The sequence below is a fragment of the Xiphophorus maculatus genome, chromosome 19 (genome assembly GCF_002775205.1).
Source record: "Xiphophorus maculatus strain JP 163 A chromosome 19, X_maculatus-5.0-male, whole genome shotgun sequence".
Taxonomy (NCBI): Eukaryota; Metazoa; Chordata; class Actinopteri; order Cyprinodontiformes; family Poeciliidae; genus Xiphophorus; species Xiphophorus maculatus.
The window spans coordinates 12,376,582-12,506,256 of NC_036461.1; the positions used below are offsets into that span (position 1 = coordinate 12,376,582).

At 38.4% G+C, this 129,675-nt stretch overlaps 2 protein-coding genes across 8 annotated transcripts; one reads left to right on the forward strand and one right to left on the reverse strand.

Annotated features, from left to right (window-relative positions):
• Nucleotides 1-8,546: 8,546 nt before the first annotated feature.
• Nucleotides 8,547-118,277, forward strand: ralgapa2 (Ral GTPase activating protein catalytic alpha subunit 2). Of its 7 annotated transcripts, none has more exons than XM_023352134.1 (42): nt 8,547-8,793; nt 24,933-25,043; nt 25,168-25,217; nt 34,116-34,173; nt 35,791-35,834; nt 35,968-36,148; nt 36,261-36,376; nt 37,469-37,607; nt 38,736-38,944; nt 39,385-39,630; nt 39,747-39,929; nt 40,127-40,261; nt 40,881-41,029; nt 41,115-41,226; nt 41,378-41,615; nt 43,222-43,401; nt 47,784-47,930; nt 48,583-48,705; nt 49,381-49,451; nt 49,546-49,636; nt 49,830-50,003; nt 50,359-50,529; nt 51,817-52,010; nt 52,173-52,271; nt 53,046-53,201; nt 58,503-58,631; nt 61,871-61,999; nt 63,128-63,186; nt 63,591-63,699; nt 66,410-66,520; nt 66,742-66,810; nt 68,251-68,388; nt 70,604-70,781; nt 73,646-74,474; nt 75,199-75,270; nt 75,892-76,015; nt 77,140-77,295; nt 80,695-80,853; nt 85,033-85,160; nt 107,519-107,640; nt 111,910-111,954; nt 114,319-114,574. In XM_023352134.1, exons 1-41 carry the CDS (start codon nt 8,688-8,690, stop codon nt 111,912-111,914), a joined length of 6,000 nt encoding a protein of 1,999 aa, XP_023207902.1. In that variant the 5' UTR covers nt 8,547-8,687; the 3' UTR covers nt 111,915-111,954; nt 114,319-114,574. The 7 variants fall into 7 exon arrangements, with proteins under 7 accessions (XP_023207902.1, XP_023207903.1, XP_014324290.1 ...); XM_023352135.1 differs by having other exon boundaries at nt 114,481-114,565; XM_014468804.2 differs by lacking the exon at nt 111,910-111,954 and having other exon boundaries at nt 114,481-118,277.
• A 2,601-nt stretch (nt 118,278-120,878) lies between these two features.
• Nucleotides 120,879-124,627, reverse strand: LOC102237857 (insulinoma-associated protein 1b). Its single transcript, XM_005799187.2, has one exon. The coding sequence runs from the start codon at nt 123,540-123,542 to the stop codon at nt 122,037-122,039; it is 1,506 nt and encodes a 501-aa protein (XP_005799244.1). The 5' UTR covers nt 123,543-124,627; the 3' UTR covers nt 120,879-122,036.
• Between the last annotated feature and the right edge of the window lie 5,048 nt (nt 124,628-129,675).

Here is a 129,675-nt window from a genome sequence, read left to right on the forward strand (position 1 = left end):
GAGATTAAATTCGTTTTGGTTTTTCTTTTTAGATTAAAAAAATCACAGATAAAGAGTAAATTTTTAATAACCCTAGAAAGGCAACTCTAAATAATAATTTTTAATATATTAAATAAGAAAACATGAAATAACCAGTAAAGAGAAATCTTCAATTACTACTCATATATTGCACAAGAGCATATTATTGACATAAGACTTATCTGCAGTCTGTTTAAAATACCTGACCATATAAAAACTCAGGCTATTCGTGTTTTTTTAAATGTATGTTTCTGTCTTTTCTTTTTCTCATCCATTTGTTTTGTTGTTTAGGTAGCTCTGTTTTTTCTTTTCATCTCAAAGGTCCCACATGTTAAAAGCTGGTGAATTTGCAATGTCCTTTGGTAATTTTTGTCCTGTGGTAAATCTTGAGATCTTAACCTTAGCACAAATAAATATGACATACTTTATCAGATGTCTAATTCTGAATCTACCACCCTTTGTTATAGTGGTGAAAATAAATAAAGAAGAAATGCAATGGAGTATGACATCAGAAAATCATTTCCTATTGGATGTCATCACCAGAATACAGAAATCTTAAAATACTTTATTATTCTTGGAGGTTATTTGAGTTTTATTTTAGATTTCTTTATTTTAAATCAAAAGGCTGTTGAGGTCAGAATGGATAATTGAGAATTTCTGTTTTCATGTTAAAAATAAGAAAAATAAAATAACTGAGAAATAGAAAGAAAAAAATTGGCCTCCTTTTTTCCACAGTCTTAGTCAGAAACCTTTATTCTGTGACCATATACTGTACCATAGGACAGGTTGTTTGTCTACACCTCAAAAGTGTTGTCACATGTATTTTTTTTTATTGAACTGTGAGTCCCATGTCAAGAATTTTTTAACATTTATAGGTCATGGGATAATGCTTAAACCTTGTTAAAGCAAGCTGGAGTGTGAAGGGTGTCTGAGTATAACAAACAGGTTCATTTTATCTCTCTTTACTGGTAAATTTATTCAGTACTTGTTTTAGATTTTAAAGCTAAAGTTTATTTTCTCCTTATCTGTTTCTGATCACAAAAAAGAAAATAAAGACAGAAAGACTTTTAAAACATAGATCACAAAAAAAACATTTTTCTTATGTTTGTTCATTAATTGTTTTTAATGAGAACACCCAGTGACCAAAATGCACACAGACCAGGCAGTGACCTCTCAGGGTGAAGGTCAAATGTGGAAGGTATTCACATAAGAAGAAAAAAAAGTATATTTTAATACTGTATCCTACATTTTAAGGCAAACTAAAAGGTTTTTTTTTCTTACGAGAAATTTTGTCCAACCATGCTGTATTGTGATCAAAACTATCATGACTTAAGGTTTTGCCTCAGGTTCAGTTTTTAATTGTCTCTCAAGCACTCCCCCTATTAGAAATGAGAATTCATTTTGATAGATAAACTCCATGTCTTTGAAATCAAAGGCCTCATCAAATTGAACATTTTGTCTTTAAATTCAAGAAAGTGTGTTTGTCTCAGCCAAGAGAAGCATTATTACAGCTCCTTAACTGATCACCGCTGGAAACCAGTCAGTATCGGCATTTAAAGGTACAAGACTGCAATTCAGGAGGTAATTTCACATCTTAACAGAATCCAATTAAAAGCACTGGCATTTCAATTAAACCTCCCCCTCGCTCGTCGCTACGGTGTCACATCACAAGTTAAATTGGAATCAGATTACGGAGGGAATCTGAAGAAGTATTTTTACATCGCAATAAGGATCATGCATTCCTGATAGAGGACCCCTGTCATGAATACTGCAGGCAGAGGGAAAAAAAATATCTTTGCCAACATTATTCATTTAATTCTCCCTCCTTATTAATTTCACAGCAGATTACCTGAGAAGATACCAAATGCTGTCAGCAATGAGCTTTAATTAAGTGTGGGGTATGTTGCTACGAGTACCTTATGTGAAACTGCTGCCTTATAATGCTCTTGTTTTAATTACTTCAGAGTGCCCCCTCATTAACCTTTTATGGAGATGTGCTACAAAAACTCCAGCATGCATTCAAACACTACACCTACCAGGATGCTTATATTTCCATCCATTTTTTATGATCAATCCCTGAAGCTCGTCAATTTTCATGAAGAAAAACTCAAAATACATGTTACTATGACTTATCAAATCAAGCTTTAAATTTGTTTATTGTGATGGTTAAGACTTACAGCTAATGAGAACCCACAATTCAGTTTCTTAGAAAATGTGAATATTACATAAGACCAATGATAAAGGTACCTTAAGTAAAGCTATCCTATAGCCACATTGTGGCATAAAGAAACTAGGGCAAGAGTATTGGGAGTTATTGAACAGACAATGCGTGCTGTATCCAAAAATGTGAATAGAAAATTGAGTGGAAGAAAAACTAATTTGGTTAAAAAAGAAAGTGCACAAGCAACAGGGAACCAAAACCCATTCAGCATTTTGGGAAGATCCAAACTTATATCCACATTTTGTTAAAACTGGAAGAAGAAAAAAAGTGTGGTAGAAGAAGAAGAATAAGAGTGTGAAACAAAATTCACAGAATTTTTTGGGGGGGGTTTCTCAAGGCATAAACTGTGGCTGGAGTCAGTGCTTCCAGAACCACCACACATATGTAGAATATGCCTTATGTTTGTTTGAATTACTTCTTGTGCCAGTCTTGTAACACTTATGTAGATGGGCTCCAAAAATCGACAGTGTGCTTTATAAAATACTACACCTCTGAGGATTATTAATATTATGTCGGTTTCTGTACAGTTAAAAAGGTGAAACTGATAATTACTCCAGAAAATGATTTCAAAATAAAAGAAATAGTCATTATAATTAGCCAGATTGTGCTTTGAACATGTTAATTGTGAGATAAACCTGGTTGCTCTGTGATGACCCCTGGTGGGAGGAATAACTTAAATTAATAGGACATTGTAACTTAATTCTAAAAAAATACTTCTAATGTGAAATATATTTGGAAAATACATTATTACTTTTTTTATTTAGTCAATTCATTGGGTCCTATAATTAAAAAATCCTTAAAAGGAGCCTCATATTCAGTTAGCTTCAATTTTATACACTGGTTTTCTGATTGCATCATTGTTCCATGGCTAAAGCAGTTGTAGGTGGCCAAACAGGAAATTTCCCATTTATATTAGTTTAGGTTTTAATTTTCTTCCTAATTTTCTCCTTTTAAGTGTCAAAACTTGTGCCAAAAAAAGAAAACCCCACTTCTGGTAGCTTGTTTAATGTACATCCTCATCAAGTTAGTGTAGTTTAACAGGAGACATTAGCTTTTAATGGCACTTAATTGTCCAAAAAGGAAATCCATAACCACATAAGGAGAAAAGTCAAGTATTTCCAAGCTCTTTATAAGAACAATTTAGAGCAGACAAGTGCTTTTCAAACCTTGGCTTGAAATCAGTCCAGTCTGGTCAGGGTGAGAGGTGGCCTTCATTTGTGAGCCTGCAGTGCCACCATTTGGCCATAATCAAAACCTTTGTTCACTGCTTCGTCCTGGTACTTGGCAAAGAAACTAAAGACACTACTATTTTTTAAAGAAATGGTTTCACCTTATAAAAGGCCTGTAATTACCCCTCACTGAACACACAACTAGACAGCATACAGCCATAAAATTACAATAAATTATTTTAAAATTCGGCCACAACGAACTATTTCCAGGTGCAGAATTAGAGAGGGAAGTAAACAACCAGACCCACTGTTATTAGTGATGGATTATTCTCGGTCAATGCCATCTTGGATAATGAGCAGTAACTTGCATTTCAAGAACAGGGTAGGTTTGCCAAGAAGGAACGGTGATTACAATCAATTAAGAGTGATGACAAAGCATCAACAATAACCCAGCCTAAGTGTGTGTGTGTGTGAGGGGGGGGGGCGATAGAGAGCTTGTGTTTTATTCACACATCCTTCCAAACAACCCTGTTTTGTGTAATCAACATCTGTTGTGACAGGCAACCTCCTTCCTCCTCAGAATGGCCCACTTCAGATAATGAGTGTCATACCAAACTGCAGGGCAAAGGCTGATTTCGCTTCTCTCTCCTCCTCCTCGACGGCCTCAGTTCTCACTTCCCTTGGTTCTCTCTCCTATCATCCAACACATCCATTGTGGAGATCTTGAAAAAGGGAGATAAATGCTCTTACAATATTGTCTGTGCTCAAAATGTGGGGGCAGTGGATGGAATGCAGTATACTTTCTTCCCTGCTTATTGAGGATAGAGACTTTAATGCAGCTGCCTATAAAACACAGGAATCTTGGTTTTCTTTTGAGATTTTGTGCGGCTTCCCTGCCAGTTTGCCCTCCTAATTAATTCTGAACCACTTTCACTGGCTAATATAACACTTGATGTGCAAGCCACAGACTCGGAAAAAAATGCTTCAAAATAAATAAAAAAAAAAGATTTGTTTCTTTGCATACATACTAATGGTTTAGGCGCCATCTTCTGGTAAATTTGATCAATTTCAAACAAACAGACGCTCAAACTTTATGTATTTTTAGTTAGCTAAGAATATGTTGTGGTACTAAATCAAAAACAATCAAAAAAATGCCTACCGTTGAGTAATTCAGCCCAAAAGGTGAAACCCCTATATTACATAAATTCATTACACACAGAGTGAAATATGTTAATGTTTCAGTGAAGCTGATCTTAATTTATGTTCAGATAAAATGTGAGTCTTAAATAACATCAATAAAAAAGCTTGGTGTTTTAACACAAAAATGCTATGTTATGATCATGCTGTGGCCTAAAGTGATGGGAAAACTACTGACCTGATCTACTGCTGACAAGTGTAACACATGCAAGATTATTGCAAATTGTTGTATCCAAGCAATGTTACTGGAAAGCTGAGTGGATGGAAAAGGTGTAGACAAGCCAAACAGATAATCTCAATCCAAAGCAAGGACTGTGCCTGAAGTCAGAGCTTCAAGATATTTAGCAACTTCAACACAGAGATTTATCAAGGACAAGGCTGCAACTGTTGCATTGCTTGTGATTAGACACTACTAAACCAGATACATTGAACTTTTACAGTCAGTGATTATTTGAGGGGCTATTTCATCTGCATGAGCTGATCGACTTATGTCAATTTTTTATATTAAAAATCCTTTCTTTAAAAGTTTTATGAAATATTCACATTATCTTACAAGCTTTTGTGAAACAGCAATGCATGCACACACTCATTCCCAAGGTTTAGAGAGACCAATTAACCTGACATGCATGCTTTTGAACTGTGGGAGGAAGGCGGGGAAACCTGGACAGAATGCGTAGTAAGAACAATCAGTGGAACTTTATGTATAAAGGCCTTGATTAGACTCAAACCCAAAGCCTTTGGTTGCAGGGCAGTGCTGCCAACACCTGTGTCAGCATAGTCCTAAATATATTTCAAATGAAGCTTCGTTGCATTAGGTTATATTCAGAAGCATAGCAACCCAGAAAGAAATGTTCTGTATGAATAGTTAGAAACAACCCTGAGAGATTATTCTTGTCATGAAATAGTTCAAGTCATTTGTACCAAGAACAAAAAAAAAATACATTTTTCACCTTAGCTCCAACAGTAATATTCCAAAAATTGATACTGACAAGTGAAATGATTGCAACTCCATTTCAATTCAGAATTGCTGATGAATATTTTCCAATAATATTACCAAACTTTAGACTTATCTCAGATTAAACACATTTTTGTCCAGAGTTTCCTGTCTATAGTTTTGAGCTAATTATGCTTTAGGTTATTTAAATAGGTGACTCATAGAATATGTTTCTCATCAAAACCTTAAGTATTACATGACTAAAACAGTTGTAGCTTTGGTGCCATGAAGAGTGATTTCATAGTGAATGGGAATAAAATAAAATATAATCACATCTCATTTAATGAGTAAACTCCATTTATTTATTACATGTTGTAATAATGGGTTCACTCAGTGATGCAAATTACTTGCAATGCATGCAAAAGTTTGCCATTCATTGCATTAAAGGTATAATGCTAGAATTAAAGTATTTTACTATAGGTGAGATGATTCCAGTCTAATTTAGTTGTATTTTTTAGCTATTCCACCTGGACAACATTTAGGACAATTTGTTTTGTGTCTAAAAACTACCAAACATATGGTAGTATGTTTTCCCTGTTATTCACAAGCCAAAATATATTAGCTGGGGCTCTACTGACAGCAGAAATTATAACAGTGAAATGTTTCTCCAAGACCCCAGAGGAAGACTTGAAACAACCTACTAAGACCCCGTTTTGGTAACATTTTGAGACACATTATGAAGACAAAGAAACCTACAACACTTATAAACTTCTTATTAAAAGTTATTTGGTTTGTACAATTATGTCAGCAACCTAAATAACTTAGGCCAATGTCAAATCCAATTAACTTGGTGTTATATTGTCTCCTTTTCGTTGCAAAATAAGCTTTTCTTATACCTTTTGTTTTTATTCCGACTTTACGTGCATTTTTTTTGCGCTGGTTAAATCCAGCCTTGAATTCTTTTCTTATTCTTTTGATTTTTTTTTCTAATTGTTTTAAGCCATTATTCAACATTCGTTTCTCTGAAGAACGTTATGTTATGTTTTACGCATGATTTTTTTCTCTCCTTTGTATTCTTTGATCTGTCAATTTTCGAACTTTCAGAACTTTCCAAGTTCAACACTGATAATCATAAAAGCAATTCACCATCATTTCTGTTGGTGAAATGTTGGTAAATTGAATAATTAAATTCATTCAGAACTGAAGTACTGAGCAGAAATTATGATTTTCCGATGGTAAATTATGGGATGTTTTCCATTTCTTTTTGCTGTTTCACATCTGGTTTGGTCCAGTCCTGTACACATAACAGGAGTCTATTGAAGGTGGGGTAAAATATATATGAAGAATTGACCAAAAGTGCCTTCACATTTACACGTGTTTTAAAAATCACAACCATAAAAAAAATACATTTTTTAATATTGATTTCATCCATTAAGGGAGAAAACAATTCAATTCAACCTGCCGCTATGTGAAACGATTTAAGAGAATGAGAATGATTTAAGAGTTCATTCTTAAATCATGAATGAACTCTGATTAAACAAATTTTTTTATAAAGCTGAGCTCACAGTCACTAGTCCAACCAAGGCCTATTTTTTATCTGACCTGCAGATATAATAGTAAGATTTTAGGCCATCAGTCCGGAAAAGGTTACAAAATGATTAGGCTGCGTTCATACTGCAGCCAGAAGTGACCCAATTCAGATTTTTTTTTTACCTAATGCAACCTGTATCTGATCTTTTCATGACAGTCTGAACAACACAGGACTACATGCAACCAAAGTGAGAACTGGAGAAAACATACAGCAACGGCAAATCTAAAATTCTTTTGATAATCCCCAACATTTTTGAGAAATTAGTCCGTGAAGTGATAAGAAAAAAGTGGAAAGTGTGTCATGTTACGGCTGACCTAAAAATTAACACAGGATTTAAGGAACAGACAATCATATTAGCAATAAAACATGGTGATAGCAGTGGGAGGGTTTAGGGCTGCTTTGGTTTCTCGAGGTCTGGGAGACTTGCCGTGACTGGTGGAATCATGAAACTTGCTCTCTAGCAAAAAAAATCTTAGAGCACAATGTCCAGTTTCAGAAAAGGATCTTAAGTTCAGTCACACTTTCGTTCTGTAGGAGGACAATGATTCAAAGCACAGTAGCAAAGTCACTTCTAAATAACTCAAAATTAACGTAAAATTAAGTTTTGAACTTATCTATATCATTCTAAATCTTATTCAGGTACGTCCGCCGGACCATTATCATAATGTTCACACTCAAAAGGTCTGAATTTGGCTGAAATAAAAAAAATTAAAAAAAACTTCTGCAAATGAGAGTGGGCCAAAATGCCACTCTCATTGGGAGAGAGTGGAATTGTGGCCCACTCTCTCCCACTTTAATCATTGGTTTTAAACACTCACTGCAAATTTTGCATTGCATGTCAATAGGGCAGCACAAACAGATATTAGTTTTTAATTAGCAATTTAGCTAGCTTTTTCGTTGAATAATACAGTATATATGTCACTTTAATGATAATTGTAAAAAATCTACTTACCTTGGTCTCGTGTTCTTTGTATTTCAAAACCCTGAAAATTTAAAACAGGACGTTGTTGATCTCTGTGAGGATAAAATGCGAAAGCATACGCCAGAGGGCGCTTGTGAGCTATGACAAACGCGAGACCTTTATTAAACAAGCTATCCGATGAACTTATTGTCTTTGCATACTTTTAAATATTTACAGATTTTCATTTATTCTTAATTCATTTTGGAACACGCATTTATCTTTCGGGTTCTGAAGGCTTTTGAACCGAGCGATATCATAATCCAGTAGCTTATTCCTAAACCAGAAAGCAAAATTTCGGATTATTTTGAAAACACTGGAAGTGCAAGGTGGAACTGCATAATAAACTAAAAAGGATATGTTCAGACGATCTAACCCGTCCCTTCTGTCGGCTGTGCTTCCGTATTTACACACCCACCAAATAAAACACACAAACACACACACACACACACGCAGGATAAGGCTCACTAGCGGCCGTCGGGTGAATGTTTACCGAACAACCATAGAGTGGTGGTGCGGAAAGTGACAGTCGCACTGGAGCCTTGGTGTATGGTGAAACACAGGTGATTTCTGCTTCCACGGTTGCATTTTACAGCGGAATGTTCACTCGAAGGGGGCATGGGGACGTCAAGAAATCTACACAGAAAGTTCTGGACCCAAAGAAGGATGTTTTGACCCGACAGAAGCACCTGCGGGCGCTGATAGGTGAGTGAAAAGTCACCGGCGGTGGTTCCTGGATGCTGCATCGTCGAGGCTTAGCTGCAGGAGCTAACGTCAAACACGGTATCAGGTTAGCTGTCTGCCTGTTTGAGCGGCTACTAATTACAGCTACCTGGCGACTAAGACGCGCATTGTCGGCGTGGAAATAATAAAAAAAAACACACAGAGCTGTTGAAACGCACTCTTACTAATGTTTGCCTTTTTATATTTTATAAGGGTTTCTTAAAAACAACAACAGCAACAACAAGTCTCAATGTGATGCGGATGGAAGCTAGCTAATATGAGTTAGCTCCCTGGCTGCTAACTAGCCTGCCAATATTGCTAGCTGATGTTGCCGAGCATCAAAATGCGTTCTCACCGCCAGTCTTTATTATGTATTCCTGAGTCATTGTTACTCTTAAAAATAATAATAATAATGAATGAATATGTAATCAGACACTTAAAAATAAACCTAGAATGTAAGACAGCAGGTCTTCTAGACTATGGGGTTTGAATTCCCTACACTCTATATCATTATTTGAAAATAACGCGTATCATATTGGTTCGATCTGTTTATTAACAAGGAAATGCAGGTTTTATGACATAATATTAGCTATTGTGCTCTCCTGGTCCTACAATATAATCATTTAAAAAGACAAGGTTTTATCTCTTGTTGTCACACTTGTTCAAAGTTTTGTTAGAAACAACAACAACAAAACAATTTACACCCTGCTGCATTGTTGAATACAGTAAACCTTAATATATAAAATTCTATTCAAATTCAAAACTATTTATTTTTTCCCTAAAGGAGATTAAATGTTGTCATAACATGAAGTATCGTCAAAGTCGATGTGGCTCATGATGCTGTAGGTAGGAAAGATCTCCAGTAGCAGTCAATCTTGCAACAAATCTGAAGTGGTCTCTGACTGAAGACTGATGCTGCATGACTCATGACTGCCATGACATGCTAACGGCACAACATCCAGGCAGCAGAGATGATATAACATGTCCTGGATGGTGCCATCAGTTGTTGGCAATCACTGCTAATCCACCTCATTTGCTTTTGTTGATCCACTTTAAATCTCTGTCTGGCTGTATGGCTAGAATGTTAAAAATTTGCAGCCAGGAATATGATCCTTGCCCATTGTGATCAACGTGAGAGATGGTTTGATCTTCTTCACCACTAATACCAGCTAGAACCATTAATGCTTTTATATTGTTTACATCAAATTCTGCCGCTACCATCTAGACGCTGTTGAAATCGAGACCAATTACAGCAAGCAATGTTTTTCCTATCTTTTATTGTCTAATTTGGGGAAGCATGCATGAATTAGTCCTAGTTTCCTGCGCTTAGCTTATAGGAGAGGCACTCGGTGTGGTCTTATGTTGCTTCTTCACCTTTTAAAGGTACATCATGTTGTGTGTTGAGAGATGTTATAATGCATAGATCTTGTTTAGGTATTTGAGTTACTGTTTCCTTTTGATCATCTCAAACCGGTCTACTTGTTTTCATCTGAACTCAGACACCAAAAAATAATTATGCCCAGTAAGAATACTCTCTTACTGGGCATATTCTTGTTTTTGGATCACTCTGTAAATTATTATAATGTTTTTCCCTAACATTGCTTTTGCATTTTTATATATAGAGTAAGCAAATGAAAGTTTCAGAATAAAACATCCACTAAATTTTGTAGTAGCAACTTAAGAAGGGAGGCCCAGACTTCCCTCTCCCCAGCCACTTGTTCCAGCTCTTACGGGGGTATCCCAAGGCGTTCCCAGGCCAGCCGAGAAACATAGTCCCTCCAGCATGTCCTGGGTCTTCCCCGAGGCCTCCTCCCAGTGGGACGTGCCTGGAACATCTCACCAGGGAGGCGTCCAGGAGGCATCCTGACCAGATGCCCGAGTTCTTGTGGCTCATATACTGTATATAACACATTATCCCTGTTAATGCAACGAAAGATAGAATAGTGGCACTCTAAACTGCTAAACTGTAGGAACTGTGTAGTGAGAGTATTTTAGCAGTTTCAAATCATAACTTTTTAAAACCTTTTGCAAATCTCTCTGGCCAAAATGATGGGGACTTGTTGATAACATGTAGTCTTACAGCCAACCTTGCTGCTGATTTTTGGGGAACAAAATCTTGGTCGTCTTCTTCTGCCAACAAACATACTTCTTAACAAAACAGGTAAAATTCACTGTCCTACAGCATAAGTCAATATGTGAACATTGTACAAAAAAAATCAATGTTATTGTTGCAGACCATACAAATAAAAACAAACAAAATACACTATCTTGCCTAACATTCATAAATAATCTTATTATTGTATCACAGCAGAATGTACTGCTGCATAACTATTTTATTTATCATGTGGCTGTAAATGGGAATTTTAAATATTAAACAGACTTGTTGGAGGAGTGTATATGGTAATATGGTATTAATTACTGAATTACTGCAAAGTGTTTCATTGAAGAACGCATAGAACTTTCATCATGTAATAATGAATGTTTTCTATGTTATCTGACCTACTAATATTAAAAGTTCTAACTTAAAGTTTTTATTCTTACTTCTACATTTAATGTTGTGGATATACAAATTTGTTTTTAAAATACAATTAATACACTCACGGTAAAAAAATTTTACACATCCTGGTGAAAAAGAGTAATTTGCTGGAGGATAATGTGCATTTGAGATGTTTGGGGTTGGAACATTTGTTGACGTATACATGGTTAATTGTGACCTTTACATAGGAACACATCCTCTGTTTCATTGATTTCTTGTACAGTGGAACAACAGTGACAGCCATTTTCTGCTTTATGGTGCTTTAGAAACTTGGATTAAACTTTGAAAAGTTAACTTAATGGGACTTGTCAGCTACAGGAGCATAAACACAGTCAATGTCAAGACTAGTGCGAACAACGTGAAGGTCTGCACAGATCACTGCTTGTCCCTAAGTGTTTTTCTTTCCTTCCATGTGTGGCTATAGATAAAGTTGGTGTGTTTTTCCAGCTGATGGTACACACTGATGTGTCCCAAACTTGCTGATGTTACTATGCTTTCAGCTAAGGAAGGATTTCCTCCTGTTCATGTTGGATCCTGTGTGGCCAGGAAGTGGTGATTAGAGATGGGGTGTTACGGAGAAGAGGACAGGGACTTGGAAAGGAAGGGTGAAGGACAGAAAAAAACAGCTGTCCTTTCAGTTCTTGGAGTTTTATCTTTTTAAGATAATTCTGTTCATTATACTGATTTTTTTTTTTTTTAAAAAGAGCATTTATACTTAAGCAAGCCCAATTTACTGCTCATTTTTGATTGTTAGATGCAAGCTTTGCCATTCCTAAAACAATTTCAAAGCAGTGTCGATAAAAAGTATTAGTTACATGTTTATTTATATTTTATTTAAAAATAGCAGGTCAATTTTTTATGGCCTTATCAAAAATCAATGGAAACATCTTTGTGTTACAGTAGTCTAGCAATTCCTATAATTGCAGACCAACATTTTTTATGTTTCCACTGGTATTTTGATGAGTTCTGTGTCTGTGAACAAACCTAATTTTCTCCACCGAATATTATTCGTATTTAAGTCTGGGTTCTGACTGGACAGCTTCAAAAAATGTTTGTGATTTAATTTTGTCTTGGGTTTTAAATTTTTCCACACTGTTTTTTATTGACTAGACATGTTTTTAAAATTTGTCCCTCTCTTAAGGAAGTGGAAATTGTTGTAACTTTACTTCAGCCAGCAAACCACCAATGTGCAGCAACCCATTTAAAAAGGCAATGCGCCTTTACTTGCATATTTCATACAGTAATAGACAGTTCTGGTTACTCCATCACTTTCTCTGACATCTCAATGCGAGGACTTTAAACTTTAAAATATTAGAGGTTGTATGTTATACTGAACTTTAAAACTTCAGTATATGTCGACATCAGTTACCGACCTGTGAGTAGAGATGATTCATCCTACTGTGTGACTGACTTGGAAAATTGTATAAGCATGTCTTTTATAGACAATATGAATGAAGCAGAAGCTGCCACTGTTGTAAAATACCATTAATTACTGCTAAAGTTACTGTTAAAGCTTCTGTTAAACTGTAAATGTTTATGTTTGAAAGCTTTGTAACAGTTCCCAGTTATTTCTTAATCAAGCTTGTTGAATCAGACTGTAGTATCCACGGGTCAGGCTATTTTAAGACTGTTTTTGCTCTCTGAACGGATCTGTGGGATAGTGTGTGAAAGCTGCTGCATGTTAATTCGTCGGTCATGCCTGGCTGCTTTTGGCTGAGGTTGTTAATTACAGCAGGCCAACCAACCTCCTGGTCGCTCATTGCTAAACTCACTGGTGGCACACGGGTGGCTTTTCCTGCAGATTCTTTCCAGTTCCTTTTCTGTGGTGGTTGTTCTCCTCCTTGATTCAAACCTGCGCTTTATTCCATGATGCCTGGCACGTCCAGTTTATTGCAAAAAGAGAACTTTAAAGGAGGATTTAAGAAGTGGTGGAAAATCATTTCAGTAAATACTTGAGAGGGAGGACATTTCTTTTTTTTTCACCGCTGGTTTGACTAAAACCAGAAGTGGCTTCTTTTGCTGGTGTAAACAAGCTCAGGTAGCATCTGATGTGCACTACAATGCATGTGTACCAAGTGTTACTAGTACTAACCGTGTGTTGTAGTTTAAGTTTGCACTCTCATTTTAACTTACTGTATGTTATAGATGACTCTGATTTACATTTTAATTACAGAAAGTAAATGACGTGTCTGATACCTTACCTTCCTTTATTGTGGGCTTTGAGTGTTGTTGCGGTCAATTGAAAGTGCTGTTGTTATAGGAGGAAATCAAAAGCTGAAGCACCAAGAGAAGCCATGACTACAAAACTAGAAGGGCCCTCGAGAAGGTCCTCTCTCTATGAGGCTGAGGTAAATGCTTCATCACTCAGCTTGTAATTGTGCCCTTTTGTTAAACACTTAATTTAGACTTACATACAACGATAGCTCTTATCGTCTTTTATCTGGCACAATATGGGTGTAACATCACCACCTAAATGGTGTGTCACTATAACACTTAGGAAATATTAGAGGGTTCTTTAAAACATTTTGTGATCATTTCAGTTTTGTTCCCTATATGTATGTTATTAAGCTGTACAAGTGGTAAAGTGTTTTTTTTTCCTGGCAGGAGAATATACTCAGTCTCTCATATTGTAACAAGAAGATTAAAAGCAGGAAAGCTGGACTTTATAGATGTACTGATCATGAACTGGCAAGTTTCAAGTCTGATACAGATTTTAGTTGATTCTTTCAGTCAGTCAATTTTTTCAGGTTATGAGATAGCAGTATTTATAATTAAAACTCAACACACACAAAAAATACAGCATAGCATAGTAATACACCTTAATAACTTTATTTTTTGCGCACAAAAAATATCAATTTTATTGCAAAAACAGCTATCTAACTTAGTATTTGAGAGGAAAAAGATCTAATTTGTTGTTTGTTAGACGATGAAATAATTTTTTTATTGTTGCTATGAGCTTTTCATGATAGGTTATTAATTTTATATTTGAACCTGAGAGAGAGCAGTCACTGTTAAACAGCTCCCAGTTAAACAGTTTCTCTAATATTTCAAAGACAAAATAATTACAATGTTGACATTATAAACTGATTCTAAAATCAAACAGCAGTGATTTGTATGTTTAGTGTGGTAAGCATCACTTACACACTTTCTCCTTGTAGACCATTAATTTTAACAGAGATTATGAAAAGACTTCAAACATTTCCAAAGTCAGCTTGTTCCATTACAAGTTTAATTTAGCTGTTGAGGAGGATAAAGTGGAGTGACTTGGCAGTGTTGCGTTCACCTTACTAATAACTCCTGTCAACTAACTCTCTATTAGATTACTGAATGAATAGCTTCTTTTACACAACCTTCATACAACTTTTATTTTTAACTTCCTCACATATACTGAAATTGACTAATTGAATATTTTCAGATGTAACTTCAGCATCTAAGGGTGCATTCACACTAACTCTGTTTTGTCTGGTTCGTTTCTGGTCAATCAGGCTGATGTGGACCAAAAGGTGAACCTGGACCGCCTACAAACATAAATCTCAGTTTGGTTGAAGTGAACTCTGGTGGGGTTCAACTGCATATGGATACAATATGCATTGTATGGGGAGTGCTCCATAAGCAGGAAGCGGGTTGTACTGCAGGGCATTCTGGGTAAATACAACCAAATTGACTGCGCAAGTCTAGTTTTAGTGGGAGAAATATCTGGTGGTTTTGGGAAGTTCTTCTCAGTATCTTCTACAAAGGTTTTTGTGTTGTTTCCTTTGGTGGTTCTTGGTGCAGCACCATCACAGGCAAGGGGGTAAACAGGTTTTTTAAATGGTTTGGTCTGTTTGACAGTGCTGTGTGAAAGAGAACCGCACCTGCTGAAGCGACAAATGTTGCAATTTTGCCCCCCCGGCCCCTGCTCGAACCAAGTCAACTGGACTGTCAGGTTTGAAAACCTTAGAATGTCGTTTTCAGTTTGACCTGGTAGTGGATATGAATGATGCATGAACTTGTTAAAAAAATACCAGTTTCTAATCGGTCAGTAAATGATTGACTTAGTTGCAAGATGCTTAGAGACTGGATTAAAATTAATCTATCAGTTTGTATTCTATGAAATCTAAAAATGTTTTCATAGAAGAATATTTACTTTAGCCTCCTAGAAGCTTGAATACAAAACAGTTAATAAAATGTAGGCTGCTTTAGATATGTTGTCGAATTGATCCTAGATTCAAACAAAACAATAGTGTTATTTCAGATTTGTCCTAATCATCACTATGATACTCCTATGAGAAAGATGAAGTTAAAGACTGATAATTCTCCCTTTCAAACATTTTGATTCAATATGTTCCTAATGATATGACAATTCATGCTGGTGCAAAAAAAATAATACTTCTTGTCATTGACTATGTTTTATTTAATAGATCTGTTAAGAAAATATTCAGCAAGTGAAGTGAAAAAGCAGAAGTGGGAAAACATAAATAGCTTCACTGTGGAAGCAATGGTGGTATTGTTAAGATAAGCCTTTAGCAACACAATGAAGTCCTGTCCTGCAATCCCTTAGTCATTAGAATAGCAAATTTAGACATGGAAATGCATGGAGGCTGGGTAAGTCACATCAAGAGTCGCCAGTTCCCTACAATGTGACTGGACTGCTCCTACTGGTATTTTTTAGTGACTGGAGAGCATTTATACCAAAGCAATAATAGTCAGAGCTTCTGGTTAGTAAGTTGAACTCTAGTAACCTCAGATTTGCAGAAAGCTCATTGTTTGTCAGTGACTGCTTGACAAGTTATCTTTGAAAAGTCAGTCAGTTTATGTGGATTAAAGAAAATTCACAATAAGTACAGATTGTCACACTAAGCATTTTTCCTAGCAAGAATTAAGTTATGTCTTATAAAACCATTAAAATAATGGCATTTTAATGATAAGAGTATGTAAACGAGCTGTATCTAAACCTGTCTCTTTTTGGCCTTGTTTTTACTTTTTTTCACTCTGAGGTATTGTTGCCACATCATGTGTTTTCCAGCTTTGGCAAAACACCAGAACTCAAATATGAGACAAATCATGTGGTTCTGAATGAATGGCTTATTTATTCTCTCGACTAGCCAGCTACAGATATTAAAACACCTTTTTCCTGTCGCTTCCAAGTGTATGATGTTGGTAGTGTCCAGTGGAAAACCCGTTTGCTTAGTTGCACTGTTTACCTATATTGTTTCTGAATAATCAAACATAAAAAGACCTGTGGTTTGCTGTGGCAGCAGATGCTATCAGGGCTCGATCATGGAATGGGTTTATATTTATGTTACAGGTCTAAGTGGCCAAATTCCTTTTAATCTTTAGAGAATTTAAAGCCATACAAAAATAAACACTGTTAAGTACATGTTTTTTGTACTTAACATGTTATGGAGCCAGTTCTAGGTTGGTAAATAAAGTCTGAAACATAGCTGGTTCTATGATAATTGTGACACTGTATTTCTCTGAATATTGTTGCATGAAATGACAGAGTGAAAGTTGCCAGGTCTTCTATGATCAACTGCTGAGATATGCCCGTTTGTAAAGAGCGCTGCTGTGACAATTTCACACTGGACTCTTTGCAGCCCTTTAGCTCCCAATCTGTTACACAGCTAGACATTGACCACAATTCAAGACACACCCAGGCAGAGCTTGGCACAGTTGCATCATAATGAAATTACATGCACCATGAGCAAAGTGAAACATTCTTGACTAGCAGTATTTGCAGGAAATGCTTTTGATAATTGTTATTACAGATTCATTGATCGGAGATTTTGAGGCTTATTTCTGATGATCGTTGTTGTAAAGTTCTGAAATACTGAAAATGGTTTTTAGCAGCTTTCATTTTCTCTTGAGGAGCTATAAATAAGTACTTTTATATTGAATTTGTCAGTAGCTTAATCATCTTTACAAAATAGGAGTGTATAAGTAAAAAACATTTTCAGAACAACCCAGAGTTAGAGCTCTTTCTCAGTGCCTTGTAGAAAAGCTATAACTATAAAGACTTCCAGATTGACACATGTATCTATAGAAATAAAATCCATCTGAAAAATTACAACATATTTTATTTAGTTCTGTCTCTGTCTATTACAAGACATATTATAGCTAAGCTAAGTGTTCTCTTGTCTACTTTTTCCAAACAGGGAAGTCATATTTTTATGTAGTACTTTTTAAATGGAGATAAAATTGTTTAATACTTATTGGTTTTGTGCTATTTAAGGAAGTTGCAATTTTAGTCATAATTAAATTAATCACGTTTGTTTGCTTTTAGCTAGAAGGAAGCCTCTTTTCCAAAAGCATCAAAAATGCCATTGAATAATTTTCATAATATTGATATCAAGTTTAACATAGCTCAACATAATATAAAATATCATCCCTAAAGGTTTAGAATATTTCATCATGATCATACAAGCGTTTATGACACTAGATCCATTTCAGTAATTATTTCACATCTTTATAGGCCACTGAGTTGGGTAAATTAGATAATCTTGTATGGCTATGAGCTACATAAAAGATTGGACTATCTTTTTTATACACCTGCAAAATACATCTACAATATGCAATGAGAAAAACCCATCACTGTTTCAACGTGTCTTTGACTAGAGGTTATTTTGTTTCTTTCAGGAAAGTGTTTGCTTCTCTTCACTATTTCACTCTGTCAGTTGTACCCTTCAGGTGTTCTTCACTGGGGTCCTTAAAGAGTACTGTTTTTCTTTTTTTTTCTTCCTGAAGATGCTGCCAAAAAACATCACTCTTTTCTCCCTTATATTCTTTCTGGCACGAATATAGGGCACCTGCAGTGTTAGTTACCCAGAGCTGATGCAAATGAGCTTGTCTAATCAAAGACTTGATTGGGCTGGTTTTGTGTATGACCTGGCATATTAATGACTTTGCCTCAAGTGGTGTAATGGATGGCATATATTGGACTTTTCCCAGAGGATCAAATCTGATTCCAACTCTACTTCCTTGGTAAAGATGTATTTGATGTGTTGTGTGTTGATTAAGTTTGAATAAAGGTTGGTAAGCAGAGTAGGATGATGTTTAAATGTTTAAACTTGCCATAGGCTTCAGTTGGCTAAATGACCTTCACCTACTTGTTTACTCAGCAAGCAATTAGAGTGCACACAGTAGTGTCACACACATCGTGTTAGCTGAGCTTAAAATAACAAAAAAGGCACACTAACTATTCATGTGGAACTGCAATAATAGTTTAAACTAAGTCTTTCTCTGGTTTACTCATGTGAAGCTCTTATGAATTGAACGTATGCTTCAAAAATCAGAGTTTATTTGTGATGAAGATGAGACCAACAAGCTGAAACATCTTTAACTCATAGTGAACAGATAACATCTGCTTCCTTAGAACATTACAAAAGGATACGGTGGTTTTGTGCCCTGCAAAATAAATGTAAACTTTGGCTGCACATTATCATTTTCCAGCTGGTCATCTGATGTGGGTGTAGAAGAACTGATATTCTCTGCTGGTTAACAGGAAATGTATCACAATGGAAAACCCTCTCATCTGTCCCAAACCGGTTTATTGCTGGAGTTTTTAGCTTGAGCACAAAGATTGTAGGTCACTAAATCATTAGGTTATCAGCATCAGCAGTTCTCAAGACTGCTCACACAGTATTTAGTTATTAATAAAAAAAGCTGAAAGTAGCACCTTACAGAGTTGTAATTTTTACTGCATTACTAAGTAATCAAGATTATATTAGTGGTTCCCTTTCACAATTAAACACCTTTCTTTTTTTATAGTATAAATTTCACAAGAAGAAATCTAAAATCAAATGGTGTGCCTTCAGACCTGCAGATTTAGTTTGTGTGTTTTGAATTATTGCCATTTTTTTAACCTTATATTTAATACCATATATATATATATATATATATATATATATATATATATATATATATATATATATATATATATATATATATATAATATTTTGAATATAGTCTGGCATAATTTAGTGTAAAACCCCCAGAATACCAAAACTTTTAAGAACACTCAATAATCAGCCATTATTAAAAACTCTTGGTTAATCTTTAATGTGAATTTATGTATTTTGTCAAAAGAAAATAAATGGATATTTGAACTCTTGAAATAAGTGTCAAAATAAATAGTTTAAAATACATTTTAAAATGATTTTTCAAAGAAAGAATTTGGTGCACAGGTTGTATTTTCTCTAGCTCAGACAGGTTGCAAAGAGTCTGACATGTATTCCGGCGCATACACCATACACTGATATTTGGTCAAATGTTTTTTAGCAAGCTGGACGCTAACCACAATATTTTTGTAGCCATGAAGGTCCTGGCCAAATTCCAACTGAACATATGACCTCTTTTCCTTATCAGAAATGATAGTGAGAAGCATAGTCCATGGACTTTTCAAAATAGCTAAGGTCAAGGGTCTTTTTAGCTTAATGTGAGGCTGCTTTATCCATTTCAGAACCGGCTGTGATGTGTATTTGTGTTTATTGTCCGGTTAGAACAAACAATCATGTTGGAATTTCAACCATCAAGATGCTCATTTGAGTTAAAGTTTATGAATTTTGAAGTAGTTCTCTCCTTTTATTCCATTTACTTTGTGCTGTACATCAGAATCAGTGGCAATAGAACAGACCCTCATCATGATGTTACCACCACCATACTTGATACTGTGTTCTTGGGTATAATAATGTCTCACCTCAAATCCTCAAAACCTAACCTCTCGTGATTGGGATCAAAAAGCGTTTCACCAGAAGGTATTTAGCTCCATCTGAGCAGCTCCTAATTTCAGCCACGCTCTGAAATATTCTTTCTGTTAGCAACAACTTCTCTTTTGGTGGAACAGCCTCTCTGCTCCTCTCAGGTCATGTAAAATTGTAAAACACTAACACAATTAAAAGCGCAAAATTAGTGATTAATGCCTATGATTAACTCATGATTTGCAGTGGAGATAAGAATAAAAACTGACAAAATGTATATTAGGGCTTGTAGTAAATGACTGTGTTGTAGAAACTTTAGTTAATGCGTCTATCAGTATCTGTTTACGGTGGACTCTTACCTATTCATGGTTCAGTAGTTTTCTATGAAATGTGATTCCAAATTATTTGGTGAAAATCTGACTATTGAGATATTCTTCATAGGGCATACAAAAGAAAATTAATCTTGGCAGCCAATCCAGTCATTTTCCTTGGTGTTGATTGACTGTGTCACCAAGAGCATTGATAAGGAATGCTGTGAATATTAGCGTCTAGTACCAGAGTGGTTTTCACAGTATGTATTGATGCATATTAAGATATATTTGGTGATTGTTGATGGTTATAAACATTTTTAGAGGTAGAATCTTTCAGGTATTTGTAGATGTTAGTAATTCTTAGGATGTCTGTGGATCGTAACCACCATGAATATCAAAGTTCCCTGTACTGGTATAACAAAATGTATGGTCTGAGTTTGCTTAGGCTGTTGTTATTTTTATCTCAATTTTTAAAAGCTTTTAAATGGTAGAATTATGTTTGCTTCTTTTTGTGTGTTTGGAAAATGAAGCCAAACTTACAGTGTATTTAGTGTATTTAGGTCAAGGTCTCCGCCTCTCTTAAAAGCTCTCTTTTCTGGTGTTTTTCCCAGCTACTTTTTTACACAAGCCCTCTTGTCTTAAACAAGGGAGTTTTAGCAGATGAAGAAGTGTCATTTGAGGAAAACGGTTACTTTGTTGGGCTCAGAGGATATAGTGTCATCCTCAGCATTCCCAGGCCCAGGGAACAGCTTCTGTATCGTTCAGTCCTTATGCTGAGGACACCTGAGAAGTCTGTTCTGGGCAGTGAATGAATCTCTGTGGCTACTTGTGCAACTCTACCAAAAAAGCATTCTGAAAAAGCAATCCCTACAGGAATAAGGTTGAGAAATCTCCACCATCTTCATACATAGTGAAACTCATTACTAGCATAATAGGCAGCAGTAATAGAGTTATTAAATTTTTAGTGAAAATCCATTACCAGTTCCAGCTGCTACAGCTCTAGGTGGCACGGACTGACAATTTTCACAGTGCTGGGCGTTCTGGCTCCAAGATTATGCTTCTTAGATACTGATTGTAACGTGTCCACTTAGTTGAGCAACCTTCAAACTTAATAATAATGCAGAGAGAAGGCTTGATGTCCTTTATATTTACTGATATTTCATAATGAGAGAATTGACAGAAGATACTGCTGCTTGTCAACCAAACACCCCCAAGAAATATTCAATATAGCAGGATAAAATTGTCCCATTGCTAATTACTTATAGTTGGTTCAGAAAAAGCTTGGTAATTATAATAAAATATTTGCTGCTCTGCAGACTTTGCTCCAACCAGCAGCTGCTACTTTGTGTTCAAAATGAATTAATTTTTAATCAGTTAATTCATTTAATGGTATATGAAATGGCATGCAACTAAACAAGACGATGTTCCTATTTGATCTGTAACAGAAGTGCATGGAAGAGATGGACATTTATTGATTTACTCAACCTTTTGAATCCTGGGTTTGTGTTTTTGTACAAAGTTCAAAAAAAGATTGTTATTATTAAGAGCTAAATATTTACTTATTCTATATATACTTGTTACTTATATATTTTGAAACTGGCATTACTAAGGTATTGGTAATAATTCTTTACTGTTTGCTACACCATCTTACAGTCTAAAGTTTAGCCTGAAACATATCAGGCTGTTCATTTTTGAGGACTTAAGTAGCCTTAATATTTAGAGCTATATCATATCCTTTTTCTATTTTAATAACTACTCTGACAGACCATCGACTGACTTTATCAAATCTATCTGAAAGAACTGAAAAAGTTATAAATCATACGTTAAATTAAATCTTTCTGCATATTATTTTTTTACATTTGCCTTTATGAACACTCTAGTTTTTCCTCCACTGTGTTAATTATAATTTCTTTTAAATGTTTTAACTGCCAGTAGGCATCTGATAACCTGCATGTTAACTGCACCTATATGACATAACATTAAGCCACAAGGATGCTGACACATTGAAACTGTCTGTTTTTGTTTAAATCATTGCTAATTGATTACTGGAGCGAAATAAAAATAATGAAGTTTCTCGTGAAATCAGTTAAACTCAGTCTCAGTGTCACAGCTTTATGTACTCCATTTGCACGATTTATTCTCCAGTGTAGTTAGTGTGTGATTTTGTTGCATTTTGATGTGCATTACTAGAGTGATAGACCTTTTAATTTCCTTCATAAAGCTCTGCAGATTGTCCTTTTACATCAAGGCTGAAATCTAATAGCAATTTTGTCTGTGACTCAATTTTCCCATCATGCGTCCTCATTATTTCTGCTTTAATCTGGGAACACAGATAAGTGGTCTTGGCTTCTCTCACATTGTACATCATTCCAGCACTCCCCAGGAGCTGGACAGCTTCTGGAAGTTTTCCAGTTTACCATGTGGTACAGGAGACATTGCAACAGAAGGTGAACCTTAATTGCTGTTATTTTTCCAGGACTCCTCCTGACCTACATTTAATTATTCAGAAACAGCCCATCTTATGTTCTGCAAGTAAAGCAAAAGCTAGATCTTTTTTGTATCATAAATGTATGATTTTATTCCCAATATCTGTTTTTATGGTAAGGTTTTTTGTGCTGTGCAAATTGTAAAAAAAAAAAATTTGTTTGAAACAGTCAGACAGAAATATTTGTCATGGAAGCTTCTTTAAGCAATATAGGTGGTAATGTAATAAGCATTATTTTTAGCATGCCACTCGCCTGTTTTGATGTGCTTGCATTTGGATAAAATCAATGTTCAGCATTACACTCCAACCCTTACCTTGCAAAAGTATTAAATCCCTGCATACGTCTACCCATTTTGTCACTATACATAACCTTTATATTTTGGGGATTGTATGCGACATAAAATTCTGAATAGAGTAAAATGATAATTATCAAAAAATGTTTACGCATAAAAATCTGAAAAGTGTTAATCACATGTATTTAGCCCCTTTACTTGTGTACCCCTCAATAAAATTCAGTGCAACCATTTGCCATCAGAAGTTAACTCTAAACAGTGAAACATAGTGGTGACGGCAACATGATGTTGAGATAAGGTCTGGAACCACTTTGACTAAAAACAGGTGGGGCTAAATAGGAAAATCCTTAAAGAAAACCTGTTAAGTGCTGCAAAGACATGAGATCGGGTGGAGGGTCACCTACTAGCAGGACACCAACCAACACCTACAATGAAACACTAAATGAAAAAAACTTTCTATTCAGTGGTTGCACACTCACAAACAGTGCAACAGACATCAACTTTGTCACCCTTTTTAAATACGTAGATGTGTCACCTGACTGACACAGCTGCACTGACCCAGAAAAAACAGGCAGTTAATAATCTCTTCCACATGTTTGCAGAAGACTTATTGGATCTAAAAGGCAAAGGAGATGAGCTGAAGGAGTAGAGAGAAAACTTCATCTCATTTGTTCAACCATTAACACCATTATGTATGCAGAGTCCTCTTGTGGAGCTGCCTTTAGATCCCTCAGTACAGAGTTAAACACCTACCTCTCCTTTTCTCTAAATGTTGACCATGTAAACAAAGAAGCAGAGCTATGTCTCTTAGTGATGTTATGATATTTTTAACTGCATTTTATTACTGACTCACTGAATCTACTGTTCCCTTCAATATCTCCCCTTAGTATCGAACTTCCATGCCATTAAACATTATCAAATGTTAATGGTTTTTCTGTTTAGGGCTCATTGCAATATTTCACTTAACTTTACTGATGCTATGGAGCTACCAACATGTATTTGTGCTGACCAATGATTCCTTCTGTAAATAAATGACAACCAAGTCAGACCTCTTTGTTTACACAACTTGGTGATTCTCAGAGGGCTAAAGGACTTGTTTTTTATAGAACCATACATTCATTTACATGGTGATTTATAATAGAAAAAGGCAAACTACATTTTGTTCTCAGACATACAGATGTTTTACATTTTGGGTTTTATGGGAGTGAAAGTGTGGGACATTATGGATTTACTTTGCAATTCTGACTTATACATAAGATGTGTTCTGGCTTTGCTTTGACACTGAATATGGTACAAATTCATCAGTTTAGAATTAGAAGTATATGTAATATACTAAATGGGAACTCACCATAAATACTTTAAAATCTGAGTTGTTAATGGGAAATCTAAGAGGGCATGTCCTCTATGTGTGAAAGCTGTTAATCTACAGGTTAAAGTTTATCGTTTAATATTTTTTTTAATTAATGTATCACTAAATTACATCAGTACATTGAAAGGAATAATAATGTTAAGTGTGTACAAAACCACGTTAGGCTGAAAAGAAAGTTTTATTTTAGGAAACACTTAGGCATGGGTTTGCTGTGATACTCCGGCAGAATGTGTGTTTGACAAATGTCTTGAATGATAGTTATAACGCCTCATATGTCAACAAACCATCTTAAATAATGATAACAAAACAATATGAATGGAGTGAGGCAGATCTCTTTTTATAATGGTTTTATTTAATGAACTAATGTAAATTTTCAGTCTACAAAACATGATCCAGTATCACACAATCATGATTCTCTTCTTAACATTTTGATTATTTTTCTGTGTCCACAGACATCATTGACAAGGGTGAACTAAAGGCATTCTTTGAAAGCAACTGCTCACAGATTTATTTTATCTTCTATGAAAATTTCATTACACTGGAAAGCAGCTTAAAACAAAAAGGTAAGTACCCAGCATGTCTGTTTCACTTGAGCCTCAGCACTTTGGTGTTTGTACTTCTAAAGATCATGTTCTTGCCAAATATATTTAATTTCCACTCTATATTTTTTATTTTGTGTGGTTTCAGGGAACAAGTCTCAAAGGGAAGAGCTGGACTCTATCCTCTTTATTTTTGAAGTAAGTCAGTTATCCTCTATTCATGTCCCAGATCCACCTACAACCTAATGTAGTCTGCAACCTGTTTTTCAGCTCAGCTCTGGGGTGGGATCATAATTGCAATTGTCTTAGAACTCTGCTAGCTACCTTTTATTCAAGAACCTGAATAACAAGAATGGATTGTGAAAAACAAAAAAACGCTCAGCTCAATCATTACTTCTTTTTAAAAGCCCAGAGTTAATGCAAATCTCAGAGGGCATGTCCAAAGTGTGTGTGAGATGATGGGTCTGGAGGTTAAAGTCCTTTTACTTGTTTTTTTTTTTTTTTTTTTACCTCACTGCAATGCCAGCTCAAGTTTCAAGTACAAACAATCAACTCTCTAGTTACATTTGCTATGGGCAGGTCTTTAAAGATGGCAGCAAAACAAAATGGGAGGTAGCCTCTCTACTCCTTTTTGTTCAGTAAGTCATTTTCAACATTTTCTGTCATCCTTTCTCTCTGCTTTTCATCAAGAAAACCGCCCTGACTGTCATTACAGAGCCACTCATCTGACCTGTAAATAGATCCTGGATTCACTCCTCTTCCATATTTATGGAGTCAATATTGAAAGCAGCTTAACCCTCATTTGTCCCCTTTTAGCCCCCGTCTGTGACAACGTGTGCTTTCACCCGTGCGCTGAGTAGATAAGCTTGCTTTGAGTGGGTGTGTACAGGACAGATACAGAGTTTCTTTGATCCTGAGCTCTGGTACACTACATTAACTTACTCTTTCCAAACTGTTATATTAGTCATTTTTCTCCATATGTGATCTTAAATTTGTTATCAGAGGCTGTGTCTTTTATCTGGTCTAACCAGGTGTTTTGTTATGTGCTAACGGGATGATGGCAGATGAATTAGAAGATAGTTGTATGTCATTTGTATGAAAATGCAGTTCATTGTTGAATATTTTTATGCAGCAAATCCACACATGAATGGCTAATGTTGCCTAGGAATGTATCTAGTGTCTTAATGCAAGGGAATAATTGGAAAGAAATTTGTATCATAAATTTTAATCAAAAGAAGCAGATAATAAATTAATTCCTCTTTATTAAATCTAGCTTCAAATCCAGTTTAATAATTGTCTGGAATAAAATCCAATTTGTGTTTGCAGGACCGTATAAAGCTTTGTCACACGCTTTAATTTGATTGGACAGGTTAAGAAAAACAATTCATCTCTACTAACTATATTTGTTGCACGAATATTTTGGGTCACCAGAAAAATTTTAATACGGTGTCTCAGCAGCGTTCAGATATGTTTGTTGTGTATTGTAGTTGCATGTTTTTTTTTTTGAGTTTGCTGCATGGGGATTACTTTTCAGCCATGATCAGGCATGTGACCCTTTTTTCTGTGGCTTGCAGAGGGGGGAGTGTGAGCTCCCATGCTGATCCCTGGTACCTTGAGGGGTATGCTTTTGTCCCTGCCCATAAGCTCTGTTGGAGTTCTCCAACCCCCATTCGACCAGCAGCCATCACTGCTTCTTTCCAGGATTTTTTTCGAGTCTCTGCCACAACGATTTTAGCAAAAGCATATGTTAAATGTTGCAACATGGTTGATGTACAGCCCTCATCTGGGTTAGAATCCAGAGAGATTTTTAGAAGAAAAAGATTTTGGAAGCAAAATGATTACATCCATATTAGCATTTATTTAGTTTTTATGGTTATTTCATTTCTGCTTTAGATCAGTTGCTGTTTAGGAACTGTTATAATTCAGCCCAGGTGTAGAGGCTTCTATATTTATGGAAAAGCGATGGGCATTTATTGCATTACTTGTCATTAGTGCTGGAAACAAATAATCATAAGAGTTGAGATTTATCATGATAATGGTAAACATTGAATGAGGATGTCGGTAGTCACTCAAATCAGTTTTGTTGGGATTATTAGTCTTGCTTTTTTAATTTGTTCTATATCAACTATTATCAACATATGTGAAAATATTTCACATTATAACTGTAATACGTACTGATAATGTATGTAATGTAACTGGTCTGCCTAAGCAGACTATGTGAGAAATAGTTAATAAGTTAGATTTCTAGGTAATATTTCATTTCCAGATTGATAATGGTGTTTGTGAAAGAGAGAGTGATTTTTTGGGGGGTTCAAAAATTGTCTATCTTAGGAAGGTGGCAATATTTCAAGTGCAGTGTGTTCACACATTGCATGCTACTGTCTTTATACTCACAGCTGACAGATTTTAGTCGATGTAATGTAAATAAAAGCCATGTGGTTTGAATTACAGAAAATCCTGCTTAATACAATTACAACTGATAGAATTTGCCTTAGTTCACAAATAGACAAAATAAAATCAAAACTCTGCATGAGTGTTTTGATTGCCTAAGTCTATGTGAGAACTACAAACACCAAGGACAAATGCCCTGATGAAGTTCAGAGCCTTGACATGCAGTGTTGATAGCTATATCTGGCTTTTGTTGGTGACCTGAGTGACTTCTATAAATGTTGAGTATTTTAAACACTTTTTATTCATAGATCATACCATTTATACTTGTTTTTTTTAATATAGTTATTGAAATTATACTTGTGTTATGTCAACTAATGTCACTCTGATCATAATAATGATCAGAGTGATTACATTTATTTTTATCCTTGGAAAACATTTCTATATTGAACTTACAATATGCGGTTCTCTATATTGAAGAACATTTTATTATCCAGCTTGTTTTTGTAAGTGAAAAGGAGAGGTATAGGCAAATACTTTTATGACAGACACTGAATAAAGCAGTAAATGTAAGTCCAGAGTGTTTTATAAGGCAGTTTTTGCTGTCACAAGACCAGAGTGAGTTTCTCAGCCCTTCAGGGACTCCTGACTTGTTTATGCTCCCACATGACTCTTCACCATCAGAGAGCATTTTTATCTTGGTGCCAGTGAGGTTGTGGGACCGGTTAAGGGACAGCCTTAGAACCAGCAACATTCAGAAGGAAGTCTGTGCCAGGACCCTTTTCTCTCCAGGATATGGCCTTGCTGTGACCTCTTGTCTATCAACCGGACCTGAATCAGCGTTCCAAATTCCCTCTACTGTCCTCTCTTTCAATCTCTCTTTCTATGTTAGAGGATATTTTATTGGTATTCGTCTTCTTTGTGTATGGGAGAAGAGAATTGTAGTTAACAATTATAATTAATGAATGTTGAACAAATGTCACTGGGGAAATGGTGAGATAGACAGGTCACTGATCCATGTCACACTGTCATCACTTCTGATGACAGTTTTAAAAAACTGTCGGGGAAATCTGAGTACCCACAATGAAACCACATGTTCTCAGGGAAAACATGCAGACAGATACCAGGCGGGGAAAACCCAGGACCTTCTTACTGCATCGCAAAAGCACTCAAAGCTACGCCACCCTGCAGCCAGCAGAATTTCCACCAATTTAATGCAAATAAACCCCCAACACAAGTCATTGTTGTTGGTCCCAAAAATGCAAGGTTTGATAGCAGCACCTTATAAGACTAAATAAGACAAAGCATGCATTAAACCTAGGGACTTTAGTTTTAAAAACAACTAAAGTGTATTGCTAAAGCCTGCTGTTATTTAAAAAAAATGTTCAGAATAAAGAAAATGTGTCAAAACAGGACACAAAAAATTCCAACATTTTTTAAGGAGTTCAGATTACTGTAATTGTGTCTTGTCTGTTGGTCTTTGTAACCTAAATAAAATTGCCTAGCCAAAACTCAGGGAGTTTCAGCTTATTCAAAGTGCTGCAGCAAGAATCATGTCCATTACCATGAAAATGGATAATACCTTAAATTACTGCACCAGGTCTGTCCTTGTTGTTCATGACATTCTATAAAGTGGTTTGTGATATTTTTATCTGTGGAAATGACTATAGACATAAGATTTATTTATCTAGAATGAATCATCTAGATCCTTCAGTTTTCTCACAGTTCTCAGGATCAGAACTAATCAAAGGAAAGCAATTTTCCTTTTTTCTTCTCCTACTTATCTTTCTTAAAAACTGAATAAACTGGTGGATCCTTCAAATCAGGACTGATATTTTCATGTACATGTCAAATTCCGTCAGTTAATTTGTATCATGTCTAAGCTATTTGTTTTAAACATGTATTTCTTATTTAGAATGTGATTTTATTACCTCTCTTCTCTTTTCACGTAAAACACTTTAAATTAGTACTTTGCATATGAATTGTGCAACACAGACACGCTTGCCTTGCCTAATTAGAGATATTGCAGGCTGCTGCTGCCACCCACTGGCCTTTGAGGAGAATGAAGCCAGCCATGTAATTCTGGTCATTCTATTGGATATTTTTGCTTAATGTTTATAATCTAATTTTGACATTTCTTTTTCAAATTTATTTAGGATGTTTTTAGTTTAGCTACCAATGCTTTGTTTAAAAATAAAATAGCATAAGAAGTAAACCATTTGACTTAGCACGTGTTTCGTGGCAGTCTTAAAGTTTTAAGTTGTTACCACGCTCCTCATAAGTTTGCCACATTTAATTTGCTCTTAGTGAAGTGCTGTGTGTGTAGTTTTTAAGTATTTTTGTTTGTTTGTTTTGTTAGTTTCAGCTTTGGATGTTGTGATCCTCTCCATGTCGTCAAAAATCCTTAACACTGTGTAAATGACAAATGTTCCTCAGAGAACAATATATGTCTGTTGCTTCCCTTCGAAAAGCCCTCATAAACTACCTATATTCACTGTCATGTTCTGGCTCTGCCACTGGAAACCTAAGTGCGGATCATGTAAATGCGTTGAAGCAGCGGTAGTACCACAATAATGCCTCTATCTTTATGCTGGGGTATGGCTGCAGATTACAGTAACTCCTCCAACCTCTAGCCCTGCAGACTCTGTATTCGCCTCATATTGCCCACTAAATTCATCACGTTGGTGCTTCTGTTCCCTCACTACAGGGAGTTCTTCTGCGTTAGCTATCCATCTCTCGTTTGTGTTCCTTTGTTGATGCTCTCAGACAGGAAAGACAATGATATTGTGTCTGTACACGCACACACTCACACATAGGGAAGGGCTTAACTAGGCTACCATGCTGTGCTGCAGCCTGGCATAATGTCTCTGCTGACCCAGGGAGAAGTACAGCTCCAGTACAGGGATGTAAGAATCCCACGTGGGATCAATAATAAGGTGCAGCTTCCCATCTGGACACGCATATCATCATGTCTGTGGAATCGGATCAGAAAGAAGTTAAACAGAACAGATTGTCATCATGTCTTTCCTTAAAGTGATACATGCTTCATTTTCTCTGCTGCCACAGTCAGTGGTTAGAATTTAGTCTGAGGAAAAGAAGCGAGTGTGGTGCTGAAAAACAGAGACATCCAAGAAATGGGGACCACAGCTTAAGGTACACCAGCTAAATCCACCAGCTAGAAACAGGTTGAACCCTCTTTCCCCCTTCCAGCTGCTTCAATTCTCTCTGGAACAGATTCAACAATATTCTGCAAACATTCCTCAGAGATTTTGGTCCCTTATTATCATGGTAGACTCAAGCACTTCCTGCATGTTTGTTAGCTGCATATTCACAATGGAAACGTCCCTTTACACCACATGCTTAAGTTTACATTGGCTTGAGATTTGGTGACTGTGGAGGTCGTTGGAGTTCAATGGATTCATTGTAATATTTAAGAAACCATTTTGTGATGATTTAAGCTTTGTTACATGGGATATTATCCTTTTTGGTCAGTAGGTAACTTGAGGGGGTACGCTCAAGGTAGCAACAATACACAAGCAGTGTACTGTGTATTGTAAATACTGTGGTATTTAAACAATTCTTAATTGATCTAAGGGACCAAAGTGTGCAACATATGCATCCCCCCACTCCATTAGACCACCCCATTAATTCATACATGGTGTTCCTCTGGGCTTGAGCGTTAATTTGCATTTCTATCATCTTGAACCAAGTTGCTCATTCTCCTCTGATGCCAAATATAATTTTTCTCCACACAACTAACACTCACTTTTTGTTTCCTCTTGTGTGACATCAACAATTATGCTTCATTTTTCTATTTATTTTTTGCTGTAGTGGCGTTAACCAAACCTCACAATAGATTGACAGGAAATGGTATTGTGAAAGGGGGGGCGGCAAAGGTCAACAGGCCAGGACTCAAACTCATGATGGCTGATTTGAGGACTCCACCCTCTCTACCTGGGTTGCGTGTCTGGTAACAAACTAGCACAAAGTATAAATCTGATTTTCTGTTGAATGTCTGTTTTATAATACATTTACCAACAATGACAAAAACCCCCAAAACATTTTCACTTTTCTGCAAAACTCACCAACACCACAATTCTTAAATAGTAAGTAGTGCAAGATAAGTTGCATTTCAATAGAGCAGAAGAAATCTTATGTTTTTTGAACAATAACAATATTTGTTTATCTGTTGCTAAGAGATGAGTGTGTTTTCTGGTTACCAAGTGCCACGAAGTAAACATCTGATTTTTACTTTTGCAAAATTTACCATTTGTAAATTTCTTGCGTCTAAGCAGATAAGGAGTATTTCAAAAGAGCTTATGTTTTATAAACAATAATATTGCTCGTAATTAATTTAGTGTCAAGAGATGAGCATTTTGTCTGGTAACGAACTGGCACAAAGTATAAATCAGATTTTTCTTGTGTGTTGAATGTCTGTTTTATAATATATTTACCACCAATGACAAAGAAAAAAAAAACATTTTCACTTTTCTGCAAAACTCACCAACAGCACAATTCTTGTTAAGTTGTAAGTAGTGCAAGGTAAGTTGCATTTCAAAAGAGCAGAAGAAATCTTATGTTTTTTGAACAATAACAATATCTGTTGTTAATCTGTTGCTAAAGGATGAGTACATTTTTTGATAACCCAAGTGCCACGAAGCGAACATCTGATTTTCACTTTTGCAAAATTTACCAACTGTAAATTTCTTGTATCTAAGCAGATAAGCAGTATTTCAAAAAAAGCTTATGTTTTATAAACAATAATATTACTTATTACCAATATGGTGTTAAGAGATGAGCGTTTTGTCTGGTAACGAACTAGCACGAAGTATAAATCAGATTTTTACTTTTGTATTGAATGGCTGCTTTGTAACATATTTATAACAGATGATTAAAAAAAAACTCAAAACATTTTTACTTTTCTGCAAAACTCACCAACAGCAGTAAAAATGTTAATGCAGTGCATTAACATTAGCAGTGTACTGACCCCCACTAATTAATTAATAAGCTTTTTAGCTTTTTTTTTTATTCTCCATGTTTAGCACAGTGAATGGAGGAAGTCAATGTAAGACAACATGCTAGTTATACCCCACATGCCACCTGCAGCATTTAGGCTAACATTAGCATTTTGACTAGTTTTAGCTTATACACTAATTTTAACATACTGAATAGAGTTACTCAACATGCTTGTGACTCTCCACATGCTATTGAGTACATTGTAGCTTACCTTAGAATTGACGCTAATTTTTTAGCATTAGAACACTGGGTTCCAAATGATGGGCACACTTTGGCAGCCCCATTTAAATTTCTTCAGCATATTTCTAGTTGTACATTTACAGATGCATTTATTTATTTAAAAATACACATATCTTCAACATTTTAAGAACTTGATCACTTTACCCTTAAAATGATTCCATCCTGCAAGCTTTCTCTGTGCGATGCTCCTGCAGCTCTGTATGGCTGCGGCTGACTTAATCTTTTTGGCCTTAAAGGTCTCGCTATTTTTTTTCTTCCTGTTATGCTCCAAATCCTTCACTATCTCAGTTTCTCACTCTCCGGGGCAGATGAGCTTTTTACTATGCTGTCCAGCAATGCTTGTCTTGTTAAGTGGGTCAGAACTGCCTTCGTAAAGCAGTAAAAAGGCAGGCTTGACCTCCACATTGCAATCATGAAGACTTATTGGGTCAGTGATTAGGCCTGATAAGAATTGAACCATCGGGAGCACAGGTTGATCCCAGTGAACCGACTATCAGGTAGCGAGGGGACCACAGTTGCAGTGTTTCCCCCCAGGCTTTTTTCCTCTTTCAATCTCTCCAGTGGGACCCAGCTAACCTGTTGCTGGATTCAGGAATAATGATAGGCTGCTGAAAGGTTAGGGTGCACTAATTGAGTTGTAACGTGGTTAACGCTGAGGTGTTGTGCTCTCTTGTGTCTCAAGGTTCTGCAGACTTTCTAGGAAAAGTGGAGGCAAAGGGTGAATGCACTGTATTCCTGAAACATGTACCGATGGCACTTACCAAAGTAAAGTCAGTCGTTGTCACCTTTCATTTTTTTAATACTGTTTTTAGAAAGCAGATGCAGCCTCGCCGATGGTGCCCATGGGTTTGTGGGCTCTCGTTTTGAAGACCTGAGTTCAGCTATCTGTCTGTTTGGGAAATGGAGCTAGTTTTACTTCTGACTGAGAGCCAAGAAGCAACAAAAAACTGAAGTGTAACAGCTTGGCAGTCTCTATACCCCACACTAATGCAACTGACATTTATTTCTAATATAATATTCAATCTTATTCTATTCAACTATCTAGTTTAATAGCTACTTAAAAACTGATGTAATGGTTATTAAAATTGGTACTAAATAAATATTTGGTGTCTTATCCTCATTTTGGGGAAAAAAGTTATAGGCTCATTTTGGGTGTAATTAATTATGTTTGCCAACCTTATAAAGTAAGAGCATTGTTTTGATTGTTACTGTTACAGTTTTTCTCATCGTGTCGGTCTTCAATAAGAACATTATTATTATTATTTTTTTTCAATCTACTTGTCACAGGTCAGAACTGATGTAACTGAAAACCGGTCTGATTATAGTGCATCTCAATTATCTTATAATCTCTCTTTCTTCTTCTGTTGGTGTTTGGTTTGTTGCTACTTTTTTGAGAACTTCAACAACTAAACCTTTCATAAACCTAACCATAACTTTGTTTCTTTTCATCAGAAAATTCTTCAACTTCTGCCTGAGAAAATCTACAACAGATGGCAATTTCACAGTATAGGTATGTACTTGGACAACATATGCAATGTGTATGTTCTATTTATTTTTTTTTTAGCTTTTCTAACTTCTGAGACATTTAAGTATAAACAAATCACAAGCACACCTGAGTGTTATATCTGGAAGGAAAAATAAATTAGCATTTGAAAATACAAATAAGCACTTGATTTAAAATGTAATTTATTTGCGGTACACTTAAAATATTGCTGCTGCATACGATTTTTTTCAAGATTTAATGATCCCAATTATAACTGTTTTTTTTTCAGTTCTGGTGATTCACGTCTAAATCAGTGTTGCAGACTGGCCATTTCTGCAGTACGCCCCTTAATCCACCCTGCATTCACAGGGGATTTTCTCTTCCACTCATCAGTTCATGTGTCACTTGGTCAAGTTGTGGTGCTGTTATTTTCACATTTGAGACAAGATAACTGCCATATTTTTTGTTATCACATTTTTACATCCATTTCCAGTACTGCTTGAAAATCTCTGCCTCCTGACAAATTCCCTGGGTGGCTGGAATGACATTCATGACTTAGTCGTTCAGTCCCTTTCAAACTGAGATTTGCAAGGTCACATACATTTTACACCGCTATTAAGATACTTCTGTGCTCAAGTCCACGAGTATGAAAAGATGAATTTATGCTATTGTGCATCCAGCGTTCTGATGAGGACACCAGATGAAAAAAGTATAAAAACACAATCATCTTTTTTATTGTAAATCCTGTTGCCAACAGGTTATGAATAACTAGCATTTCTAGCTTTTACAATACCTGTTGCAATTTTTTCCAATGATTTTCCAATTATTTTATGTTCCATTGTGTTGTATGTGTGTAAAAAACATTATAACTCAATTTAACTTAAATTAATTTAGCTTAAGTTAAACCAAGCCCCATTCATACCTTCATCTCAGATTGTTTCATATATCCTGTTGACTGTGCTTCTGTGAGCTACAGTCTAATCACTATATCTGCCATAAATTCATAGCAAAAATGCTTCTCAACATAGTGGTGACACCACAAACCCCCTCCGTAATATATTGAAATAATCAAAGTACAGTTACTCTAATACACATCACTAAGAAGCTCATTGGTAAATAACCTAATTTTATTACTTTTTGTACCACAGTAACTTGGTCTATTCTTATGTTTTGTTTTATTTATTCTATTTTCTGATTAGTAATATACTTTAATACATATGAAGTAATGTTCCAAATTAACATGGTCTAGCACCTACCCCTAAAGCTCTCTTGTTTCTGATCAGTTAAAATATGTTGCCCTTCCATTTTGTCCTCATAGTAACAGGGCTGCCTGCTGCCTGTCAAAACTATACCCTAATTCACACAAACCCCTTTTGCCTTGTAATCAGAACCATGTCTCATCTGATTACAGAGGAAACAGACTGGCTTCATCGATTCGTTATACTGTCAACTAATGTTAATTTGGATCGGAAAAATGTGATGATGTGCCACTTGGCCTGTTTATTTGTCAAGATGCCCTTTCAAAGTCCATTTGTCTCACTGAAGTTGACAGTTTGTGGGGTTGCTGTGTCTTTGTAACTTTGGTTGGAGACTTTGGTTTTCAAAAATATCTAAACGTGTTTTTTTTTTTCTTCTCTTTTTCAGGTTCTATTCTGAAAAAACTTCTGCACACTGGAAATTCATTTAAAGTAAGTTGTTGATTGTATTGAACTCTTATATGAATGTCCAAATGCAGAAACATTACTTTCCTGCCGCATAAGGTTTTGAAGATAAACTGAGTTGAATTTGTATATAAAATAAGATCATTTATCTTCTGTCTAGATCCGCTGTGAGGGGATCCGTCTCTTCCTGCTTTGGCTTCAGGCTCTACGGGACAATTGCGCTGAGGAGCAGTTTCTTATCTTTGCCTGTCTGGTTCCGGGATTCCCTGCTGTTCCCTCCTCCAGAGGACCCTGCACGCTTGACAGCATCATTAACAACCCATCTTCTAACACCCTGGAAGGTGACTTAGATGCAGGCCATTTGCTTATTTTGCTAGCACAGAGTCTTTTTTTTCCATAATCAGGTTCATATAATTATTTTTTGGATTTATTGTATCTTTTTGATCTGTACAGCCAAGGTAGTGCCTGAGGAGATCACTCCGTTGGTTCCAGCTGTGTCTGGAGAGAAGGTTGCAGATGACCTGACTTGTTACTTTCTTGAAACACTGCTCAAGTACATGGTTATCCAGGTAATTAATAAACTTTAGCTGTGAAACAGCTCATAAATATTTGTCACTTTTAATTAAGGAGAAAAAGGTGAGTGCACCTTCTTTAAAATCTGGAGTTGTAGGTATCAGAACATAATAAAACTCATCTGGTTTTTGTCGGATTTCTAAATTACTTCTATCGGACCTCAACTGCAAGAAAACATGGGACACATTCCACAAAGTTGTGTTTACCTCGACATTGTGTTAGCACACACCTGTGTTCTCCAGGCCATTAAATGCCAAAGTCCTGCATTTATAGAGGTGGTCATATGCACTCATTGTATGAAATTTGGAAAACGGTCAGTTCAGCTTCATATGTTCATATAGCAGGTAATCCCCAATTACTACTTTACTACTTCTTCTTTTTTGTACTTGGATTTATTTTTGTCTATGGGGGCCCAACTGACATGCTGCCATATTCCCAATTTGTCACTGAAACACATACGATACAATTGAGTTGCAGCTGTGTTTACAGAATAATCAAGGTGTGCCTTATTAATGTCTAGCATTTCTGCTGTAAACACCCCATAGGATCTGCAACTGTGGAATAATGTTCTGTTTACTGTATAGTGCAGTGAAGTATGTGTTATTATGAAACAGACAAAAAGGAGCAATCTCATTAGACAATCAGTGTTTATATGATTTATATGTGTGTGTTTTTCTTTTTTTATATCCTCTCTGTATCTCACTGCATGCAGGACTTGTTGTGTAAAACTTTAAATTAGAGATCTGTGATGTAACGAGTTAATTTTGCGGCTTAAGTGGTGATGATTACAAATTTGATTACCACAATATACCTCACTGAACAATATTCTGTTTAAAAGGTAAACTGTTTTGATTAGCATGATGTGCATCTTTTTGAATACTTTGTGATAAGCAGTCATTCTTAACCAGCATTTATTTCAATCATATTGTTGCAGAAAACTGCTGCTCAGAATGTTCATTTTAACCCAATTAAACTTTGCCTGTGTTTTGTTTCTTATGATGGATGAGCCTTGTCACACAGACAATAAACGCTCGCTGTATGAACATTGTCTTGACCTTGTCTGCTTTTGTGCTGTTTGTCTGCTTCAGGCATCCAGTTTAGAATGGAAGAACAAAGAGAATGAAGACACAGGCTTCAGATTTCTCTTCAGTCTTTTCAAGAAGTACTACCTTCCACATCTATTCCCCTCTTTCACCAAATTCACAAATCTTTATAAGCCTTTGTTAGGTAAGTTTATTCATTCAGTATGTGTCTCTTTGTTGTTGAAGTCTTGTAAAGCAACTATTCTCATATTATACATTAAATCTGACTCAGTATGAGATTATCATGGTATGATAGTGAAAATGTTAGTTTCATATATCATGCTACTTAAGTAACAGTTGAAAAAATAAAATGATTAATTAATGACATTATACTACAATATCTGTAAGATTTGTTTATTTTCCCGATACCAGTGACAGATGGTAAAATAACGTAAGTGTACAAATTGTGAAAATACAAAAGTGAATTCACAAAAATGTACAAATATGACTGTAACAAAGACTCTCCTTATCTGTTAATGTGAAATAATTAAATGATTTTCTTTGGAAAATCATTTAGTTTTGCTCTCAACAGCTGAACATGGCAGACTGCACGAGTATGATCAAATCTTGATAGGAACTCCTGTTGCAATTGAAAATTTCACACAAGTGGTCAGGGATGTCTGTATATCAATAAATAGAAGGGATATTTCGGGCGTTTATGCACTTATTGGAATCAGACCCTTGGGGGGGGGCGAGAGGAGTATGAGGGAAAACAGACAACTGTAGAAGCAAATAATCAGATGTCGGTTGCAGTTACAGTCAAACTGCAGGATATTTCCCCACATATTTTCAGTCACTACTTGATGTTTGTTGTAGATTCTCTTTGGTTGTGAAAAAGTTAAATTGGCGTTCGTTAAGTCTGTTGCACAGAAGGATCACAGACCGAATGATTTGAGCGAATGGGCAGAGATTTCAGTGCGATTCTTTCATGATTAAAGATTGAAGGTCAGCACTCTGCAAGAACAGAAAAAAATGTTCTTTCTTGCAGCACTGGCTTGCGAATTCTTTCAGTTTGTTGCATATTCTAGACACAATGTTTTACTTGACCGGTGTTGGTGAAATATGAAGTGTGTGTGCTGCATTGGGAGAGACCCATGGAGATTGCCTGGAAGTTCTGCCTTTTAGTTTTACAAAACAAAAGTGGAACATGTTTGTCCTTTACATTTCCTGGAATTTTAATAAAACATGTAATTCAAACAATTACAGCCCTAAATATGAATCTGGGGCCATAAGTCTGCCTTTCAGTTTTTATATTCCTTTGTTCTGTGTTCAGAACTCCCCCCGCTCAGAGCGAAACCCTTGTATGTGCCGGTGACGAGGAACAACGAGAGCACCTTCTGCACCAGGGATCAGTACTTGGCACCCAGGGTAGCCTTCATCACCTGGCTGGTCACTTTCTTCCTGGAGAAGAAGTACATCAACAGTGCTGCTGCAGCGCAGAGCGCCAAAAACGGCACTGAGGTCATTCCCAAACTCATCCAGGTGAATATGATGCCACTCTGTTCATTTCTCTTATTGTCAGAAAGAACGGAAGATTGTTTTTGGGAAATCTAACCATATAAAAGTGAATAGAGCAAGAAGGTATGGAAAGGGAAAAAAATGTCCATATTCTCCTTTATATCAATAGTGAATATGGGAGAGATGCCTTATTGTATGACCTATTGATTAGTAGTGCAACTCCTCCACAAACTACAGCATTCTTTAATTGTTTGATTACATTCTATTTTGTCCTTTCTAAGTGCTATGTATATCAGAAAAGAAGGGAACTGTACATGCAATCTAAATTTGAATTTTTAGTAGAACTGATGATGATTTAAAAAATGTTAGTATGTATTGTAGAAGCCAAGTTATTTATCTGTGAGGATCCTCTTCTTTAACTTATGCTGACTTCTAATTTCTTTCCCCCTGTTTATTTCTGGCAGACTGTCACTGCAGGCAGTAGCAGCCAGGAGAAGGAGAAAGATAAGACTACTGATGGGGATACCAGCGGACCACCAGGGGACACAGAAAAGAGCCACTCTAACAGCAGCACGCTGTCTGATCGAAGGCCCAGTGATTCCAGTTTGTGTAGCATTGAGGAGGAGCACAAGCATGTCTACGACATGGTGCACGGCATTCTGCTGTCCACAAGGGACAATGTTAATTTTGTCAATGAAGTCTTCCACCAGGTACAACAAATATAAGAACTATTCTCATATCTTGTACTTTGTCTCCCTCTGCTGGTCGTATGTTTATCCTGACTGAGTTACTTCCATTCTACTAACTTCTCTATCCAATCTCACAGGCCTTCTTGTTGCCGGCTTGTGAAGCCTCAGCAACCAGGAAGGTTATCAAAGTGTACAGAAAGTGGCTCCTGCAGGAAAAGCCCATCTTCATGACCGAGCCTGACCCAACTACCCAGGAAGATGAAGTGGATGAAAACTCAGAGCGTGTTCTCAGCACAGATGCAAGCATCATGCATGTAAAAGTAAGATTCACAGAAAGTTTCAATGTTGACAGGATTTACATCATTTTGACACATGGCAAACATTCGTTGTGTGGAGTGTAAAAGTATAGTAAAATAGACGTGATTATCCATGATTCTAAAATTTTACTTTCTCCATACAATCCAAGCATAAAACCTTTTGAGCCTCTCCCTTTGTTGTCTCTTTTTTTCTCTGCAAGGCGTTTGAGAGTCACGGTCACAAACGCTCGTCAAGCTGGGGAAGGACTTACTCGTTCAGCAGTGCCATCAATCGGGGCTTTCTCACAGAGGAGCAGAATAGAGACGTTAAAGCTGGCATGCAGCTTACACTACAGGTCAGTAATACTTTGGTTCACATGAAGAAATTACCTTGAGAAATAATTGTTTTTAGTGCGATAAACACCTGCCATACAATGGTGATCTGTCAGCGTGAACTTACATGAACAAGCGGGTGAACATGATGGATGTCTGGATGGAAGACCACCACCCTTTTTGGGATCCTATTGTTATTTCTTATAATTCTTATACTTTTCTTACAGTGATCAGTGAGTTAGCAGTATTTTTTTCTTACATTTCCCTCCTGGTGACTGTTTTGTAAACATGGATCCCTATCCTGTCATGTAGTTAATAAATCAGAAGAAATGGGACTGTTTATGTTTTATTATTACAGGGATTCTTGGATTACTGACCAGGGAGTCGAAAGAACTCTGATCAATCTTAAAAAGTATAGAATAAATTAAAATAAAAGCCATTTGTGGAACGTATTTTCAATGGGTGTTTGGAATATCAGTTTATTTTATTTTCTACTGTAGATTTGATCAAATCTGAATAAATTAGTTTAAATTAAATTCTGTTTTTTTTTTTAATATACATTTTTAACATGTTTTTACAAAGGTTACCAACAAACCTGTCCACATATGCACATGTAACATATATCTTTGTGTATTTGTGTAGGTTTTCCTGACCAACTCATCCAATGTGTTCCTGTTGGAGCCATGCCAGGACGTTCCAAAACTCCTGGAAAATCAGGTTGAAGTGTGCAAGAATGTTCTCAGCATCTATCGGCACATGATCATGGAGCACAGCATGACTACACAGACATGGTTAGTAACTTTGGAGTGTATGAGTGATTTTCTTCGATAATTCTTTGGTTGATGCCTTTTTGATTTCTGTTTGTTCATTCTTCAGGGAGCAGATGCTGCAGGTGCTACTGAAGATCACAGAGGCAGTAATGAAGAGGCCACAAGAAAACCAAAGAAAAGACAGCTTTGCTGAAAGTTTAGCATCCTTACTTTTTAGGGTAAAAGCCAATATTTACTATTTTATTTAAATTTCTTTGCAGTTTAGTCATTTTTAAGTTTTAATCAACAGTTTCCCCATGAACTCATTTAAAAGTTACAGTAGATACTGAACAAGCTGAGTTCTTCTCTCCTGATTTTTATTTTTTTTAGACTATTATTGTGGCGTGGGTTAGAGCAAACCTCAGCGTATTTATATCTCGGGAGCTGTGGGACGAGCTGCTGGCAGTGCTGTCCTCTCTTACCTGCTGGGAGGAGCTGGTGATGGAGTGGGCCAGTATCATGGACTCGCTGACGGCTGTGCTGGCACGCTCTGTTTATGGCCTGGACATGGCCAACTTGCCTTTAGACAAACTCAGCGAACAGAAAGAGAAAAAGCAGCGAGGACGTGGTAAGGGGATTAAATATGAAAACGTGAAAATTGGGACATGATTTTAAAAAGTTGCGAACGATACAGAGCCTTTCAAAAGTTTTCATACCACTTTCAATTTTCCTTATTGTCATATCACAACCACAAATTCCCATGTATTTACTGTGATTTATTTTATTTTTTTTGTGATAGACAAAGGTTTTAGGTAACAAAGGAATATTGATAGCTTTGAACTTCCCCTGCAGCACAAGTCCATTATCCAAAAATGGAAAGATAATCACAAAACCTACCAAGACATTGCTTCTCACCTAAACCAGTGGTCAGCAATCTTTAAAGTGCAAAAAAATTATTTTCTCAACCACAAACACTGATGCTTCAAAAAACACTAACTTATTAGAACAATATATCAATTTACTCAATGTACGTACAATGCGTTGCTGTTTTGTGGTTGAGAAAGTATGGTTGATATTTGTTTTCAGGTTAAAAAAAGAAAAAGATGAAACTTACTTATAAAGAATCAATTCATATCATTTTAATTGAGATGCTGGTATTTAAAGAACAAAAAAGGGGAAAAAATGTAACAATAAAAAAAGGGGGGGAAAGAAGACCAATTGTATTGAGGTTGAAAATAACCTTTCACAATACATCACCATGGTGAAGCATGGTGGAGGCAGCATCATGCTGTGTGAGAACTTTTTCAGTGGAAACAGAGAAACTGCTCAGAGTTAATGGGGGGAAAAAAATTAGTGTCTAAGTAGAAATAAGCCTTGAAAGACTTGAGTTGAAAATTAGGGATGGATGTTATGGATACTATTTTGTGGTACTATTGTGATAATAATAAAAATTATAATAAATTAATTAGTTTTAAGCAAATGTATGACTGTGACTGCATGGCGCAGCATCATAGCTCCACAAACACATATACTGTTCTTGAAAAACATCCACATTTAAAATAGGCTTCTTCAGGACCCAGTTACTTAAAAAAGTGTGATTTATATCTCTAAGCAGCACACAGTAACTGCATTTAATCATCTTTTCAAATGCAATATTTATTGATGCTCTCATGGAACAAATGGTGGAGGAAATGGTAAAAATACCATTTCCAATAAATAATTCTTAAATAATCACAATCCAAAATTTTTCATGATAATTGATAAACGATATGGTGACAACTCCTACTGGTTGTAAATGATTCTTGTACACACTTCATTGTTATGAACTACTTTTGAATTTGTTTAGTATTTATTTATAAACTACCCTAACGTTTATTTGTAATGTGACAAATATGAAATGAAATACGCTTGCAAGATAATGTTTAACTGTATCCTCAAGTGATATAATTTTGGTTCTTTTAAACTAAACTTTGCTTGAATTCAGTTGGATTAACAATAACAATATTTTTGGTACATTGTACTTTGATTTAGCTCAAGGCTGTTGGTGAATCAACATAACATTTGTAAAGCCTTTATTTGTGAAAATTTTAATCTTTGTAGTACTATGCACCCTGCAGATATCTCTCTTTGTTGTCAGGATAATCCTTTCTTCTAAATCTGAATTTATGCCAATAGCTGCTGCAAAACTGCCCACTGGCATTTTAGACCTTTAAAACTCTCTCTTTGCATGCCAGGAGTAATCCAGGACTCCCAGAAGGCTGCTGCAGTTGCACGCTCATTCTCACTGAGCTGGAGAAACCACGGAGAGCAGGGTGGGCCGGTAGCCCAGGAACCCATGAGGATTCGCTCTGCCACTACCTCAGGAGCCCCCGGTGTGGAGAAAGCCCGGAACAATGTCCGACAGAAGGCCTCCGGTCAGTATGATCCACGGTCCACTAGCAGCTCCACACCACTGGCTTTTATAAAGCTCTTCCCACATGTACGCTGTTTTACAGTACTAACCAGAAATATAAATCAACATTGTTGTCATATTGATTCGTTTGCAAGAGTTTCTTTCCTCAGGGAGGAATGATGGTACAACATAACTTATATGAATTCACAAAAAGTTTGTGTACAGTTTTTAATATTATGGACATTTTATCCAATACACACAAGATTAAAATCACACATGGAGGCACAAATATACACCTAATTCCCACTAATATTTAGATAAATGTCTGTTAGCATGACAGATACCAGCTACTTTTTTTGTCCATTAACACAGTCTTAGCACAATTCTACCTGGATACTGCTGTGCTCTGACCAAGATTTGACTTTTGAGCATAGCTTGTGTATTTTCATTAGGATTGGGGTCTGAGCCAATCTGGAATTATAATCCAAACTCAGTAATAATGTGTGTTTCAGATTATCATCTGGTTAGAACATCTAGTTATGTCTAAATTTGATCTTTTTTTTATTAATCTGAAGCAGGGGTCTCAAACTCCAGTCCTCGAGGGCCGCTGTCCTGCAACTTTTAGATGTGCCTCTTCTGCAACACACCTGAATAGAATAATTAGGTCATTAGCAAGGCTCTGGAGAACTGATCTATGCAAGGAGGAGGTAATTAAGCCATTTCATTCCAGCGTTTTGTACCTGTGGCACATCTAAAAACTTCAGGACAGTGGCCCTCGAGGACTGGAGTTTGAGACCCCGGTTCTAAAGTTTACGATGAACTAGGATATGCTGAAATACCAGTGAGATGATTCACAGTAAAGTCAGTTTACGAATTTCTGACCAAGACAAAATTCTGTCCTCCAAAGTAAACACTTGAAGCACAACTGAGACTTTCAGCCAACCACATGGACAGACGTTTTGAAGGAAAGGTTTGTAGACAGATGAGGAAAAGAATGAGCTATTTAGTGATGGTGACAGTGATGTGTCTTTGTTGGGGTCAACTTGAAGTTTCCAAAGCTGTGGCTGCTATACCTCCTATCAACTAGGTGCTAAAATCATGCTTCTTTTTTTTTTTGCCATCAGCGGTGGTAATGAATTGTGCAAACTGGATGGAATAATAAAGATGGTGGACAACTTTCAAATTTTTCAATGACAACATGAGTGAATAGCTATAAAAGTTCAAGAGTTGAAACTTGGATGAAGTTTCAACACCAGTGGTTTCGATATGGATAAATCAGGCTATCACTAAACTTCATTTCAACTCTGTTGAAATGAATAGGAGCTTTGTCTGTGGCAGGAATCTAACCAATTTAAATTACCTCTTTATCATAAGAGTGACAAAGTAATCCAGCCAGAATTAGACAAGAGCCTTAGTACTGGCATATAGTTTCTCTTATCAATTAATCTATCAATTTATTATCTTTGATGTGTGTAACCCCTCTGTCCAAGGTAAATGTCTCACACAGAAGACAGATAAAGAGATGGATTTTACAACTTATTTAAGATCATCTAAATACTGGTGGTTGCATTAGCTGTGTGTGGGTGTGTGTGTGTGTTTGCATACAATTCACAATAAATTCAGACTTATCTGATCTTGTATATTTTATGATAATTCCAACCTGAAAAAAGAATAGTTAAACATCATTGTGAGAAAGATCACATTTTTCAGCACTTAATTGTGAAGAAGTGTATGTAAACTTCTGACCAGCACTTGTGTATGCATTGTATTTATGTTTTTTGGGGGCAGACTGCACACCAAAAACCATGCGCAGGGTTTATCAGACATAATGATCTTATGTGGAAATCTTTGAAAGGGGCCAGGTGCCAGTGGGATGCAGTTCTGTAGACAAAGAGGCCAGCAGATGGCCCTCATTCTTTCTTTGACATGTCACTGGCCAGTGTCAGCATATTCCATGTCAGTTTAACTGCAGGCACACAGAACAATTCCCTAGACTACATGTCAAAAATAAGGGTTGAATGCTGCTGTAATGGCAGCTTTTATTTGATTGAGAAGTGGGAAGTAAATTATATGTTTAACTGATAGACTTGTCAAAAGTTGCAATGCTTTACTCTGTTTTTCTGTTTTGTTTTAATCCGGATGGTCAAACCAAAAGAAAATAGTTTTTTTTTTTTTTCATTTAATCCTCTCAGATTACAAGCCTGTTTGGAAAGGAGGGGATTTTTTATTTTTATTTGCTTAAAGGATAATGTGTCTGCATGCTTTTATATGCATGTGTTAAAAAATCAATTATGTCCCTTAGGTAGATGTTTATGCATCTATTCTTTTAGCCTGTTTATTTGTATCTCAATGCAAGTAAAGATGGACATTAAAAGCAACCGCTTCAGATTCTCCTCCTTTCCTCAGCCTGATTGTATTGCTCTCACATTGATCTTCAAAGGAGCAACAGCCCTTCTCCTTGCTCCTCAAGAGAAAGCCCACACATCAATTACACGGCAGTTTTTGATTGTTTCATTAAGAGTGTAATTAATGCTCATTAATATGCACAAAACGAGAAGCAGCAGTGGGCTGTGGGAGATATGATGTATCTCTCTTAACTGAAAGGCGTAATTAAAGTGTGCTGAAAGCAGATGAGAGAAGCACCTTTTTTCAGTGCTTTCTATGAGAATAACCCTGAAGTACTATCCAGACACAATGGTAAAGCATCAGCATTGACAACTGTCTAAACTTGGTTGCTCTTACACATGCAAATGTACAGTGTTATATTGTGAGATCTTGTCCTTATAATGAAGGAAAAGGGTATTTAATTATGGAGCTCATTAAGCGTTTGCAACTACACAGATCCAGGTGAATAAACTTTCTCCTTGCCTTTTATAGGATTGCTACTAACTGGTTGCAATATCCTGTTTATATTATTTTGGGTGTGAACAGCTAATTATTTTGGGCAGAAACTTGCTAAATACAATTACTTTTTAAATGTATTTGTATAAAGTACATGAAACAAATACAGGTGCATCCTAGGGATATAAAAAATTGACATATTGTTTTCAGTTCAGAAAGCAAAACTCTAAAATAGTTTCATTAAACACAATATATTTTAAAGGAGCAGTATTATGTGTTTTCTATGCACATAGTTCATTTTATAGCACAATTGATTAACTATGTTGCCATCAGTTATAAAAATATTCTGTAAATGTCAATCACGACGTAAAAGTAATTTGACTTTGTAATTTTACGTCTTGAAATTAGCTTCTGTCTCTTTAAGAAGGTCATGCTCTTTCCAACATTCAGCCTTCAGCACGTCATCATAACAATGCCTCTGCATTATCCCATTTAAACCATTCTTGGGGACATTGTACTGGGAAGTAGTTCATACGGTAATCTCAGCAGACTCGTATGCCCACCAGGTGATTGCTAATTGCTGATTCCACTTTTTACATGCATATAAAAGCATACAGACACAATGTACGAGCTGAGTGGTGGAGTAACCTTTATCAGATAATCACAAAATAACTACTTCTGTAATCTCATGATGATGGGATGTCCACAATACTTTGCTTTTCATCCTAAAATTAAGTTAGAGCTTGAGTTATTTGGTCTCTCAGTGTTACCAAAATTCATCATTATGAGTCATCTTCTTGTGTGACCCTTACAACTTTGTAAAGAATCAAAAATGATTCTGTAATTCATATATGTTGAATTTCCTCTTGCAGTATTTGTGCAAACTTTGTTCTCTTTAATTTGTAACCTTACTATTTTTGCACTTTCTTTCTTGCACGAGATGTTACAGTATTTGAGATTAAATTAAACTTTTTGGAGTTATATCAAGATAAATTTTCAGCAATTACCAATTTTTTAATATTCTTTTAAAATATTGTTTTAAATTGTTTAATTATTTGAGTATTTTTATATTCTTTTTTTTATATAATTCCACTTGCTTAATTTATTCAGTTTTCTACTTAAGTTTTGTTGTGTGTTTTTTCCCATTCCAAAGGGAAAACTAGCTCAACTTGCTTTTTCCCCCTCAAATAACTTCCTTAATTATGTGAGAAGTTGTGTGTAGCTATTTTGTGCGTGGCTGTCATACCATGAGTGGTATAAATACACTGGGCTGTTATGAGTTATAGTAGTTGTATTTTCTACTGATTGCGTCTCCTTTTTTCTGGGCGTTATATCGTAAGACCCACACAGAACTACAAACTACACTTAGTTTGTCTTTCTGATGTATTTAAATGGCATCACAGGAAAACTTCTTATCTCTGCATAATGTAAATTACTTCTGTGATTTAAAAAAAACATTTATCATTAGAAGTGACTATTTTATTGAATTCTGTCTTCTTCCCTTTGCCTTTCTGCTGTTTCCACTGTCTGTTTTCTTCCCTTTCTATCTTTTCCTGATGGAAGCTAAGCGAAGCCAGTCCATCAGCAACTGTGTCCATCTTTACGAGGCTTTGCCCACTACTAAAAGTGTTCCTATGCTGCTCCACACTGTGAGCTCTTTCTTGCCTGGTATCTCTTCTGGTAATTCTGCTTGCTCTCATAGACTCTCAGGTAACGTGCACTGCGAGAGCTGCATGTATTTGTGTGTTTGTGACCTCCATCCTGCATTCTCATCCATCTCTAACTAATTTTGGCAGTTTATAGTGTTTATGACCGTATTACAGGGTTCCTGTGCTGTATGAAATTAGGGGAAGATTAGATTGGATAGTATTATTCTTCCAGGGGGAATAGCTATGGAAGATAAAAAAAAAACAGAGTCTGGAAAAATATTCCCAGACGTTACTTCTAGTTACATTGTTGAGAAACTGTATCCATCCACCCTCCAATTTTTTCAGGTTTCACATTTACGTTTTTGCATTTTCAGTAAACATTTGTATTCATTGTAAAAATGGGCAAACAATTTCATCATGAAAAAGCTGTAGGAACCCTGGTTTTATTTTTAAAAGTAGTTCCTTAAAAACTACTTATGGCCTGAACTCCCTTTATTGCAAAATTGCAGTCTGTAACAAAAACATCTCATTAGTTATTACTAATGCATGTCTGCATGTGATGTTTTCCTCCATGTCTTCATAAAAGTCTGTTCTGCATCATGAACGTTTCTTCATCTCCTTGGAAATAATACAAGTCTGTCCCAGATTATGCTTTTAATTTTCTTTTCGAATGATGTACTGACACGAACTGACCTTGTTTTTTTTCCTTCCAGATGTGGAAGAATGTCAGCTCTCAGAATGTGGAGGAGAAGAGGAGATGGGGGGCAGGGAGAGTCCTCTGCAGCGGAGCAGCAGCACCTCAGACATCACCCAGCAGCTGTCTGACACTTTACCAGGTATTGAACAACAACAAAAATCTTCGCTCTATTTTACTTCTATCCTCATTCTCATTCATAACTTAACCTGTGAAGACACGATTCAGCTGAACCGTCATTAGTCATTCATGAGCGGAGTTGCCTGTATGCTAATTACTTTTTTGGCTGTATTGTTCAAATTTTTTATGGCAAAATGTCAATATGTCTATGTTACAATGATATAATAGGAACATTATGATGTGTCACTGTTAAACCCATGTTAAGAAAATAACATTTAATGAAGACTAGAATTAAATCTGTATTTATTTCAGTAATGCAATTCATAAAGTGATTTCTTACACACATTTCAGGCATTTATTTCTGTTACTTTGAACAATATGGCTTTCAGTTAATAAAAACACAAAATTGAGTTTCTCAGAAAATTTGAACATTACATCAGACCAATTGAAAAAGCTAAAAATTATACATATAAGTTTACCCTTTTAGAAGTATGTCCATATACCATATCTCCTTTACGGTATATCACAAGTTCCACTTTTTGAATTGATCTACAAAAATAAAATAACATTTCAACAACATTTTAATTTATATAGATGTATCCGTGGTCATAATTTAAGGGAAATTTGTATTTAAGAGCATTTAATAGAGAGCTTTTCATTCTCTCCATTTAAATAAAATAACTTTTTTTTCTCACAGCCCAGAAGAGAGACTACTCCCCCACTTCTTGTGGTTCTGAAGGCAGGACAGAGAGCAATGAGCCACCAGTGGTATGTACATTAAACTTGTACTATTATATAATGAGGTATTAACTGTGTGTGCTAGATTTTTTTTATTTTTTTTTATTTGTTACTTCATATCTAGATATTGATCCTACGGAGCAGCAGTCCAGCTGAGACAGAGTCAAGCACTGACGGACCCCCAATCTACACAAGACACAAACTCAGAGATAAAAGTGAGAGATCACCTGCCGGTTGTGTAATTTGAATTACCTATGTGTTAGCTGTTTAGCTCCAGTTCATTATACAACCTACGTTGTATAACGTAGGAGCATAAACATGCTCTTTAGAAAAGAGCATGTTTTCTAAAAATTATATTGTAGTCGCATGTCTCTGCTATAAAAAGCACATCTTCTCTTCTTTAAATAGGTGAAAGTGTGAGTAGCGAGACATCCAACGGCTACCTCAATGAGGCTGAAGTTACGTGGCAAACATTTGATGAGGAGGCCGACACTCAGTCCACGCAGTCGGCTCACATGGACGTTACAGCTGACCCCCAGAATCAAGGGAGTTTGCTGCTCAGCCACAATGATGCTCTAGCAGGTAAGGCCAGGGAAAGACAGTTAACACATACTCTTGAAGATTAAAAATGTTCACTTTAGATGGGTCAGATTTTAACGATGTGAAATATTAAACAACAGAAACACGGGATAGCTTCATGTTAAAAGCTTAGGTACAGCTCACTGGGAAGCTTGAGTCCTTTTCCAAGTACTTGTAGGTCTTCATCTCGCTCAGATTTTTATTTTACTCCTAACATTGTTTTGTGAGAAAATGTGTTGTCTCCTCTCATCCCACCGTTTGAGGTAAATTTTTCTGTTCCCTGCATTGTGATCCGTGTGTCTCTGTGCTCCCTCAACCTCAAAGCCAGTTTTTATTCCTTTTCCATTGTTGTTTTTAGGTCCTGAGTGTGCCCTCCTTCCCCACTCTGCTCCTCCCTACCACCACAATTACCACTACCCCCAGAATCCCCCCTCTTCACCAGCCCTGCTGGTGCACACAGAGTGCCCGCGGGACTGTCCCCTGGATGACACCATGCATCAGTCTGTCTTACACATGCCACACCACTTGGGTACCGCTGCCTAGCTGTTATTTATCAATCAAAGATATCATTAACTTTTCTTCCACTGTTTCCACTTGGATTCTTGCATCAAAAAATTCTGTTTCATCTGTCTATTTTTCTCCTCCCTCAGCTGAGATAGATCGTTTATTAATCACAGTTACTTGCAAAATATTAAACATGTCCAAATTCTACCAAGGTACAACCAGAATTTAAGTGTTCTTGATTTAATTTTTTTTGCGATCTACCAACTCAAACGATACAAATCTGGAAATTTCTGTGTGCATTTGTACATAGAACAGCTGCATTTCTGTCTCATCTGGGTAGATCAGAGCTTATGCTTGTTTGTTGTCTTCTACATCACTTCTGTCAGACTGCAAACAGGACTTCTTAGATCTTTCTACTTTCAATTCTTAATAAAGGCCAGATTTGTAAAGAAGTGGCTGTTTTGAAAGTTGGGAGTCACTGCAGCTCCTCCAGAGTTACTACAGGCTTTTTGGCTGCTTGTTATTAATTCCCTCTCCAGTTTAGCTCACTTTTCAGATTTGTATTCGTAATAACGTTTGAAAATTATAATTTTCCTTCCACTTAAAAATAATAGAGTACTTAATGTAATCTTTCACATAAAACCCAGATGAAATGCATTGAACTTTGAACTTGTAACACGACACGATGTGAAAAAGGTTCAGTAGTATGAAAACTTTTGCAAGGCATTGTAACTACATCTTTCAGTTTTGTACTCACTTTGTTCCCTTTGACATTGATGGATATGAACATACTGAGCATCAAATTATTTTTCTCTTTTTCTTTTATTACATAATATTTCATACCTTTGCACTGAAAATAATTTTAATGTTGTTTTTTTTTGGGAACATTTTCTTTTTTTCAACAAAAATATCACAACATAACAAGAAAGTCCATTCCTGGCCTCTGCTCCCTCTTACCTGCATTTCTACTTCTGCCCACTCGGTGGCACTGTTCTCCCATACTTCAGTGACATGATGCATGTGTTGTCGTGCCTTTTTCCCTGAAGTGTTTAGACCTATTATTCATGTACAGTGAAATGTTACTGGTCAAATGCATTTGGGGCAAAAGCACAGATACTTTGTAAGATTCAGTCAACAGTTGCTAAATAAGTATTGAATTTTGTTCTTATTCATTTCTTGTTTTCAAGTATTTAGAGTTATATCAGAAAATTATTCAGCACATGTTGACTAAATCCAATTTCCTTAAAGATAAATTCTGCCTTGTTTTGTAATCTGTATTGCATTCAAACCAAAACTGTCTCTGATTCTGCAGACAGCAGTGAGTGTCTTGCCGATGATGTCAGCATCATTGCTGGGGGGACGCTGACTGGTTGGCATCCTGATTCTGCTTTTGTCCTGTGGAGGAGGATTTTGGGCATTTTGGGAGATGTCAATAACATCCGATGCCCTAAGATCCATGCCAAGGTTTTCTCCCATCTCTATGATCTCTGGCACAAGCTGGCCAAGGTAAAAAAAAAAAAAACAGACCACACTTCCCACATACAGGAAAGGACATTAATGTCACTAAGATTTACCAAATATTATTGTGAAAATATAATTTACTTTTAACAGTCATGCAAAGATGCATTAATGAAGATGTGGTGATTTCATTTAAATGTGTGATCACAGATCCGGGACAATCTTGGGATCAGCATGGATAACCAGTCCTCTCCTCCCCAGCCTGTGTTCATCCCTCCTCTTCGAATGCTAGCATCATGGCTCTTCAGGGTAGGAACAAGACATGGACACAATAAACAGCATGCAGGACATTTGCATGCGTCAAATAAGTAATGATACCAGCAACATCTTATCTTGTAATATATGAAATCCAGACATCTTCTCCTGGGTTGTTTCAAAATGTTACTGCTTTTTTATTTGAGAAGAAGATCACATAAGAAGTAAAACGGGCTAAAGACGCGAGAGAAATTTGAATGCATTTCAAAACCATGTGTACAGTGAAAATCTTATGTTGATTTATGACATGAAGTCCTAATAGCATACATTAAAATTAGTTCTTAGGCTTTGCACTAAGCTCCAGTGTTGCAAATAATGTATTTTTAAAATAGAAGAAGAAAGTGTTTGATAATAATTAACCTCTAATATGTAACTATTCCACATTATTATGTTATCTTACAACAGCATCATTTAATCGTCCCACTTCATATTTTTTCTCCAAAATTACATTATGAATAGTATTACAGAACAATTAAAACTAATTTACTTTCATTTAAAGTTTGATTATTCTTCTATATCTTTAATGTGGCAGCAGCAACATGTCCTTGATTAGACCAAATTGTTTTTTTTTAAATATTATTCACTTAATTTCCAAAAACAGCAAGTTATATAAGTAACAATTATAGTTCACACATTCTCTTTTGATTATTTAAGTTTTAAGCAGAACCTAATGCTTAAAACTTGAAAAACCTAATGCAGATTTAAGATGACAAAAACAGGAGCTCGTCATAAAATTGCTGACCTCTCTGCTTTTCCTGTTTTCCACAGGCTACCATGCTCCAAGCAGAATACAAGGCTGGCAAACTGCAGGCATACAAGCTGATCTGTGAGATGATGACCAGACACCAAGATGTTCTCCCCAACAGTGACTTCCTGGTGCACCTGTACCACGTCATGCACAAGGGCTTCACCAGCCATGACCAGGTACAACCAGCAGATGGCTCTTTACTATGAGATCATCAGGTTTCTTTTTAAAAACTATTCTCTCATCACCCATAGATGGCGCATTAAACTAAGATGTGCTCAAGAACTTTCTCAGAATTAGCTGATTTCAGTTTACTTTTTAATGTGTTTGCAGTTTTCATTTTTATTCAGCTAGTGCTTTCTGAGATATTTCCTGTGCCCCATATATGTCAACTTTGAAATATACATGTTCAAATTTAAGGTAGGTTAAACTCAACCAAGGTAAAACCATAAACTATAAATACACTACAGTTTTAAAATAGAGGCTCAGTCTGCCTGCCAACCGGTGGTGTTGAGAAGCACTGCTGTGTTTTGGCATCTTCCTCCTTTTCTCGCCACACCCTTTCTTGTATTCAAATCTGGCGTAGCTCCTTTGGTCCTAGACAAAGATGAGTGGAGATGAATAGAGTTCCCCAAAACAAAGGGACAGGGATAAAAAAAAGTCTGGGTGAGCAAGGGGTGTTTTGGATACAAATGTGTGTGTGAATATATATGCATATATGCCCTCTTGGCTGGGTTTCTATTGCTCCTTGGCAGTGCGACAAGCTTATTAGAATGTTTTCCATGTCGTTAAATAATGTTTTGAGCCCCTGCCGTGTATACGTGATTAATTAAGGATTGACGTCTGTCGCGCTCCGTTAGACTGACACATCGGCCAGGGGCCCAGAGTTAGAGCGGCCCTGCCTGCCTGTGTGTGTGAAGGAGCGGGAGGGGAGTCTGGGGAACGCTGCGTAGAGTAGAGCAATGAGGGGGGCTCAGCGCACTGCGAGACCAGGCAGCATTCTCCAGCTTTTGTTGTGGCTCTGTATAATGCGTTAGGGGGCCAGAGCCAGGCTGGCCACTGAAGCATGCTCAAATTGGCCAGAGAAAAGAGTCCTCACGCCACACAATAGAGGACAGCCGCACGCCTGCTTAACATAAGAAAGTGGCTCTTATTCTCCCCCACCTCCTTCCTTTTTGCCTCCACCCCCAAACCCCTCTGCAACCCAAAAAAATATGAAATGTTGTTGTTGTTTTTTTTAACAAAAAAAACCCTTTCAAATCAAACAAGTTAATTTTACAACACATTATTTTACACATAACCTAAATAACAAAAGTTGTCATCTGTTGAAGTAAACTGTGCAAGAGATCCCAAATATTTCCATGTCCTTATTTCTGCCTAAAGTTGATAGTTTACCTAAATAGTCTTTTTTGTGGTTAATTTTTGTTTAAATCAGCCACTCTTCTGTTAGTAGGATTCTTTCTCCAACTGACAGCGTGCCAAGGTCAGGGCTATTGTCCTGGTTCTCTGTCACTTACTGGTCACTGGTCTCAATGGCAAGATGGCAGCACAATAGCAGTAATCGATCAATAACAGTCTTTCTAAAAGCTGGGCAATCTAGAGTTAAATGGTTATCAACGTATTTTTGTGACATTTAGTGATTGAAACAACAGGAGTGTCCCGTATCAGGAGTCATTGTCCTCAATACTGATCCAGGCCATTTGGGTCCGGTGCCTAGTTAAAATTAATAGCATCAGTTCCACGTAAGTGGTTGAAAACCTGTTTAACTTCAAAAAGCTGAAAAATAACAATACATTTCATCAGTATCACACTTCACTTCAGTAACGGCATGCAGCATGCCACAGTCTCTCCTATTCTTTTTTTGCCTGACAATAACAGATATTTTGCCACCATCAGGGTTTATATTACAGCCTTAGTATGATACTCCAAAACACGTATCCTAAAATATGCATAATGTTTAAGTACAAACTTATTTATATAGCTGATAGATTAGAAACTACTCTCTTGATTTGACCAACATGTTTCATCTGACTAAATGTCATATAAATGTTAAAGAGCAGCGCAGCTAGATTACAGACTTGAATCTGTGGACGGAGCTAAAGATTAGGATGATGGCAAATAGGCTTTCTAATCTCAAAGATTTGGAGCTTGTTGTATAAAGTGCTTTCCCCCGCAGCTGCTGATGGTAATGTTTAATCCTTGGTACATGTCTGTCAGTATGAATTAACATTTAACACAACAATCAATAACTGCGTCACGAAGAGGAAAAAAAAGCATATATAAGTCACACTCAACTTCAGTTGTTGCTTAGTTTTTGCATCTTTACTCTACGTTTTTGACATACTTCATTCATAATTAAGCTATTAATGAGCAATTTGACTGAATCATATGCAGACAAATATTACAGAAGCATCTCCATACCTCAGAAACTGGATGCACTGTTGTGAACATCAGGAAAGTTACTTTGTGTGTATGTGTCTGTTACTCTTTCTCACCTTGTACATCCCACTTCTCCAACAAATATTAAGAAGTGCTGTTTTTTTGGGTTAGCACATCCTGTCAAAAACTGAAGATTGGAAACAAATATTAATTCCTTACATAAAATGTTCACCTCTAAAAAGATCTCCTGGTCATTTATTAGAAATAACTAATCACATTAAATATATAATGTCAATTATGGAAATGTATCATCCTACTCAGATTGCCAGGATTGTTTTTTTGAAAATCTTAAATTGCACAACATGTTATATGATAGCATATTTTGATGGTTAAATTGGACTAACCATTTTTACCTCCTGGACTGAATCATTTTAAGCTTTGCAAATCATTTTATGCGAATAGGATTAGTAATAGTCGGGATCCTTATACAGAGATTCAATGTTCTGGAGGTGACACCTGTTGTGTTTAATACAGTGAAGTTCACAATGACAAAATCATTGATAATTACCTTATTTGGTTGTGATATGGATAAGTGTGGTAGCTTGCCTTTTTACTTACCCATAACCAGCTTTCTTCCTGCTACTTCATTATGATGTAACCCAATCTGTTTTACATAAATGCTCACAGATCCAGAATCAGTTGTCAAAGGTTCATTTTATAAGTTCATAGTTTTGCTTATCAAATTGGTTAATTTGCCAAACCTCTTTTATAAAACCCAGATTTGTGGGAATTGCTTCTTCTGTTTAGTGTCTAGTTCTCATGACATAAACAGGAATTGCCACAGCCTCTCCATGTTTTTCGCTATATATATCTGTGTGAGAGGGCAAACAAAAACAGATTTAATTTGGTCTACAAACTAAAATACACGAACAAGAATACATTTTTGCAACTCATTCACTCATAAATAGGCTATGATTTGGTTAATAAAAAGTGCATCCCACAGCACTCATCAATTGCAGAGTTTAGTCATCTTTACCAATTATTTTAAAATTCAATTATTGGCACCTGATCACTTATGAAGCAACTAGAGACATTTCTAGGACTTTCTGCAAGGTTTAAAAAGTCGGTCTCAAAAGTTGTAAATATGTTCAGATTTCATTACATGCTAAATTTCACATATTAATTTTGTACATCTCGAGTTTTTTTTCAGCCATTTATGTTCCTTTTGCCCTTTGATATAATAAATTCAGAAACACATTTCTATCAGTGGTCTGTTCTGTGTGGCTAAGGAATTGGGGTTAAAAGTTCATAAACATCTAATTAGGACAAGCAGCCGTGTCAGTGGTAAAGTTTGACAACTTTAACACAATTAATTGACACACCGGGGCTGATGCACACCATGACAAGTCGACAAATGTTTTTTTAAAATATTTTTGGTGTTTATTTTTGACTTATTTGTTACTTAATAAGTGAGACATCTCATTGAGCAAATAACTTTTAAAAGTAACTTGCTTATTTTTCATAACTGGAAATTGCAGAAACCTTTAAATTGCTTTAGATTTTTTAGCTAAGATTAATTCAAACTTTTCCACAAAATCTATTGGTAATCTCTGACCTATGAACTCTGTTGATATTTCTTTATAAAATATTTGAAATCAAAGGTTTTCTCTTATAATTGTAAAGGTTTTTTGATACTTTATGGTGTGATAAAATGACAGAATGAACCTTGTCACCCCTGGGCCAGGCGGAGTGCTTTCTTTCCTGAGGATGAGGCCACATTTATACAAAAAAAAAGTCTTGTGGTAGCTCTGTTCAGTGTTGACGTTAATGCACCTTTTGTTGATGCAGTCGGCCATTTCTACTGCCAACACAGCTCCACTTTCCTCAATGCTGATTTCTTTACTCACACCTGAAATCAGGTCCCCTCTGCTCACACACACAATCGAAAGCACTTTGCCGTCTGCATTTGTAGCTTCCTCTAAAATGCTTATTTCAGGCAATCAAGAAACAGTTTGTTGCCTGCTAATTACCTCTGACTGCACTGCACATTATGCTTCAGAGGTCAATTACCAACAAAATGAGGGTAAAATTGGCCCCTCAGCTCTAAAGCTCTTCCCACCAATTTTCGGCATGCAGCACTGATGTTGGTTTGACTTCCTGCTTTTTATGTCTGTGTTTATTCTATTTTCCTTTTGTTCACCTGCATAGCTGTTTACTGAGGGTTTGGGGTTACTTATGTCACAAATACATAGGTGGCACAGTGTGTTTGTGTGTCTCTGATGCTGCAATTGTATGCATGTGTTTTGTTAAGGTGGCCCTCGGATCAGGTACAAACAGGCTGATGTTTGAACTGTCGGATTTGCTCAGGTTTATAGCCATGAAGGCAGGTGTTTCTGAGCTGGACCTTGGCTTTGTACACACATATTCACATACATGCTGCAGATAAGGGAGAGTAATTTTGCTCTTGTTGAGAAGCAACATTCTTATACCATTTTGCGTATATGTTTTGTATATACAAGTACTTTCAGTTTGGTGTAAAACCTTTCACATCTTAATGCCCTTTGTATGTGCGTTTGGTTTTATACTGTACACATTTAAGAGGTTTGTGTGTAACCCTCTGCTGCACAGCATATGTTGGTGTTGAAAGAGTACCCATCTGCCACTGAGCTGCTGTACCGCCTCAAAACAATACCTTGTCTCTGGCTTTAATTACAGGTTTTCTGGTGTGTACCTACATATGACTCATGAAAGTTGAAGTCTTTTGTCCTCCCTCTTATCCAGTGTGAACAATCCATCTGCTGCCTCTCGTCTGTCTTTCTTTCCCCCCTCTTCCGTATTGTCATTTACTCTTAAATCTTTAACTTTAATCATCTTGCTCTAAATGACCAGCATACCATTTGTAGTGAAAAGCTTTCACCATGTTACATCTTTTCATCCTTTAAGTAAAGATTGCTTCCGCTTTCTTTAAAACTCATGGCCTGCAGAAAACTTAAATCTAGATGGGTAAAAATGTTAGTTTGTTCCAAGATCATGGTAAAAAAGCTGTCACTATAAAATTTTAATAATGTTATTAATTTGTTTGTGTCCATTGACTTCTTTAGGACATTTTGAATACCATCGTCCGCTCCTGCTCGCCCCGCTTCTTCTTCCTCGGTCTACCAGGTTTCACAATGCTGCTTGGAGATTTTATCACAGCTGCTGCCCGGGTTCTTTCTTCTGACTCCAAAGAGGTACAAATAAGTTTTACATTCAGATTTACTTTGAGTATCAGTCTGGAATTAATGGTGCATCAAAATATGGATTCAATTAAAGTTTTTCCACACATACTTCTAAGTATATAAATTGCATCTGGAAGTCTTATCAATAATTGTCTTTATCTCTGGTGTTCAAAGTTGGGGTGAGTGAAATATTAAGAGTGGGGTCTTGAGATCCTATTTTTGAAATAAAAAAGCATAATAGCAAGAGCTTATGTAGATTGTCAATAGTACAACTGGTAAAAATCTAGATTATGAAAAAAATTTATTATGAAAAGTATATTTGAAAATCAGATTCTATTTGATTAAATCATTTTGCTAACCAATTTATCAATATATTGTTTTTCATAATACGTTAAATGATTTACATGTATGTGCACCCACCCCCAAAGACTCATACATATATACATCCAGAATGTTTTGACTTTTGTCTAACAATTTTTTTTGATTTTATATGCACAACATGGACACCTGCAACTTATAACAAAGTGCACTCAATATATGTAACTTTTCCAAATTTGTGACTACAGCTTATATTAAGATGCATTCAATTGTCTGGAAGTTATGCTAATCCTATTGTACATTGTTCTTTTTTTATCTGTGATGTAATTTTTTTTATTTATTTACATTTTTGGTGTACCAGTTTAGTTCTTGCTCAGGAAGTTATTTGCAGAGCAGGACTGTATGCATAAACATAAACCACAACATGCTTGAGTAAAACATTCTTCAGCTCCAGAAATTTCACCCTCTGAGCTATCCTTATTGTTCTCTGGAAAGTGTATTTAGTATAAATAATATAATTTTGCCCTACTAGTAAATATGCCCTGGTCTTGTGATGATCTATTGGAGATTTCTCTGTTGGAGAACCATTCCTCCTCACCATTGCCACAGACATGCATCAGGGCAAGACTTTATTGGAAATTAAAAACTCAATGCAATTAACAGCTGGGCTTCATTTCATGATTTTGTTTTTCACTAATTAATATCATAAACCAAATTTGGCCATATTGTTTTATGACTAATTCAAATTGGAATAAGTATGACTTAATGTTGTTTTTCGTATGGTTTGATTGTGTTGATTTAATTTGTTTCCATAGTTCTGAATGTGAATTGGAGCTGTCTTGTGAAATGCCTGAATTAAATGTGATCAAGGTTAATGTTGAATGCTGGTCAGACAACATTCAACTCACTCTTTCAATGAGCTGTTAAAAAAAAAAAAGATCTGAGGTTAATGGATCATTGCTTTTTATTAATTGAACACATTTTGAAAGCATGTAAATTGGTTGATTCACTTTGTTTTTCACTGTTTTTATCTTTTTCTTTTTTCTTTTTCAAATCTACCGATGGCATAAAAAAGCATTAGGAGAAGATATAAGAAATGCTTGAAATGTCTGTCATTTATATGACTTGGACAAAACTCAAGAATGTAATTTGGGAAAAACCTTCCAGCATTCTTGCCTTATTGTGCCTGAATGTTGGAGTGAGCAACAATGGCAGAATTTATAACCACAAATTACTTTCCTGTGATTTACTAAAGAATGGAACAAGGTTGTTCTACTGTCTTTGGAAGCTAAATCAAAATTTAAAAAAAAGCTTAGCTCATGACTGTATTTGTGACAAAAACAGTACTTTATTAGAAACTGAACAAATGCTTCTGATTAATGAAAATATTGTTAATAAAATAAATCACTAAGCACACATGGCTGTTAAATTCTCCATGGCAAACTAACCCTTTATCGTGTTTAATGGTCCATGACATAATGTACACCATTTTTATTACTTCAAACAGAGCTAGGAAAGTCATGTGACATTGTGTACATAGACTTGATATGATTTCTGACAAAATTTGAAACAATTATGAGAAAAGGTTGCAGAAACAATGCTGTTCTGCAGCAATCTTGAGATGTTTGAAACTATATTGGCATTCCTAAATCAGTCTAAACTGTCAAATTACATGTAAATACTTTTTTTTTTTTTACTTTTCAATGAGCAATCAGTTACATTATAAGGTAATCCAAGGAGATTTCTTTATATTTCTCAAGATTAGTAATAATTTAAAATAACCATGATATTTATAACTTTGAATGCTGATTATAGGGAGTCAGTGGTGTGACGAATGCCATTATTCAGCCAACATCTATTTATTCTATGGAGATAATAGGCTTACAAAATACAAAAACAAACTAATATAAAGACCAACAAAGAAATAAAAGCAAGTAAATACTAAACTAGGAATTTAATTTTGAAAATAACACAAATCAAACTGATTAGTGCTGCACAACCTAATGAAGCACAACTATGGCATATTTATATATCAGTGTGTATGCAATATTACAGTCATAAAGGACTATTTGGAGGCAATACTTGGTAGGAAATAGTCTTTTCAAGATCAAAACGCTCATGAAGAGTGGTGGTGCTATTTTGTAATTGTAAAGATAGAAAATTTAAAGTTAATAGTAATATCTTAATTTACATATTTTTGATATCATGCAGTTCAGTCGCTTAGAAGTCTAGAAGGAGGAGATTTTTTGAATCTCAGTTCTATATTTTACTACCCACAATAATGTAAGAAAAAGCACCTTAATTAGTCCCAAAACTCTCTTGCATTTCTGCTCTTGTGGCTGCAAGCTCCGTCTCTCTTGGCTTCAGAGGTGGTCATGTTTTCAGTCAACCAATGTTTGCTCCAAAGCAGTCAGATGTGCTGCCTTTTCTGGCTCTGGGCTTTCAGAAGTCTTTGAATCACTGTTGGGACGGGGGAATGAATCAAAGGAAAACCCAAGTGAAACTGAATATACGTATATCCAATACGTGTGGAAGAAACCCTTATTACAAAATAGATAAATAAAACATAATGTATAAGGAAGATAACATCATTTATCTCAACCGGATCTTAAAATTGACAGTACCTTTCTGATCCCATCAAGAAAGTGGACTCTTTAAATTCTTCGAGTCTTCTCAAGCAATAGTTGTCACATTGGATAGAGCAACCAGTCAGAAGTGAACTGTGGGTTAGAACTACATCACACTAAAATAGGCCATATTTTTTTTGCCTAATCCACTGATGTCTACGTGGATTAGGGTTAGTCTGGTAGAGATATTGAATTGTTTTTCCCCATGTAAAAAATGTTCCTGCTAGTTTCCTATAAATGTGTTGCATTCATGTTGCAAGTTTTCACTTGATGTTTATTTTTTGTGTGTGTGTTCATTTCTGGCAGGCTCCAAGGATAGAGGCTCAGACAGTCTTGGGCTCCCTTGTGTGTTTCCCCAACCTGTACCTCCAGATTCCTGTTCTGCACTGTGTGCCTGGCTCTAATGACATCAGTGTAGGCAATGAGGATATCAAGGTGAGTAGTCGATGTGGTGCAGCATGGTGAAAACAGTGATAGCATTTCAAAACAAATGTCCATCACTGTAGGTTTCAGTAATTGATTAGTCATTGTCTGCATTAATTAATTTAGCTGTATCTTGGATTTTAACAAACATGAAGCTAGGCAGATTCTTGACAATTAAATTTTATGAAGTCAGACATTAAAAAACATACTGCATTTATATGTGCAATACCCACAAACTATTAGCTCATGTTATTTCGTTATACTGTGCTTCAAAATAGACTTTATCACATTTTAAAAGGTCTTAACATTTGCTTCTGTTTTTTTGGGGGTGTGGGTACTTGAAGTCGACTTACCCTTTCATTATAGTTTGGGGGAAGATTTTGGGACCAATTCCCAACCTTTGTAAAGTTTTAAGCTGCTGATTTTTAAGTCAATAGGACTGCAAGTTTTGCAGTGTAACAATCCACTGTGAAAGCATAACCTCGTCCCCAGACACTTTTTGAAAAATGCGACCGGTGGGCAGTGCCAAGGGACACTGAGGGGCAAGTGTGGGGAATGAACAGAGGGGGTTTCGCTCAGGAGGAGGGAAAACACTTTTGCCAACTTAGGGCCTTTGTCGCTGTAGCTGGTGACTTTTCAGACACACCCAGCGACTTCTTTCCAAAAAAGCTACTAGCGACAAATTTGGTGACATTTTTCTGTTATTGAAGACTTTGGCAACATATAAAACACCAATCGTAGTAGCTGTTCTGACTGAGTGGGGAGCGAACCCCTGAACCCCTCCCGTATCCTAAGTACTGCAGTGAATCTCTCACAGTCGTCCTTCAGCGAACCACCTGCAGTCAGAGCAGAGAGGAGACCCATTCCACTCAGTGTTCACAATGCACATGAAACAAACATGCACAAAGCTGAAGAATGCTACAGGTCAATGTTCACTATTCCAAGTCCTTCCTGATAGAGATGTTTTTTTTGACACAAAAATTTCACAGTTTGCACAGAAGCATAAAGTTTGCAATTCATGCATGTTATCTCTTAAGAAGTTGATATGTGGTTTAATGCTGTGGGTTAGTCAAGTAAATGCCTTTGAAATTATTATTTGAGAATTAATTGTGAAATTATTCTGTTTGGTTTTCTGCTCAGAATTATCTGGTTAGGAATCTTCTGGATGCAGCCACAAAAGAATATTGTGAAGGAGCCAGGTAAGGATCATCTGTGCTGGTCTCAATGTTTTACTTTAAATAACTACTGGTAATTTTTGTTTCTTTGTTTGTTTGTTTGTTTGTTTGTTTCATAAATAGTATTTTTTTTCTACATATCATTCTAGGTTCATCTCAATAAACCAGAATGTTATAGAAACATGTCTAGATTTTTGTCATTCAGTTTGATGAGTAAAACATCACATCATAAAATATAGATTAAGATACATTAATTACTCACAGAGTGACTTAAAGCATTTATTTCTATTAATAATAATGACGATCGAAAATTCTGTCTCATTTTGTTTCTGTATTCATTCTGGAAAGAGAAATATTTTCTAAAAATAACCTTCTTTCTTCTTAATTAGCATGTGTAGCATGTGTCATGTTCTGATTATGCCATTCAGGTGCATTGCTGTATGCAGCCTGGGCCTGTGGGTGTGTGAAGAGCTCATGCAAAAGAACATTCACCACCAGGTTAAAGATGCCATCAATGTTCTGGGAGTAACATTAAAGGTTTGTAACTTTAGAAATAAGTTATGTTCACAAATTGTTAAGCAGAAAGCTTCACTTTTTTAAATTACTTTCATCATTTGCAATTTAATGCATCATAGTGTCTTAAATAAATACGAACATAATAGCTGTTGTTATTTTACAATTCCTATTGGGGCTTTGCTTTAACAAAAATGAGAGTTGATTGCGTTAAAGGACTGTGGAACAATTTGGACATAGTGGAAAACTGAGGAAAAAGTGTTAGAATAAAACATGTCCATGATGTGATGTGACTCATAGGTATATTTTAGAAGAACCCTCTCTTCTCCCTGAGTGAAGAGATGCAGAGAACCAGAGGAGGCTGCCCCTTTTTTTCTCTCTCATGGAAAAGGATTTTGGGCGGTGGCGTAATTTCCAGGCTACTCGCTCTCGGTAGATGTGGGCCAATTTAAGCAGCTACATCTCCCAGCTTCCTGCTCAAGCACCCCCTGCCTCCCCCACCCCACCCCTTCTCTAATGGAGCAGTAATCACTCCCCTGTACAACTTGACACACAGACTCAACCAGCCCCAAAATAGAGGGTATAGGCTGGGTGGGGGATCTAGGGGGAAGAGTGGCACTGAGAGTCTCTTTTCTAAAAGCAGGTGCTGAACTCTCAGGGCCCCTTTTTGTGTTTGGCCATTTCTGTACTCCCCACATTGTCTGCCCTTGTTACATGTTGAGAGGCATTCAGCTGGAAGAAATGGGAAATTCTATTTCTCCACAAAGAATTTCAAATCACTGAAGAAATCCACATTTGAAGGAAAATTGTCAACAGCTCAATTCTTTCCTCCGATGAGTCTGGAGAAAATGAGACAGGGTGGTGAAGTGAAATGAAATTATGCTGATAATCTGCACAGTAAGTGAACAACTAAATTTAAGGAGAATTACGGAGAATTTTGCCCCAGAAACTGCGTCTTTCGCCAAAACTTTAATTCACCTCTTCAGTACCCCTTGGCTTCCTGCTTCTGTAAGATTCAGGTATTTGAGTGAGACCTGCTGTAACAAGTAGCAGAAAATGAACTTCACAGTGATCATCATAGAGGGTCAACTTTCTGGAAAGTTTGAAAGACTTAAAAATCTTTAAAGTATACTGGTCTGTCAATAATTGTTTTGAATGGAAACACACGTCAAAGATAAAAAGGGGAACATTTCAGCACTCTCCCTTTACATGACAAACTAGCTCACTGCGGTTTTTGTTCAGATTGTTGAGCTGATCGGAAGCACACGCACTGGAAAAAGAAAACATTAATTACGTCTCTACTAACTTTTAAAATGAACAATTGTTAGTATTTGCCTTGTTCCCTAGTCTTAAAGTGGTTTAGAAACCTCATCTATGTCTCATCCTCTGAGACATAGATGAGTAAAATGTTCTCTTGTCACGACTTTTGATGATTAAACTCCTACGTAGTCTTTTTGTCTGTGATGAGGTTGTCTTTATCTCTCAGTCTAAGGATTTTTGTATTGATCTTCTGATAAAGTGTGGTCACATTTAGTCTGTCTTATGGTGCTTTGGATGCACCACACTCAGTTTCCTCCCAGCGCTTTCCTTCCTTGTAAATTATCAATCTGTTCATGATATGACACTGAGAAAGCGCCTGGCTTTACTTAAAGTAACCAGATGACTTCTTTCACTCTACTGTTGTTCCGACAGCACGTTTCCTGCATGCAGTAATCACAGTTTGGCTGAAACATTGAGGTGAATTGATATATAAAATTGTCAATTATCACAAATTTACATTTAGTTTTTAGTGATTTATTTAAATCATTAATTTCTATGATAGAATGACAAAACATAGAATTTAAACCAACTGAGTGCAAAAGTTTTGAACGTACCATGAATTTTATCCAATCCAAGCAGGGTCAAAACTATACAACTTAATCCAAGCAAAAACATACAGTCCTACTACTATTTGGTTAATATTTTGTACATTGTTTAAACAGTTTTAGTCACTGACAACAAATTTCTGATTTGATCTGCACAATATGTTGCATATTTATTGGTGTCGCATCATAAAGATCTGCTTGTACTGCAATAAATATTTGCTAACTATATGAATATGTACTTCATATAGTACATATATGAAGTAGCTATATGTACCATATACTTCATATATGTAGTATATACATGTATATACTAGTACATGTATATGTTAGTATAACATGTACACTAACATATACATGTTACTATATGTATTATATACTAACAATACATATCAAATGATGCTTGTTATGTAAGATGGTAGAAAGTGTTTTGGTTTGGATAATCAGAGATTACATTTTCTTCATCCAGCAGTTGCACAGGTCTAGAATCAGGAAAAGGGCAGCTAGTACCTCTGCAGATCCCACACATCCTGGACACAAACTGTTTATACTTATACTTTCAGGTCGTGCTACTAATTTCAGCTACCACAGAGTCACTTTCTTCCTGATGAACACAATGAATATCCTTCAGCCAGAGTAGTCAGGTGTCCAGTTTTGAAGCAAAATAAGCATATTGCATGACTAGTAAAGTTGATTCTGATTCTCAAAACATCAGACGTCACCAATGTGACATTTTTACCTTTAACCTTATTACTGAGATGGCCATAAATATTATCACTTTTTTCTGCTTGCTGAAACTCATTATCTGGGCTCTTTGTTACAGTTTGAAGACAATTTTTTTAAGTTCCTAATATCACCTCTTCTTTCTTTAGTTTGGAAACAAAGTAGTGGCCCAAGTCGCCTGTGACATGTTTCATCTGCTGATTTCTCACTGGGAACATCTCCAGCGGCTGGATCCAACTCTTCCCAAGAAGATAATTGAGGTATCACACATGAGCATAAATGAGCATATACTATAATGGATGGAAATTCCAATTCTTTTAAAAGAAAGTGGTGGATCAGTCATTTCTACTTTTGAATGTAAATACACCAAATTCAACAATTTCACATTTTCCTGCACAAGTATGGCTCTGCGCATGAATAGGAGAGCCTAACAATAGATGCGTCATCCAATTATTTTTCACCTTGTTTTGTCCCAACACAGATCTTTGTGGCTACAATAGCCTTTTTGTTGCCAAGCGCAGAGCACTCGACAGTGGAAGCAGACAAAAAGGTACATCTATAGATCTAAAGGCCCTTGATCTATCATGTTGGAATGGTGCATTTGCAGAGGAATGTTTCCACTGAAGTGATTTGTTATCCTTTTTTTCTGTACCTTCATCTCTCTAACATTAGACTTGTTTTTTAGAGAGACACCTGGCTCCTACTGAGTCTTCACAAGTCACAAAAACAGGGGTGCACAGATAAGTCAGCCAGCTGATAAATCATCCCAGATTTTCTTAATTTTTGGAGTTCAGTGATTGGCCAATCTTGTCTACCTCTGGAAAGGTTTAGAAATCAACTTCTTTTGCTCTGCCGTGAGAGAGATTTGACTGACAGACCTGCGCACCAGATCATGTCTGCACATTTGCAGTTTATAATAGTCACCTCACTGTTGTCAACTCAGCAAGCGACATACTTGCTATATTTAGCAACATTTGAGACAAAAAAAAAATCTAAATCGGCCAAAATCGAAAACGGCAGGTCAGGCTTACAATCAGTGTACCTCTACTGGAAAAGTTTTAGATTTTTTTCAACAAGGTCTCCAAGTATAGAAAATAAACAAGTATGGATAAATACATGATTATTCAGGATTTCTTCCTTTAATTATCTCAAGGTCAACGATTGCCAAATTAATGAAGTGGATTTCACATAGTTATATTAATTTGATGTGCTTTATCTTTGATTTTCCAAATCACACATTGAGCTTGACATTTTTCATTATTTTGATTTTGCTTCACTGGCTAAATGCATTTATTTAGTAATCAAAGAAGGACACGTTATACTATCTGTTTGGCTTTTAGACAACTTTAACTTCAGGTTGAACTGGACACCTGGTTCTCAGTGTGAAATGTAGTTCTGTGTTTTGGGAATTTTTACTATCAAAGGTACCAAAGTACAAATTGTGGTGTAAATAATCTACTTTTAGTCTAAACATTAGTTCCAAGTGTTGCATTTTTTTAAATAAAATGGAGGTCATCTAAGTGGGTGTAGAATCAAAAAAAGCGTTGAAAATTACTTGGCAGCCACTCCAAAGTAGAGACCAATTTTAGCAATTTGTCGTTTTCGCTATTTGTGGATACTACATGCAATAAGATCTTACTATTCAAGTTGATTCACGGGTAATACTTGGTACTAAAATGCTCTGCATGATTAGAATGGAAAACATTTAAAAAATCTAGAAAGAGAGATAGATATGTAGAAAGTTGAGCCTGTACCATAAAACCAACACCTCTGGATTGATTTGTTTTTCTTTATTAGTCTAACATTCTGGTTTTCAAAAGAGCTGAATTTATGCTTTCAATATGAGATTAACAAACACATGAAATTTATTACTCATTTTTGTTTTGAAAAGAATTCCGGAAAAAAACAAAACAAAAAAAAACTTGATGTTCTAATATACTGAGATTTACTTATAGATATAACTAAAAGATTATGTATCTGTCACTTTAAGATGATGGTTTCGCTGCTACTTTGCTTGCTGGACTGGTGTATGGCTGTTCCCCTGAGTCTGCTGCTAGAACCCATCACCAAGTCGTCTTTGGAGCCCCACTCACCCATCAAGGCCCCACTACTGGACTACATCTACAGGGTGAGTGTTTAAATCAGAATGTTTCCACTTAAAAAATATATATATATATTTACATGTAGATATATATATACATATATATTTAAAGCGTGTTCTCGAAGATTCATAACCTTCATTCATAAAGACAGCAGCCTTAACTATACTCCCTCCACCAGCACAATGCCACATGGGATTGTAGCTTTAATTAGACTCACCTCCACCATGACCTCATAACCATGCCTCATTTAACATTATTGTGGAATAACCATATAGAAGCGTCCATCGTAGCTGACACAAATGATTGGTATTTGTCATATGTAGAAAACCTTTACAAGTCCACTCTAATCTTGATTTGATTGCTTAAAACATGCAAAATATTCAACATTTAATCTACATATCCGTTTTTATTCCTCTAACTTTTTTTATTTATGGTCTGACCCTGAGGATGAGGGCCAGGCTTTAGGCACAAATGAATGAGGTATTATTCATTCCCTCCTGTCTGGGCAGATGCGGTCAACGGCAGATCTTTGTAAGGATGTCACCCCTGATAAGAAATGGTCCAATTATTCAAACAGGACCTTTTGTCCAATTGATAAGCTCAGGCTCTAAACGCTTGTCCTGGAGATTTGAATGGAATATGTCTTAATATGAGAGAGACTGCAGCTGCTATGAAAGCAAATACAATTAGGCATGATTGGTCGTCCATCGGCACACAAAAGGCACGGTCCCTCTGGGTTTCCATCTGAGGTGTGACAATATTACTGCAATATCAAGACCAAAATCTCTTTACATTTCTATGGGCTCGTTGGCTTCTAATTATTCTGTTTACCAAGCAGAGAATAACCTCGCTAATAGGAAACAAGTCCTTTTCTTCCCTTATTGGCTTGTGTCAGTAACAGGGAGTGTTATGCTCCTGTAATTACCAGTTTATATATTTTTCAAAACGCAGCTTAAAAAGACACTGCTGGGGAAAAAAAGGGGCAAAAGAAGTTGATTTTGGTTGATGCTCATGGCTTTAAAATGCAACATTGCTCCAGACCTCGGTGGTTCATTGGAGTTGTCCTCAAGCTTCTCCATCTGCTCTCTCTCCCTGCCTCAGCAGCCAGCTGCACCACCCTCTGTGTATGTCTAGGCGTGTGTGTGCGCGTGCATAAGGAGAAAGACGGCAAGAATATCATATCTGCATTTTTGTTTACATACATCTGCCCCCTTGTTATTTGATGTGGTGCATGTACATAGTGTACGCGCATCTCGGTGCGATATGCGCCCCTCAGCTGAGCTATGCTTGTTTATTCTGTGTTACCTTCCAGGAACTGTTGCTATGCGAGGTGCACTCACTTACTTGTCAGGCACAGCCGTGCCCCCCTCCCTCTCTTTTTTTTTTTTTTTTTTTACCTCTCCACTGAGGAAGCTCTTTGGGGCTTTGGTGTAGCAGCTGTTTGGTTCAGGTCTTTTCAGCATCAAGCCGCCAATCCCTCCCCCATGCACTCAGCTTGGTAGAAGCATCCACATACTGTCTACATTGCCCTACACAATACTGTTTCACATGGCAGGGCCAGACTGCCTCTCCAAGCGTCTCTCAGCCAAGTGTACTGAATGGGATTAGCTTTTTTTTTTTTTTTTTTGCATGGCTTTACTCAAGTTGCTCCAGTCTGAATAAGAGGCGCCTTCATCTACATACATTTAGCATATGTTTTGCGCCGTCTGATAATTTTTTATCTATCAGCAAATTTTGCTCTATACAGGTGTTTGTGTGTGTATGTTTGTGGTGAGAGCAGAGCACAGGGATAATGTCTTAATTAAATCAAACAGTGTAAACCTGTCCAATGGCTGTAATCAACTGCCCCAGTGCGCCTTATCTAGTGTTGCCAACGGATGCTCTGCCATCTGTTATGTAGATCGATACACTCACACATCAGAGGAGAAATGGATTAGTGGCAATAAAGACCCTCTTTTCTTCACTCCCCCCCTCAACTCAGCCTCGCCTTATGATGTAAATAGACTGTATATTACGCCCTTTGCATGCTCCAGGATCTTGTCCGTCTCAAACAGGTCTGCAGGAGCATTTCTGCGCAATGTCGTGCTAGGCACAAAGAGATCTTATCTTTACACATTAGTGTTGAATTTAAGTCTTCAAAGTGAAGCGTGCTCTCACGTCACAGAAAAACAAAACAAGCACACTTCGTCTGGACATGATCAACCTGCTTTTTTTCTTCCTCCTTTCTCTTCCATCAATCAGGTGCTTCACTGCTGTGTGTCCGGCTCCAACCTACACACCCAGCAGAGCCACTACCTGCTCAGTCTGTCGGACTTATCTAACGAATACGACCTGATGTTGGGTCAGGTGAAGAGCTTCGAGCCACCACCCTCCCAAATGACCACAGCAGACTTTGGCAACCTGTTGACAGTAGCTGAGGGTAAGGATGCAACAATATGGACCAGTATGATGTTTCCCATAGTAACATTGGTAAACGTCCTACAGTTTCAGATTATTAACACAAATGTACAAAACAGAGCTGCACAAAATTATTAAATGGGTTTTATTTAAACAGAAGAGCAATAACTTTTCATACTTCTACTGAAATAACTTGATAAAAGAATAAAAGATGACAATAATGATAAAAGTAAGCTTCCAGCTTAAATACTATAGATGATATATGCGGCCTATCAAGAAGTATTTGGAGCCACTTTTAGTTACACATTTTTAATTACACATTTTACAAGATGGAGAAGTGATTGCAATCAGTAGTGCAAATTATGTTATCTATTGTTTATGGTATATATTGCATGTGGATTTTGTACATCACTATGTTGCTAGTTGAGAAAGTGTAATTTTCTTAATTTTAATTTAATCCATAATGTCCCACAATTGTGTTAATTTGACATTTCTTTTGAGTTCATATAAAACTCATTTGATATTAATACTTTATTTCTCTTTTAGTTTTTCTTAAAACAAGTGCAATTTCACACTAGATTGTTGATTTGAAACTATATTGAAATATTGATCACTTAATACAAAGTTGTTTTTTAGTAATTTTGTCCATATTGTCCAATTCTTTTTTTTAAAAAATGTATTTCGGTTCATGGAGTAATTAAAATAAATGTTGAATTTAGCTGGATACAGCGCTGTAAACTTTCATTGTAGCTAATGTTACCGTAGCTGGTTAGTTGGTTAGCCTGTCTGCTTGGGTAGTTAGTCTGCAACCTTACAGCAAGAAAGTTTTGTGTTCAAGTTTGCATGTTCTCCTGTGCATGGTTGAGTTTTGTCTGGATGCTCTGGCTTCTTCCCATAGTTCAAAAACATGACTGTTAGGATAATTGGTCTCTAAATTATAGGTGTAAGTGTGTGTCGGTGTGCACATGGTTGTTTGTCCTGTGTGTCTCTGTGTTGTCCTGTGATGGACTTGCGACTTCTCCAGGGTGCAGCCCACCTATCACACAAGGTTTGGTAGAGACAGGCACCATCTCCCCTGCGACTCTGCACAGACAAGAGAGTATAGACAATGGATGTGTTTCTTTTTGTATTTGAGGAAGGGCGGTAATTGTTTGCTTCATCATTTGTAGTTCTGCCTTGTTTCTAGTGGATATTTTGCTGTAACAAAACTACAAGCCTCATTATGCAGGCATGGTGCTCTGTGAAAAGAATTTGATCCCATTCCGTCTTCCCCAGACTCCATTTCAAAAAAAGCTTTGACAATGACAAGCACAATCTGTGGAATGAAACATTATTAAATTCAATGTAATGTAACATAAAAATAATTGTTCCTACAAATACAGAAGTCATCAGGCTAAGTATGCAGTTTTTGTGGATACATCCAAGTTCTAAATTTAAGTCATAAATTGATGATCTCTTGTTCTGAGACTACAAACCATATCTTTAAAATGGGCTCCAATTAATAAGAGTGGTGGTAGGACCATGGTTGTCCATGTTTTTGACATGAAAGAAGAGGGGGAAGGAACGGCTCAGCAATACTTTATCCTCCATAGAATTGGAGAAAATTCTGGTCATGTTTGCATTAATTTGCAAACAGTAAATGTTAGTGCAAAGGCATGTGTTGGTATGTAAAAACAGAAGCATGGGAGAGTGAAAACCGGCATTTAGTCGTTCCTGTCTGTAGCAAATTAGCATGATGCCTGACCTCTCTACTGCAACATTTCCCTTGGAAAAAAAAGAACCAAAAATGGTTACAGGTAAAAGCAAACTCTAAGTAGTCCATCCATTTGGAGCCTCTCCATTAGATGTCAATATCTTATTAAAAGTATGAAAAGAAAATCAGCCATCAGAGGGAATGGAATTTTTGCATTAGTGCCGAGCCGTAAAGAGAAGACCCATTATGGGGTTTAGATAAAATTGTTGATTTTTTTTTTCTTTTTCCCTCCCCCTTTTTATGACCTTGTGATTCCATTAGGCAACGTAGCCCTCTCCCTACCTCCTGTCCTCAACTTCTAAAAGTCATCAAAGCCCAGATACAGAGTGCCAATGTGAACTGAAACAATGTAAAAAAATATTCTAGAAATAAAAAGCTTTTGTCTGTAAAATTTCACCACACATCTGCGTTTTGGTGCAGTGCAGCACGGAGTCTTGGTAGATATAACAAAACACTATCAAAAGGGCAAACCAAAGCGTGCCGGCCGGCCTAGTTATATTCATGCCCTCACCTCATATTGATCAAGTCACATCAAAGGGCCAGCACATCTCTAATGCAGCTTGGCCTGCTCTCTAAAGAGCTTTCTCCACTTTGATGAGGGATGATGGTATTGATAGCACTGTCACAATGCAAAAGTACATCTTCTTGTTTTTTCCCACATCACTGCAGAATAAAGCGCTGCATGCCTTTCACTTGGGGAGCAAAAAACCCTGCGTATTTACATAAATGCAATCCACAGAGCAGAGTTCCATTCAGTGGCCTGTAAAGATGCTCGTTCTCATTAGCACCTGGCTGGTCTCAATGCTTATCTATTGTAGGAAGACTCAATGGGCTTTTCAGACTTGTCTCTTATGATTAGATTCTACCTACTTAGAGGTGCGCTGGCCAAGCTATTGTGAGAAATAAATAAAACACCACCTTTTAGTGATCATAAATGAGATTTGGCTTTGTGTAAAAGGAGCTAATAGAGATGATGGCATGTCTGCACACAAATGTTGAGCTTTTAAAATTCTGCATTGAATATAATATGTTATAAAGCAGCCAGTGTTCGATTAAAGTTCTCTAATGTGTTTTTCCTTCAGCTAATATCTCAGTATTTTAATTATCCCCCCCTTTTTTTTTTCTCCTGTCAGAGAAGCGCCGTCGAAACATGGAGCTCATCCCTTTGACGGCGCGGATGGTCATGACTCATCTGGTGAACCATCTTGGCCACCATCCCCTCAGCGGTGGCCCAGCTCTCCTTCACAGCCTTGTGAGCGAAAACCACGATAACCCGTATGTGGAGTCGTCCGAGCTGTCCTCTGAGGTCTTTAAAAGCCCCAACCTGCAGCTGTTCGTCTTCAACGACAGCACGCTGGTGTCCTACCTTCAGATCCCAGCCGAGGCGCCCACCGCAGGTCAACCCCCGCACCCTTCCTCCCAAGTTCGCATCATCGTCAGAGACATTTCAGGAAAGTACTCTTGGGATGGAACGATTCTGTACTGCACTGCGCAGGAGGACCCTGATGTGGGTGCTTTCCATCCAGCTGACCCGCCTCTTTCAAAAACCTCCAATACTCACAGCAGAAACCAGCCAACCTCTCCGCTGAAAGGACATTACAAAACTCACTGCTCCGTCTCAGACTCCCTCTCTAACTTCTGTGAAGAGGATGAGGTCGATGTGCTGGATAAGCTTTTGGAGGACCTTAGCCACAGCAGCCCAGAATGCCTTCCTCAGCCACGGCTACAGCTCAATCAGCCAGCCCCTTCACCTCATGGCATGAACTTGGAACAAGAGAAAGCTATACTGGAGGCCATTCTCCGTCAGACTGAGCAGGAGGAGGAGCAAGTCAGGAAGTGGGATGCCGATGTGAGCTTTCGGGCTGCCTGCCAGAGGGAACCCTCCCACCAGGAACCAAAAGCTCCTTTTTACTTCTGCAGGCTGCTTCTTAATGATCTGGGCATGAACTCATGGGATCGCAGGTAGTATCAAATGATACAGGCTACAGTTATATGTAGAGATGCGCCAATGAATCAGACAGAGATCAGTCAAACTGATAGATTGTGTGAAAGGCAGGGACAGTTTGACTAGGATTAGGATAATTGGGAGTTTTTAGAACTAGTCAATAGTATCCTAAACGTTATTTAAAATTATGCTGGCTGTGTCGCTTTCTGGTGCTGAAGTTATGTTTGCAATATGTTCGCTTCAGTTCATGTCCTACTTATGGACCCCTCTTTTACACACTGAATGATGTTATAGTTATGTTTTTATAAAGATGTTTCCAAAGGATTCACTTGTGAAGCACAGCTGTAGTAACTCAGCTGTTGACTTGTTAGTTAAAGAGAGTGTAAAACTAAAGCCATATTGGAGTCTGCTGGGTCTTAATCTCCTCTCCACAGGGTAAAGGTGCCCAGCTGTTTTCATCAGCGTCTACAAAGCCACATCTTTCCAGTGCTGCCCCGTAAATTAAAAGCTTACACCTCTTAATAGTGATGGTGCAACAGGCACACAGCAAATAGGAGATTGTATTTTGCACCTGTGCCTTCTTTTTTGGTTTGATAGCTAAATCAGCACCTGAACTTTCTCCTGAAACCAATTTGCATACAGTCAGTGCTTGTCGGTTGTTGGTAACTTGATAGATAGATGAATCGTGTTTTTTCTCTGTATTAAAAACCTCACCTTGAATGTGTTTTTTTTTTCAAACAGAAAAAGCTTTCACTTGCTGAAGAAAAACTCTAAACTTCTAAGAGAGCTGAAGAACTTGGACTCCAGGCAGTGGTAAGTTGTTTTTTATTTGCTGTCTCCAGCAGAAATTAGATTAAATTACGCTAGGATTTGCCTGAGATACCAGTGAAAACAATTGTCTGTAATTTAGTGCCCTTTTTTTCTATCATCAAACTACCGCTGCAGCTTTCTGCCATACCTGTTTTAGCCTCAGTGAAAGCAGCATAATATTGCCCCCTTTTTTGTAACACCATTATTTTCCTCATGCAAGCCCCAACTAACCACAACTCTGAAAATCTCTTACCATCTCTTTTGTCTCTCTTCTCCCAATCAATACATACTTCCCATACTGCCGATGACAAGAGTGTATTGAAGAAAATCCAGAGAATTGAAGCTTATTTTCGCCGATGTACCAGATTGTTAGGACAATAGCAGTTTGTGCACAAGCATGCAAAGTGCCCCAAAACCTAGCATAGAGTAATGCACTGCCATGGCAACAGGGGAAATGGATGGGCAGAGTTTGCTGCAGTTCTTTCAAAAATCAAGTGAAAAGAGGAGACATTTTTTAGAAATTTGGAAAATGTACTTTTTTTTCCTTGAATTTTACTTAGTTTATCAATTTGACTACGGGATTTTTTCTGACCTCTAATTTTCTCTACTTTTTATGTTCTGTAGCCGAGAGACACACAAAATTGCTGTGTTCTACATCAGAGAAGGCCAGGAAGACAAGTGCTCCATCTTGTCGAACTACGCAGGCAGCCAGGCCTATGAAGATTTTGTATCTGGACTGGGATGGGAGGTGGGAAGACCTGTGAATTGTCTATACTCCAGTTTGTTGTGAAGCTTTGACGTGCTGATAAAAATTTGTTGCAGATTCAGATTTTTCCTAAAATGTAACAGTGAAAAGGATTTTTCTGTAGCCTTCCTGCCATGAGTGGTTATTAAGAGATGACTTAACACCATGTATTAGAGAGAGCATTCACTGCAATACTGGCTTTTAATATTACTTTAAACAACTGTAAAATAATTATGGAGTTTAGTATATTCTATTAGTAATTATATCTGGCATAATTTGAATTTGGTGGATGTTGCATGACAAACAGCAATGGGAAACCCCAGGGAATTAAACAAAGCAACATTAGGCAGAGTCCCAAAATGGGTTCCTGAATGTTTTCTTCATAAGAAGTGAACTTTGCGGAACTTTTTTATTTATGTAGGCATTTTCTTGTCATTGTCGTAAATCAAACAGAGCAGTTCATGTCAGATATTTCCCACTTTGCTGGTCAATGCTGTATGCAGGAACATAGGAAATGAAAGTTAAAAAAAAACAACTAATAAAATAAAAGTAAATACAGTTCTGTGCCGTGATTAAAGAATGTGATTAAAGATAGTGAGCTCAAATTAACATTATTTATTTATTATCAACACGTTTATACAGAGACGTGATCTGTAGCTGGACGGGTCCTACCTGTCGGTAGAAGGAAGTGTGCGTCTGTGAGTTTGTACAACTTTTCTGAACCGACCCATTTTCACAAGAAGTGTAACGTTTTTATTGTACTTTAAAACATTCCTGAGTTACTTAGAAACCTTAAAGACTTGACCTTAACATTAAAATTTCACCACAGAAAATATTTTTCTGAGATAAAAAATAACTGTACGGATACATTTCAGCTTAACTTTACGCCATTTGACTTCAGTCAAACTCCCACACATGAAGAGAGTTGCTGTCAGCTTCGACCGGCAGCATTCAGAATGGCGCGTTTGCTGGTTGGAGAAAGATCAGATATTTAAGTTTCCAACCAGTGCTGATCAAACTGAAAACCATCTGATTCTCCTCACAAGCCCTTCCTCACTACATCTCTGCTGAACCTAAAAGAACATTTCCAGACTACATTAAATTATACACTCAGCTGTATTCCTCAGGTGGACCTGGCCACACACTGCGGTTTTATGGGAGGACTCCAAAGGAATGGCAGCACAGGTCTAACAGCTCCTTACTACGCTACCTCCACTGTAGAAGTCATATTCCATGTATCCACGCGGATGCCGTCTGATTCTGATGACTGTCTCACCAAAAAGGTAAAAAAAAATCTTGTTGGCTCGTCTAACACCCAGTAGAAATGTGGACTATCATCTTTTTAAAAAGTTTTACATACCTGAGTACATAAAGACTTGTGTAAAGTTTCTTTATACATTAGATGCGGTGAAATGGCTCCACAGTCATGCCTGCCCAGAGCCGTGTGTTGCGTAGCCTCCACTTCTGTGTTAAGCTGTGATCAGGAGGTGTGACTCCAAAGTACGGGCATTGATTAGTGACCCTGGTCAGGAAGGCCTGAGGAGTAGAGAATCGCAGGCGCGTGAGTGAAGAGAGGGCATGTGCCGCTGTGGTAATGACTATGATTCTGCCAGTCCCTGCCCCCCTCCCTGCGCGCTGTGACCAGGGCCTGGATTCAGCCATTAGCTCTCCCTGCTAGGGCAGGCGCCGGCCGGATGCCGGCAGGATCCTTTTATCCAATTCCTGCTGCCGCCACAGGAGCAATCGATTGCGTTCTGCTGTGGGATTCTAAGCTCTAGTGCAGTGGTAGCAGTTAGCACGGAGAAATGAGCCGCAAGGCCCCTGCCCGCACTGCCAATCTTCTCATACAGTACCCTGCTGGGAAGGGAAATTCATCAGGCTCTCCTCATATCCAACCACAATACCACTCTCAGACTTTCTCCTTCTTGTTTTTTAAAATGGTACACTACTCATTCCAAACATACGCTGAAGTTTCTCGTATGGCCACTGAAAATTAGAGTAGAGTTTGAAGGAAGAGTTTCTCTTATCCTCACCAAAGTGAGGCGCTGGAGGGTGATGCTATCCCATCACCATACATTTCACCAGAAACTTCTGTAATTGCTTTGGCTCACCTTGCTCAGATCCCCACACCAACCACAAGTCTGACAAAAAAATGGCAGACTGGCTGTTGGTGCAAATGCTTTAAAGAAAAAAAGGACAGGATGGAGAAGAAGAATTGGAATGAGAAACAGGCTTTGTCTCTGTCCAAGTAGGATGTTTCTCTGTCAATTTAAAAATAACACTTAGTCCAGCAGTCACCCACTTTACTGGCTGTAACCATAGAAGCATACCGTGGGGAGATACGGATGGGGTAGCTCTGGCTGAGCAGATTTGTCTTTTTGAAGATGATAGAAGGGGGGCAGACAATCCTGAAAAGGAAAAAATAAAAAGAGAACCACAAATTCCTGAATCCAATTGTGGGTTTTAGTGCAGTGCAGGCTGCAGCAGTAGCAGCTGGCTTCAGTAATGGGGTTATGGAAACGACCTGCAGGGTTGGGGTCAGGCCATGTAGTTCTTATGTGCATGTGTGTGAAAGGGAGTGAGATAGACGGGTGCCTTAGCTATCACACTCACCCCCCAGGCACTACAGCTTAACTAGGCTGCTGCAGGTTGTTTTTATAAGGAGCCTCTTTTGTTCTGGAGTCCTCTGGTTTTCTGTTTCCATGTGTATGAAGCCCAGTGGTTGGATGGGAGGTCAAAGAGGGATAATTGGACAAGAGCCTTTGACTCGAATCAAATTTTATTAAAGAAGTCTCAAACATTTGGATGTGATTAACAGAGGGGTAAATAGATTTGTGCAGAAGATGATTTACTAGAGCATAAGCATCCTCATTAAACTTGTCATTCAGCTCATCCAAATGCTAATATCTTAACCCAAATTAACATCCCAGTGTTAATTGTCTCCTGCAAATGCATATTCAACATTTTCTCTGAAATTGTCCCAGTGACTGACCCGGCTGGTACCTGCTGATCCTTGGACAGACAGACTGAACTGCCGAGCTTCAGTAATCAGCATGCCGTGGATTTGTTTAAGATTACCGTATTACCATAATTAAGGGCTTATAATAGAATGTGCTAATTGCATTTTTTGTTGGCAAGGGCATGTTTCTTAATGGCTCATTAGGCCAACAGTACATTGGCAGATGTTTTCTTCCGAGTGGAGGCTCACTTCTCAGTGTCCTCGATAGAAATCGGAAGAGGAAATCAGAAAGGGTGCTTGGTCACTGGACTAGCAGCTGACGCATTAAACTTTTCACATTTTGTCACATATTTCCAATAACCTCATTGTTTTTCATTGGGATTTTGTTTAAGATGGACCAATACTAAGAAGTGCTGTCAAGTGAAAGGAACAGAATATGTGATTTTCACATTTTTTATCCCATGAAGACCGAAGTTGAAACTCTGCAGGCTCTACAAGGTTTTCTTTGAGTATTTCTCTGTGAGAGTCTCAACTGCGACAAAATAAATTTTTACCAGCTAAAGAGCGTCCCCGCGGCATGATATGGCCACCACCATGTTTGACAATGGAGTTTGTATGACTGGGTTATTGTGCACTCCTCCAGAGTTACATGGGCCTCTTAACTTTTTCTCTGACCAGAGCTCTTCTTGCCCAGGCTCAGGTTAGGTAGATTGTAAGGTTTTGGTAGGTATATATTTGTGTTATTTTTGGCTAATGCCCTTTGAGGTGCTCAGAGCTTTGAATAATGTTTTATAACTTAACTCAGTGTTCAACTTCTCCACAATTTTCTCTGAAATGAAATGTCACTCAAGTGGATTTTATGTGAAGACAGTTGGTTCCTTTTGATTTTATTTAGAGGTATTGGAGTAAAGGGTCCAATGTTGTATTTGTTAAAAATTTCCTAAACCTTGTATTCTTTTCCTTTCACTTCACATGTATGCACTGTGGGCCTATAACATGAAATTCAGATAAAGATTTTGACATTTGCGATTGTAATGTGACAAAACATGTAATAATTCAAGGGGTGCGAATGCTGTGGCAAGGTGCCATAGTTAATATTAACCTGTAAGAGAAGATAATGCGACTTTGTTCACCTGTTTGCCTTCAGAAAAGGGGGGGACCTGTTTACCTTTTATAAACTACTGTCAACCTATTTCCTGTCATTTAAGAGCGTCTTCTTGTCCTGCCCAGTTTCATTTGTGTTTATGAATAGAGTGGAAATGGGAAGCAATTTAAGCTCTGATGGGGAAGGTTAATTGGATTTGAATTACTTTGGTTTTAAAAAGTGCAATTTTGTCTACTTTGTGTTTGCTATTTGAATTTGTAATGAAAAATCTATAAAAAGAGGCAAATCCACGACCTCAACCCCAGTGTTAACCATTATTTTTTAACAAACTTTGTAATTTCTCTTACACTTGCTGATTGCAGTGATAAAAGATGGTTTCACTTTTTCTGGGACACCTTTCAAGTAAATAAATATTCTTTATCATCTCTTATTGCCTTGTTTTTTCCCCTCAGCTCTAGTTTTCTCTTCTGGTCTCTAGTTAATGCAAGACTGACTAGCAAAACAGTCTTTCGCAATAGTCCGCCTAAATTTGTCGTCTTTTCTTCATCACCGTAACAGTGGAAATAACATGCACTACCAAGGCCCTTGATTAGAATGATTTTTGTGTTTATTTGGCAGCTGCGTCACTTGGGCAACGATGAGGTGCACATCGTGTGGTCCGAGCACACCAGGGACTACCGTTGTGGCATCATCCCAACTGACTTTGGAGACGTGCTCATTATCATCTACCCAATGAAGAATCACATGTATTTTATCCAGATCATTAAGAAGCCTCAGGTAAATATTTATAGACATTGTAACGTAATTGTAAATCTTTTTTTTTCCTGTGGTAGAGCTTTTTAATCGTCACTTTAAGGCAGCGGTGTCGAGTGACGGTCCATTACGGCTCAGCTTCGGTGACCGTGCATAGTTGGTCCAAACCCCATGAATTAGATGACTGAATTACATCCTCAGCAAATTCGTGCTAATTATACAATTATTTGATTCAGATGTGTTGAGATGGTGACGCATCTAAATGTTCAGAACACGGCACTTTAGTGAGTGGTGGTCGTGTCATGCTGAGTGGAGTTTGAAACCACTCACAGAGAGCAATTTAAAGACGGCACCATGTTAAACTAGAATTACATTTTTATCAGAGTAAATTTAAATTCAGTCAAATAATCACACTGTAAGAGAGAATTGCTTTTAACAGAATCAATACAACTATAGAACCTCCATCTGGCTGTAATTGGTTGTTTTTGACTGGAAGTGGTGTAGGAGTTGGACCGTAGGGGAAGAAACTCGATTTTTTTTTTTTTTTGCCTGTCTCATATTATAATAAAAAGGACATAGTAACAGTTGTAGAAAATATAAATAAAACATTTATAAAAGTTACCTACTGCAGCTTTGAGTTGTTACAATCCTCGTTTAATTTATGTTAAGGCTTTTCACTTGTCTATACCAATAAAATGTCTATACCAATAAAATGTTTAGTACTTCTTTGGAAAGCATGTGCACTAACACCTATGCGTTGGTGTACATGTTTCATATAAAAAGGAAGAAACAGTATATTTAGTAAATTAAGGGTTTTTTTGTCCCCCTGGAATTCCAGGACAGTCTCTCCTGCTCTAACACAAGTTTATCTGGGTTTTACAGAGCAGTTATAATATACAACACTTTAACCTGCTAAACTTAGTTTTATCTTCCTTAACTTAATTCATTCCTATAGGACTTTCTAATTTGAAACACACAGCTACAAAAAGTCAGAGAGCAGAAATGGGGCTGAGCGCGTTTCATCACTCAGACAGGCAGAGAGCAGCAGGGATCCTGACAGGTTCTTTTTAACTGTTCACTCACTCTAAGTATCTGTAAAGATACACTGACACTTAGATTGTGGGAAAACTCCACATTTGTTCATTCAAATCTAGAAATGAACACATTCTACAATATATGTCCAATTATGCAATTTCCAAACTGCTGACTCAGTCTGGATTGACTTGTCAGATGATCTGGACTGTTAGAGTTTGAGAGAGTGTTATAGTCTGGTTATTACTGTACATTTTTTTGAGTGAAAGTCACATTAGTTGGCTCAATCAGCCTCTTCAAATAAAATTGATGAATAGAAATGATTAACCCACAATAAGCAAATGCCCGAAACGTTGTCATTCTATATACTGTTTTTGAACATTTAGGTGGTGGTGACAGTAAAAACCTTCTGGTATCCTGGTAAACACCCTTCTATTGCCTGCCGTATTTAGTTGAGAGAAGGTTTTGCTTTTCCACATGCTGGTTCGCAGTTGAAGCTTTCTGAAACACTTAATGGATAAGATCCATCATCAAACATCCAAACGTTCGCTACTGTGACAAGCCAAATTGTACACCATAAAGTCTTCAACTGTGTTCAGACAGCACAGTGCTGTATTAATATATTGTCTCTGTTTATGTGGTAATGCAATCTCTTCCCTGTATTTCCTGTTTTGTTTTTTTTTTCTTGTGAATTTTTAAAGAGGTTTCTGCTTTCTGTTTTCTGTCTGAAGGCTTTCAGTCCTCTTCTCCTCCAGCAGTGCATTATTACCCACACTGTGGGTATGTGCTCTCAGAGGTGGTTACTGCCCTTTGTTGGTTAGCTTTCATCTTGGTTACTTTGCAGTGCTGTACTCGCTGTGTGGCCTCACAGAGGGCAGTGAAATGTCTAAACTCCTAAAGCCACTGATGACGAATTTTAGATGGTCAAAAATATCTATTTACACTCTTTTTGCATGACTATTTTTTAAAAATCCATAACATAGTTGTGGGATGTTATGAATAAAAGAAATTAATGACTGCATCTAAAAGAAATCTTTTTTTTCTTCCTTTGAACAACATCGCCATAAAAATTTTTCTTTAATTCAACTGGACTCTTAAAGTGTCTGAACTGCCAAGTTGAACCTTTCAGGAAGCCTTTGACATTCACGTCAACTTCCAGGTCAATGACTATTGAGCTCTGGTGATTAAGGGCCCCTTCCAATATGCATGAACAGACGCGTGTACAACACGTCTGTTCAACCCCACACACACGCACACACACTCAGGCTGTTGCTAAAATTCATATTGCTCCTTTTGTATTTGTCCAGCAGCTCAATATGAGGGCATTGTGTAGCATTGATTGTCATTTTAATTTCATTTACCTAACATTGATTCGCATTAGATATGTGTAGTTGTCATGCAAAGTTAGGAAAAATTCAATTTCAACTTGAACCCTTTGCCCTAAACAGATGGAGCAACCGTTTGGAAGAAATATCCATGAAGATTTTTAATCCTAGAATCTCCTACAGTGCTGTGTAAAAGGATTTGCTCCATAACAGATTCATTTATAATTTAGTTGTTGTTTTTTTTTTCACACTCATTGTTTATATTATATATATTATATTATTTAATATTAGTGTCAGGGAGGTTGCCTCACCTGTCATCATGGAAAAATAGTATATAATGCTAAAATCATTTATATTGCTATTTTCACCCTGTGGTTTGTACTATAAAGTACCTATTTTTCATTTAGCTCAACCAATTCTGATTGGATTTTCGCATTTTCCCATTCAAATGCTCAGAAGCCGGTGAGGCAGCAGCGATCAGAGCCTCACATGGGATTACTCAACCTCTCGCTAACTGCACTGGCTTCCATTTTATGGGAGCATGCTCCTCCTGCCTGTACGTCGCCAATAAAATGACTAAAAAACATTTAATGTATGAACTGATTTTCCATAATTTAGCTTATGTATATAATGTACAGTGTTTTTTTTTTTTTGTTGTTGTTTTTTTTGTCACCAACTGTTTGTGTAACGTGTTTCGTGTGCTGAGGAGCGATATTAAACGGCAGAGAACAGATTCGCAGTTCTAATGGCAGGGGGCGCTCATGATCCCAGACATTGTGACTCCACAACTGCAGAGTAAGAGTCGGTAACAGCGAGCTAGCCATACAGTAAAGTGCAGTGATATATTTATAGTTTTCTCCTCGTACCACAGCAATCACTTATTAATAATCGCAAAATAAACATTAAGCCTAAAACCATGCTACTGTGACAGACTGAATGTTCTGCTCTTGTGTGGGAAATAGTTCAGTGTTTTTTGGGGCGTTCAGTTGCCATGGCAACGAGTCTGCGCGTAGCTGCGCTAATACAGAGAGTGAGAAAGAAGTGGTTTTGAGTTGTACTTTAACGGCTTTTCCCTTTGCTGTGGAGCATAGCACGAAATTAATAATAAATACATGTCCAAGTTTGATTGAGTTAACAGAATTATTCTACGGCGGCAGCGCGGCTCTGCATGTCGTGTAGAAGAATAGTCTTTTTGTCCTCCAGCGTTGTCCGCATGCGCAAAATGTCCTTATGTAAACAATAACATGCAGGGGGTCTATATTTGTAAATCTGATTATGATTAAGTCAGTGCCTCACCAGCTATGAACCTCACCGCACGTCACTGTTTAAAATGTAGGTAAATACACACACTGTTCTAGCTGTACCTGGAAAGCTAATTGCCCACCTGCTAAAATTATTATCTGAGATTAACACCCATTTTTTTAATGCCAAGTTAAATATGACTAGCCACACCCCAACCTGTTTACTGCCAGACCAGAAGAGCAAAGAAATCCCTTAAACAGAACCTGTGTGATCACACAGGTAGATCACACAGGGTAGACATGTATTAGTCTGGGATGGGTTACAATGATATTTTTAAGGCATTGGGGCTCCAGTGAATCACATTGAATCTAAGCACTGGACAGCATTACTATGTTCTGAAGCAAACCATCAAGTCAATCTCTGATGGCCTAAACAATAGGAACATAGTGGCCCAGTCAAAGTCCAAACTTGAAACTCATTATGACATTACAATTAATGGCTCATTCAAGACAATTCCAATGATCAAATAATCATTGTAATCAAATTATTATTTTTTCTTCTTTTAATTCTTATGAATTTGTTTTTTCTCTCTGAAACTCTTTAGGTTCCTTTCTTTGGACCTCTGTTTAATGGCGCCATCGTCACTGGGTCGCTGTTGCCAAGTTTGGTACGAGCCACTTGTATCAATGCCAGCAGAGCTGTCAAGTCCCGACTGACTCTCTACCAGAGCTTGTATCCTTTACACCTCCACCGTGTCTTCTTCACCATCTCATGTAACAACAGATCATCACTTGAATGCTTTAGTGTAAAAAAAAAAAAGACTAGCAATTGAGGTAAAACTTTCCAAAGCTTCAGTTTACAGTGAAACTAAAACCCCTTCTGGGTAAATTCATTGAGACATGTGGCAGGCATGTCATGTTAGCCAGTGTACACAGCTGAGTGCTGACAGCGATCTTTATGAGCTGCCTTATTTACATATAACTATTAGGCTGGGCTGTTTCGCAGCCTGGAGCAAAATGGGAGGTTTGTAGGGCTGTTTTGGGTTGGAGCAGAGATAATGTGTCATCATCTATCACTACCATTATATGGACGAAAAAGAGAGCCAAAATAAAAGCGCCATGAGCAAATACATGTAAGTGCATTCAGACACACACGCCTGCGTCCCTCCACCCATCCAACAGTGTGCCGTTAAGAGCCTGACTCCAGCTGTAGTTGTCAGTTGGTTTAAAGAGAGTGTAATTACCAGTGGAGATAAATTAGCATGTGAATACCGGCAGCATGGAGTTGTTGGGGGCAGGAGGGGTGCAGGGTGAGATGGGGGACAGAATCGGGATGGCCCCTTGAGGGAGAAACCCGATCTCCTCTAACGCCCCTGCTCCTCCTCGGACTACATGTACAGCACCTTCTCACCAAAGCGCCTCCATCCCACTGGTAGTTGCTATAGAAACCTCCCCAAAGGAGGTTCAGTTTGGAAGGAAGTCTTGTATTTGTGTTTTCAGGTGCACGTACTTGTTTTTAAAACTTTCCTTTCGTCATACTCATGCATCAACCACTGTCCCAAATCAAGCTGCGACACACACTGCGTTGCCTGTGTGTAAGTATGCATCCGTCTGTGTGCGTTTCACAATGCATCGCATCGCCCGGCCCCCCAACCCAGTATCAGGCTGTGTCTGTGTGTCCCCTGGGGCATCCTGAGTGACAGATGTCTGTTACCCAACGCCAAGTGAATTAGCCCAGTGTGACTGTCTGTGCCAGAGCTGAGGGGGAGCAGAGGTGGTGGGGCCACTGTCGGCCTGTGTGAGCCTTAGGGAGGTTGCGGTATGGGGGTGGTGGGAGTCGATGGAGAGAGGGGCGAGTAACAGGCCTGTGTTGAGTCGCACAGCTTCACCTGGCATTCCTTAGCAGAGGAGCAATAAGCACAAAGGCGCGATCTATGGGAGGAGATAAGCGCTGCCTCTGGAGGTCTGGCACTGATAGGCAGCCAGTCCTCACACTGTCCAAGAGAAGATGAACAAGTGAGCCAGGCAAAGCACACTGCCAATATCTGTAGGTCTGATGTTTGTATGTTGAATTAGAGTGCTTGTCAGTATAGTGGCAATGAAATAGCAAAATCTGTAGTGTTTTGTTAAAGCTATATATGTGTTTGTTCGTTTTTTTATTTTAGGGTAGTTGAGGTTTGTTCATGTGTCGTTTGTTCAGCAGTGGCACTAGGAACTGGAAATGTCGTTTTAAGTTTTACTTTGAGGCGTGTTCAACACTGGATGCGCATGTTCAACATTGGCTGTGCATTGCTCCAGGTTTATTTCCCCATTTATTGCATTGTTTCGTTTTGCTTCTTTAGATATGCAGGTTTTTATCTTTAACAAGTCAGAGCAACAACTTGTGTTTTTTTCCCTGAAGGATGTGTGTGTGTTTTCCTTTTTCTGTGCAAGAAGAAAATCCTCATCCTTAGTTTACCCCTCCACAATGCCTTAACAATCCACAGCCTGCTCTCTGCCTGTGAGGCCACTCTCCAAGGTAATTAGAGAATATTTCTTCAAAGAGGAGCTATATGACCCCTGTGTGTCCAGATAAAAGGCCAGTGTGGCTCAGCAGCCCCCTCTCTCGCTCCGTCACAAGGCTCAAGAGGACTCCAGCAGTCCGCTGCAACGCTTCCAGAATCTCTCAAGCTAATAAGATTTGATATTAAAAAATGTCCACCAGCAACATTGCAGGAAAATACACACAGACAGGCAACAATGTTTTTCAGTAGGATACCACCTTGTAATATCTTTCCCCATTATGTCCTGTTTCCATCCATCTCCCCTTTTCCTCTCTCCTGCTGATTTGTTAAATCTGACCTGTTCAGTCCACTTTTTCATGAGCTCTACAGCTGCACTTTTTTTTGCACATTTTGTCTCAGCTTCCTCTGTCAGGACACTGCATCATCCTCAAACTAATAAGAATCTTATCATAAGCCTTTTACAAACAACTCATCATAGATAATTTATTATTTATGTATGTCTGATAGAAAATGCAACTGGTCTGACTTTGTGGTCAGAGCATCCCATCTGCAGCTTGTCTATCCTTCAGAGCAGCTTTGTCAACACTGGTGACCACAAAATGTTTTTTTTTTCTTTTTTTTAAACCACAGCTTTTTATTGAGTCATTTCTGCACTGTGTATGCTGGGTTCCTACACAGTCCTGAAAGGGTTGGAAAAGCATATTATTTGCTTTCAGTGTTTTTAAGGTTTGAATCAGTAGGGAAAGAATTACAACCACTTCCAGAATATTTCACTTGAGCAGCGGTTGAGTCTGAAGCAGCTCTGATGAAAATCAGCGCCTCTAAAACTAAGACCCTGGTCTTGAGCTGGAAAAGGGTAGAGTGCCACCTCCAGGTCGAGGACAAAGTGCTGCCCTAAGTGGATAAGTTTAAGTATTTCAGGGTTTTGATACTAAGGAGAGAACCTGATGAGGACCCAGGCCACTCTGGAGGGACTGCATTTCTAAACTTAAAATGGCTTGGAATTCCCCCGGAGGAACTGGCCCAAGTGACTGGGGAGAGCGAAGTCCGGACTTCTCTACTCAGGCTGCTGCCTCAGCGGCCTGACCCCGGAGTAAGTGAAAGATGGATGGCTGAACCACTGAGTGCTATGTACAAAGCACATAGAGTTGCAGTATCTTTTTCTTCTGTTTAACTTACAACAGAAACTGTGAAATATTCAGGTTTCCTGTCAAAAACAATCGATGGATCTCTTCCATCAACATTTCTGATATGGTGGAAAAGGTCCTAACAAAGTTGAACCATGTCTTTTTTTTAGATCAATACATTTTTAGATTAACAGTTAAACACTGTGACTTATAGTATTACATGTTTTAAATCCACATATGGCCACATCCCAATGAAATAGAAAATAATGGAACAGTTATTCAAGGCAAAAACTGTAGCTTATTGAATAGATTTGTTAAATCCAGAGGGATATAAATCTATTTAAGCATTTCTTTCTGTTGAGCTAATTTTCTTGGAAATTTGGCATATTTAAAAACAATAGATGATTTTTTTTAAAGCAGAAATGCTAGCTTACTGAGAAGTAAGCCTGTGTGCTGGGTCGTATGTACAGCCAATGCTTTTCAGGACAGTACTTGAAATATATTGTGATGTGGGATGGAGACGATCATCTGATATATTAAGGAAGGTCTGGTTACTTCTGTATTTGTATTAAGTCTCTCATCTTCCTCTTAACAATATTCCACAAATTGTTTTTGGAGTTTAGGGCATGTCAATTTGCAAGTCAGTGAAGCACATTTGGACATTAAAGCAGGTATTTGCACTTTTGTTATTGTGGACCAGAGAAAAGTCCCACTGGAAAATGAAATGACTGTCTGCTTGAACATTGTGAGCAGAGGGAAGCATGAGGTGCTCTAAAAACTAATGATAGACAGCAGCACTGACTATGGATTTGAAGAAACACAGTAGCTCCTGCAGATGCCATGGCTCACCCGATCCTCTCTGACTGTAGAAATGTCACACTGGATCTCAGTCCAGCTTGTGTGTGCTCCCTTTTGAAGCCCTGATACCAATGGCATTCAACACCTTGTTAATTTCTCAAAAAAAAAAATCTTACATGGTTTTTGCTTCACAATTCTCCCAAGGCTGTGGCTAATATTGCATCTTTTTCTACTACACCTTCTCCATTTTTTGGCCAAAAATATAGCCCATCATAGCATTACAGAGCTAAGTTTGTTTCATTTGAAAACAGTCAGTCACAGGATGGCCTCGCTGTTCAATTCCATTTACTGTGTATGAAGGTCGTTTATGCTGTCGCTATAGAGTAATCACCTGATCCAGAGGGTTGGATTCATTTCTTTTTTTGACAAGCACTTGAGTTTGATGCTCCGTCCGTCACTTTTTGTGATAGGGCCATTGTTAAAGATAAAAATGGATCTGTGTGTGTGTGTGTCAGTATATGTGCTTGTCAGATGGCAAGTTACTAATAGGTGAGACAATGCAAAACTGACCTTGATTCAGAAACATATCCTCCCTACCGGACAGAATCAATAGCTTTTGCACACTGCTCTCAGTCCCCATCCTCTGTTCTGACACACAACGCACACACACACACACAGATCCATCTCCAGGCACCGATCAATAACCATAATCTGTTTCTGCCCATCGCCAGTCATGCGAGCCAGGCTTTTAGATGGTGTGTGTAAGTGTGTGTGTGTAGCAGATAGAAGAAGGTTTGATTCTTTCGTTGGAACCCAGAAAGCTGCTGAAGTCTGTCATGTTTTCCCCCAACAGGCTCATATTAACATATCTGGGCATAATTTCAAAGCATTTAAAGTGAAAACATAAAGGATATGATATCCTGTGTACACTCCTTTGTGTGTTGATGCTTCATCCCCGGACTCCCATTATAATTATTAGTGACACATTCTCACAGCCCTTCCTCCAAGTTATTGTCCCACTCTCAGCCCTGTCTCTGTCTGACCACAACCTTTTTTTTCCTTTTGTATACTGTAAAACTCTTCACCTAGCAGAGATGAAAGTGCTCCCATATGCATGATGGGGTGTCATGAATAGGATCTGCCATGTTAGTGTTGTCTCACATGAATTATTTAGCATTGCTGATAGGTCTAATTTGCCAGCTGTTGTGCCATAACTGTCAGCAGCCTCATAGATAATACTCAGCAGTCTGGATCGCCATGGTACACGGTGCTTGACTGGGCACAGTGAGACGCCTTGCAAGTCATTATATACAGGATTCATGTGAGTGTAACTTGCCAACTTCCTGTTTGTAGGAAACGAAGCTCACTACCAGGAAGTTGCTGTAAAATTTAAATAAATTTCATCACCTGAACTTTATGGGGTGAGTTTATTAAAACGGAGTTATTGCTGAATGAGTGTGTGGGTAGAGGCCCCATTTGGACTTGGCAAGTTCTTCTTTGGGCGGTGGCTGGCATTGGCTTTGATAGGGTGGTTGGGAGTTTATGCATTATTTGGAGGGCTACTAAAAGGGGAGGGGTCTCTCTCCCCCTCTGAATGTTTTAACCTAATCCCATTATCAGTGTAGCGCACTGCCTCCCATCTCTTCCCCTCCTTATCCCTGCCCCCTCCCACCTCTCTCTCCAGCTGACCAGCTGTTCCTGCCGGGACTCACGACAATGTCCGATGTGTTCAGATCACTGCGTAAACCCCCACCCCACACACATGCACGCACACACACATTCGCTCTTCTTCCAATGCACACACAGATGAACAGAGTGCAGACCATGCACAACCAAAGCAATTGCCAAGCCCATTGCTGGAGCGTAGAAAGGCCTAGAAGGAGGAGGGTGTTAGTTAGGGTTGGGGGGTAGCTTTGGGTGTATGGAGGGGGCAAGCGCAGGCCTGTCAAACCAAGAGCCCTGACTCAGGAGGCAGCCCAGCTCGGATGGCATATGGCGTCTAGCTTCATACAACATGCAAAAGTATTCTCGCCCTTCGTCCCCTCTCATCTACTCCCCCTCTCCCTGTCTCCCACTCCTGCTGCTAATGCAAAATGACTCATAGCATTACTCCTTTTTTTACCCCTCCTCCCCTCCACATTAGTTCCTCCTCCTCTTGCCACCCAGCCCATAACAAAAGGCGTCCACTGCATGGCACCCACACCCTGAAAAGCCCTGGAGGCCCTGCCCAGCCTGCACTGCAGGGCCTGGGCTTCATGGGGGCCCCCCCTTTAAAAACACAGGTAGGGCAGGCGTAGAACCAGACGGCCGACAGCAGGGTCCCAGAGACCCGCCAAGGGTAGCATACATACACACACATACACACGTCTGGTGTCACACTGTTGTGGCAGTTTTGTATTTTGACATTATGGTAAATAAACGAAACTTTCTTAGATTTGTAGTTTTACAACTGCATCTCTAACAATTAGAATATCAGCTAAAGATGACTTATTTCAGTAACTCAGAGATATAGATATATTTTTGCACAGTTCCAGATTTAAAGTAAATGTAACATAGCTTATAATTCAAACAGTTCATATAATTTCTCATAAATTTGCAGGGTTTGTGATTTTGGCATAATATATAGTCACTGAGTTCACCATAATCTAAGACAATTTGTGGAGTATTACACACAAGTGCATGGATAAGCCTGATGATCTGAAAGACTTTTGGAGTTACTTTTCTTAGATAATTAGATATGTTGTATATATAAGAGAAGGGCCTTTCTGTATTTCTGAAATCAATTTTATGCAAGTTTTTTTAAAAGAAACTAAAACATTTGAAGTTAACCAGTCTTTGAAATAGTTTTGCATTTGAAGGAATTGTTAAATCTAGATTGGAAATGCCTGTCAAAGTATTGTCCAAACATGATTTCAAATATTAGTATCAGCAAAAAAAATAAATAAATTCAGTGCCCCACCCCTGAGATACTGTAATCCCAGAGTCCCTACTGGACGCCTCAGGGTCCAGTGTGATTGGTTTGTTGTTGCTGTTTCCAGCTCAAGTGTAAAAAACCTGTCCCTCCGCTTTAAGTGATTAGCATCCAGCTAGCCATTCCATCTGTTACCCCTAGCCCTGTTTAATTAATGAACTTTCTTTTTCCACCCCACACCCAGTGAGCGCAGCACTAAAGCAAAAGCTGTTAGTCCTCTCAGGTTATCGTGTTATCCCCCTCTCCGCACCCTCCCAACCCAGTGCATTCCCATTGATTAGTTATGTTTTGTTTTCCCTCTCTTTTGTCTCAGGGTTCTTGAAGGGAGGGTTAATGAGCTTTACTGGCAAGCGGTGGTGCTTGGAATCGGGGGATAAATGGGAATAATATTTTTTTTGTAATAGATTTGGCATTGATGTGAAGCCTCGTGCCACCATGCACAGTTTTGCACATGTGAAAGATGTGCGCTTTTGTACAAATAGCTTGGAGGTTCTTTGTATTTTATCCCTGCTTGTCTGCTTGTTATTCCTATGGAAGGCTCTTTAAACAGTCAACTGTGTCAGCATTCATCTCCAGACCATCGCAGAAAAACTCTTGTCCCCTTCTCTTGTAACCAGCAAGTAGTCTGTCTCTTTTCCTTTATGTCCCATCTTCCTAGCGTGTCTCCTACTACAAGGCCAGAAACAGCTCGTTGTCCAGCTAAAGCTGCCCTCTTTTGTTTGTGCGGCCCTTTTTATCCTTGTGCTAATCGTCGTGGTCGTGTGCCTGAGTTGGACCCCATATTTCACGCTCAGCTCTCCTTTGTTTGACACACCACCCCTGATAAGAATCCCAATTCTAGGGCCTCTCTGATATTGAAATCCAGCAGCGGAGTAGAAAGAGCCTTCAATCATCCATTATCTGTGCTCCAGTGATTACTATTCAATCTCACAGGGTCCAGGCTCCTCATCACTGGCCCCAGAGCTGAGGCCGGCCCCTGAAAGAACCCACATCCCTTAACGCCTGTGTCACATTCAAGCATATCCATAGATATTCCCGACGCTGTCGCGAGGCAGCCTCACATTGAATGCTGCTGGGAAATGTCAGTGAAATGTCACTCATCTCGCTCCACTGGAATCTCTTCTTCTCTGATCTAGCACTACGTTTTGTAAACTCTTTTTTTATGGGTTGTTACATCATCTGGCTCTTCTTTCTAAATGACCATTTTATTTTGTAATTCCCCAGGATTGCTCTTTTATTATAAGACTGCATTGCTTTTAATGTTGCAGACTTAATTCATAGTGTTAAGATGGAATTAGTTGATTATTCATAAGTTCCACATTAATGCCTCTTTAAATACTTCAAAGGCACTGTTTGCTTCTCGGCTGGCCTGTGGCCATTGTTTTCTTTTAGTGGACGTCCTTGTCCCTCCCAGCATTTGCATTTTTGCACTAAATGGAATTTTTTGTATTGATAGACAAGCGCGGCAAACAAAGCAATAACAAAAACAAAACATTTAAGTGTGCATCGCTGTGCATTGTTTGCCTCTTCTTACAGAAAGCAGCCTTTGATGTGTTAATTCTGATAGTCTGTCTTTTATTGTCAAGTGGTGGCTGTGGCTGAAAGAGAAGCATTGAGAGATGCTAGCTCAATCTTTTGACATCCCTCCTCTGCAACAGGCTGTAATAATACTGAGTTTGATGGCGTACTGGTCATTGTGTTCCTTCGCCATATTGCGCCTTTGGTTTTGGTTGATTCATACCAACAGTGCATGACTTCATGCCAACCAGCGGGACGTTTCAGGGTCTGTTTCTTTAATCTATCTGTAGTCTCCTATACAGAAAGGTAGTTTTGCAAAATTACATAACTGCTTCAATCAGGTGGTCACTTGGGTATTTTGTTTGTTCAGGGATAATCATCTTTCATATTTATTTAGTAAATTGTTCCAAATAAGGATCAGAACCAATAAAAACCAGACATGAGGCTAATACTATAGTATGTAGTAAAGTAATTTTACTGTAGTGTGTAGGAAAACTTCATTTTAATCATTTATCTGCACTTTTGACAATTTCTCTTTTGTTAAGTGATTAGCACACACATAATGTTATAAGGTATCTACTTGTAAACATGTTCCTTTTGTGTTTGGATGCCAAAAAAACTGGCAAATATTGTTGACCTGTATTGCTAGCAATAGTTAGCATCAAAACAAATGGAAAATCTCAATGTTTTCTGACTTGTAACAAGAATGCTCTCAACTCTGTTGTGATGGTATTCCCAGTTCTGTGTTGACTTTGATTACAAATTGAGTGTAGTATTATTACATGGATCCAAATTTGAGCCAGGAAGTGGTGTTACAGGTCCTGAGTGTCAGAACTGCTGTAACAGTGATGATGCAATCTAAAGGACAAACAGACAGGAGTCAGCAGTGGAACGTAGCGCTGCCTTTAGCATCCAGATTGCTTTTTTTTTTATTATTTGTTAACACACAAAACCTTTGTATTATGACACAGTAAATCCTTTTACATTGCCACTGGTCTACCTTCATGACAGGCAAAAGTCAACCCCACACTGCTGAAGACAACCGCGGCACATACACCAAACAGGACAAACCAACTGCCGCAAAGCTTCACTGTAATTTTACTGTATTCCTTTCTTTTAAAAAAAACAAACAAATAAAACTTCTCAAACACCAACGCGTTAAAATATAACGGTCCTACAAGAAGACGTTATATTTCAACGGCCCCACATGAAGACGTTAAAACATAACGGTCCTCAGAGCGAGCCGGCACATTACCAACTATCCCCGTCTGACAATACTGACAAAACGGTGCATAGAAACCGCGACTCAGTGATACATCACATCAATCAATATATACACATCTTACAAAATTGTCTTGGTGGGTTTTTACCACTGTATACTGACCTAAAGGACAAACAGACAGGAGTCAGCAGTGGAACGTAGCGCTGCCTTTAGCATCCAGATTGCTTTTTAGGGCAGACCGGAAGTCCATTCCAAAACCAACCTGGAAGCAGCGCCCCCCAAACAAAGGTTCCGCTTCGCCATTACCACTCCCGTCCCCACTTCAGGAACGCAGTACTAATGTAAACAAATGAACTTGCCTAACAGTAAACAAAATGAAATTTGTTAATTTAGTATTTTTCTTTAAGAAAATAGAATAAATTTTATCTGAAACTATTTCAAAATTAATAAAAAAAACTAAATACTGTGGCGACATTTCCTTTTAGGTGCGCCACAGTGGCCATATGTACTTATCACATTTGGTCACAGATTGGCAAACCATTGAGTTGTTCTAGAGTTGTTTGGTGTCAAAGATAAGGTTACGGTATAATTCGAGAGCATTTGTTTGTTTTTTTGTGTCATTACTGTAAAATTATACTTTTCTAACTTGTGTCTTTTAGCCTTTTTTACCCTCTTATTGCATTGGCCTATCTTAGTGGTTTGAAATGCAATATGAGGTTTAGTTTTCCTCTTATTTAATGGTTTAATTTTAGATAACAGAACGACTCAATAGTTTTTGTTTAATGTAGTGTGCACATCTTCATTAGTTATGTATAGCTTCTAATTACTATTGATGAGATGCTAGCTCATTTGGGTACAAATCTATAGCTTTTTGTTATTCTAATGATTGTTATTTATCCTCAGATCTCCAAGCCAGGGGGCTTTGGAATTTTTTTCCCCCTTTTTTTAAAAGCTGTAATATCTGGAGCTGCTCTAGCTACGCACACTTGTTTTTGTATCAGGCGGCTGACAAAAATCCAGTGTCCCTCCCCCCACATCATCGCCCGTCTGCCTGTATGTATAGTACTTCCCGCTCCTCCATCTGTTTTTGTCCACCCATGAAAAGGCCCTTTATAAGCTGCAGGATGCACAGTTGACATGCTGTAAGCTATGCTTCATCCAATCGAGACAGTGCAGCAAACGTATGCCGTGAATCCAAAGGGGCCAGGGGCCCTATCCCCCTCCCCCAAGTCCATTTCGATTATGTGGGATCTCTGTCAGAGATCTTCAGTTGAAGAAGTTTTTATAACAGACATTGTCTCCATCATCCATTTTCACTATAAAAAGCCTTCAGTCTGAATGGGCCTTCATGCTTGCCCACTGGATGATGGCTGGCTCCTGATTAACCCTGGAGTGACTAGCTAATGTCATTGAAGGAGGGCCACCTGGCTGTGAGACTGTACAGTCAGCTGCCACTGAAGGGCCAGAATAGGGGACGACCAGGTGTTGGGCTGCAGCCCCCCTAATTGTTGCCATGTAATAGCCTGCTTGACTGCACAATATAGCCCAAGGGCGAGGATTAGGGAAAAGCTGTTGCCAAGACAGAAGTCTATTTTCTTCTTTGCCCAAGGTTTTCTGTGCGAGTTTCTTTCTGTGTGCATACACATATACATCTCCCCTCACGCTCTTCTTATCTATTAATATACAGACAATGAGAAGGCTTGGTCCTGCTCCTGCCTTAGTTTCAGTCCTTTATCATCACAAGACGTTGTCTACAAAATGCATCTATGTGCACAAGACAGGTGCATCTCAATTAGAATGTCATGTGAATTAATTTCAGAAATTTTATTTAAAAAATAAAACATATAAATCCAATTTCAAAATTGATAACCCCACAGGGAAATTAAGTCTTGTTGTAGCTCATCTTATTCAAAGTTCTTCAAAACGTTGCTGGTAGCTGTAAGAAAGGACCTCCTCTAACAGCCTGTATTACAGTGGTTCTGACAAGCCTCTGACAGAAGACACTCTGTTGTTTTAAAGCAGTTATTCCACAATCCCCAGAACAGAACCACCCTTCTTTTTCTGATTGTTTGTCCTTTTTATGTCTGTTTAAATTGAATTACATAAATAAATTCACTTCTAATATTACAATTTCTAAAGATGCACATATAAAATGTGCAGTAAAATATTTTTGTTTCACTACAATAATTATTCCACAAATATAAGACTCTTAAAATCTTTTGAAATGTCTCTAACCCTCCAGGAACTAAATCCTCTTAGCACTTACATTTACCACAGATGTGATCATGTGCAGCATAGCGCTGATCATTATCATTCCTACTAAATGCTTGTCATTTTGCATAAGGCCAGACAGCCTAATTGGCACAATAAACCTTCCATAGACTGAAGGGACAGGAGATTTTATGTCAGCAGAGATGTTCGGCATTAATGCATCACTGTTGTTCTGTTGCACATGCCACAAGCATCATTAAAATTGCAGAAGCTTCTGCTCATTTTGTTTTTAATATTTCATCAGTGCTTGTCTGAGTAATGTTATTGTATGGTTAAAATCAGAGTCATTTGGCATGACCTAGAGTTTGCGCTGTACTCTTGTAATTTAAGTGTCTGACCTGTTTTCTGTATGTCAGATTGAAGAACAACAGGGGAGTTTGATTTGTGTGTGTGTGTGCGCTTTTAAGCAAGAGTCCTAATGTTAAGAGTTTTTTGTAACCTGATAATGATTGCTGTTCTATAAATTTAATCAGAAAATATAGGGTGAAATGCCTTGTGAGCATTCAGTTGGATTTCAATCACTACCTGGGTTCAACATGCCCTGTGTTTCATCAGCGACTTTTTATTAAAAGTTCAAATTGAGATCAGATAGATGCTGTTGTTCTGACGCGACTCCAAACAAGTCAAATGTCAGGAACTGAAGGGAAAAAATTACTCACATTCACCCCAGATAGCTCATATCATGCCCACCTTTGTCCCAACCTAATAATGTTTCCATTGGGCTCCGGCGTTCATGTCACTCTGGTGATCGTCACTGACAAAGGAGACCTTCAGAGACAACCGTCACCCAGCCACTCGTAGAGCTGTATCTGTTAATCTTCATCCCTATCAGCCTTTTTGTAGCTCATCTTATTATGACTTTCTGTTAACGTACCGTGGAGGCTGGTGTGACTGTCTGGCCATAATGGGTCTGTGTTTGATTAATCATGTCGACCCTTTGTGTTTCACATCTGAGCCTGCTGTATTAGGACTCATCAATGGACGCCAGAGTCCTTTGAAAAGGAGATTGGTTACAGACTTGATTCATCTAAATACATAAGACCAGTAGGCTTTGACAGTTGCCGTGTTGGGCAAGAACACATTAGGTCACCATGATTCCTATGGCTATCCAAAGTCTCTGGTGGAAAACGGTGGCTTATTACTTTAAGCTTTAGTCCCAACAATCAGGTAACACCACTGACCTCTGTGTTGGTGCTACAACTGTGATTTGTTGTTTGGCAAAAAATCAATTTTTACTGTCCCCCAGAGAAACGGTAAACTGCCAGAGACTTCAGAAAATGGGTGACTACTTTTTCCTTTGCAGCCCGTAAATTATCCGGTCAGGCCAGTTTCTAGACATCAGGTTTGATCTTCAGCTTAGGCCAGCCTGCATGAAATCACTGATGGGCAGTGATGATGTCACTGGTTGAGAATGATGTCAGGACCATAACTCCTCGTCTTGCTGTCTGAATGCCAGATGAACTGCAGAGAGGTGTGGAGGTTGGAGCGTAGAAAGCTCTTGCAGTGGGAAACCGACCCCTCAGGTGTCATTAACCTGGGATTACTGTTTGACCTGACTCCTTTGGTGCTCCTGCAGCTCCAGTTATCCTGGGCCCACTAATTAGACTACTTGGTAAAACTTTCTGAAAGCAGCTAGTCCTCAGGAGAATCCGCTGTCGTCAAAGTCCACGCTCACCCTGAAAATGGACACGCAGACACCTCCATTCATCATAATGCATTTGTGACACATTCAGACATTTTCTGTACTGCTGCTAAAGCTGTCTATGCCCAAAAAAAGCTGTTTAATGAGACACCAAGAGCTGAGTAGCTGCTATATAAAATGGGACACACACATTCACTGTACAATCACCCTACTTGCTGGTTTCTGTCATACATGCTCTCACTTTATCCGTCTCAATCTGTTTTTCCTTCCCACTCTGCCATTATTCCTGCAGCCAGCTTTATTGCCACATTCACGCTCTGCCCGTGTCTATCTTTCTCCCTGTGTCTCTCCATCTAAATTTCTCTGTCTTCTTCCCCATAATCACCTCACACCTCCGAGGGCCTCTGCTGAGACGAGCTTCACACCTCAGCCCTCGCTGTGACAACAGGTACCGCTGGCACTCAGTGCTCGGCCTCTCTCCAATCAACACCTGCTCGGCTTTATCTCTTTTTCTTTCCTTCCTCTTTTCCATCTTACCCCTCCCTCCTATAAGTCTCCACCCTCTTCCCCCTTTCAGTGAAATCCATTCTTTTTATGGTTTAGCTAATGGTTTTCTCCCAATAACTTAGTTTCCGCTTTTTCCATTTTTTTACTTAAATATTGGTGCATACAGTGCTTTGCATATAATTGTTACCACTGCAACTCTTTCACATTTTAATATAAAAGACTTACAGGTATCTTATTGGGATTTTATGAAACAGACAAACACATAGTACATAACTGTGAAGTAGAGAATTTGTTGATAGGATGAGCATTTGTGCACTGTACAAGTCTGTCATTTATAGAGCAGTAGTGATAAATAAGAAATAATACTTTTTGCTTACATACAAAATGCTTGGTGTGACAGAAAATTGACACTGACCATTACTCTGAACACAACATGACTGTGATTAAACATGGTTCTGAGTTTCTGTTTCACGTAGGGAGGAGAGATGAAATGACTATTTAGAAAGGAAAACATCTGCTTTTTAGTCCGTTTGTACTCGCACCCCAAAGTAACCAAGCACCCCACCACCATTACCATCAAATCTCTTCCTCTTAACAGCCCAATTACATGACCACTTGGAGTCGATGGCACTGTGAGCTACTCCTGAGGCCCTCTCCTTACCAAGGTCAAGCTGATTGGCCCAGGTTAATGGGCAGATGTGGGGACTGACAGAGGAGGGGGTCGAGCACACAGAGGAATCCTCCACCTCATCTCTCAACTGTCCCTCTTCACAACAAGAGCCCCTTTCCCTAGAAGCGCTTTGACAAACAGCATTAACCTTGGTTGCTGGTGTGGAGGCCGGAAGGCCATCGGCATGGCTTTGTCCACATGCATGAGTCAGAGTTTAGGAAGAAATAGACATGCGCCTGTTTGCTTGGTTGCTGTGGGATTTTATTTTATTTTTTTATTTATTTATTTTTTTGACTGTCATTGTTGGAGTAGAGTTCATTCAGGGAGAAATTTTCCAAATGTATTTCCTTGAAGAGGATCATTTTCAAAAAATGGACCAACCTAGAGTTGTTGCCTAAAACAATGTCATAAATCCAGGATTGATCTGGAGCCTTTATTACTTTCAACCCTGGTCAGACCTCCATTTCTCCACCTTCTTCTAATATAAAAATGTTCTAATTAAGCTAAATATTTCTAGCTTTAGGGAGTGCTCTATTTAAAATTCAGCATGATTAAGGCATATAGACAAAAAAGAGGAAGCAGTCACTCTCCCCATACCCATCATCCGACTTCTGTTGGATAAAGTCAGAGCTTATGTAGTTAAATATCAGACTAGAGGCTCTAAAGACCCCACTACTCCATAATCTCATCTGGATTTTTACGTCCTACTTCTCATAGCTTCTTTCTATATTTCTCCATGTTTTCATTGGAGGAAATTCAATAAAATCTGTCAGTCCTTGGGCTTTCGTTGAGTTATGCAGTGACATTAGAGAAACCTTTGGAAGGTAGGCCTTTAAAGCTGATTGGTCTAAGCAGCAGGTGGTGGATAAAGGTTCAAACCATGCTGTTTTCCCCCCTCATATATTACTGTGTGGAAACAAAAACAAAGATAATTTCACTTTTATTTACAGAGAAACAATTGTTCTCTACATACCTTTAGAATTTTCAAATTAGCTTTGTAGCAGTGATCCGATGGGTTCCTGGTAATTTTCTTACTAAGAACCTCATCTGTTCAGTGTGTATAAAATGTGTTTCAGCATACACACATACAGGACTATGTTTAGAGGCCATAATGCATAATCATCCCTGCTGGCTGTGCATGTGTGCATGAAGACTCAATTTGTTTTAGATGTGTTGAGTGTGTGTGTCGGAGGCCAGTGATGGTGTGAGGACTTTTGTCAGCAGGGAAACTGGGGAGCACAAAGAGTCAGGCTGGTCTGATTGTCAGGATGCTTCTCTCCAGAGAGACACCAGTTCGGAGGTCAATCTGGGCTCATTTTCTTTCAACTGCTCTTATAAATGGAGGGTTTTGATGTTTTTGTATGTCTGTGTTGTGTCTGTTGACACACCCACACTGTGTGTGAGTATCTGTATGTTTCTACCTATGCCCAGTTATTGACAGTACTAAATGAATCTCAGTAGTTGAGTACTTTCATACCGGGTCTCTGTAGAAGCAGAGAGAAAAAGGTGAGAAAACCTATCTCATCCAGGAGGGTAGAGACTGGCTGCTGGGATCCAGCAGGGATGGGGCAGCCTTCTAATGAAGAGCCATCTGAGGCCTCTATTCACCTTGAACATGGGCCACTGCAGCTGCCCTGACCTTGGCTTTGATCCACAAAGACGTTTGACCCCCACCATTCCCCCAGAGCTACCTCCCTGCCATCTGGACAGCACGCATGCATATGTAAACGAAATGTGCACACACCCCGAGATGCATATGTATGTACACATACATTGTCCTGGACACACATTCACATATGCCTACACAGGTACGAGTAGTGAGAATGACATTTCTGCTTAACTTGAAGAAAAAAAATAATGTCCAGCAGGAGACAATTTCAAAAATTACTTTTATTGAGTATGTGCATTATCCTAAATGTGTAGATGTTAGAGGTGTAACATTATATGCATTTCTAGAGATGACAATTTAGCAGTTTTGATAAAACTATGACTTTATGCTGTTTCTATTTACAAATACAGAACAGGTTTCTTGTAGAGCTGCATGGTGCACTGATGGCAATATCAGTTTGTGCAATATTTCAGTTGCAGAAGATCTTTAGGAAGCAATATTTCATAGCACAATTTTTCAGAAATCATGTAGTAAAATTTAAGTGATGACAATAAGGCAACCAGAGATGAAAATCTTGGCGTATGATGATATGCATATCAACATAGTATTCAACAATCATATACAAAATCGTGTTTTCCTACTATTGTGTATCCCTATTTTCATTTTAAAATATATTTTAAGTGTTTCTGATTAGTGTAGAATACTGATTACAAGATTTTCATCCTCATGGAAGAATTTATTCCAAATTTAATCAGTCTATACTTTTTAGCTTTCATACCTACCTTAAGCTAAGAAGGTTACACTCCTTTAATAGGGGTGTTATGAGACTGATATTAACCAATGTTAGAGCATTAAAGTGAAGTCTGATTGGTGGAAAAAAGTTCTCCTTTTACTTTAAGCTAATATTATGAACCCTATATATGAAGGTGAGTCCTATATGCCTGATGCCCTGTATCTGTTTGAGAGTCTTACTGCAACTGGTTAACTGTTACCTGCTGATAAACTGAACTTGCAGCCATGTGCAGCCATTTTCAGTTGACTTCATTAAACTGGACAACAATTAAAGAACTACTTCCTGTCTTTGTTCAAAAGAAGAATCTCAGACATGCAGAATGTCAAACTTAAACTTATCTGAAGCTCATAGAAATTTAAAGTAAAAGAGCAATTAGAAGATTTCACTCTGACAAGAAAAACTGTGGCATTTCGATGTGAAGAGCTCTCCTCCTAACGTCTCATTAAACTCCTAGTAAAATGTGATAATAATCAGAGATTAATTTGCATGCTGCTCTTTTTATTGTTATCTGTTTCATCCCAATGTCAGATCCACTTACAAAGCCACCCCATTTCTAGGAAGCAATGTCCTAACCCAACTTGTTTTACAACTCCTCACACCTGGAAGATTTTTTTTTCCCGCCATTTTGTTACTGTCATGGTGCTCGCCACACTCCATAGGCATTACATTGGTTTCCCTCTCCTCCCCTAATAGAAATGCAGCCAGTTGGAACATAGGGATTCCTTGGAAATTCCCAAAGTGGTGCAACAGTCTTCCACCCAGTCCAGCTGTAAATAACAGTTATGTCACAGATGACTTGAGTTGCAGTCCATCTGTGAAAATGTAGACCTGTTTGAATTTTTCCTTTTGGTTTCCCATTTGTCTACTACCCAAATGTGTTTGAGTCTTAGTGGGGGATTTCATTGGCAACATGCATTTTTCCTAAAGTATGCTAAATTTATCCTGAAGGATAATTTCATGTTTGTTGCTATTTACCTTCCCTGCATGTTTGCTCTCACCACCCATGTTTGAATTCATGCTTCTTCAGCAAAAGTAGGTCAGAATCAGCCGGCTGGTATCCATAGCTTGGACATAGCCTTTGCGTCACTGCTCTGGATGTGTCCCCTGATTCGGTTACTATGAGGAGATGGCAGCAGCTGTGCATTTGCAGTGGAACAAGCTGTGCCCATGGATTAGTAATTAGGGACAAGAAAAGAAAAAAAAGAGTGGGAGAGAGAAGGCATGATTACTACTTGATGTACATCAGGTCAAATTTCTTTGCAGGTATTTTTTTGCCAACACATATCATTGAACATTAACGTGAGTGAGCATGACCGTGCCCCGTGCTTTTACCCACCCTAAAAATACCTTGAATTATTCCCTGTTTTTCTCACCCATCTTTCACCTCCATTCTGCATCTATTTTCTCCCATTTCTTGATTACTCTATTTTGTTCATTTTTTGTTATTATTTTAAGTTTTTACTTTCTCTCTCTTACTCACTGTAATCCATTTGTCCAACTTACAAAGAGGGCAGCGGAAGGAAGTAGTGGAGGAGAGGCGTGTGTCAGAGTCAGAGAGCGCCTGCTCCAGCTGGAGTCAATATTTGCTTTAGGAATCTCAATAACAGGCCCACAGTCATCTGCATCTCTGATAATGGACTGCCATATGGCTCTGTTGACCCACGCTGTGCTGAGGCTCTCTCTCTGTCCCCATCCCTTCTTGTTTTTCATTTATCGGCTTCCCTGAAAGTCGTTTCATCAAGACCCTTCCTTACTTCTGTATTTTTTTCCCCTCTCCACTTGTCCCCTCGCTAGGTACATCTTGTTATTTTTTTTAAAGCTTATTTTCTTTCTGTCCATCATCCACTAAACCCTGGACATGACCCACCACACAGAGCTGTGACCCGTGTTACCATAGCAGCAGGGCCTGGGATGCCCACTCTTTGTCCAGCACAGTTTCCGGCAAGTGACAGAAAACAGTGACGTTGCATGTCTGGAAGACGGATAAAGAGCACATTAGGAAGTGCTTTTACGTGCTTAAAGTCATGCTGCTCTACTGTGAGGAACAATCAATTAGTCACACCATATTATTTGGCAGCTTTTAGAGCTTTTATATAGCCAATATATACTTTTGAGTATTTCTACTCTGCCTTCTTCTTTCGTTTTAAAGTGTAAAATAGAAGCTTTTATTTTTATGGTGTCTTAATGTTTAAATTTTATATTTTTCTGACACTTTTCTGTGGCCCAAACTGTGTTAAGAACATGTCTCTATGCAGGCATTACAGTTTTGCTTCTTAGATTTGTTAAAGTATTCATACCGCAATCATCTACTGGAGTGTAATTAAGATTTTAGGTGATAGAACAACACAAACACGTACATAACTGTAAAGTAGAAAGAAAGAAATGCATACTTTAGCTAAGAAAATGAAAAGTGCGGCATTGATTTGTATTTAGTGCTCTTCAGTAAATACTTTCCACTTTCCACTGCAATTACATCTGCGTATCTTTTGGGGCATTCGTCTTTCATGTTTGCACATGTAGACACTGACAAGTCTTTTGCAACTTATTGTTTTCATCCACAAGAATGGATTTTTCCATCAGCTCTGACCTTCTTTGTTTTATGCCATTGGATATAAATTGCAGAACAATTTTTTTTTTAGCGTTCTACTGACAATTGCTTTCTTCTGTTCAATTTTACATGAAAACCAGATTTATAGAGCACATAACGAATAGCTGTCCTGTCATTACATTGAGTCCTGGATCTCTGCAGCTCATTCGGAGTCATCACAGGTTTGATGAATGGATGCCGATTCTGAAAAACGGCATCCATTTAGGTGGACAGATATGTGTTGGTAGGTTTTCAATTGTGCAATACTCTTTGGGTTTTGGGACAATAGATGGCATGCCCTTCTTTAAGATGTTCAAATCTTGGAATATTGTTTTGTAATCTAACCCTGCTTTAAACAGTTAAACTTTATTTAGGAATATCAGAGTATAGGGGTTAATTTTAGTTTTGAAAATTTGTCTTTCCACTATGAAGTGAGAAGATTATTCAAAGTTGGTGTCTGATAATATTCATATAAATAGATAAATGTGTTTGCAAGGTACGGTGTATTTTTTGAATGAAATTATTTTTCAGGAACATGTTCTCCTACCTCATCCTTTGTCTTACTCTACCCTCTGTCCAGTTTTTATCCGTTACCCTGAACAGCTTGGCTGTCGTACCCGCTGGTGTGTCTCTGCACAGGTGCCCGTCATCTCTGCTTCGCCATGGTTCCCCTCAAAGCCATTGGTCATGGCTGCCTTGGCCCCTGCTGTGGCGGCATGTGCCCACCACAGGCTTCCTGCCCAGTGACTGTCTAGTCCTATCTATCTAACCCAGACCACAGCCCCTCGGCCCAGTCCAGCCTATCTCAGCTTAGCCTGGTTCATCCTTGGCGTCCACTTCAGCCTAGTTTCACTCTACCCAGGCAGTCATAATGAGATGGGGGAGGAGGGCATCAGCGTTCAATAACTGCGGCTTTGTCTGCTTGGGAGTTCATGCGTTTGTCAAGCAATTTGTCAGGCATTGTTTGAGAAGAAAACATAGTCACAGAGAGCAGTCCGACTCATTCTCGGATATTCGCTCACCCACACATTGTTAAATCTCAGGATACTTACTGTCATCATGGCATCAAATAGCCCTTTTTACCCCAATGGTTCTCTTCACCATATTTTATCCCAGACTTCCTTCCATTCCACAACAGACTTAGCAGGATATATCTATGATAATGATATGATAATAGCTATCAGAATGTTTTTCCACCCTCACCCAGAAGCCATTTTGGAGGCTTATTTATCTATTTATTTATTGGAGTTTCCTCCATTCCAAATCCAGCCATCCATCCTACATGCTGGCTGCCCAGGCCTCAGTCGCTGCTTGTCACTCTGAATTTCAAATGGCTCCAATTTTCCCCCTGATGGCACGGAGAAGTGGCAGGCAGCACATCGGGGAGGGTGGTCCTAGACATGCTGCCTGCAGCAGGGGTTCTATTAGAGAGAGGAGAGGGACGAGAGTAGGTGGAGGAGAGCTTTTCAGCATCACGCCAGCATTGATGTATTCTTTTTTATGATTATTTTGGAGACTGCATTCTCATTTGGGGCTATGTGGCATGGCTGATTGTTCCATTTCTGCTTCTGGCTGGAATGATGATGATGGGCCTGCCTGGTCCAGCTAAGCTAAATCACACCATCACAGTGTTTTATGAAGCAACTATCAGTCAGTTTAAATAACTTTAAGAACAATAATTCAGCCCCTCTCACCGATTATCAAGATTAAATAATAACTTATCAATAAACTTGTCTCTGAAGAGGAAACCTTTCCTTTCATACAGGAAAGGAAAGGTGAGCAGTTGTCATGGGAACAAATACCGTAATATCTTGTGATAATGAATCATTGCCTACCATTTATTAATTGACCAGATAAAGCAAAGAAACCCAGTATAACTAATGAGCAAGAGCAAATGTAAAACATAGCACAACATAAATGTTAACTATAACCTATTTTTGACTGAGTTACAATGGATGGAGAGTGTTTTCAATAAGACACTGATTAAAGCCATAAAACTTCTGTAGAGTGTTGTAGAGTCTCGGATTATCATTTTACAGCATCTAAATGAAAGATTTAGATACTTTTTATTTTCTCATCTGAGATGAAAGATTCCGATGGAAAAAATGCCGAAGCAAATTTTAATTTTACAGAATGGATTATTTTTGGCCAACACAGGAGGTAACGAGCTGACGGTACTCTCAGATCAGCCATCAGATTTTCTTCCAAATGCCAGAGAATCGCAGAAATATAACTTTAGGAAAGTATTTTCCTTCTTATTTAAAACATTGTTACTAAGACAACAGCAACTTAGAAGTTGAAGAATTTGGGATCGCAGAACCAAATTGGTGTGGTAACTTAAACCCATTCACCTCCCACACATGCACACCATTCTGTGCTTTGACTTTCCAGTTGACTTTCTCGAGGCTCAGAACATGTGTACTGAGTACATGTGAAGATGAAGTATACATGTACGTACGTGCGTAGACACTTTTGTCTTTTTCCTGTTCATCCGACAATATCTATGACCTTTAGTATTATCGGAGTCATCTGTGTGTGGTGTGAGAGTTTCCTGCTGTGAGATTTCATAAAAAAGCTATGTAATAATTGCATGTAAAGGGGGAACTCTTGACACTAATGCATTGTTGCATTGACATTGTTTTTGTGTGGACAAAATATTTGCAGCATATTGAGCATATCTTGCATTTATCTGTGTCTAATATATAAATTAATCTTTTTTCTCCTCTACACAGGAAATGATGCTTTTATTAACTTCATGAGTTGTTTCATGTAAATTTATGTAAAAAAAACAAAAAAACTTGAAGCATATACCAGTTGCTTTTATTTATTTTTCCTACACATACTGTTTGCTCCTTTAACGAGTCGCCGCCAGCTACGAGGAGCGAGCACTCTACTTGGAGGCCATTGTTCAGAACCACAGAGAGGTCATGACCTTTGAAGACTTTGCTTCGCAGGTCTTCTCTCCCTCCCCATCCTATTCTGCGAGCGGAACAGGTGAGAGATAAACAAAACTCCCCTTCGGTTCATCTCATTGCTGCATCATTTGTCTCCTGTTTTTTTTTCTTCTTTCTTCGTTTGTTTTCTTAGCTCCCTTGCTACATTAGTCTCCCCTCCTTCACAACACACCTGTTTGCCCCCTTCTCCCTCCCCTCCACTCTTCTTCAACGCCTACGCTCACTGATGAATATCAAACGAAAAGCCCTGGCTCTTCATGCGCTCCGACTGACTTCAAACACACTGCTTTCTCCACTTCCTCAAGCCCCGCTCACGCTACTTTGTTCATCCCTTCTTTTTTTTTTTCAAACTGCATCTTTCCATGCAATTACTTCCCCCATGAATATAAGCAGCCTCTTAAATGCCAGTTGCAGAGTGCCTGTTTGTGTTTATGTCTGTGTGTGTTTCCTCATGAGCTCAGTCACTAACACTTAAAAGATCTGACCGACAAACAGCAGCTCGCGGATGTCAGCACAGCCCTCTTATCAGTCCATGATGAATAGAATGGAAAACGTGTCTTATCTTGTTCTTCCTCCTTGTAGCAGCTCTGATCGATCTGCAGCAGCCCTGAAATCAATACAAGATTGCACTTTTCTACTCTATTGGATCCCGACACACATTCTGTTTTGACAAGGAAAGCACTTCACAATACCACACCACAGATGCCTTGTCATTTTCAGATATGTCGGGGCTTATACGTATTAATGGTGCTTTAGCGTGCATGCAGTGTGTTTACTGCGAGTGTGGACAAGTGAAAATTAACTGCAGTCTATTTTCCAGTGTTTCTGCCGGTGTGTTGGACTTTAGAAAGGAGCAGGTGTGACATTCAGGCAGGCAAGAAGTTGTCAGTCACATTTCCATATCGTTGGCCGCTCCTTCCTGCAGAGGTGTTAAATCTCCTTCAGCAGCAAGAAAAAAATACCCACACATCGAAGGAAAACACATTTCTCTACAGTGTTAAAATTTGTATATTGATATACAGTAGGATTGTTAAAAAGTCAGTAATTATATCACGTTTTAAATTCACATATTTTAGAAATCCAGCATAAAATCTTATTTACACATAATCATAACACAATAATAAAAAGTGAAATCACAAAAAGCAGATGTTAATTTAGTTAATTTTTCGATTAAAATCACAAACTTTCAAAGTACAATATATTTAATCAGATTTTTTTTTGATTAACAGGTACAAAGTGCTGCATATTTGTGAAGTAGAAAAAAATACCTGGTTTTCAAATTACAGATGCAATTTGAAAAGTGTGGCATGCAATTGTTTTTTGCCCACCAAGTAGAGAACATGGTTCTGTCAATTTTGGTGCGTCACCCACATCCTGACACAGCAAACCAGACCCAGTCTTATCACCATTTTTAACTGTGTAGATTATTTTCTCTGTTTTGAAATGCTGTTAAATGTATTGGGATGCACACCTTCTTAAAAGTTCCACTTTTGTCTCACCATTTTCTCAAAGTCTTGTGAATCATCGAGTTGAATTTGGAAATGATGTAATGCAGATTCACAACATCTGCAGTGCTGAAGATGTTGTTTTGAGTTCTTCAGTGACCTTCTAGCATTGACACTCTCTTGAAGCATTTTTGATATTCCAGCATTTTCTGGTTAATTTCACATCAGTTTCATGTTTTCTCCTTTTTTGGAAAGCGACTCACTCTTTCGTTCACAGGAGCCCAAACTTTCGGACTGTCGAAGACTTTCTCATTTGTTCTTGAATTTCTTTTAATCGGACCATTATATGTTTCTTTTTCAGATTTTTTAGCTGACTCAAGTGATTTGGTGATTCTTCAAGTCAGACAGTAATCAGACCAGACAAAGAAATTTATTGATAATTTAATGGGGCCGGGAGGACTAACTCTTTCGTTTCACATATGGACAAATTGTTTCTGATAGCTTTTTCCCTTAATAAATGAGCCATCATTTTATATTTACATTTGACAAAAAAGAATAAAGAGGACTTTTGGAGGAACATTTTTTAAACATGTAACTATTGCCAGTCAAGTTTGTATAGATTTTACACCCAACCCCTACACAAGCATTATATGTGATGTACGTCGAGGTAAAAACTTGGCTTAAAATTGCTCATTAATTATCTGCCTAAAATGCTGACTTCTCAGTTCTGAGAACCCTCAACACCATGCAAGGCTTATAACTTTGTATATTATTTCATTTAACTGTGTTAGCTGGCTGACCGCTCTCCATCTCACACTTCTGTACAGTGCTCTCCAGTTTCTTTCATTCGTGCAGGGCTGTGTTTATATGCAACTTTGTCCTCCCCATCTGCTTGTCTGTCCATCCTGCTACGGCTGCCATTGCTGCCACTAACATGTCATCCATCCTCCATGACAGCGTGCAGGCGTTGGCCGGGGATGGTTTGGGACATGGAGTACCCCTGGGCCAAGCTGGACTGTAAGACTGCCTGTTTCCTTCATATTTGGCATGGCGTTCAGCCCATTGACATCCCCCAATCAGTCGTTTGATCCTGACATCATCAGATCCCTAGAGGCTGCGTTTCATTTCTGTTGATGCATCCAGGTTTTGATTCCAAGTGCAGGTCCTGCATGCTGATTTGAACATTACAGACATAACATACAGTCTTGTACAAAAGTATTCATACCATTTGAGCTTTTTTATATTTTGCCACATTACAACCAAAAACTTCATTGTATTTTATAGGGGGTTTTTGTCATTGACCAACCCAAAGATATATGTGAAGTGGAAGATAAAGAATACACAGCATTCAGATTTTTTTTCACAGATGTGTACTCGGCACCCCTGAGTCAGTACTTTGTAGAACCAACAATTTGTGCACTTATAGCTGCAAGCCTTTTGGGATCGGTCTCTACCAGCTTTGCAAATGTAAAGACCTAAGTTTCCCCCAGTTTTTTTTTTTTATTCCCGGTCAGATTGGATGGAAAGAATCTGTGAATGAGTTTTTAGGCCTTGACGAAGGTTCTTGATTAGAATTAAGTTTGAATGTTGACTGGGCCGTCTAAATGTATGAACGTGGCTCGGTCGTTTTATCTCTGGCTGTATGATTAGGATAATTTTTGTGCTTTAAAGTAAACTTCTCGTCTTAGTTTTTTTGCAGCCTGTAACAGGCTTTATTTGAGGATTGCTCTGTGTTTTGCCCCTTTCAGCTTCCCTGACCTGCCATGTTTCACTATAGGAACGGTGTGTTTAAGGCGAAGTGCAGTGATGACTTTTTCACCATGCATTTAATATTGGTTTCACTTGACCACAGCACCTTCTTCTACTTCATTGCTGTATGTTCTATGTATACCAAACTTTAAACATTCTTTATAAAGTTTTTCTTCTTGCCACTCTTCTATAAAGGTCAAACTTAAATATGCTCAAATAATAATTGTCCCAATTGGTTGCACTGGATTTTATTTACAGGTGTCAATGTATATGAATATGTTTTGTTTTGGATTTTTTGGGGGGGGGTTTGCATAAAATTTTAATAAAATTTAGTAGTGGTTGTAATGTGGAAAAATGTAAAAAAAAGTTCAAGTGGAATGAATATTTCTGTAGACCTGAGCCCACATTCATCCTTTACTTTATTGCAGCTGCTGTTATTCTCAATGTAACTTCACTCTCACCATGCAGCCTCTGTGCAACATCATGGCTTCCTGCATGAACCGGTCCGTCTATCCCACAAACTCTCCATCAGTGTGTTACACTTTCCACTGCTTTACTTCACTCTTTAGTGTTTTTCTTTTTTTTTGTGGTCATTTGCCGTACTTCTTAAAATGATTAATGGCAGAGGAGAAATAAAGGTTCTCTCAGGATGAAACTACATAAAAGCTGCTGTGACCCTTTGAGGTGCCCCAGCATCTTTTGCTCTTTCACCCAAACTGCTTTTCTGCTCGTAACATTGGCGGTAAATGTTTCTAAGTCTGTTGTTTCCATGTGAACTGCACACCGTTTGTGCACTGGCTTTCAAAATGCTCTATTTTTTTTCCTTTTTCAAAGTCTGTGTTATTGGGCACCATCAAACATGACGGTACCTTCAGAGAAATGCCACTTGTTCATTAACTCATTATCCAGAATTGGTTAACCCCCTCTTTTTTTAAAGCTCTGAGTTACAACTAACCACAACACCACACATGCTGCCTGAAGCTCCATCCATCGAACTCCCGTGAATCATTCAAATATTTGTATTTTCAGCAGCAATGTGTTGCGTTCTGTTTTTCTGGTGTTTCCACTTTTTTTTTTCCTCACAAATGAATATGTACTCTGTTTTTCCTTTTTAGATTAACAAAAATATCTTAAAGGTCCAAATGCTAGATGTGGTGAAGGTAAGCCAAAGTCGGACTGGAAGCTTGTTTCGGTCCGACTGCTTTACCTACCCTTCACTCACCCTGACTGTTTTTACTCAAGCCGCTCTTCTTTTTAAATTCAGTACTAACCAAGCTTTATTTACTGAATGCGCTTCAGAATGGGAAAAGAAAGAGAAACCGGGCTGTTTATTTGGGGGGTGTCCTACTGTTTAGACCAGGCTGGTAATTGAGAGCGATGTACGGTGGCGACAATTAGCACCTGACTAAGTAGCAGCATGAACAATAAAGCTACACTTCTGGCCCTTGCTTCTGCATGTGGTGCGCCTTTATCTCTTCCCCCTGCAAACACTTTTCTCTTTTCTTTCTTTCCCTTTTTTTAGCCCCCCCCCCTCATTTCCTCCTGTTGGAGTGTGCCTGTTTGCCTGGGGCATACTCTGAGACTAACACCTGCCGCACTGGAAGACGTCTTTGTCATCTAAAGCCTTGTTTGAACTGCTGCACTGGGGACCAATGGGAGTGCATGGCCATTTAAAGGGTCCCTTTTTTATCTTTTTGCCCTTTTTATCAATCTTTCTTCTTTCCTTCTAAAACAAACGAGACTGCAAGGGTGTGCGGGGGGGGGGGGCTAAATGTGTGGGTTCAAAACAAAGAAATATATACATTCAGATAACAAAATTCCTCTTGATTTAGGATATTTTGCTATAATACTGTTCGCTGTAAATATAAATCTGAGACAAATGCAGCTGTAGCCATGGCTGGTATAAGAACCTTACAGTTCAACCTGGAGTAAAAATACCATTACTTCTTGATATTTAACCAATAACGTATCGCTTGTATGTAATGAATTGTTTTATTCAAGAGAGAAAAGCATCAGGTATTCCTTCTGCTGATAATATACTGGTAATTGAATATTACTGTTAACAGGCCGGTTACTGGTAGACTGAGGGTTTAAGAATGTGACATTTTAAAGCTGGTAAAAATTTGACATCAGTTTCACAGGTTAAAGTCAGAGACACCACAAAAAATCCTGGAGTGATCAGAGTTTTTTCCAGAAACATAGAGAAATAGGGGAAAAAACAGCACTGTCTTTTCCCCATTTGTTACTGCCAGTCAGCTGACTGAAAAGATGTTGTTTTGTTTAAAAAACTGACAGAAAACACCAGTTTGGGTGCTTGGAAATACTTTATATGTTTTATTTTTACATTTTAACTCTTTCACATTTTGTGAAAGAGTTAAAAGAAAATAGTGTAATCGTTTTCTTTCAATCAGCTGACTGGCAGTGCACAGCATCAAATGGGGAGTTGTTCAAGGCTGCATTACTTTATCCTTCATAAAGAAAAAGAAAACTGATCAGTCCAGCATCCATCTAAATAAAGGAGTTAAAGCCTTTGATGTGTTGGAAAACTTCATCAGCTTTCAACCATAACTTTTTAAAACGTTGGTACCAGTAATCAGTACTTGTTGAGCGTGTTCTACCTTAAACAGCTTCCTTTTATTTGGCCAAATGTCTTTACGGAAGATGTGGGGGTTTTTTATTCACTGCTGGAATGAACGCCTTCCAGTGAAGATTATAGGAATGCAAAACTTCCCCGCCACACAGCTTCAGCCAAGCTTGTCCCTCTTTTACATTTAAATGCCGAATTTTCAGAATGCAGTTTCACCTCCCCTCCTGTAGCCCTGCACAATGCTCACACCCAGCGTTCCATCCTAAGCCCGGCCTCCTCTCCCAGCGACCTGCAGCGCTGGATGCTGCTGGTGTCCACTGTGCTGCCTGTGTCTGTTATTCCTGCCATCTGCCATTTCTTTTAGCCGCTGCAACTTGAGATGCCTCGGAAAAATGGCAGGAAATAAAAGGATAGGAAAGAAAATAGGCAAGCAGATGCCACCTCAACAAAGCAGAAAAGTTGTTTAAACGGGCGGAGGGGGGAGACCCCCCCAGTAGTTCGGATTTGGTCGGGGGCGCAACGAGGAAGTCGATGTTCACAATACTTGATTGTCCTCAGCGGCATTATTACCATTAGTCGTCCCATAATCACTGATGGGAACTTTTTTTCCCGAAAAACGACAAGGTTCTACAATGGGAAAGCTCCAATATTCACAATAAAAGTGTAATGTGTAATTTTGTTTTCATTCAGAGCATTTTGCCATCACGCTGTGAACTGGATGCTTTCCTTCAAGCTGGAAAGGTGGCCTTTCTTTTTGCATTATATAAGCAAGCCAAGAGGGGCAAGGAGGGGACATGGGCTTCTCTTTTAGCAAGCTTTGCTTTTCAGCAGCATGTGGAAAAAGAAGCATGTAACTTTTATAACGGGCTGTCTAATTCCAATTAACTTGAGTTGAAATAATTCAGATCCTAACCAGTGTTTATTTTTCTTTTTGCAGCTTCGGTCGTAGCTTTGTGAATGTTGGTGAAAATCCTATGAACTTGGTTTAATGAAGAGTCAGATGCATGACACGGCATGCTGGGATGAACATCGTACAGACAGTTTGTGTGAAGCTGCTAAACTTCTCTCTCTGCAAACCCTTCATCCATCTCTCTGCTAGGATCCCTGACTGGCAGCGTGAGCCCCGAAGGTGGAAATCCGACAGCGGAGTCGGCCGAGCAGGTGTCTCCCACCCTGCCTCGTTCCACCAAACAGAGAGTTTCGGGAAAACTCCGCAGATCAGCGAGCGCTATAAGCAAATCTTCAAACTAAGCTCTTCAATCTGTCCCCCATCCTCAAGAGTGAAGCCTTGAATCTGCTGTGGAAGAACCTCAAACACCCTGCCGGGACTGCAAGATTGTTATATTTTTGTCGTTTTTTTTTATTTTTGTGTCGTATAAACATTCATTTGAGCGTGGTGTCATTTTTAATTTAAGTGGCTATCAGTGATTTTTGTCTCTACATTTCAGTTTGCTTTACTGGCTTAATTGAGACAGGCACGAGACTAAACCATGTTTCATGATAGGAAGACTTAAGAGTCTTAATGCAATCTGTGATCCAAGTGTGACTTTTATTCTAAGACTCTAGAGCTCTCTGAAAGCGCTAGAAAAACTGATGTTCTTACTATAGTAAGGAAATGGGAGACTGCTTCAAGCTGTTTCATTGTCAGATAATTCAACACTTTATGTAAAGCACTGAATGACAGTTTGTGCTAAACTTGCACAGGAGATTGGTGTCCTTTTAGATATTTGTATTTTACCTCTTTTTGCACCCGCCACTGCCTTCCTATGCCAGTGATTCCACATCAGGTGAGGTCTCAAGCTCTTGTCCTCCTCTGTAGCACCATTTCATTCAACGTTTGTGGAAGACTGATTGCATTTTCGGAAACTTTTCCAGGTGGATAAGTATGCCATGCACTACCACACCTGGGCACATAGTCTATGTAGTGTCCGAGTTGTTTTTTGGTTTTTTTTTATCTGTTTGCTTTCTTTTCACCCCATCGTACAATCGATGGCATCCTTCTAACTTGAAATAAAATTTTTTTTTTTTTACCATTCTCATTTTCCACTTTAAATGGATTCCAATAGATTTTGTCACCGTTTGATTTATGCAACTCTGCTGGAATGAGAAAAGACCACGTTTATAATCGTTATATGATGTCATTAACCTGGGCTTATGTCCGGTAATTGGATAAGTTTCCTCCTGTCTCTTTCCTCCGCCATCAGTTTTCCCTGTCCTGTGATGACACTGACATTCCAACATTCCCAACCTACCACTGTGTTTTGCACTCGCTTATCACTAGCATTGAATGTTCCTCTTTTGTTGAGTTTGTTTGGGATTCAAGTTGCTTTCATTTGTTTGTTGTTTTTTTTTTCTTCTTCATTTGCTAAATTGAATGAATTGATTAATCATTTTGTTGTTGTAATATGAATCCTGTGCTGTTTAGAGGAAAAAAACGCCAGACCCTCAGGTGAAACCTTACTCCATGCACTGGTGTGTGTGTGTGTATATATATATGTGTGTGATGTATGTGACAGTTTAGTGTTTTCATGTACTCGAGTCTCTCTTATGAAGCTTCTCACAATACCTGTGTAATAAGAAATGCCGATAGATCTAGAGATGCACCAACATGAGCTTTGTGGCTGATTTTATCACATCCAGATTTTTCTTCAAAATCTATGATATAATAGCCTTCAAAGTATTTTTTCTATTCTTCTGACTTTGACTGGTTGCTGTAAAACAGGTTTGAGGTTTGTTTTTGTTTTTTTAGAAAGGCCAAATGATTGAGTTGACATTTAAAACTGGCTTTTCAGACTTAAATTAGCACAGTTGGTACAACTAAAATAACTAAAACAACAGACTCCATGCATATTTCAAGATAATGTAGATCCTTAATGATATACGTCTGTTTCTTGAGAATTGGATTATGTTTTACAAATTTTTTTGAAGGAAAAGTAAAAAATCTTGTTTTTCTCATTTTCATTAATTTCAAACTGTGTTTTAAAGAGTCGCTCTTGGCTATAGAATAATCTGGTTCAGGTTTGAGCAGTCATCTATTAATAAAGTCTAGACTCAATAAAAACAGTTAAATTGCCCTTTATTTATCACCAATGAGATGATTCAAAGAAGATTTTAGCTTTAGCTTTGCTAGCAGCTAATTATTAGCTAGTCGCAGTCTTCTGTCATTCCTCTTAAATCCATTATATTCAGTCTGTTTATCTGCCACATATTACTACCTGAGTACCTGGTTTAACACACCTGGTTTAACCAAATGATCTTGGTCACCCTGACATCTTTATTAGGCAACTCTTTTAACACAGCAGCTGAAGAACTACGTCCTTTTTAACTTCAAAATTAAAGCTGCAAACATATGCACTGGGGGACTCTTATAGTAATTGTTTATTTTTCGCCGTGAGATATTCTGATAGCACTTGGATAATGCTACTTAGACTGGCTTCACTGGGAGGAGAAATAGTGTCATTTAATATCTTAATGTCCTGCTGCAAATACTTTCCAAGTCACCACATCCATGACAGATAGTGGCTGAAAGCTCAAAAAGATAAAACAAGCAACTTTTCTGCACTCTTGCTCTCTCTGCTTAATATAGTGGAAAGTCCCTTATGTCTGTGCCTCCTATGACTTCATGACTAAAGAACTTATCGAGACTGAAAATGGCTAACTTTGAGTCGTCTTTGTTCAGTAACAGCATCCACACCAAAGTGTGGTGTTGCTAGATATGGCCCACTAGAAAATAAGGTTAATTTTGATGGGCTGCTTCAGCTGTAAATTGCTGGAAAAGCTCATTTCTTGATGCATCTCTAAATTTAAGACTTATTTTTCCACTGTGTTGAACATTGTCTGATCATCTCATTGGTATAATTGATCCTTCTCCTCCATCATCTCTAAACAACCATGTCTTGTGCCTCCCACTAAAACAACAGGTGGACTTAGGATTTTTTATTTTTTTCTTAGCATCTCTCTCCATCTTCATCTCAGAATGGAGTGTAACCAACTCCTGCTCTTTCCCATGATCCTCTCTGTCTCCATGTGTCCTCCTGAGGCCCCGGCTGCTTAGGAGGGGGTTGAGTTTGGGTTTAGGTGGCGTGCCAGAGCTGAACTCTCACCAGACCTCTTAGCAACAGCCAGGCCAGCAGCACTCACAACCTGCACGCTCATGGTTGTCATGGCAGCCAGGTGTCCAACCCCCATCCCCACTCCTCTTTCCCCTCCACCCTCCAACACTCACACTGTACACTCACACTTTCTGAGAGCTCCACCCAAGCTGCAACACTATCCCCATCTGTTGCACTACTATGCCTTACCGTCTTTCTCCAAGATCTCACCTCCTTTTGTTTGCTCATTCCTACAGCAGAATATGGGGAATCCAAACATCAGGGGGTCTCGCAGAAATGTTGTTGTGCTTTTTATTTGGTTGTCTTTTTGAAGAATGTATGAACATATAGGCCTGGATCGCAACTGTGGTTTTTGGTTTTTTTTTCCCCGAAGTCTCTCGAAGGAAAAACCTGCTATGTGGATCTAAAGATTGTAGCTTGTAGAATTATGTGTTTTGAAGGGATGTTTTACTCCTCTTTTAGTGGCTTAGTCGCTGGAGGTGTTCGGACCAAGATTGTGTGACTTATATTTGTGAAGAAAATGAGTTAGTCCTTAGACGTGTTATTTTTCTCTTCTCGTTTTAGAAATCCTTGTACATTGTGTCAATTTCAGGGGCCTCATTGCCCTCTTAATATAAATATATTAATGCCTGTAATATAATCTTTGTATAAGAAAGCAAAAAAAAAGCTTGAAATTTTCATCATTTGTCAACATATCAAAACTGTTTTTAATGACCGAGGTCCTGCTATCTTCACTGGAAATGTGAAAATTGAAACATTTCATTAAATCGTTTTTAAAATTCTACGTTTTGCTGTGTTTCTGACTGGGAAGTTGCTAATGTGGGTTTTTAATCTGTGATGCTGCTGTCTCCGTGGGCTTTCTGACCCCAGCCCGGCTGTGCCATCAGCAGCAGGGGTAACCTGACCCTCCTCCCATCTGTCTCCCCTGCTGCTCAGACCTACTTAGAGGAGGCCTGCGTAATGGAACCTCACCAGGAGGTACAGGTGCAGCGGCTGCAGCACCTACAGGTACCCCTACCTCTCCTGGGCCACATAAAGGCACACGAAAAAGCACTTGACCATAATTGGAGCCCTGAATCTGTATGTGTGTGGGGAATAATCCTAATGTTACCTAATTTTCACCGGGCTCAGCGCTCGTCATTGACTTTAGATATGTTACAGCAGAACAGGCTGACACTGTGATTGCTGCCTTGTATCATTTCATGTCTTTGTGGTCCATTCTCGCGCTTCAAATATCTCTCCGTGTTGCCGAGGGAGATGGATGCTTGTTAAAATAAAAGAGAAAAGAAGTTTAATTTGCTTTGAACAGGTGTGGAATATTAATAAAACATGGTTAACTATAGTATAAATCAGGCCAGAGGAGGTTGAGGTGAAAGTATTTTTGGGGGTTTTTTAGCTGTTGGTGGTCGAGGTGATGAAAGTCTTTCTAGTATTTATATTATTTAATAATACAAAGTAATACTTGTAGGTACACATTTCACTGATTTGCATTATTTATTTTAACTACTCTTTTGTGTATAAAATTTTTAACAGTTTGTCACTTGTACACCTACACATCTGTAGTCTTTTGGATTGGGATTTTATATGATAGACCAACACAAAATAGTTCATTCTTGTGAAGTGAGGAAAGTAAACACAGGTACAAAAGAAAGATTAAGACAGGTCAAGGTAAAGGTTGTGGAGAAGTTTAAACTAGAGTTGGGTTATAAAGGGATATCCCAGGGTTAGAAAAGTTTTCATAGCACTGTTCAATATATCATCCAAAATCAGAGAAGCAGCCAAGATATGCCTGGAAACTGGAAACTGGAGGAGCTACAGAGATCCACATTCATAGCTGGCCTTCGTGGAGGAATGGCAACCAGAAAGCTGTTGTTGATAGAAAGCCACTCAGTTTGTCACGACCCATCTAGGGAACACAGCAGATATGGAAGAAGTTGCTCTGGTTAGGTGAGGTCAATGTTAAACTTTGACCTACAAGTAAAGCACATCATCACTACAGTGAAACATAGGAGTGGCAGCAAAATGATATTGAGGCACTAGGTAGGTAGATGGAGCTAAATGCATGGCAGAAGTCTCTGTTCATTTACCAGCAGGACTGCAGAGCTATAATAAGGCATAGATCAAAACATTCATGCAGACCTAAATCCAATTTAGAATCTGTCAATACTTTAACAGATTATTTGCATCCAATCTGAATAAGCTTTTTTTTTATTATTTTTGCATGAAAAGAGGCAACATTTTAAGTTAAAAGCTGATAACTATACCCAAAAATACTGGTCTTGCAAAGTCGTGACTTGAGGGAACTGAATTACAAATCCATGCCTCACTTTATATCCATTTCCTTTCGCATCATGCTTATGCTCTACTGTGTCCTCTTTGGCTGAAATGTGACGAAATCTGAAAACCCCCAAGGATGTAAACACATCTGCGAGACGCTTAATGTCCTGAAAGTTTGTCCGGCGTTTGATTTTGGTGCTACAACACGAGTGCCACAACTTCAAAAACTTCAAGGCGTTTAAGTTTGAATTGACGCGTCTTACTTCGAGCTTCACGTGTCCTGCCGATCTAAATTCACTTGTGGACCTGATGATTCACAAATCATCTTGCAACTCAGGAAAAATCAAACCCAGGGAGTTTCTCTCTGTCTTTTTTTTTCTTCTTCAAGAAGCAGACAGATGTTTTACTGCTCCAGAGGTGAGCTCTGATCCACCACCTCCTTTGTCCCGCTGTCATGTCCTGACATGGTATTAAAGGCAGGAGGGGATTTATGATAAGGCTCTAAGTGCTGCTCTCCTCTCTTGAGCCTCTGCAGCGATGATTTACAGAAAATCGCTCTGATGAACGGGGGGACTGAATGCGGAGGTTCGGTTCCGACGTTAGTTATTCACGGGGAGAGTCTCCGGTTGACGGATTAAACTTTCAAGCTTTTAAAGTGTAAAACTTACAAATGGAAATACAAGTCTATTTTTTACCCTAACCGGTAAATGACTCGGACATAAAGGTCAGACTTGACTCTCTTCCTATTCGGTTTTGAGACATTTAAACAAATAAGTTAAATAAGTTTGCGAACTCTTTATTTAATCGTCCTGGTGTGCGCACATGATAAACCTATCAGTTTGCGCAATTAGAATAAAAGAAAATATGTTATAAATTAGTTTATGTAATTTCTAAAAGTCGGATTGTTGTTTTTTTCTTTTTTTTTTTTTTTGCTGCAAACGTTTTCTGTTTTCTTTGGATTGTTCTGCTTTAATGTTTGAAGTGAGAGGGTACAGACACCATAAAAAGCATAAAAAATATTATTTGGATTAGTTAAGTGCATTCATTCCTACAAAAATATTTTTTTTCTTAAAGGGAGTAATTTGAAAAAGTTCAAGCAGCCTGCGTGTCTTTTTGAAAATATTTTTTTTATTTCGATAGACACCAACGATGTACACATACAATCAAAGCGCTATAAAAGCCAACATTTAAGAAAAATAACTTGTCCTTAAAAAAGATTGCATCTAAGGTAAGAGCTTTACGTTTTTCTTTATTATTATTTTTTTTAAAACACAAGAGCTGTGAAGATTGATGATTAAAACCCGACCCACCACAATTATCACAACTAATAAATAAAAGACAGCAACCGAAAAAAATAATAATAATAATAATTGAAAGACATTTGGCTATACGACATGTAAACTGCCAGGACGATTCACAGGGGAGGAAAAAAAAGAAATCACAACAATAAGTTACATAAAATAATTAGAATAAATAAATAAATATGATGGAAAAATATTGCAACAATCTTCAATAATAACGATGATGATAATAATAATAATAATAATAATAATAATAATAATAATAATAAATCGAATAAAATATGTGCCAGCATTCAAAATTAAAACAATCTATGTTGACTTTTTTAAGGCAGTTATACAGCAGGATTTGGATGTGTATGCAGGCTATTTAAGACTAGGCTTTTCTGTTTACTAAAGGCATTTGTGGTTCTACTAAACTGGGAAAATTCTTCAGTCACACTTTTTCTTTTTTTTTCCCACCAAGACAAAGTTGATAAAGTTCTGTCCTCCACAAACAAGCGTAAAGCTACAGTGATAGAGCAATCACGGTCGGTGAATTCAACAGACTTTGATGGGGAGAGAAAAAAAAAGATTTCTGAGATTTTTTTTTAAGACATTTCTTAGGTCTAGAAGCTATCATTGAGCATGTGCTGTGCTAGAAAAATACCCTTTAACAGTCAAACTAACGCTTTGTATTCACTTTCCCCCTCTTGATAAACTAATTTGAGAAATAAAATCTCAAAATAGGCCTATAAGTAAATTAAATATCGAGACAAGCATTCAACAATCACTGATTGGCATGAAAAAGACACCACTTAAACATCAAACAGCCCTGCCTTTCATTGGCCTAAAGTTATGGCAGTGGGCAGCTTTTTTATTATCTTTTTTTTTTTAACCCAAAGCCACTTTTTTGTTTCTATTTTTATTATTATTTTTTTTTTTTTTTTTGTATTTCCCCCATCAAAGGCACAAGTTCTGTGTTGTCTTCAGCAGGCAGGGCGCACCGGCATTTGCAGCAGGATCACCTGCCTGTTCTCCGAGGGGTGGCACTTGTTTATGTGCCTGGTGAGCCCCGGTGAGCTGGGGAGGGTGGCGGGGCAGTATTTGCACGGGTAGATCTGGGAGGGGTGCATGAGGCGCAGGTGTCTCTCCTGGCCTGCCCTGCTGGTGAAACTCTCCCCGCACATCGTGCACAGCAGGCAGTCCACCGGGCTCAGATTCAGGGGGCTTTGGTTTGAGGCTTCCTCTGATGATGCTGAGGAAGAGGAGGAAGAGGAGGAGGAGGCGGAAGGGGCGGACACTGGAGCTTGCTCGGCCGCTGCACGGTCGCTGGTTTGAAACCCGTGCTCTTCCAGTACCTTCTTCTGCAGGGCCTGGTGAGCCATGATGTGTTTTCTTAGGTACGCCTGCCGCTTGAACCTCTTCCCGCAGAACTGGCAGTCGTACGAGCCGTCTTCAGAGCCCGACTCGGACAACCCGGGACTCGGGGTGTCTCTGTCACTCATGTCTTTGGTTTCGTCGGAGGCTGACTTGACGCCCAGCGGCTGCATTTTGGCCATGTCGGGTTTGACGCCCTGCGCAGGCGGCACCGCCGGCGCGCCGGCGCTGGTCCGCGGTTTGTGCCAGCGGCGGTGAGAGGCGAGGTTTGCCGGGCAGCTGAACATCTTGTCACACTCGGGACACCGGTACTCAACCCTGACTATACGGGAGCATTTGTGCTGAGCCAGGGAGAAGGGATCCGCGTACGCCTCTTTACACAGCTGGCACACAAACTCCCCTAAAGGTTTGGTTCCCCCGGAGGACTGCGCCCTCGGCTTCATCTCCACCGGCCCCTCTTTGATTTTCAGCCCGAGCACCGGAGAAGTGGTCACCTCGTCTTCAAAGTTAAGCTTTCTGATGGCTTTGGGTTTCTTTGAGGCGGCTTTAGGTTTTCGCTCTGCTCCCTCGGCGGCGGGTCTTTTGGTTGCGACCCTGTGGTTTGGTACTGATAGGCTGCTGCTGCTGCTGCTGGTGCTGCTGCTGGTGGTGGTGGTGTTTGTGATGGCTGCGCCGCCCCGGCTGCTGTTGCTGGTGCCGATTTTCAGGTCCACCGGAGCGTACAGGAGGTGGTCCAGGCCAGAGAGCGAGGCGGCTGCGGGGAATGACTCCGCAGAAACGGGCGAGCCCAGATTGAAACTTCGCTCAAAATATCCCCTGTCGTGCTCCTTGCTGATGGGTCGGGTGGGGCTGTAGATGGCTTGGCACACCGCTTCTGGATTGCCGAACTGCTCCGGCTTTTCCAGCCTTGGCACCGGCGCGTCGGCTGCGACGAAATCTGGTGATACCGAGGCGCGGTCGGGGCTTGACGCCACGGACATCGGCGGGGAGGGGTCCGTCTGACTTGGCAAGGCAGCTGGGGTGTGTAGCTCCTGGAGATCATCCTCATCAGCTCGAGTCCTGTAGGAAACATGTGCGGATTTCTTGTTTCTTTTCACCAGGAATCCTTTGGGCATCTTGGCGAGTAACAGCGGAAAGGCACTTCGGAGAGGTGGCTGAAATCTGGAGTATCCAGGTTGGTTTAAAAAATATGGCAACACCAGAATTTTAGGGACTTTTTACTCCCCTCTATATCGATCCTTCTGTTGCTGAAATGTTTTCGTCTCCAAGGCATAGCTCCACTCTTTTTATGCCGGAATGATGCTATTGTTCTCGCCCCCCCCTGTTGCAGCATCCCCGACCAATGGGATGAAACCAAGATCCCAGTGGATTTTATTGTGGGAGGGCTCTGAGCCTGGGGTCGGTGGATTTCGTTGGAGGATGTGCAGATAGCTCAGCAGATGTACTGGCGGTTTATTACATTAATGCTGCACGCACAGCCTCCCTCCCCCGACCGAGGCACACGCCGGGACCCTCCTCTTTTTACGGTCTGATGGGCCCCTACACAAATGCACACGTGCCACTGCTTTGTGGCCCCCCTCTGGGGGGCCTCTGAGTCGCTAAAAGGGAAATGTCCATCAGTGCTAAAATCATCACGATTTAAACATTTTTAAAATTTAAAATCAGAAGGTTGTAAAAATGCTCGTTCCTTCTAAAAATTCCCTGAGATGTTGGTGAAATGTGCAGCACAAAAACAGGTTTAAAATACACGCTCTCTATACCTTTGCGCCATCTTTACGCACGACCTTTACGCACACTATTTGCTCACAACTGAATATAGCAACTTTTATTTTTGTCCGCTTTTATTTTATAATATAAGCTCTATAGAGGAGGAGTATTCCTTTATTTTGAGGGCACGCGTCTGTCTCGGTAGTTTAACCCGACATATAAATCAGACATCTCGCTGCATACATAAGTAATAAGAAAACCCTCTGGTCTTTGTGCACAATGGCCACGTCTGCGTGTGCGTGGATATCTTTTTTTTTATCGTTTCAAAGGCAAATTGACCTCTTAACTGTGAAAAAGGACTCGCAGGCAATCTGGGCCACAGCGAGACGCGTGCTGGGCGGAATCAGCGCTGCAGACAAAGAGGAGGGCAGCAGCAGCCAAAGCTTCTGATGGGACATTCTGCACTGATATTTAAAACCGGCGTTGCATCTACTTGTAGGAAATATATTGTTTTCCGGAAGCTCTAAACTTTTTATTATTATTACTGTGGCTGCAAAAAAGGCAAAATTAAATAAATTTTTAAAAAAGTTTTCAAGTTTGACAAATTTAAAATGTTGCTGTAATAAAAGTGTTTAACTTAACTTATTTCTCTTCAAGTACAGGCCCTCTTTGTTCTCTTCGCATTTTGCACGTTTGCCCGAGTTTCCATTTATTCCCTAATAATGCAGGCCTATGTGCGACAGTGCGCCACTTGGAAGAGGGCGCATTCTTTCCCCCTCTTTCAGTGCGCAGACCAGGGAGGAATTAATCTCCATCGTCGTTCATTGTTCCCCTCATTTGCATAAAGCTGCAGTATGACCAAGTCAAATAATTACACAATCGAAGCTGAGCCGCAGGCCTGCAGCCCCCTTTCAATAGGCCTCTATGTCCCAGAGCCTTCTCTCACCTGCTTGAAAACACACCGTTATGTTGGTTCTGTTCGAGCTAAATTATACATTTGATCTGGGCTGACTAAATAATCATATTTAAGAATTAAAACTTAATGCAGCTGGGGATACTTTATAAAGTGGGGGGCGGAGGGAGTTTAATGCGTTGATTTAATGGGATGGATATCTATTCTTTAAGGTTTGAAGATGTTTAACCAGTTAATAACTTAAAATAATTTGCTTTTGCTTTATTTAGCGCATGTTGTTTCTAAAATGCAACCTAAATATCCTGACGCCATCTTCGCTTCCTCTGCCCCGATTCTTGTTGTTCTCCAACTCTGCTCGTCTATTAGTCGTGGTTTGTTGAAACTACAAGCTTTGATGGCATTTTAACGAGTTCCTCTTTCCCTCGAGATAATTTCTGTGGGGCGCGTGGGCCTGTGTTGCCGGCCCCGCATGCGCGTGTTTGCTCAGTGGCGCGTGCTGCCCCGCGCGGACGGGAAGCATAGGCGCCTAATTAGCATACAGCTGCAGCCGTTTGTTTTCACTGCAGCCTCGACCATATTCTCCAATACCTCCTCACCTGCTTTAAGATTTATTTTAGTTATAGTTTTATTCTAAACTTTATGTCATTCATCTTGTTAAATGGGTTTTACAAATACCTTTCAATTAATTATTGTTGAAAAGCTGTTTTACTTCAGTAATTCGATTCAAAAAGTGAAAATGATGTTTATAGTGACCGAAAATGACATATTTAATGCGGTTACTTCCATTCTTTTAGAGGATTATGACGTCTGGTTAATGAAAATTCAAAAATGCATTCTTTTAATAAATTGGAACAAAACTTCTGGCCAGGTTAAAAACTGTAGTTTTGATACAACATGTTAATGATTGTCCAGCAAATAGTTACTGACAGCCCCCACAAGGAGGATGGACCACTAAAGGTCAGTGCCGAAGCTGAATTGTTCAGAGTGCGAGCATATTCACTGAAAGTTTAGTGGAAGAAGAAACTGTTGTTGAAAAAGCTTGACCACAGTCTAGAGAAAAATGTTAATTAAAGCCCTAGAGGTTGGAGGCATTACAAGGCATAGACTGGAGTCACTGCTTAAAGAACCAATACACAGAGGAGTGTTTTGCATGTATTGTGTTAAGCCACTCCTATTCCTGAAAAAACAAATCAAGTGTTTGGACCACTGTTGCTCCAAAGCTCCCTTTTCAGATGAATGTACATTTTTAATTTTTCATTTATAAAGTCGAGGTTCCAGCCTGTTTCAGGTCCTCCATCATCTGCAGTTTTGTTCAACTGTGTTTTAGCAATTCCCAAGTTATGTTTCCATCATTGCCTGCATGGGATGCTGTACACGGCAAGGATAAACTTATCAGGAGGCCCACATTTTTGTATAATTTGTTTTAAGTGTTTAGCAATATTAAAATGTCGAAATTTTGTGTTTTTATTATCTGTAAGTCATAACTACTGAAATGAACAGAAATAGAATCAGTTAAACACATCTCTGTAAGTTTCTGTCTTACCAACTTAGTTTCTGAGATAAAGTAAGTTTTTAATGATCATTAAAAATGCATATGTATATGTAAAAAATTTTTTTTTTCAAGACTAGGCCTACTTCTAAACCCCTGCGCAACTTGCAAATGGGGCTCTTACAGGTCCGATGCTTGAAGAACCGTCAGAGAGCAGAAGTTACTTCATTGCACCACCTACAGGAGGAAGAATTAATCTTGGGGACAACAGGAAAGTTCTCCTCCTGTGACTGAAGGTTTCCACACAAACATTTCTGCAAACACCGTGCTGTTGATGCTGTTAAACATTAACTTCAGTGCAGCGGGGGATGCCTGTTCCTACAGAAGCACGCTCTACTTCCCACATGAGTGATTGCCTCCATGTGCTGCGCCAAACTGAGACAATTTGAAAGTGCAACAGGACATGACTGTAATTGGTGCTCACTACAGGACCACTTTCAATGCTCCGTCAATCAATTATTGTAATGGATTATCTGAGGTCCTATTCTGGCTGCTTGTAATCTGATACAGGGCTCTTTCAGCACCATGGAGAGAGCCAGCGAGGGATCCAGATTTAATCACGCTGGCTTTGAACACAGCACAGCCTCGGCCTCAGCCTTTGTCCACTCCAAAACTAGGAGTAGAAAAGAGTCGGCTAAGGAGAAACAATAGGAGTGTAGCACAAAAGCGCCAGAGTGTAATGAACCAATTGGTTTTTGAGTACAGTTTTAAAGCGCAATTAGTCTTGTTACAACGATGGACAACACCTCCAAATGATCTAAAAAGATTTTGGAGCCAAAGTTAGTCAAATTCTTTTTATTGTTTTCAACTGTGATCAGTACATCTGTTCTTTCAGTTAGCTTACTGTCAAATAGTATAGCTTCTTAAATCACATTTACAAAGCCCTGCGAAAGTATTCGCAGGCCTTGAGCATCTTGACATTTTGTCATTTTAAAACCACAAATTTTATTGTCTTGTATTGGGATTTTAAAATATAAACCAACATAAAGCAGTGTGTTTTTAGAAAGCGGAAGAAAAATTAAACAGGTTTTCAAAAGTTATTTAAAGTAAGAATGGGGGAGAAAAAGCCTGTCTAGCTGCTACTACAGAGTCAGTGTGAATGTCAGTATAAATCTACATTCTTTGTAGAACACAGGAGTTTGTTAGAGAAAATTAGTAAACGAATTGCAAAGTTTAAAGCAGTATTAGGTTAGGAAACCATATTCTAAAACTAGAATATGGTTCTCAATGAGAACTCTTGAATCTATTGCCTGAAAATGAAAAAAATATGGTTTAAATAAAAACCTACAAACACACGGCTACCCAAACTGACAATTTGAATAAGGAGAACCTGAAAAAGCCCAGAGAGAGGAACGGCCAAGAGGCCTCTGGTAAGACGGGAGCATCTGAAGACAAACAGAGACCCACAAGAAGACAATCCTTTGCATATCACTGATGAATCATGATGGCGGCAGCATCATACTGGGGCTGATCTTTTTCATCAACAGGGGAAACCGGTTAGAGTTCACTGGATGAACGAGCAAAAGTTTCAGTCTCCAGATATGACTGGAAATGTATTCCAAAAAATTTGCAGGTGTTATTGGTTCTAAATATGGTTCTAATTATTGGCTCTGGGGAACTGAACAAATAAATTAAATTGCTATTTTTAATGAGTAAATAAAAGCTATGTATCCTTCTATTCCCCTTCACTTTTATGTGGTACTTTTTTCTTTGTCAAATTATAAAGTCCCCATAAAACAATTTGTGGCTGTAGCATGATGAAATGTCAGATATGATCACTCTTGCTAGTGACCATAAATTCACACAAAGCCTTGGATGTATGTTAATGTTTGATGTATTTCTATTAGTTTAAAAAAGTAACTCAAAACTTTTCGTTGAAGCACGAACGTCCTTTAAAACAAGGACCATAAACAAGCTGTCATTACAAAGGGCCTCTTAAGATAATATACCGTTTCTGATTTTCCTTGGTGGTTTTTGTAGGGTAAACAAAATAAGTGGTAATTTTCTGGAATTTTGCATGAATAATTTAATAGTGGTGAAAAACTTTGTTTAGCTTCTTAATCTAGAAACAGACTCTTGCTTGTATCTCCTGATATTTCTCCGCAGACGATTACTTCCCACTTCCTCTTCTGTTGGTCTTTGCAGGCCGATCACATCAGTTAACTGGAAGTTTGGATCATACTTTTTCCCCGATTTCTCCAAAGGCCATGGAAGACATTTGTGGGCAAACTATGGGAATCCAAAGTATTAAAATACAGTCTAACTCCAGCTGTAAATAAAAGAAAAGGCAGCACTTGTAAGAGGTTTGCTGCGGCACCAAAAAAAGATCAATGGGAAAATTGCCTGTTTGGCCATCAGAGCAACACAGAGGTCACTGTCTAGACTTTAAAGTGTACTTTAGAAGGTTGCCCATGAGACCCGGTTGCTGTGAAAAGCTCTGCAAAGTGCTACACCTCTGAGCTTAAGGCTAATGGACCACATGGACTTGACTTGACTGGGAATGTCCCTGATGTCGTTGGTACTTCTGACAATTATGCAGATCATTTTTCGCAGACAAGGACATGTTGGTTTTTTTTTCATGCTTTAAGGACATTTCTGCAAATGTACCGTGCCGCTCTTTTGGCCTTTCGCAAAATGAGCAACATCTGAACTATAAACTGAAGTATTCTTTTTTTTCCCGCTAACAGAATATGGAAAATGTGTGTGCACGTTCACCTGAACAAACGCTTCAAAGGGACAACAATAGACCATCCTTTATTCTAAGAAGCCTCTTGTTGGGGAAGAAAAAAAAAAGAAACAGATCTTCCTGCAGACCGGGCCTATCAGTCGCTTGAGTCCCAGGGGCATGTTTAGCCCTAATTTCCTCATCAGAAACAGCAGAGTGTCTCTCGGTAATCTCTGCAGTCCATTGGTTGTTTGGGGTGGAGTCCCCTGTCAGAAAGCATGCCCTGGAATGTTAAACGCTAATTCACCTCTGAGCTGTGGAGGTGGATAAAGTGATTGTTCTATCTGGGAGCTGATTAAAACAGGCTCTGGCCCATCTCCCCCCGCTGCGCTCACCTCTGACGTCCATCACATT

Coding starts and splice junctions, on each gene's coding strand:
- ralgapa2 (XM_014468804.2), top strand. CDS start 8,688: ATGTTCACTCGAAGGGGGCATGGGGACGTCAAGAAATCTACACAGAAA. Junction 41,030..41,114: donor AGCATGACTACACAGACATG/GTTAGTAACTTT, acceptor TTCATTCTTCAG/GGAGCAGATGCTGCAGGTGC. Junction 49,452..49,545: donor AGAGCAATGAGCCACCAGTG/GTATGTACATTA, acceptor CTTCATATCTAG/ATATTGATCCTACGGAGCAG.
- LOC102237857 (XM_005799187.2), bottom strand. CDS start 123,542: ATGCCCAAAGGATTCCTGGTGAAAAGAAACAAGAAATCCGCACATGTT.